Source organism: Macaca mulatta, chromosome 1, assembly GCF_049350105.2.
Source record: "Macaca mulatta isolate MMU2019108-1 chromosome 1, T2T-MMU8v2.0, whole genome shotgun sequence".
Lineage (NCBI taxonomy): Eukaryota > Metazoa > Chordata > Mammalia > Primates > Cercopithecidae > Macaca > Macaca mulatta.
This window is the reverse complement of record NC_133406.1, coordinates 64,835,495-64,979,673: the sequence shown is the minus strand read 5'-3', so window position 1 is coordinate 64,979,673 and position 144,179 is coordinate 64,835,495. Positions and strand designations below refer to the sequence as shown.

At 38.4% G+C, this 144,179-nt stretch overlaps 4 protein-coding genes, 1 long non-coding RNA gene and 1 pseudogene across 14 annotated transcripts; all 6 read right to left on the bottom strand.

The window, feature by feature from the left end:
• Positions 1–7,928: 7,928 nt before the first annotated feature.
• LOC144341546 (uncharacterized) lies at positions 7,929–18,213 on the bottom strand. The gene is made up of 3 exons (XR_013418554.1): positions 18,066–18,213; positions 11,627–11,834; positions 7,929–8,348 (listed from the first exon to the last, which is right to left on the bottom strand). It is a non-coding gene; the product is annotated as an uncharacterized LOC144341546 (long non-coding RNA).
• Positions 18,214–40,091: 21,878 nt separating this feature from the next.
• Positions 40,092–64,940, bottom strand: LOC114680255 (zona pellucida sperm-binding protein 3 receptor-like). The gene is made up of 10 exons (XM_078005089.1): positions 64,765–64,940; positions 63,643–63,822; positions 56,475–56,571; positions 52,226–52,311; positions 51,861–52,055; positions 50,140–50,322; positions 48,583–48,783; positions 44,913–45,113; positions 41,043–41,218; positions 40,092–40,495 (listed from the first exon to the last, which is right to left on the bottom strand). Exons 1-10 carry the CDS (start codon positions 64,919–64,921, stop codon positions 40,247–40,249), a joined length of 1,725 nt encoding a protein of 574 aa, XP_077861215.1. The 5' UTR covers positions 64,922–64,940; the 3' UTR covers positions 40,092–40,246.
• On the bottom strand, positions 56,747–58,224 carry LOC100499547 (MTRNR2-like). The gene is given in 1 exon segment (NM_001195058.2): positions 56,747–58,224. A coding segment is annotated over 1 exon segment (75 nt). The 5' UTR covers positions 57,278–58,224; the 3' UTR covers positions 56,747–57,202.
• On the bottom strand, positions 58,432–58,819 carry LOC718222 (zona pellucida sperm-binding protein 3 receptor; annotated as a pseudogene).
• A 17,815-nt stretch (positions 64,941–82,755) lies between the features above and the next one.
• On the bottom strand, positions 82,756–123,238 carry C4BPA (complement component 4 binding protein alpha). Of its 8 annotated transcripts, none has more exons than XM_078005055.1 (14): positions 122,973–123,172; positions 120,487–120,616; positions 119,730–119,924; positions 114,455–114,623; positions 113,350–113,538; positions 112,142–112,241; positions 103,730–103,815; positions 103,372–103,563; positions 100,817–100,999; positions 95,935–96,132; positions 93,108–93,296; positions 86,445–86,615; positions 83,734–83,909; positions 82,756–83,182 (listed from the first exon to the last, which is right to left on the bottom strand). In XM_078005055.1, the coding sequence occupies exons 4-14, from the start codon at positions 114,594–114,596 to the stop codon at positions 83,009–83,011; spliced, it is 1,800 nt and encodes a 599-aa protein (XP_077861181.1). In that variant the 5' UTR covers positions 114,597–114,623; positions 119,730–119,924; positions 120,487–120,616; positions 122,973–123,172; the 3' UTR covers positions 82,756–83,008. The 8 variants fall into 8 exon arrangements, with proteins under 8 accessions (XP_077861181.1, XP_077861199.1, XP_077861185.1 ...); XM_078005073.1 differs by having other exon boundaries at positions 95,935–96,129; XM_078005059.1 differs by having other exon boundaries at positions 114,455–114,620.
• Positions 123,239–127,364: 4,126 nt separating this feature from the next.
• Positions 127,365–138,098, bottom strand: C4BPB (complement component 4 binding protein beta). Of its 3 annotated transcripts, none has more exons than XM_015117840.3 (7): positions 137,911–138,085; positions 137,681–137,788; positions 136,615–136,785; positions 135,274–135,450; positions 130,465–130,558; positions 128,799–128,913; positions 127,365–127,569 (listed from the first exon to the last, which is right to left on the bottom strand). In XM_015117840.3, exons 2-7 carry the CDS (start codon positions 137,736–137,738, stop codon positions 127,429–127,431), a joined length of 756 nt encoding a protein of 251 aa, XP_014973326.2. In that variant the 5' UTR covers positions 137,739–137,788; positions 137,911–138,085; the 3' UTR covers positions 127,365–127,428. The 3 variants fall into 3 exon arrangements, with proteins under 3 accessions (XP_014973326.2, XP_001083216.2, XP_028708514.2); XM_001083216.5 differs by having other exon boundaries at positions 136,615–136,788; positions 137,911–138,084; XM_028852681.2 differs by having other exon boundaries at positions 137,681–138,098.
• Between the last annotated feature and the right edge of the window lie 6,081 nt (positions 138,099–144,179).

Below are 144,179 nucleotides of genomic sequence, written 5' to 3'. Positions count from 1 at the left end.
CTGTAGGTTGCCTGTTCACTCTGATGGTAGTTTCTTTTGCTGTGCAGAAGCTCTTTAGTTTAATTAGATCCCATTTGTCAATTTTGGCTTTTGTTGCCGTTGCTTTTGGTGTTTTAGACATGAAGTCCTTGCCCATGCCTATGTCCTGAATGGTATTACCTAGGTTTTCTTCTAGGGTTTTTATGGTATTAGGTCTAACATTTAAGTCTCTAATCCATCTTGAATTAATTTTCGTATAAGGAGTAAAGAAAGGATCCAGTTTCAGCTTTCTACTTATGGCTAGCCAATTTTCCCAGCACCATTTATTAAATAGGGAATCTTTTCCCCATTTCTTGTTTTTCTCAGGTTTGTCAAAGATCAGATGGCTGTAGATGTGTGGTATTATTTCTGAGGACTCTGTTCTGTTGCATTGGTCTATATCTCTGTTTTGGTACCAGTACCATGCTGTTTTGGTTACTGTAGCCTTGTAGTATAGTTTGAAGTCAGGAAGTGTGATGGCTCCAGCTTTGTTCTTTTGAATTAGGATTGTCTTGGCAATGCAGGCTCTTTTTTGGTTCCATACGAACCTTAAAACAGTTTTTTCCAATTCTGTGAAGAAACTCATTGGTAGCTTGATGGGGATGTCGTTGAATCTATAAATTACCTTGGGCGGTATGGCCGTTTTCACGATATTGATTCTTCCTATCCATGAGCATGGTATGTTCTTCCATTTGTTTGTGTCCTCTTTTATTTCACCGAGCATTCTCAGCAAACTATCGCAAGAACAGAAAACCAAACACCGCATGTTCTCACTCATAGGTGGGAACTGAACAATGAGATCTTTTGGACTAGGGAAGGGGAACATCACACACAGGGGCCTATTATGGGTGGGGGGGAGGGGGGAGGGATTGCATTGGGAGTTATACCTGATGTAAATGACGAGTTGATGGGTGCAGCACACCAACATGGCACAAGTATACATATGTAACAAACCTGCATGCTATGCACATGTACCCTAGAACTTAAAGTATAATAATAAACAAAACAAAACAAAACAAAACAAAAAAACACAAATGGTCAGTAGGGATACACTCTAGCAGAGACTTTGGCCTAGCAAGAGTACCTGTTTTTCCCTTCTCTTCCTTTTGCATCCAATAAAACTTTGTCTTACCCACCAAAAATAAAACAGAGCAGCTAAGGATAAAAGAACTGAACTGAGATTTGGGTTGCTCCAGAGACAGAGAGCGTTTTCAGGTTGGATATAAGTAAGTTAGTTGTCTGTTTAAATGAAAAACAAAAAAATAGTACAAACAAAAAAACCTATCTTTTGGGGAAGAATATAATAGAATCCATTAATAACGTCCAGGATACAATTCAAAATTACTGGACATATGAAGAAACTAGAAAATCTGAACTCCAGTTAAGGGAAAAGAAAGTCAATGGCGACTGTCTCTAAGATGATCCAAATGTTGGAATTAGCAGGCAAGTATTTTAAAACAGCCATTATAAATATGCTCAATGATGTAAATGTATATATGCTTGCTAATGAATAGGAAGATAAGAAATCTCAGTAGAAAATAAACTATTAAAAAGCATCGGCCAGGCACAACCTGTAATCCCAGCACTTTGAGAGGCAGGTGGATCATGAGGTCAGGAGATACAGACCATTCTGGCTAACACGGTGAAACCCTGTATCTACTAAAAATACAAAAAATTAGCCAGGCATGGTGGCATTCACCTGTAGTCCCAATTACTCTGGAGGCTGAGTCTGGAGAATCACTTGAACTTGGGAGGTGGAGGTTGCAGTAAGCCGAGATTGCGCCACTGTACTCCAGCCTGGGCTATACAGAGCGAGACTCCATCTCAAAAAAAACAAAAACAAAAACAAAAACAAAAAAAAAAACAGGCATCAACATTCTACAACTAAAACCTACCCTCTGAAATAAAAATGTCACTGGAGGAACTTGGCAGCTGAATGGAAATGAAAGGAAAGAGCCAATGAACTTAAGGATAAATCAATAGAAATTATCCAATCTGAAGTAGAGAACAACAAAACATTTATATAAAAAACAGAGCTTCAGGACTTATAAGACAATATCAAGTGACCGAATAAACATGTCATTGGAGTTCCACAATAAGAGGAAAAAGAGAATGAAGCAGTAAAATTGTCCGAAAAAAATAGAAACTTGGGAAAAGAAGTACATTTACAGGTTCAAGGTGTTCAGTGAAACTCAAGCTGAACAAATATGAACAAAACCATGCCTAGGCACATTATAGTCAAACTGCTGAAAACCAAAAATAAAGAGAAAATCTTATAAACATCCAGGAAAAAAACAGTGCTTACATACAGGGAATTCTTTGAATAACTGCTGACTTCTCCACAGAAATGAAAGAAGTCAGAAAGTAATGTATAAAATTAGTCTTTGAGAAAAAACTAATCAAGAATTCTGAGTAGAGGAGCAAACACTTGAGCTCTCCATGACTGCTACGAGGAGGCAAGAGAAGAAGCCTAAAGCCAGAAGCCTATTGTAGTCATGTAGTCCAGAAGTGACAGTGTTTTAGGCCAGGCTATAGTCATTTCTTTGCATGGGCTCTCAATCGCCATTTTCAAAATCTCTCTTGAACGTGCTTGTTTGAAAGATTTCTAACCCTTCTTGGTAAAACAAGAGGTGAAGAATAACGGAAGTACAAGAGTCAAAGGACTGGATGAAGATCCATTTTGGGTCAAATAATAGTTGGAACTGGGGTAAATGAAATTTTAAAAATAGATCTGTATTGTAGAAATTATCTCATAATTCTAACACGAACATTTTTCCATTCTCTCGAAAACATTTCAAAGGAAGAAGGAACTGAATTAAATGAGTGATTAGATATAAGGAAAAGAGAAGACGTGAAGAAACCTGTGGTTTTTCAGCTTGAAGACAATGGTTCAATTTAAGAAACACATAATGACTCAGGTACAGAGAATAAATATAGGGTAGGCCTTAACGGGCTGTTAGTCTGATGTCAAGAAATGTTACAGTAACTACCCCGTGTTAGGTAAGGAATGTTCTGGGTGTGGGCTATGTCAGCCAGTAAAGCTGAGTCATTACACCTGAAGTCATTGTGTATATCAATGAGGTACACCTGTCCCGGCTCAGTTGGCTTAGCCTATATCAAAAGCAGCCCATGTCTAGAATTGCTCCAGTCTTACAAGGCAATGCTTAGAAGGGAATATTTGCACTTCCAAAGTTCTCATGAGGCTCTCACTCATTCAGATAAAATCATCTCAACTGTGAACCTGCTGTGAAGATTTTGAAAGCTGGAAACTTGCCTGGAAACTAACCTGGAAAATGTGACTCTCTGCCTGTATCCAGACCTTCATAACATCCTTCCATATTTCTGTATCTTTAAATATGCAAATGATTTGATTTACCCAAGCATCTGATGTCCCCATCCATCAGAGCCTCCTCTTGACATTTGTTAATACTGTAAATACTATCATTGCACAGACAATGGGATTCATGCAAGACCCCATGCCCATTGTAACTAAGTCTCTGTGAGGAAACAGGACAATGAAGGGGAGAGGTATGATACTATGAGATAGCTAAAGCCTGTGGATTCATCTGTTCTCACACTGCTGTAAAGAAATACTTGAGACCGGCTGGATGCGGTGGCTCACGCCTGTAATCCCAGCACTTTGGGAGGCTGAGGCAGGCTGATCATTTGAGGATAGGAGTTTGAGACCAGCCTGGCCAATATGGTGAAACCCTGTCTCTACTAAAAATGCAAAAATTAGCCAGGTGTGGTGGCACGCGCCTGTAATCCCAGCTACTCCGGAGGCTGAGGCAAGAGAATCGCTTGAACCCAGGAGGCAGAGGTTGCAGTGAGCCCAGATCGCACCACTGCACTCCAGTCTGGGCTACAGAGTGAGACTGTCTCAAAAAAAAAAAAAAAAAAAAAAAAAAAGAAGACGACTTACCTTCTTTACAATTTTTAATTGAATTTTTATTGAAGAATGTTTTACATACACAAAAGCACATTGTCTCAAATGCAGACCTAGTTGACTTTTCACACACCAAACACACCCATGTAACACCACCCAGATGAAGAAACAAAACATTCTCAGGACTTTCAAAGCCTTCCTCATACTCCCATCCCGGGGGGAGATTGCTATTTTGACTTAAACACTAGGAATTACTTTTGCCTGTTTTTAGACATTACATGCATGAAACAAAACAGTATGGACATCTTTTATATCTGGCATCTTTCACTAAACACTTTCTGTTTTGAAATTCATCTGTATAATCATTCATTTCATTGTTGTGGTATATTTCATCATGTGATGTATCACCATTAATTTATTCTGTACTACTCATGAGCATTTTGATCATTTCCAGTTTGGGGTTATTGCAAATAGGGCTGCTGTAAACATTCTAATACATGTCCATAGGTGAATAGATATAGATGCATGTTTTTATTATACTTTATGTTCTAGGGTACATGTGCACAACATGCAGGTTTGTTACGTATGTATATGTGTGCCATGTTGGTGTGCTGCACCCGTTAACTCGTCATTTACATTAGATATATCTCCTAATGCTATCCCTCCCCTACCCCCCACCCCACAACAGGCCCCAGTGTGTGATGTTCCCCTTCCTGTGTCCAAGTGTTCTCATTGTTCAGTTCCCACCTATGAGTGACAACATGCGGTGTTTGGTTTTCTGCTCTTGTGATAGTTTGCTGAGAATGATGGTTTCCAGCTGCAATAGATGCATTTTTGAGAGGTAATCTCTAGGGGTAGAATTGCTGGATCATAGAGTAGACATATGTCCAGTTTAGTTGCCAAAGAATTTTGTAAGGCAGTTGGACCAATTTATACTTTCACCAGCAGGTTTTCAGAGTTACGGCTGGGATACATTTTTACTAATACTTGATATTTTATCATTTTAGCTATTCTTCTGAGTATGAATTCTGAAATTGTACTTTGTGTTTGATTTTAATTTACCTAATGACTAATGAAGTTAACCAAGTTTTCTTATGGCTATAAACCAATTGGATATCATTTTTTTGTGAAGGTTCTTCAGGTCTTTTCCCATTCTCTTGGTGGGTTGATTATCTTTTCAAATTTATTTGCAAAAGTTCTTTATATTTGGGGGGCACAAGCCCTTAGTTTGACATGAGTTTTGCAAATAGTGCTTTTGAGATTGTAGCTTGCTTGCCTTTCCCTCTCTTACTGGTGTCCATATTAGTGTTCTAGGGCTGCCATGACAAAATATCAAAGACCTAGGGGGATTAAAAAATAGAGTTTTGTTGTTTTTTTATTCTCACAGTTCTGGGGCAGGGAGTCTGGGATCAAGGTGTGAGCATGCTTGTTTTCTTCCATGCCTCTCTCCTTGGCTTGCAGACGGCCACCTTCTGGCTGTGCTATTACATGATCTTTACTCTGCATGTCCACATGTCTGGTGTTTCTCTCTGTGTCCAAATTTCCTCTTTTCTTATGAGGACACCAGCCAGATTGCATTAAGGTATAATTTTAAAACCACATCTTAGCTTCATTACCTCTTTAAAGACCTTATCTTCAAATATGGTTACATTCTGATGTACTGGGGGTTAAGACTTCAACAACATATGAATTTCGGAGTGGGACACAATTCAGCATGTCTCAGTGTCTTTCTTTTTTGAGATATTATTGACATACCATAGAGTTCACCATTATAAAGTATACAATTCATAAGATTATGCAACCATCACCACTGATTCCAGAAAATTTGTATCATCCCACAAAGACACGGCACACAAATTTGGTGTCCTATAGTACACCTTTTAATGTAAAGAAACAAGTTCCCACATCCTTTCAATGCTAATACCCCAAAGTGAACATGGGGTGTATGTTACATATACATTTACCCATTGCACATGTGCTCAACCTGCTCATAAATAGGTATAGCTTTGCCCCCAAACTGACTGTATTAGTTTGTACTCCCACTGCTATAAAGAAATACCTGAGACTGGGTAGTTTATAAAGAAAAGAGGCTTAATTGGCTTATGGTTCTGCAGGCTGTACAGAAAGCATGGCAGTATCTGCTTCTGGGGAGCCACAGGGAGTTTTTAGTCATGGCAGAAGGCACAGGGGGAGCAGGCCTCTAACATGGCAGGAACAAGGGGAAGAGAGAGTCGGGAGGTGCTATACACTTTTAAACAACCAGATCTCATGAGAACTCACTCACTATACATTACCAAGTGGGGGGATGGTGCTAAACCATTCACGAGAACTCCACCCCCATGATCCAATCACCTCCCACCAGGCCCCACCTCCAACACTGGGGATTATAATTCAACATGAAATTTGGTGGGGACACACATCCAAACCATATCACCTACTGAGTGTATATGACTCTATTATGTAATATGGACCCTGTCAGACATAAACCCCAACCTCCTCTCCTTCTTTGAAGAGAGATCACCTTCAGTCCATGCCAGATACTATTTCTTCACAGTTTGCAAACTGTTATCACCAATAAATCTCTCTTTTCTACTACTTAGCCATCCTGCTGGTCTTTTGGATGACAATGTGAAGGTCCAGTCTGGCATTGCCAGTCATATATCTCTCTGTTAACCCAAAAATTTAGTTAAAGTCTGCTCTGCAACCTCCTGTGTGACTGCTATTTTGAGAAAATTTTTAAAACAGGGGCAGCAGGGGAATATTTTCTACCGTTGATCAAGATGCAGTGGAGAAGCAGCGACCAGCCACAGAAGGTAAGCGGGAGTGAGCATGAGATTTCAGAGGAGGCAAATAGTGGAAGAGTTAGTGACTTGTCAGAAATATAAAGCTCCCAATACCCAGCAATATAAGGGGAACACATGTGGATGAATCCTGAAGAGCTCTGCTCCACCCCCACGGGTCCCTTTTATCATTTCTGTGCTGCAGGCATCTGAGTGCTGTTGCAAAGCAGAATGACAGCCCCGTTTCTTTGCCTCAAATTGGAGAAAATTTTGAGGAATAGTTTATAGCCCAAAATTCCCCTTTGGGATAAAGCTATGCTGCTACCTTCCTCTCCTTAGGATGGTCCCTGATAGCCCTGCAGGGGCCCTTCCCTTTCCAGCCTTGCCACCACCCCTCCCTTTCCTGTTTTTCCCAGTAACGCTTCCTGAATACATTACTAACACATGGTTCCTCTTCTCAGGGTCTACTTCTGAGGAATCTGACCTAAAAGAGACACCAAAGTCATTTAAGTTAAAATATTAAAGAGTGATCAGATTGAACTGAATGATTTGGGTATGCCCAAGAGGAGCCTTGTGTTACACATAGATTAAGCTTTCAAACACTTTCGAACTTGTTATTATTGGGTGAAAGGGATGTCAAACAAAACCAAATACCCCTTAAATAAAAGTGGAAACAAGAAGTTACTCTAGAGAAATACTAGTAATCAAATAGGGTGAGCATGGAGGAGACTCAGAAGAAGATGGCATTATTTGATCTGATACAGGTCAGGAAGAATAAAAAATGAAAATGTAGGGTAAATATTTTTCAGATAAAGGACGCGCTGGGCACGGTGGCTCACGCCTGTAATCCCAGCACTTTGGGAGGCCGAGGTGGGCGGATCACAAGGTCAGGAGATCGAGACCACGGTGAAACCCCGTCTCTACTAAAAATACAAAAAATTAGCCGGGCGCGGTTGTGGGCACCTGTAGTCTCAGCTACTCCGGAGGCTGAGCCAGGAGAATGGCGGGAACCTGGGAGGCAGAGCTTGCAGTGAGCTGAGATCGCGCCACTGCACTCCAGCCTGGACGACAGAGCAAGACTCCGTCTTAAAAAAAAAAAAAAAAAAAGGACGCAAGTATGTGTTTTTTGAGGACAACATACACAATAAAGTAGAAAAGTAAGTTAATCAGAGAAACATCAGAGAATGACTTGCAGAGAGCCCTAATTTTTCATTACTCAGAAATCACAGTGAAAACAAAGATAATTTGATTTTTGGTAGGTAATTATTTATTCAGCCAGTCCACCAAATCCAGGAAAGCAGGAACTTAAACTGAACTAAGACAAAAATTATGAATTGTTTCATATGATCAGTGCCACTAAGAATATTAGTGAATTCTCTTAAACACAGATATGTTTCCCCAGGAAATAATAGTACTTGAGAAACATAGAATTGCTAAAGAGAGAAATGTAACTGTTTCTCTGTTTTGTGGGGAAAGGGAAGGAAAAATCGATGTACTGGTTTCTAACTGGTGTTGTTCCTCTTCAAGTTTCATGTGTGTTCCAGTCGTTTAATCTTCAGAGACAGCTTATATACCTCCAGGGTCATTTTCGAATCCTCTGGGTGTGGGAGACACTGCATGAGTTTTCTACCTGCAACAACTGACTCACAACCTTCAGAGGTTACCTAAATGAAATAAAGCAATCGTTTTCGAGAGGCTTCTCTCCAAACTAAATCCGAAGATGTAAGATTTTTTCTGGATGTATCACTGATGACCACAAAATTGGAATATCAAAACCCTCCTCAGGACGGATGAATAAAATCCCAAAGAAACTAGGGTCTCAGCAAAGTGTTTTCCCTTGGCTGTCAGGCAGCAGTCAGTAGCTGGTGAAGCAGGGAAGGAACAGCACTGTAGACAACACCCAGGGGGCCTCCTTAGGGGCAACAGGAGGGACAGTTCTGATGGGTGCATCTGAAATGAAGCAAAAGCATGGCATTTCTTGTAGACAGTATAAGGCCGGGGATCAGGTCAGCTGGATCTATGAGACCTTCCTATCTGGGGGTGTGGTCCTTCTTGAGCTTGCCTTAACAAGCACACCAAAGTGCTTAGAAGGTGATGGTGCTAATTCTGTAAGTGATGTGTCCGAAATAAATCCTGCCAAAAGTCACATCTCATTGGTGTTGGCTAGGACAGTGCTTTGGAGGAGACTATCATTTTTAGAATGGGATAGGATGCCCTGAAATGTGTGCCACTTTTGTAACCCCCAGTGTTGGAGGTAGGACCTGGTGGGAGGTGATTGGACCATGGGGGTGGAGTTCTCGTGAGTGGTTTAGCACCATCCCCCCACTTGGTACTGTACAGTGAGTATGATTCTCAGAATAAGATTTTATAATAGTAAGAATATTGAGAGTTATGAAACACTGATAAATTATACCTGGATGGGATGCTGAGAGTTGTTCTTTACCTCCATTTATTTATGATTATAACAATAACATTAATAATAAGGCTAATAATGTTATTACACATATTACATGTCAACGTAAGTACTAATGCAAAACATTATTACCTCGATTTTGCTAAAGAGAAAAATTAGGTACAGATAGTTTGTGTGACTTGTCTAATATTGCATAGCCTTTGGGTGGCATGATTATGATGTAAACCTAGGCACTGTGGTCCTAGAGTCAGAGTTTTCAAAATTAGTACAGTATGTCCAAACCTTGATCTTTTCATGGTCCTAAGTATGTAATTTTTATTCTCATATTCTTAATATTTTGCTGTGTTAAATGGAGGCAGTGGTGGGGAATTAGCTCCTTGAGTTGCTATTAATAGATTAGTTAAAAAAAAAAAAAAAAAAAAAGGTTGACCCTATCCTTTTGATTGACCAAAAATCTCCTATCAGGTCAACTTCATTATGAGAAGGTGGGAGCACACGTGAGGTTCTAATGGAGACATCAAATACTTGAAGTATGTTGCGAATTTACCCATAGGATTCCTCATTTAAACTTAAGTAGATGCCCACTAAAATTTTGCCAAATCCTCACTGACACTCTCAAATTAAAAATTGTATCTCTAAGTCCACTAACAGAACCCTGTATACACAGACACTTGAATTATAACGAAGGTCACACTGTAGAGTTGTGTGGAAACTATAGTTTATTAAATAAGTAGTATATGGTTAATTGAATAGCCATTGGAGAAGAACAAACTTTAACCACTACTTTCCACCATAAACACACAGGAATTCCAAGTGATTTGGAGATACTAATGTGAAAGGTTAAAACAACAAAGCTCTGGAAAATAACATAAAGAAATATTTTTTGTGATCTTGCTGCAGGCAAATATTTCTTAAACAGCATATGAAAGGTGCCAACATCAAGGAAAAAAATTATAAATAGAACTAAATTAGAATTTATAACTTCTATTTATCAAAATTTGAACACTCATACACTGCTCGTGGAAATTTAAATTGTTGCAATCACCTTTGAACAAAATTTGGCATTATCTACTAAAGATGAATATATGGCTGGGTGGTGTGGTGGCTCACATCTGTAATCCCACACTTTGGGAGGCCGAGGCAGGTAAAGGAGGATCACTTGAGCCCGGGAGTTCAAGACCAGCCTGGGCAACAAAGAAAGACCCTATCTCTACAAAAAACTTTTAAAAAATTAACCAGGTATGGTGGTGCATGCTTGTAGTCCCAGCTACTCAGGAAGCTGAGGCAGGAAGATCCCTTGAACTCAGGAGTTGGAGGTTACAGTGAGCTATAATCATGCCACTACACTTCAGCCTGGATGACAAAATGAGAACTTGTCTCAAAAATAGTAATCCCACTTTTAAGTTTATTCCCAACAGAAATATTTGCACGTTTGTATCAAGAATCATGTGCAAGAATGTTCATAAGAGCACTGTTCATGATAGCCTATAACATGAAAATCCTAAACTTTTATAAGATACATAAAATGTGTTATGTTTATCCAAAGATTATGCAACAACGAAAATAAATAAGCTATCACCCCATGCAAGAACACATAGATGATTTTCAAAAACATAATACTGAGTAAAGAAGACAGGCACAAAAGAATACATACATGATTTCCTTTATATTAAAAGTAATGGCAAAAACCGCAATGACTTTTGCACCAACCTAAATATAATGCTAAAAAGTTGATAAAACTAGTCTGTGATGCTAGAGGTGAGACCAGTTGGGAAGGAGAGTTGGGGAGTCACTGGGAGAGGGCACACGGAACACTTCTGGGATGCTGGTAGTGGTGATGCTTCTTGACTTGAGTGGTAGTTTGTCATAGTGGGTTCACTTTGTGATCATTTATTGACCTGTACACCTAAGTGTTGGGGTCTGCGTGTTTCCTTAACAAAGGAATGAACACACAAGACAACACAGGACAAGACAAACGTGGCAGCCGCCCCGAGCAGCACGCTCTGCTTTATTTTATACACGCTTGTGGAATTTTACCACGTCACAAGACACGAGTTGTTCTTATGTCATGAGTTGTTTTTCTGACCTTTCCCTAACTTTCTGAATTCTCAAGATGCTTAAACATTAACCAGTTCCCAGAGTCTGCTGTTTGCGGCTGACTCTTTTGTTCTTCCTGTTTACAGAGAAGAAACGTCATGCTTTGTTTGCAAGAGCATAACTATCGGGAACATCTCGTTTGCGAGCACGTGGTCCTCTACACCTAAGATTTGGACATAGTGTTGTAGTATGTTATATTTAAATTAAAACTTTTATTTAAGCAAAAAGTGGCCTTCCAGATGACCTTTGGAAAGATACATTGATAAAAAGTAGTGTTCAAGAGTGATAAACTGTGATCATTCATGCTATTAAAATATTGTACCACGTGTATATATTATTTACACAAATTGAATAAATAAATAAAGTGTACATTTCTAAGTGCTGCCTCTGTCTAGGAGGAGACTCTCGTTTGACTTTTCATAGAGGCTTTACCTTCTTAGCAAAGGCCCTCAGTAAGGTCGGAGTTAACCTTTACATTGAAGGGCTGGAGCCGACCAATGTGAATTTCTGCAGGTGACTTCAGCCTCTCCAATTAGAACATATCCATCATCACAGTGATAGTGCACCAGAGTAGTAGAGAATAAAAATGATCTCGCATCTCCATAGGACCCATGGCCACTGGGAGGAACCATTCTGCAAGCTTGAATGGTGAGAGAAAGGTAGAGGAGTATGAGTTAGAGTTTCATTTAATGAACAATTCAGTGAGCCACCCTTCTCGTTACACAGAAGTAGGTCATTAACTTATCGTACTGCTGATGTACATTTCATCTCCTTGACAAAATCCGTAAACTTTTGCACTGTTCATGGACTTTTGGGTACAAAAGCATTAATTTAGCCACAGGAAGTTACTCCAAAACAGAATCATATTCAGTAATCATGAAGCTAAATAAAAAGAAAGACCACAAATTAATTTTCAAAAAGCAGACAGTGCAATTTAAAAACGGCCGAGAGACTTGAATAGATGCTCCTATAAAGGGGCTATACAAATTGTCAACAGACATTAATAGCTGCTTATTCCCATGGGTCATCAGGAAATACAAATAAAAGCCACAATGAGAAATCACTACACACTCACCACAGAATGTCTACAATTGAAAAGTATTATCATACCAAAGTTTTCATGAGTAGTACACAATGGAACTCCAATGAACTACCTAAGGAAATATAAATTGGTACAGCCACTTCCAAAAACATTTGTGGTTATCTCCTAGAACCTGGCAATTAAAATCTTGGGTATTTTCTTGGCAGAAATACACAAACATGTACACTAAAAGACAAGCTCAGAAATGTTTTGAGCAACATTATTTGTGATGTGCCCAAACATGAAAGAGCCTAAAAATCCATCAACTCTAGAATAGGTAAGTAAATTATAATCCATTCAACTGATGGAATACTATACAGCAATAAAAATGAATGAGATACTATTTACAGAAAAATGGGTGAATCTCACAAATACATTGAGCAAAAGCCAATAGACCATTAATGTATAATTCTATTCCATTTTTAAAGCTTTTAAAAATTCAAAACTAAGCTGCAGAACAAGTGTAAATAAAATGAGGAAATGATTACTCTTCAAGTCAGGATGATGGCTACATTTGAAGAAGGATGAAGTGGTAAATGGGAGGGCCCCCCATGGGACTTCTGGGGGCTGGCAATGTCCTGCATCTCTACCTGGGTGAGATTTTCATTAAGTGTTTGATTTTTGATGAATCATGTTGCTGTACATTTTCACTTTGTATACTTTTCTACATGTGTGATATATTCTAATAAGCTTTTTAAAAAAGAGTTGATTATCTTTGAAAATGGGTAGAGAAAAAAAAATTTAAAAAAATAAAAAAAGAACAAAAGAAAAAAGAAAATGGGTAGAGAGTGAATGAATCCAGATGAGTCCCCACCTCTTCCAAATACCACCCCCTCCACAAAGAGAATGTTTTGTCATTTTGCAATTTTTGGATAGAAGTTTGTTGAAACAATGCAAAACAATAGCATATTTGGAAGTAAGAAATATGCAAAGAGCACTTTAGGAAGTTGAGGCAGGCAGATCACTTGAGGTCAGGAGTTCGAGACCAGCATGGCCAACATGGCAAAACCCCGTCTCTACTAAAAATACAAAAATTAGTGTGGTGGAGCACGCCCATAATCCAGCTACTCAGGAGACTGAGGCATGAGAATCGCTTGAACCTGGGAGGTGGAGGTTGTAGTGAACTGAGATCATGCCATTGCACTCCAGCCTGGGCGACAGAGCAAGGCTCCACCTCAAAAAAAAAGAAAGAAATATGCAATGTTGAGTTGTTCAGTTAGCCTATCAGAACAGGAATGATCTATAGTGCCAAAAGTTTTGCAGACAAGATTTAGTGCAATTTAATAAATTTAGAGCACTGAGTATGTTGATAAAGCACCACACTAAGGGAGGATTTCCTGTTAGGACTGAATCTAAGTTAAAGCTGTTTCCAACTTATTTGCTAAAAAGCAAATTAAAACTGCTGGCTCCTTTCTCATGGATTCCATCCTCACCAAGTACTACTCCTCCATGTATGCACTGTTCTCGGGCACTCTCACCTGTTCAATGTTCCCCTATTAAGCCATGTGCATTCTCACTTCTGTGACTTTTCTTCTGCCATTTGCCCTACTACAGTGCTCTCTACCTTTCCCCACGGGCAGTCCTGGCACACGGTGATCATTCCTGCCTGTGGTTGCCTATGGCTCTCAATAGGAATGATATTTTGAGTTCTTAGCCACTTACATTTTATATATGTTTATCATATATTTATTCTACAGAAAAGGAAACACAACCTTAGAGATGTCAGTTATTCTGCATAAGATCACAGCTACTAAGTGCCAGTGACATGAATCAGACTCAGGGATTAAACTCAGGCTTCTCTCAGTTCAAAACCCATTGCTCCTTCTTAGAATACTACTATTTTCTGCTCTCTATAGCAAGCATTGGGTAAGTACTTTATATGGCAGCTTTGGCAGTTTAAAAGGCTGTAAAATGGAAGTTTTGGCTGAAAAACAATATTCTTGTTATTTGCAAAGTCAAGTAACCCTCTCTCACTGATGAAGTAGGTGACTCAGAACCGGTTAGAAAGCTCTTATCTCCCTCACCTAAATCAAAAACAATGAAATGACAGGAACAGAAGATATTTTAAGGATAATATTTGGGAAGGATTTTTTTTTTTTTGTAGTGAAGCTTTTGTTATCCTGTGAGCCCCATTCCATCACTTCCATGAGGAAAATGTGTGGGTGCACTTTTCCTTCACGTTAAGAGAGGGACTCTAAGAAGCCCACTGAAAAAGCCTAATATGGCTCCTCTCAGTTTGGACAGCGGGACACAGTGGATTAGTGTTGGACTCCTGCCAGGGAAATCTAAAATGCAAAACATGGGCTGTCCAGTGGCTCTGATAGTGGGAACAAATGAAAGATCTCTGCTGCTTTGAGATTGACCTATACTCCTGATGGTATTCAGAAAAACGGATGGGTGAGTACTTCCAGGGAATTAGAAATCAGATGCATGAGAAAGTCATTCATGGTGGAGTTGTCTTCAGGCCTGTCTAAAAGAGCCACGAAGGTGGGAGGAAGACCTCAGTAAAAACAAAATAAAACAAAAACAAAACCTCTAGGAGTCACCAGATATCAAGGAGATAGGAAAGAGCAAGTGGTCAACCAGATCGGAGATGGGTTTGATCACACCCAGGGAATTGTTAACAGATTCGCAGTGAAGGCAGAGGACCCCATCCCCACCCCTCCACACACACAAAATACAAGAGAAAGAGCAAGTCTGAAGCACCCAGGAGGCCAAGGATTAGCTCAAGTCAAACATTGTTTCTCTCACCTCTTCTCCCAAAGTTTCAACTCAGGGGAGCTCAGAAAGCATAGCAACAGTCAGTCCAAAGGAAATGTTTGTTTTTGTGGCGAGGAATAGAAATTCACTTGTATATAAGTCCACAGCTTCCACACAGCCTTTCCTAACCCTCAGATTAAACACCTCCATAGAAATAGAAAACATAGCTTTTAATTTTTATAAATAAATAAATACATATGTAGAGCTCTTTGCTAGGTTTTTTGGGTAATATTAAGGGACATACTTGCAATGTATTTGAAAAGTTAAACCATAGCCATGTAAATAGTCATACCATAGAACCAGTCACCCAAGTGCCAGAAGATTCGGACAGAAAAGGAGTTCTATAGGAGAAGGTGGTGACAGAACAGAGGACTGGATTATCAAGGGAAGACTTCACAGAATAAGGGGAGATACATCCTCAAGGGTGGGTAAAGTTGAGTCATTGAAAAAATGGGAGAGGCAGAATATACTGAGGCAATAGGCAAGTCTGGCATCAGATGGCTGTTGCAAGAGAAGTGGGAGGTAGGATCAGAAAGGAAGGCTCAGGTTGACAAGACATTAAACACCCTTTCAGGGGGTTGGGATCAGAAGTAATGGGAAGATTTGGGGGATCAGAAGAGAAGGAAAAAATAAGGAGGAACATGGAGAAATAACTCAAAGACTTGTTGACAGATTGGAGAAAGTCTTCCTCCATTACCTCAGAGTATAAGAAGGGAACTCAGAGGTGGAGTTGGCCTCTTTATCCTGTACTGACACTGTTACCTAAATTAACACCATCCCTCAATAGTTTTCATGCTTCTGATGTGAAGAATTATCTTCCAAATACAGTTGCTTCCTTAATAAATCATGCTTTCCTCCTCAATGATCAAAAAAGCATGGCTTCCACCCTTTATACAATCTACCAGCTCTCAGAGGAGCACCCAGCTATTATTTTGGGGTCAAGATTTCCCCCCTAAACCATCCAAATCCTCCATTTTTGATGCCATGATAGCTGTTTCAGGGATTATGTTTATAAATATTTTAACGTGTTATAAAAATTAGTTCTCTCAAGATAAGAAACAATGTTGGCTAGTGACAGAGAAAACTACAACTTTGCTAAAAGGACATTCTATTTAAATAATATAACAATCATTAATTTCCGTAACAACAGCTCTTCAACCAGTTCTGGCAAGTTCTCACAATCTCATACATTTCTAATTCATTTGTAAAAACTTCCCTATATTTGAATAACAATGTGTTACTGTTGCGGTAAACTGAGGAACGGAGAGACTTTTAGATGCTGCTTGACTTTGGAGAGTTCCCTATTCCCGCCACAACTCTGAGCTGTAGCGCAGCTCCTATTAGCCATATGCAGATTGACACTAGTTTTAGTGGGCCCCACACTTTCTTGGAGCACACAGTCCACGCTAAGAGATCTGTGACTCCCCACTTCGAAACTGTTGAGGCTAATTAGGCCCCTCCATTCACACACTTTCACACACTTTCAGTTCCCATGTTTGTAATTGGGGTGGTGAGCTACTCTCGCCACCTCCAGTTTCCTAGACGACTTAGCGAGCCACGTTCTTGTCCTGTGTTGGCAGGGTGTGAGTTTCATCTGAATTGATGAGCCACTCCCAACGCCCCCAGCCCCTCTGGGTCAGACTATTCGGCACACCCCGGGAGGTGATCAGGCTCCCCTTCCATCCAAAGGAAAGGTCCTGCCTTGGGCCCCCAAAACCTTACCACGGTTCCTGAAGCATGCTGTTTCAGAAATCGTCCTGTAGCTCCTTTCAGGTTCCCTTGCACTGCTGGGTAGGGGGCACCAGGTCACCAGAGAGCTGATCTCCCCTCCAAGCTGCAGTTCTCCCAGCGGAACCTGGAGTCACAGGTTTCCCAAGTCCCAGGCTCCGCCCCCCAGAGGCAAAGGAGACAGTAAGCCTGCCGTCTCCAGTCCCTTTGTGGTTGCCAAAAACATTGTGGTAAAGTGAGGAACGGAGAGACCAATACGGAGTACAGGAGGATTTGTTTATTTTTAGGTACGCACCGGCTTAGAGGATTTATATGCAAAAAGCTGAGCATTGAACAAAGACAGAGCGGTGTTTTTATAAGCGGCCTTACCAAAGCAAAACAGAAGCAGTTAATTATACAGTGACAGGTCACGTAATTTATAGCATAACATAACTTGTGACCTTGCATAGCTTGTGACCTTGTAGCTGCATTGAAAGAAAAATAAAAACTGTCTAAATACAGACATTTGCAAAACATAATGATGCTTAAGAAGCCTGGGAAAAGAGTAACGGTAAAAGAGTTTGTCTTTTTTTTTTTTTTTCCTTTAACCTTGTTCTAAAATGGAGTGGGGGTGTTTGGAGTCTATTCCTTTGGCCTTGGCTATTCAGACAGCATTATCTTATAACTATCCTTAAAATAAGCTGCTAGGCAAAGGAAAACATTTTTTTTTTTTTAATCTTTGCCTTGCCACATTTTGGGCCTTAGCTTTCACTTTTTTTAAAATAAATAAATGCAGTACTGATTATTATTATTATTTAAATTTCTGCCTTATTACATTTGTATAAGGCTTTATAGCTTACAAAGTGCTCTATATTTTACTTCAGCAAATTCACTCAGAATTTGTGATAACAGGCAATATATTGTGCTTTGTGGATGGAAATTTTTTCTGATCAATTAGTAACTGAGATTGTAGATGGTATAACTAACTTAATTGGAAAATAATTGTGTCTTAAGCATTTAGGAACATTTATTTAAATATAAGAAATTGATTTAAAAATTAAAGGTTATTCCTTTCTAAAGCAGCTCTGCAAAGATTTTTGCATATGAACACTTGTTTTAGACCTAATAACAGCCTCTATCTAAATTAGAACAATTTCCTTGACATTTTGGGATTCTTCATTTTTATTAATAACATAGTCACTTTATTCTCTCAAAAATCTTGTGAACTACCACCATTTGACGATATTTGATTAATTGTTCAATATGAATTTTTCTCATACCTTGGAGAAACTGTCCTCTTTTACCCATAACCACTGTACTCACCACACAAGCCAGAAGGGCACCACAGTAGAGTCAAGACCCCAAAGAGGCGTAGTGCTGGGAAAATGCTCTGCAACTTGAGAGACATGGCACAGAGTCTCAGAGGGGCCACAATGGGGCTCGGCCTTCTCCGATACCTTGAATCAAGATGAAGAAAAGTTCTCTAAGTAACAGTTGAAATATGCCTATGCCAAGAAGTTCAGCCTTGGCAAAGTCCCAACAATGGGTCACTGAAAGGGAGGGGCAAGGAGTCTGACTGGTAGACCGGATGCTGAGCACAGTTCCGACAGAGGGGAACTGATATGGCCCTTTCTTGGGGAGAAGATTCTGGGGCACCCTCTGAGATTCTATATGTATCTCCCTAAGACTTTATCACTGTTCAGGCAGAGACAGTGATGAGTCTCTTTCTGGATATATGCACAATTCTTCTCTGAGGGAACAAGAGTAAAAGGCAAAAGGACTGCAGCTCCTGTCACACAGGGTAAGTGGTGGCTGTCCAGGAAGGAGAGGTCGCAGCATGAGAGAAAGGCCAGGCTGAGAAGCAGTTCCTGTCCAGGAAGCGATATCCTCACTGAGGCAGATAAACCGCCCATAGAAGAATGAACTTTTTTTTTAAAGTTTGCAGAGTTAAACTTTTCTAAACAGCCCAGCCAGAACAAGTAAAACAAGTCTCTACTTTAAAAATACTCAAGAATCTAGTTCAAAACAATAATTAGTCTTACAAGAAATATACGTGAGTGGGAACTTCTTTTTCCTACTTCCTGGAATTTCTGATGTACCTATGACACCAAAGATTCACTCTGTGAAACTATCTTACTCTGAAAACTAGTTTGTGTTTGCAGCACAGGAAAAGCTTGCTGTGAAATTTAAATGCTTGAGGATGATAAATTGGGAAGAAAGGAAGATTTATTGTGACTTACAGAATATCTGAATGGTGCTTGTTCAGAGTGAAACCCAGCATTTTGCTGTAAGCAACAAAAGATATGTTTTCGAAGGGCACATTTGTTATTCTTCATGGGAAGATAACCACAGGACAAAATTTCTCTTAGCTATCTGGCATTGCCTAGCTATTCACCCAGACCATTTCCTAAATTTAGTCTCCTAAAGTGAGACAGACAAAACCACCAATGTGAGTTGTATCTTTTGCCCACCAGCTGTGGGTTTCTGTTCCTGTAAGAGACAAAGATTGTTGTCTGAACAAGAGAGTAAACTCTGGAATTTGTCCTAAAGTGATCTTCATTACCCGGTTAAGCTGGAATGACTACTACATACCAATAATAGCCAAAATGCTTATCTCTCAAAAATAAATAGAAAGAATTACCAAATATAACTGAGTAAATGTCTTTGGAATAATGATGAAAGCACAGTTAAATCTCAACTTTCTAGAGAGAAAAGAAAACAAATCCACTAAGTGGTTGCTTCCTTTAGAAAGAGAAACACAGTAAAGTAGTTTAGCTGGGTGCAGTGGCTCACACCTGTATCCCAACACTTTGGGAGGCTGAGGCAGGCAGATCACTTGAGGCTAGGAATTTGACACCAGCCTAGCCAACATGGAAAAACCTGGTCTATACTAAAAATACAAAAATTAGCTCGGCGTGGTGATGTAAGTCTGTAATTCCAGCTACTTGGGAGCCTGAGACATAAGAATTGCTTGAACCTGGGAGGAACAGGTTACAGTGAACTGAGATCACACCACTGCACTCCAGCCCGGGTAACATAGCGAAACTCTGTCTCAAAAAAAAAAAAAAAGTAATTTAAATGTTTAACCAGAAGGTTTGTTAACCTGGCTTTAATTTTTGAGCATGAGATGTACCAGAACTTTACATAAATTATCATAATTGATCTCAAACAGCCCTGTGACATGGCTCTAATCTTCTTCATTGCATAGATGAGGAGACAGATTCAGCTAGATTACATAAACTGCCCTAAATCTCTCGGATATTTTAGTGACTAAGCCAAATTCTGCCTAAGAATGACTCCAAAATCCAAGATTTTTCGTTATACCAAAATAATTTTCACTCATTGGCCAAAATGACTACCTGTGAGTTTACTGACTGGGCCACTTGGGAGTAAATGAACACAGTTGGGTTTTACTCAGTGATATGCTCACCCTCCAGTTGCTGCTCGTGCTGCAGTTAATGGGTTATACCTGTGACATTCTGCAGAGAATGCCTTGCTATAATAGGAGCCATGTAATCCTGATGTACCAAGGAAGTTATGCCCCACCCCCAAGAAGCAACCAATGTCGTACTGGTATTGGGGTACAAGAGCCCTGATCCCTTGACCCAAGTCTGGATGACCCTGTGATGCAATTTGTACTGAAGCCCCTGTTGATTTGGTGTAGGCTATGCGTTTCCTGTGAACATGTTCTTGCTCGGTTCTTTCCCCTCCCTATTTGGCTGCTTCATTTCTTTACAATTTTTTTTCTTCCGGAAGGGCACAGTCTTAAAAATTCACATGCACCTGGAACTAGGAAACAGACTCTAAGGATGGGATTCTTGAATTGTATCACCCACCAGCCAATTGGCAATCAAGACCCCATCACTTGTAAAAGGTGGAGTACTGATAGCTCCGTTTGCTGTAGCAGGGCAACTATTCACATTGTCACCTGGTGAGCTGTCATGGAACACAGATGGGGAAGATGCACTGGCTCGTGCCATGTCGCTGGCATTTGAGAGGTAGGATGGAAATAGCAATAATAGGGATTGTGAAATTGGGTGGTTGAGAAGCACCCCTTAACTGAAAATGAAGGCACAAGGCAACCAATCACAATGCAAATACAAGGGTGAAAGCCAGAAGGCCTCCTTGTTACTATCTAAAGAAACTCTTACCTCAGGTAGCTGAGGGTTAATTATGCTGAGGACCAGGCTCAGGACCTTACCTAAAAAGAACAGCAGGACTTCAACAAAGGATGAATTCTTAGCCCTTCCAAGTCTCCTACTGAAACTCCGGGCCCTTATACACACTACATTGTTATTTACTATATTCACCAGACTGTGCAATATATTTCAAATGAAAACCTTATTCCTACTATCTAATTGATGGATAATTGGCCCATTTTCCCTTGTTATAAGATAGTGTCCCTTCCCCATGCTTATACACTATGCAGAGGATCAAATTAAGCAGGTGCCATATAAGGCCATAATTGCCCTCCTCATGATCTGTCCCCCACCTCATCACCAGTCACCAGGCCAATAGCTGGGGTCAAATCTCAGTGTGAACTGACTGAGAAAGTGCTGGCCCTGCTAAAAGAAGAAAGAAATTAAACCCAGAAGCCATGGGATCTAACTAGCATGTGTTGCCAGGAATTGGGAGATTATCCCTGGGCATGGATCCTGAGGAACTGGGAGAGTATGCCTGGGAGTGGATCCTAAAGCTAGATAAGGCAGAGTTTATCAGCATAGGGACAACCTCCCATAACACAGGATTTAACACCTTGGCAAGTGCCCTGGAAGTCAGTTCTAATATGATGCTTAAGAAAAATGATGGTCAATATTAAATGGGATAGAGATGCCAGAACTGCCATGGCAAACTAAGTCGGAAGAAATCACAGGGTCAGAGAAGTAGATATGTTACAACTATCCATTTTATAAGGCCATAGATCCACCAGCTATTTTCTTCATGAGAACCCTGAGGATGTACCATTTAACAAGCCAACAAGGAATGCACCCATGACAGGGACCAACATCACTGCAAAACTTAAAACTCAATAGTGACTGGCCCTCTGTAGGCTGCGTCTTATTACCATAAGATGGGCTATTATCAAATTTGGCTGCCCAATAGCAATGAGGATAACAGATTCCAGAGTAGCAGGGCTTATAGCAGTTAATCTTCAGAAGCAAAAGGTGGGTGAAAAATCCTGTTTTGGACAACGGAGTCAGGACTGACATGATTCAAGAAATGTGCCTAGGATGCAAAACTTAAGAAGACACTTGTTCTCAGGGTTGTGCAAGTACTGACTCTGCACTTGTATGACACTGTGAGTGAGTGCCTTCTTAAGAGTGAAACATTTAGGGCAGCAAGGTGGGATTGCCGCCTGGGAAGGTGAGGATGTCCTGACCTGTAGGAGTCTTTGAAGAAGGCTACAGAGTACAGTGTTCCTAAGGGCAAGGGCCAGCCAGCCTGGTGATTGCTTAATGTAAAAAGAGATCAAGAATGAACAATCCAAAGACTGAGGCTGGCCACTCTAGGCTCGTGATCTCTTAGAAGAGAAGATTCTAAGATCTCTTAGAATAGAAAATCACGATCTCTTGTCTTTTACCTTGCTGATTGCCCTTTTTTTTTCTGACGATTTCCTCAGCAGTAAGTGAGAACAGGTCCATATGAGGAAGCACTGTGCAACCCCATAGTAGGTATATATAGTAGTGATTCTCTAGTCCTTCCACAATGGGACCTTCAGTAACTGATTTAAGTAATTGGTCACTGTGCTTTTTAGAAACTTGTTGAATTTGAGCTACCTGTGGTACCTGGGAACAGAAAGTATGATAGTTAAAGTGGAAGCTACAGGGGCCAGGCAATAAAGGATTCATAGTTCATGTCCATCTCACAGTGATCCACTGTGTCTATGGCCCACCTGGTGGTCATTTCCATGGTTCCCAAATGTAGAGCAGTTGGTAGGACACTCACATTAATTCCCTGACCTTTAGAAAAAGAACTATTGAGGTAGGAAACCCTATGCAGAAAATCTACAAATAATATCACTTTATGCTGAAACACAGAATGTTTAAGATTAGGAACAAGGCAAGGATCTCTACTCTTATCATTCTTATTCAGTAATACATTTATTGGAATATATAGCCCATGCAGTAAAGCAGGAAAATAAATAAAAGACATGCAGTTTGGGAAAGTAGAAACAAAACCTTTTATTTGCAAACAACATGATCATTTATGTAGTAAATCCCAAAGAATTTATAGAAAACCTAATAGTACTTATGAGAAAATTTAATAAGGCCACAGATACATGATCGATATACAAAAATCAATTATATTCCTATACACTTGCAATGAACAATTGGAACTTGACATTTAAAAAACACTACCATCTTAAGGGCAATATGCTGAGTGAAAATAACATTTCAAAAGGTCACATGCTGTGTGATTTCATTTGTAAAACATTGTCAAAAGGACAAAATGATAGAGAGGGAGAAGAGATTACGAATTGCCAGAGTTAGGAATGGTGGGCCAGGGGAGAGGGTCAGGTGTGATTTTAAAGTAGTAGCTCAAGGGGGAATCTCTGTGGTGAAGGAATAATTCTGTACTTTGATTGTTGTGGTAGTTACCTGAGTCTACGCATGTGATAAAATAGCATAGAACCATACGCATATATTAAACCAATGTCAATTTTCTAGTTTTGGTATCATATTATAGTTTCATAACATATAACCAAAGAGAGGAAACTGGGTGAAGGGTACATGGGATTTATCTGTATTTTATTTATATATATGTGTGTGAATGATTTATCTATATTATTTTTATAACTTTCTATGAATTTATAATTATTTCAAAATAGGAAGTTTTTAAAAGGACATATATTAAAGCTTTATATGGTGCATGGCAGATGAAAACTCCAAAACATTCATGAAAAAAATTCAAAGAAAACAGAGTAATATGCCATGTTCATGGATTGATATACAATGTTATTAAGAAGTCACTTCTCCCCAGATTGATCTACAGGTCAAAGCATTCTAATCCAAATCCCAGTAGATATTTATATAGAAACTGACAAGCTATTTCTAAAATGTACATGGATATGCCAAAGACCTAGAAAACCAAAACATTTTGGAAAAAAAAAAACAAAACCTGAAGAACTCAAACTTCTGACTTGAAGGCTTATTATAAAGCCACAATAGTCAAGACATTTTGAAACTGGCATAGGAATGGACATATAGATCAACGGAAAAAATAGACTAGAGAAATGCACCAATACATAAAAGGTTACTTGGTTACAGACAAATTGCAATGGTAAGTCCATAAAAAAGGGTAGTCTTTTCAACAAATTATGCCAGAACACTTGGATGTCCATATGAGGGGGAAAAAAGAATCTTGACTTATTTTTCACCACATACAAAAATTAATTCAAAATGGCTCATGGACATAAATGTAAAACTAGACAATTTTGGGACCTCTAGTTTAAGTGAGATACTATTCATTCATTGTTCTGTGTATTCCAGGGTCTATCTTCGTGATAAAATTAGATATCCATTATATATATGCCTGGATCTCAATAGCTGAATGTTTTGCAAAAATATAAATGCTGACAGATGCTTTACTATATTATCTCAGTTTTATAGGGGATTGATATATTTAGCTTTTTGAAGAACTTATCAACTGGAGTTAAAGGCATTATACATCATGTTATTCACTGTCCCTTGTAAAATAACTCATGCAAGAAAATTGCTTTCTATTTTCATAACAAGAAAAAGTTTCTCCTGTAAGTAGAACTGATATGTTTATTTTTGCCAAACAAGGTGAATATGTGATACATTATATTTCCCATTTTAGTTTGACTCAAAATAAACTCAATTACAATTACCGTATAAATTTAAATTTAGGGAAATTCATCTCTCTTACATGACTTTGATTTTCCATTTTTATTTTAGCACATTTAATTTATACATATTGTTACAAACTAATATATTCTAACCTTTTTGAAATTATTAAGCTTCTACTGGGTACTGAGGTAGACATAAAAAATAGAAAAATAAAATTTGGAAAATGTTTTTTCAGTATAAATATCCATTATGGGTTATATATTAATATTTACAATGAGGAACAATTTATCATATCTTTTAACTTAAAATTATCAGTGTCTAGAAAATTGATAATTTGGTAAAAGTCATGTGAACATAGGACTGGTAGCTATTCACAGGGCTATTTCTGGATTGGAAAGCTTTATCCTTTTTCTGAACCTTAATTTCCCACATTACAAAATGGCAGTTCAACCCATAGTCACCATTCACATATAATTTTTCATCTGACAGTCTCCAGTTAAGCAGCTTCCTTTTTCCTAGGCTCTTTTTTTAAGCCTGGAGAGAGACTGAATCACATACTTACAGTTTGCTTCCCTATAGTCAGAGAAGAATATTTGGCAGCAGAAATTTGTAATTGACCTTCTGCTGGACTATATTGGTACCAAGTTAGTATTTCACATAATTTCATGTACTGTTTGCCCATGATATAATTATTGAGCACATCCTGTATACACGCCTCTGAAGCAAATACAAAGATAAACTAGTCATAATAGAAGGAAAAACAGGTCACCTAAAACCAATTGATGAATGCAATGACTCTGCCTTCTAGAAATAGGAACAATTGTTTCAAGAAAGAATGTAAATCCTTCAAGATGACAATACAAAAGTAATGTTGTAGCAGAAACAGCATGATAGGTGGAGGAAGAAGCAGAGTTCCACAAGAAAATAGAAGCAGTAATCTTTGTTGCACGGTAGAAATTCAGGTTAATAAATAAGCAGGCAGGAGACTGGAGAGTCATTCTCTAGAGAAACTGGACAGCAACAGAAGAGATACAAGTAAACACTGATATTTGGGTATCCCTTTGAGTTGGTTAGGGCATAGGCTAAGCTGCTATAACAAATACACCTCAAACACAATGGCTGACCAGGCAGAAGTTTATCTCCTTTTCATACGACAGTCCAGAGATGGAAGTGCATTCAGAACAGTCACGAGCTCTGACCCAGGTTGAGAAGGTCATCCAAGGGCCAAATGCTTTCCTTTTCGTTACTCTAGCGTCCCCAGGAACTGTCCTCAGAATGGCAGAGGCTGACTCACCAACACTCTTGGCAGCACTTCAGCCCACAGCAGGGGGAAAGAGGAAGTGCAAAGTAAGTGACTTCTTTCCTAAGAAAATGACCAGAAAGTTGTGCACACTGGGAGGTTACTCCAAGGCAGCATCTAACAGCAGCAGGTGCCCTGCTGATATTTAAAGGGGTGAGGGTAGTTGTATTACCTAAACAAGTAGGAAAAATGGATACTGGGAAACAATCAGCAGTTTCTGCTACAACTGCCAATAAGAAAAAAATAGTTCACTGCCCAATCTCACAATATACATAGAACTTAAATAATCCGTGACATGGGTCTCACTCTTTGAAACGAATATATAACCTAGACCCATCATCAACAGAAATTTGCAGAGAGCAGAACAGAACTTCCATAGAAACTATTATTAATATCCTCTGAGAAATATAGTAGGCACTGTATCCATAAAAAACAGAATATTGTTTTTAAATGAAGGGAATGTTTTTGAAAATGGTTAAAATACAAAATTAAGAAATGATCCCCAAAGAATGTGGGGAGGGGATGAGACAGAGATGATGCATGGGAAAAAGAGAGAAAATTTAAGAAAATTACTAGATTGACAAAAAGGAACAATATCTGACCAGTAAGATTTCTCTAAAAATAAGAGAAAAATATAAAGAAGACAAAAAAATATACCAACAACATTTCTCAGAATAAAATATGAGTTTCCTTACAGAAAAACAAGGATAAAAACATCCTATAAGATCAAGAATTAAAATGGTTTCTGGCTTTTCAACTATAATATTAGAAACTGTAATACAAAAATGATACTGTTTAAAAGTTCTAAAAGATTTTACACTCAGCCAACTTATCAATCAAGTGTGAGAATAAAGACAGCTCCAAATATATTGGAGCTCAAAATTTTACTTCCTGTGCATCATTTCTTAGGTGGCTCCTAGAGGGTGTGTTCCAGTACAATGAATGAATAAGTCAAGAAAAAGGAGAACTTGAATGCAAGAAGCAAAAACAGGGCAAGGAGGTGAGCCTACAGACTTGGGAACATCCATTGTATATTACAGTGTGTAGCAGACCCTGTAAGTGCCCTGTTAATATCATTAGGGCCCTGCCACTTCAGCACACTCTGGATAACTTCCAACTTCCCCAAATCTGCTGCATTTAGACCAGGCTCTTATCAGAACCATTGACAGTTACTCTGCCTTCTTACAGAGAAGGCCAGAAATGCTAAGATATTAACACCTCCCAGAAGCAGACCTCAAATTCTGAGTGATGAAAGTTATTATATCAATTCATTTTTACAACTGTATTGGGGCAATGAAAAACATGTTTCAGGGATCTAGCAAAGGGAAGTGAGAGATATGAGTAGGGAGAGAGTGGAAGACTAGAATAACCTGTCAACAGATAGGACCACACAGAAAAGGCAACTGTAGAAGAGACCATCTTTTCCCTGCCTTTGCGCCTTTGGCCTACTCTGGAGGTTGCTATAGACAGCCCATTAGGAGCCACTGGCTACCCGTGTCTCTCTGCCTAACCATGATCCCGTCCTCTGAGCCTGCTCAACCAAACAACAGTGTGGATCCCTCATGTCTGGGAGCCATTGCTACTAGAGCAAGACTTCACCAGTGAGGGAATAGAATAGGTAGATATACACCCAGGTCTTCATCCTGAGGAGAACAACTCAGAGTTGTTAGTTGCTAGTTGCCTAGCAGTTCGATCTCAGACTTCTGCGCTAGCAGTGAGCAAGGCTACGTGGGCATGTGACCCACCAAACCAGGCACGGGAGAGAACCTCCTTGTCTGCTGGTTGCTAAGACCTTGGCAAAAGTGCAATATTTTGGCGGGAGCATCCAGTTTTTCCAGCTAGTCTGTCATGGCTTCCCTTGGCTAGGAAAGGGAAATCCCCTGACCCCTTGTGCTTCCCGGGTGAGGTGACACCCCACCCTGCTTCAGCTCACCCTCCATGGGCTGCACCCACGGTCCAACCAGTCCCAATGAGATGAACCAGGTACCTCAGTTAGAAATGCAGAAATAACCTGTCTTCTGCATCAATCACGCTGGGAGCTGCAGACCAGAGCTGTTCCTATTCAGCCATCTTTGCCTGTTGCTCTCTTGCAACGTATCTTCATATCTTCATATTTTTTGTAATAAACCTGCCTTTCTTTACCTAAGACTGTCTTGGTAAGTTCGTTTACACTGACAAGGCTGGCCCCAGCCAGTTGCAACCCACGACAATCTTCATCCCTATTTCAGAGTTCGTTCTCTGGAGTTGAAATGAGGAGGTCAGACAAAAATGAAAATCCCCTTCATGGAAGGCAGCAGTTGAGATGTGGCATGAATGAAAGAGGCAACAGGCATAGGAGTTCAGGGGAAGGCGTGCCTCCTTCAAATAGAAAGATTGGAAGAGGTTTTGAGGGTGTGTTGATGTTTAGTCTGAACATGAAGGACCTGAGCGGTGAGCACACATGGAACTGTGGAGTAAAGGCAGTCCGCAGACACATATTGGTGGAAACCCAAGTATGCACTTCTAAGGTCTACACAGTAAAATAAAAGTATTAACTTATGAAGTGGGATTTTTAGGACTCTTATTTGCTGGGCTCTTAAATGATCACAAAGATAAAGTAGTTCTGATATGTGAATATTAATCACCATGAAATTGGAGCTAAAGGTATGGTAGAGATGCAAAACAGAAGGATCCATATTGAATGAAAGCAACAAGGCCACAAGATGTCTTTTTTTCCTTCTTTTGGGAAAAATTATAGTATTTTTCCAGAATGGATCATCTTCCCTTGTATCTCTAGTTCCAGTAGGTCAATCTCTGGAGACAGCTTATACACCTCCAGCGCCGTTTTCACATTGTCTGGGTTTGGGAGACACTGCATGAGTTTTCTGCCTGGGAGCACTTGCTCAGGGACTCCTAAATGAAATATAGGTGGTGTATGTCCTTTGTAGTTTTTGCATTGGGTATCATCTCCATATATTAATTATTTAAAATAAATCAAATCAAATGTTTTTGTGCTGCCTCTAGCAGAGAAGAAACTTTGCTCTCAGTGCTCTAATGATAGTTCCACCCACTTAGTCATGGACTGAAAAAGGGAGCTGGAGTTACTTTTACATTGAGGGGCTGGAGATGACCAGCAGGAAGAACAGCAGGTAAGTTTCACCTGTCCGATCACAGTGTAACCTTCATCACATTTATATACAGCCTCATTTTTGAAAGAGTTGTATAAATTACAAAAAAGAAAGTTTTTATTGAAGGAAGAAAAAGAGGCAAACTTGTTTAGGATGCCCATGGGCAAAACTAGGGGGAAAACTGCAATTTGATGGTGAGATACAAACGTGACAGAGCATGAGCTTACAGAATGTACAAAATAGCACATTCCAGAATGCATGTTATTTGTAGGAGGCTTTATTCTGTCCTTCCATCTTCTCTGCCCATAAAATTACTTGGCTAAACCTCATACTTGTGTTGCCATCCTGTCAGCTTCAGGCTGAGGAACTGTAGAGAGGCTCAAGCTACGGACCTTGCATTTTCCATCTTACTAACAAGCTCACTCAACTTGACATTGTTTAGGAACCATTTTGGCATGAAGGCTGGATTCAGCCTGAAGTCACATTATACTCATGCTACCCTTGGTCCCTTGCAAGCTAAGTGCAGAGATGTGCATCTGGAGAAACTGTGAGAAAGTTACATCATCCACAATCCCTGAGTCATTGCTCCCCAGTCAAAACTGTCCATTCGGGTTATTATTAAAAAGTCAAAAAATAACGGATGCTGGAGAGGTTGCAGAGAAAAAGGAACACTTATATTGTTAGTGGGAATGTAAATTAGTTCAGCCACTGTGAAAACAGCTTGATGATTTCCAAAAGTACTTAAAACAAAACTATCATTTGACCCAGCAATCCCATTATTGGGTATATATCCAAAGGAATATAAATTGTTCTACCCTAAAGACACATGCATGCGTAGGTTCACTGCGGCATTATTCACAATAGCAAAGATATGAAATCAACCTCAATGCCCGTCAACAGTAGACTGGATAAAGAAAATATGGGACATATACACCATGAAATACCATGCAGGCATAAAAAGAATGAGATCATGTCCTTTGCAGCAACATGAATGGAGATGGAGGCCACTGTCATAAGTGAACTAATGCAGGAATGGAAAACCAAATACTGCATGTTCTCACTTATAAATGGAAGCTAAACATTGAGTACACATGGACACAAAGAAGGAAACAATGGACACCAGATCCTACTTGAGGGTGAAGGATGGGAGGAGGGGAAGATAAACACTCCGCCTATCAGGTCCTATGCTTATTACCTGGGCAATAGAATAATCTGTCCACCAAACCCCCATGAGATGCAATTTACCTATATGACAAACCTGCACATGTACCCCTGAAACTAAAATAAAAATTAGAAAAAATCGTTTATTCATCCTCACCAAGAATATACTTACTGCATTTTAAGATATTTCAAAAAATGACTCAGGAATAATAAAAAGGGCGACTTGCAATTGAAATAAATAGAACATGGCACAGAGCACTTCATTGAAAAGAAACACCGTCAGAGTCCACAGACACTGCATGAGGAAGTTGAACAAAATAGAGCAGCAAGAATGTCAGACAAAGTACCATGCCAAGGTAAGAATTTTATGTTAGGGCTGAAACCAAGTAATAATGCCTTCAGAATTGTTATTTACTTGGAATAAAAATTTAAAACATTTATCTACACATGGGCATTTAGAAAACCCTCTCCTGGCCTTTCTCATAGATCCTTCAACCTTAATCATCACTATTTTTTAATTTGTCCTCTTTATAGACTAATTCACCTAGCCATTGGTCCCCAAATACATCATACACATTTTCACAAGGGTACCTGTGCTCATATCATCTCTCCTACCTAGAATGCCACCCTTTCTTTTCTGCTTGCTGCTCTAGTGCCAATTGCTCTGTGTGAAGGCTTCTCTTTACTTCTCCAGCAAACAGTTATCATTTATTTCTCTAAGCTCCTACAGCAGTTATTAGGAAGAGATTATATATCATATCCAACTGCTTACTGAGCTCTTACCATAATCTATACTACACTGCATATATCACACATATATAAATGTATAGTATGTATATGACTTATCTTTCATAGATACATGTATAGTATGAACACTTTGTATTCCATGACACTGTATATGTCCTACATAGTATATGTATGGTACATATAGCATATATACTATGATACTACAGACATAATATATTCATAACTGAAGCACTTTATATATGTTATATCATCCAATGGTCACAATACCCGTAACAGATACTCATTATCATCTTCCCTACCTTTCAAAGAAGAAAACATCTCCATGGAGAAGAACGTTGCTCTATGTTAAGCAGCTACTGAGTGACAGAAGCAGAGTTGGAACTGAGGTCTATTTTACTCCAAAGTTCACATCCTCTATGGCTTCAGTCTATACTGTCTATCTGCTATTTAACAGCTGAGTTATACTCTCCTTATTAATCATTTTTTTCTGTGACAGCAGAGAACATGTCTCAAGTATCTTTGTGTCTTTTTGACATGATAGATTCAAAATAAATGTTCACCGGCCGGGCGCGGTGGCTCAAGCCTGTAATCCCAGCACTTTGGGAGGCCGAGACGGGCGGGTCAGGAAGTCAGGAGATTGAGACCATCCTGGCTAACACGGTGAAACCCCGTCTCTACTAAAAAATACAAAAAACTAGCCGGGCGAGGTGGTGGGTGTCTGTAGTCCCAGCTACTTGGGAGGCTGAGGCAGGAGAATGGCGTGAACCCGGGAGGTGGAGCTTGCAGTGAGCTGAGATCCGGCCACTGCACTCCAGCCTGGGCGACAGAGCGAGACTCTGTCTCAAAAAATAAATAAATAAATAAATAAATAAATAAATAAATATTCACCTATGTACAAGTCTAGGGCTCACAAATGAAATGTCCTAAGCCTCAGATCAAACACATTATTAGGAAAAGTATTTTTATGAATGAGTCCAGCAAACACTTATGTGAATTCACCCCCATAAGACTGTTCAGCAGACATCAAGGCACATCCTTGGATACTGTAAGGAGAATAAGTCATAACCACAAAAATAGCAAAACCATAATACCAGTCAGCTTACAGTAATATCCAAAGACAAGGGAAGTCAACAAGAAGGGTATAATAAGAAAGAAGGAACGAGAGAGAACCAACATGGAAAAGGGTAAGACAACATTTCTTGGAGGAGATTGGAAATACATATTTTGAAGTTTAGATTAAAATCTGCTTAAATGGGTGAGATGTGGGTAGGCATTTCACGTTAGAGTCATGGTTTAGGCAAAGGCCTAAAAGCAGCAGAAAGTTTTTATTGAAGGAAGAAAAAGAGGCAAACTTAGAAACCAGATTGTGAAAGATTTGGGCATAAGTTACACTGCAGGCAAAGTAGGATTTTGAGGGACTGCAAGAAGAGGGGATAAATATGGAGAAACCCGGAGGAACAATTCTCTGTGACCTGTTAGACATAGTCTACCCTCACTGCCTCAGAAACAAGAGGAGACCTGGAAGGTCACGGTGATGGTGCTCAGGGAAAACAGTAAGAGGGTTGGAATGGAGTAGGGCTTTGGAAGAATCATAAATTTAGCCATTTCACTTTCCAGGAGAGAAGAATAACCCAGGATAAAGGAATTCATTTAATCTTAGAGTTTCCCTTAAAATATCCATTATTTTGATGTTTAAAAAAAAAAAAAAAAAAAGACCTCTTCCAAAGTAAAATATTTTAAAATTCTCCTTAGAAGAAACTCAGAAGTCACCTTGTGATATTAAGAAAGTTCAAAGGATGAACAACATGGGATCATTCTGGGGCACTAGAAATTAATCTTGACATAAAAGACTACACATTGGGTACAGTGTACACTGCTCATGTGATGGGTGCACCAAAATCTTAGAAATCACCACTAAAGAACCTATCCATGTAACCAAACGCCTGTTGCCCAAAAACCTATTGAAATTTAAAAAAGAAAAAGAAAAAGAGAAATTAATCTCGACAAATTATCTCAATGCTTTTGCCAGGATGACAGGATGGCATTGTGAGATACCATATTCTATCTGATCAGCATAAAATCTTTCTATCTTCAGAACTGGAAAAATCCCTGACAGCACATGAATATGAAACATGATCACCATAGAGATGGACATAGCTATTGGTGAAATATTTTCCTCTCTGTTGAGTGATTTCGAAATTCTATGCAAATGCTCTACTTTAAGTGTTCTGATAGATGGCCTAAGGGATGTGTGTATAAATATTTTTAAATCTTTTAGGAAGGTTTTCTTTTAAAAAAGAAATCATATCAGAAGAAGAAAAATTACATTTTATTAGCATTCTTAATTTATAAATTAAAACAGTTACATCTGCATATATAACCAGCACTGGCTAGTGAGACCTACAACCTCTCACAGACTCTTTCAGTGCTCTTAGTAAGGTATAATTATTCTGTAAATTACAATATACCTTACACCCTATATAATGTTTTCAGTTTACTCAATGCTTTGTAATTTTACTTTAGTAAATCCACTCATTATTTGTGACAACATAAAATTTTCCTTTCTAAATGACAAAAATCTTCTACTCAATTATTAATGCAATAGAAAAAAAATCAACCCTTTAGAAGAGCTAATTTTAAATTACTTAACAGTATCCATTTAAACATAATTTTATGTAACATACATTAATATAAAAACTGAAGGTTTTTTGCTAAATCAGTTTCTCAAAGATTTATATAATATTTTGCTTTCCAAATAATTAAAGATTATATCAAAAGAACTAAAACTATTTAAATACATTTCTTAATAATGTACTTCATTGTATTTCTCCAAAAGTTTGCTGAATTATTGCCATTTGATCATACTGCACTAATTTTTAACCAGGAATTCTTCACCACATCTTGATTTAAACTACCCCTCCTGTTCTCTTCTTCCCCATAACCTCAGTACTCACCACACAGGACAGCTGGTCACCACAGAAGAGACAGAACCCCGGGGAGGCAGTGCTGCCAAGATTCCCTGCAACTTGGGAGGCACTGTGCAGAATCTCAGACACAGTACTGGGCTCAGCGTTCTCAGACATCCTAAGTCAGATGAAAGCTGGTGCTCCAAATCTCTAGTAAATTGATGCCTGAACCAAGAAACTAAGTCTTGGGAAGGCCACAGCTTTGAGTCACTGAAGGGCAGGGGCAGAGTTGAGTAGATCAGGTTCAAGACAAGACCCAACAGGGGGCAATCCAATAAAGCTCCAGATCTTGGGGGAACAATATGAGCTGAACATGAGAGTTTTGGGATTTGGTGGATATTTATATTCATTACCACAAGACCTTCTCACTGTCTTTTTTTCCTTTGTTATTAGGGGCACTTGATTGCTTATTGTCTACGTATATATATCATTTATTTCCAAGTAATTAAGGTACAGTTTAGACGTGTGTCATGTTCTTCAGGTATCAGGGTGAGATACTGAGACATGTTTTACACAATCTCCCAGACGTGTCAGATCTTCAGTCACTACTGTGATCTCCCAATAGGCAGGTAAAAATTTTTAAAAATCTATAGTTAAGTGTACTTTCTAAACACTCCACAGCCTAATTGGAATAGAGAACGCATGCAAGTTTATAATTGTAAAAAAAAAATCCAAAAATATAGTTCAAACAATTACTCCCCCAATGTTTATGTTTTCTTGATGTGTCTGTGATACCAAATTATTCATCCACACTAGTTGGAAAGTACAGCACAGCACTCAGAGTGCTGTGTACAGCACAGATAAAGCATGTGTGGAAAATTAAATGGTAGAAGATGAAGCATTATAAATATAGAAAGGATCATGATGACTTTAAGAAATTTTCAGTGGTGTTGGATCCAAGTAGAGGTCCTTCTCTTCCAGTATTATATCTCTGACAAAATCACAAAAAGATAAGTTGTAAAAGGTTAGCAATAAGTTGTGTTTGTTAAACCTAGGATTTAGTTTATTAATAACTATCTGGGTTAAGACTGGTCCATTAATAACTTCCTAAGTCATATGCCTGGATTATTTCTTTTAGTCTCCATGAAGTGAAAAGGTGAAGATAACAGCTTGAATTTCATATTTTGCCCCTTGAAGTATCTATGGATATTTGTTACTTGAGTATACACAAATATTCATCCAGAGAAGACAATAAACGCTGAAAAAATATCCAAAAATGACGTTCAACACCAAGCTGAGCGGTAATGAGTGTAATAGGCACATAACAACCAAAGTGCTTAACTCTCAAAAATAAAGAGGAACACTTCCCAGAAATAAATGGGTGGAGTCCTCTGTAATATTGCTGACAGCACAACTGAATTCCAACCTCCCTAGAAAGAAAGGAAAGCGAATAAACCCATCATGTGGTTTGGTTCATTTGATAAACAGGAACTAAAATAAAATCTGACTATGTAGATAAAAAAAGGTCATTTAAATAGTTAAGTAGAATATTGTTTTTAAGAAATAGCTTCTGTTTGTTAAACATGTTCCAAACTTTTACATAAATTATTGCATTTAATTTCTTAAAGCAAACCTATAACATGGATATTAGTAGACATATTTTATAGAGGAAACTTATTCAGAAAGACTGGGTATACTTTTCTAAATCTTTCTCATCAGTGGCAAAATCAGATTCTGAACCCAAGTCTGATTCAAATCCCAAGCTCTTTTCACTATGTCAAACTAATTGCATTTAATGAATCAGACCAAGCTTTTTTGTGTGGCACTCTGTGCCTATCACTTAGAAGAGTATGCCTAAGGACTTTCTGCTTTTACTATGGTGGAAAAGACTCTGAACTGCCCATTTTATCAGGAGACCAAATCCTCATGTAACCTACCAAGAATCATGTGGCTTAGTCATGAGACTGTGACCCAGGCCTTCATCTCCACATATGTTTAAAGAAGAGTTTGGAATTGGAATGGTCTCTATGATATTTCCAATACAGAAATTTTAAGCTCGTGCAGCAATGGCAAAAAATAAAGTGCAAAAAACAGGAATTTATTGTCTTAAATAAAAGACAAGAAAAGCAGAAATTGGGTTGACAATGATGAGGTATAAAACCTTACTCTTGCAGCTCAACTAACCATGAAATAATCATATTAACACACCTGTATCAGTCCATTTTCATGGTGCTGATAAATATATAGCAGAGATTGGGTAATTTACAAAGAAAAAGAGATTTAATGGACTCCCAGTTCCATGTGGCTGGGGAGGCCTCACAATCATGGCAGAAGGTGAAAGGCACACCTTACATGGTGGCAGGCAAGAGAGAAATGAAAATCAAACAAAAGGGGTTTCCCCTTATAAAACTATCAGCTCTCGTGAGACTTATTTACTGCCACGAGAACAGTATGGGGGAACCACTCCTATGATTCAATTATCTCCCACCAGGTCCCTCCCACAACACATGGGAACTATGGGAGCTACAATTCAAGATGAGATTTGGGTGGGGACACAGCCAAACCATATCAACCCCTATTGAATGAACAAAATATGTGAATCCAAAAGAATTTGCCTCAGCCTACCAAGATGCAGTCCTTGAGAAGAACTTTATGAAATTTATGAGATCCTAGAATACACCATTAAAGGGATAAGGATGTAAAAATGGGAGAGAAGAAAATAAATGTTTACATTGGTGAGCAAGTTACCTTTGTGGGGAACTGAAGCTAAACCCCTTAAGGAACCTTAGGTAGAGTGTAGAACATGCCTCAGAGATTGCCTACCTGTGGATTAAGAAAGCTGGCATTTATATCTACCAACATCCATCTTGGTACCATATTAGATGGATGTCAGCCAATCATCTGAGTTCTCATTACGGAGGGTACAGTGATTTACCTCTGCTGCAATAAATTATTGAATGGATTTGGATTTATCATCCCTGTGGCAAGGCTTCTTGCAGCCATACCATCTGTGGACTTACTAAATGCTTTATTACCTGTTATGGGAGGACCTACATTATTGCTTCTGATCAAGGAATTCACTTGATGATGAAATAATATAAGTCAATGAAATGATGCTCCTGAGATTCACTCGTCCTATGTGGTATCCCGTCACAGAAGCAGCTGACATTATGAAAGAGGGCAATGGTCTACTGAATGCTCAAGAAGCTAAGAAAGAATGCCTTATGAACTTGGAGTATAGAACTATAGGATGTGGTATATTTTCTTTTCTTTTCTTTTCAGACAGAGTCTTGCTGTGTCACCCAGGCTGGAATGCAGTTGCGCAATCTCAGCTCACTGCAACTTCTACCTCCCAAGTTCAAGCGAGTCTCATGCCTCAGTCTCCCGAGTAGCTAGGATTACAGGCATGCACCACCATCCCTAGCTAATTTTTGTATTTGTAGTAGAGATGGGGTTTCACCATGTTGGCCAAGTTCGTCTTGAAGTTCCTGGCCTCAAGTGATCCACCCACCTTGGCCTCCCAAAGTGCTGGGATTACAGGCGTGGGATACTGTACCCAACCAGGATACTATATATTTCCTAAAATCATAATTGATAGTTGGAGCTATTCTAAAGTGGCCAGACTAGTAAACCAAAGGGCACACATAAAGAGATGTCTGAGGAGTCCCAGCTGTTCTAGCCCTCAGCTTGTTAAGTCTTCCCAACTCAGATAGCAAACATGTGAGTAAGCAAATCTTTAGATGATTTCAGCTCCCAGTCTGTGAGACACCTCTACTGATGCTCAGTAGAGCAAAGTCATCCTCCACAAAGTTCTGCCCAGACTGCAGATTTATGAACAAAGTAAATGTTACCATTTTAAGCCATTAAGTAAGTTTTGGGGTAGTTTATTATGCAGCAACAAATAGCATTACAGCATCCTCTACATTAACAGAAAAAATATTTTTGATAACTTCACTAGATGCAGAAAATGTACTTGATAAAATTCAACAACAATTTATGATAAAAATGGAAACCTCTTAGAAAATTAGGAATGAAAAGAAATTTTCTCAATCAGACAAGACCGAGCATGTTCAGGGTGGTATGCAATAGACATACTACATAATAGTGAGCCATTAAAAGTTTTTCTCTTGAGACCAATAAGAAGATGTGAACAATTGCTTCCATAGTACATTGAATTGCAGGTCCCATTCATGGGAATAGAATGTCAGTTGAGTAAATAGATAGGCAGGCAGGCAGATAGAGAGATAGATAGATAGAAAGATAGATAGATAGATAGATAGATAGATAGATAGATAGATAGATAGATGGATAAATGGTAGGAGTTGGAAGGAAGGCAAACTGTTATTTCTCACAGGTGACATAATTAGGAACTTTAAAAAGCCAAAGACATATATCAAAAATTAATTAGAATTGACTAATTATGAAATAAAATATCAATTAAAAACAATTATCTACTATCCAAAAATTATATAAAAAAGATGTTTTTATAAATGTACAATTTAAAATACCAGAGGAAAGTTCAATGAGAGATGTATAAGAGCTCTTCACTGAAAGCTAGAGATAAATAAGAGATATAAATAAATGTAGGAAAATACCATGTTTATGGATTAGAAGGCACAATGTTGTATAGATATAAATTCCTCCCAAATTCATACATAGATAAAATGCATTCTAATAAAAATTTCAAAAGAATTTTGGTGAAAATTGACAAGCTGATTTTAAAATTCGTTTAAGTGCAAAGGAGCAGAATTGTCAATGTAACCTAAAGAGGAGATGGAAGAGGAATAGGAGAAGGACCCACATTGCCAGATATCAAGGCTCATTATGAAGCTGTAGTAAAGAAGACATTGTGGTGTTGGTGTAAGATAGTCACATAGACCAAGGGTTAACAACTGTGAGTAGGAACAAATGCCAAATATGCATAGCTAATTGGCTTATGACAAAGTGACACTACAGAGCAGTAGGAGAAAGGATGGTTTTTTTAAAATAAAGTATACCAGATTAATTGTATATCCATATGGAAAAAAATGAATCTTGGTCCTTTACCTTACATCATAGCAGTTATTGGTGGATCATAGTTCTAAGTGTGAAAGTAAAATTTAAAATATCTTAAAAGAAAACATGGGCAAAGATTTGAGGGTAGGCATAGATTTCTTAAATGGGATACAAAATGCTAATCAAAAGGGAAGCACTTGATATACTGTACTACATTAAAATTAGGAATTTATGTTTATACAACACACTTTAGGAGAACTTTATGAAAGTAAAAAAAGGCAGGCCATAGATCAGGAAAAAAATATTTGCAATACATATCTAACAAAGGACTTTTGTCCAGAGTATACTAAAATCTCCTACAACTAAATTAGAGCTAGGTAAATCATCCAATAGAAAAATGAGTAAATGACTTGAACTAGCAGTTTGCGGTAAAGGAATATCTAAATGGTCAACAAACATATGAAAAGTAATTCAGCCTCACTAATCACTGGGGAACAACAAATTTAAAGCACAATGTGATACCCAACAGAGTTTCTCAAAAAACAAAAAAGAACCATTAACAATAGCAAGTGTTCCATGTTCTGCAGGAGTGTGGTTTGGTATAACAGCTTTGGAAAACTGAACAAACACATGCACACACCTTATAAGCCAGCAATCCCATCCTCAGGTATATGCGGAGAAAAAAATGTCAATGTTCAGCAAAAGACATTTACAAAATTATTCGTAGTAGCACTATTCATGATAGCCAAAAAACTAAACATAACCCAAGTGTTCATCAAGATAAGTTAATTGTGATATATTCATACACTGGTGGAATACTAAATAGAAATGAAAATAAATGAACCTCAACTATGTATAACATGGATGAATCTCACAAATACAATATTTAAAGGAAAAAAATAACGTGTGAAAGAATGCATAATGGATGATTCCATTTCTATAAAGTTGAGCAACATGCAAGCCCAATCTGTTTAAAGTGCTATTAAAAGTGAGAAGAGTGGAATTCTGTGCAGGGGTAAAGCGATGAGTTACTAATGGACAGGGGCCATCAAACAGACAATGGTTTTGTCTGTAATGTTGCAGAAAATCCTTTGAGTTTTGTATCCTTTTCTGTAGGTAAATGGTAGGCACATGCGGGATTCAGAGTAAAGGCATTCAGGTAAAGATTACAGTATGAACATGGTTTGAATTCCCTGGCTTCCATTCTTTCTGAGGTACAAAAAAAGTGAGGCAAAGTTAATTACACAAACTTTAGGCAGTGGATTTGTGTACAGGAGTGTGTCGTATTTATGCGACATATTGACCAAGATGACAACACAAACTGATATTTGATAAATAATTATTTAATTAACCAGCACTTCAAGTCCAGGAAAGTAGACATTTGAGCTACAAAAGGCTAGATTACCGATAATTACACATTTTCTCTAGCAGTAGTAAGAAAGTTCTCCAGCCCAAACACTTATTAGAGTGATGTTGCTTAAGGAAGAGTAGAATTGATGAATGAAGATTCTGTATGTTGATTTGAAGGGAAAAATAAGTCCTTCATTTCCTCTTTTTCAGAAAATTTCTGATGGGTGTTCATCAATTTGTCTCTCTCTTTTTCAAGTTGTTTAATCTCCAGAGACAGCTTATACACCTCCAGGGCCACTTTCACATCCTCTGGGCTTGGGAGACACTGCATGAGTTTTCTGCCTGTGAGCACTTGCTCACAACCTTCAGGTGCCTCCTAAAAGTGATTAAGAAATGAGTAGGGGATGGGAGTACATTTTGAGAGTCATTACTGGCAAAAGGGAGACTGACCTGAGGAACAAAGAGGAAATCAGGAGAGACAGTGCATCCTAGCAAGTGTTCACATGCAAGCCAAGCTCAGATCTTTCCTTGAGCAGCAACCAAGCAGGTTGAAGCTAAAAAGATGCTGGGCTCCAAAGCAGATGCAAAGCACATCCACTGAGGACAACTGAGGGATGGTTCTGAGGACCAACCAGAAATGGAACAAATGCACAACCTTTATTGTAGATAATGTAGAGCGAGGGGTCAGGACATCTGGATCAACAGACTCTCAAGTCTAGAGATTTCGGCTCTAGACACACAGCAGGAAAATGTGTCTCTCTAGGCTTATCACCATGCCAGTTTGGAAGTGCTAATTGTGGTAAGTTACTTATGCTTCCCGACAAAAGTCAGATCTCCGCATTGCTAACTGGGACAGAACCTTGGGAGAAGCCACTATTTTTAGGGATTAGTAGCACAGAACTTCCTTGAATTGTGCCACTTACCCACTCACACCTGGGCACTTCTGGGTACCAGGTTCTCGTCTCTGAGCAAGTGATACTTTTGGGACCGATCACACCATAGCCAGAATCACATTCGATAGTGACATTTTCAGGCTCAACATACTGATCCTTATCCACAGACAGCCTTCCATTCACTATTTCTGGTTTCAGACACAGAGCTGTAATGGAAACATATTTTTGAACATACTGTTTCTAAAAAAAAGTCATCATATCAGTATTGGATAATAAAATGGATAAGACATTGTATTCATAATTATATTCTGGTCCTGCAGGTTGTTCTATGCTTTTATTTTAATGATAATTATAACAGTAATTATTAGCATTTATTGAACAAGTACTATATGTCAGTCTATGTGCTAAATTTTTTACTTATCTCATTTAATCCTCACTACCAATCTATGAGTTAGATACTATTATTACGACAATTTTACCAACAAGGAAACTGAAAAGTTAAATATTTCCTCAGTATCAAATAGCTTGTAAGTGGTAAGAATTGGTGCTCTCAATTGCTCCATCCCACAGCCTTGATTTGTGTGATTCCTGATGTTTTATTTCCATTGTTCTTGCTTCATAATCTTCCTGGGTTAAATGGAGCCAGTGGTAATTATTAGCAGAATGATGAAAGCTCCAAGCACAATCAAGAGATAGAGCCTTACTTGATTCGTCTTGTTTCTACAGCAGGTTTACCAACAGCACCACCATCAGGTCATCAAAAGTAGAAATGTAAAGATCGTGGGGAAATGGTAACCATCATGAAGTTTTTGTGGAGATTTCCAACACGTCATAATTTGGGAATTAACACTTGAGATTCCTCTTTCTTGAGTAGTTGAAATTAACTCAGGATTCTCATGAAAACTAGAGTCACAAAGGTATCCTCAGGTAAAAGATATTGTCTCAACATATTCTGGAAAGATACATAAGAACCTTGTAGTAGTGGTTCTCTCTGAACATAGGGCAAGCTATGATTTTGGAAGACTAGAATAGGAAGAAAAGTTCATTTTCAATGTACCTGTCATTTACTTTTTAAAATATATCAGGCATAATTTAAATAGTATGAATAAATAAATAAAGACAAAATTTATGCTGCCTTTGATTAATAGGAAACATTGCTATTAATATTTTCTAATTCTCTCTTCAATGGATTATGAGTTGATTTGGAGTTACCTTTACATTGAGGAGGTGCATGTTGCCAGTGAAAAGACTTGCAGTAGATTGTAGCAAATCCAGCCAAAACATATCCTTCATCACATTCGTATGTAGCCTCAGGATAAGGAGTTATTAAAATAACTTCCTTGTAGTGTCCATGGGCAATACTGGGAGGGTAACTGCAAACTTGAATGATGAGAGAGACAGAAGAGCATGAACTCATAGTTTCAAATTAATCTCCCCAAATCTGAGTGATCTGTAGGAGATTCAAATGTTCCCATCCAAATCCTTTTTCCATAAGGTAACTTGACACAACTCAACATTTATACTGCTTTCCACCTGAGAACCTAGAGAAAAGCTTGATGTGAATGAAAACAACTCTTTTGTTGAGAGAATCCTCCATTTTATAGGATCTTTCTTGGTTTTTGTTTACATGATCACTAAAATATTTCACTGCTTAGGGAAGTTAAATGAGCTTTGGTATGAAAGCATGAATTCAACCACAGAGTCATATTAAATGAAAATCAATCTCAATAGAAGTCAGGCTAAGTAAAGGAAATATTTATCTGTGAATAGTTGTAAAGGCTCTGAATAACTGCAGGATCCCCAAACAATCTTATCCATAACTACAACACCATCAGAACATAATTAGCATATTTTACAATTTAAACAATGATTTCAGTGTTGACATAAGTAATATGAAATGCTGGGGTAGTCACACTAGAAGGGAACGTTCAAGTTTCAGGAACTCTTGTATGAAAAATTGCAACAAATTTAGAGCCCTGAGAATGTCAAAGGAAATCCTGTGTTGAAGATTGATTGCCTCCTAAGATTAAAACTAAGTGTCAGGGATTTTAAAATGCTCTATTTTCTAAAAATAAAATAATCAGCGCCTTTAACAAACCATGGACATTTGAAAAAATAAAAATACCTCTATTGGCCTTTCTTTTTCATAGATCCTTCAAATTCATCTAGCACTTTTTGTTTTTTCTTTTGAGATGGAGTCTCACTCTGCCACCCAGGCTGGAGTGAAGTGGCGTGATCTCAGCTCACTGCAACCTCTGCCTCCTGAGTTAAAGCGGTTCTCGTGCCTCAGACTCCCAAATAGCTGGGATTACCAGTGTGTGCCACCACACCCAGCTAATTTTTGTATTTTTAGTAGAAACGGGGTTTCACCACGTTGGCCAAGCTGGTCTCGAATCCCTGACCTCAGGTGATCCGCACACCTCAGCTTCCCAAAGTGCCGGGATTACAGGCATGAGCATCCACACTCGGCCCTATCTAGCACTTTTTCTGTTTAACCAAACTAGTCAACTCCTCCTTCCCTAAACTTGTCATGTACATTTCCACTTCTATATATTAACATTTCCTCCTGGGACTCCTCCTTATTAGAATTTGCTTACCTTCTCTAATTGTTATCTCAAGTCCTACTTCTCCATGAAGCTTTCTTTGATTATTTCAAGACACAATGTCTGTTCTTTCCTTATATAACACTTGTTAGCAGTAGATTACTTAAGATTAATAGAGTTTAATTAATGGAACATAAATAAATCGAGTGGTGCGAAGGATATATGGTAACAAATGTTTTGTACCCATGCTATGTCCCTTTGGACTTCTGACTACAGTTGCAGATTAAATATATAGTTTTACACAAGCTCAGACTTATGCTGATGATGTTCTACAGAAAGCATTCAACGTGAATCTGTCAGTCTTACTTTGGAGCCTCTTCTGCAGCTGAAAGAGCACAGTTGCAATTGAGGCTCAGTTACTGACTAAATTACTGAAGCAGTTACTGCCCTTTCAACCCTAAACCAATGAGCAACAGAAAGTATTGGATAAATGTCCCAGTCTCCCATCCTTCAGACAGATAATTAAGAAAGGCATTCCTTACACTTCTCTGTGGTCCCAAAGAATTGAGCCCCTGCTGCTTATAATAGTCACCTTTGCTTATTCCCCTTGTCTCTCTCTCAACCCTCGCTCCTACCTCCTAGAATCACCTCCAAAATAAACTACTGGCTCCCAAGTCATTTTTCTCAAGTTTTGCTTTTAGAGAAACCCAAACTATAGTACCGAGTAATCACCATCATGTTGATGTGAAGAGTCTTTCATAATGAAGATACTTCCATAATGATGACATTTTCAATGTCTTATCCTGATTAGAGACAGATGTTTATCACCTAGATGCTTATTTCTTCTCCTTGGTATTTCAACAGAGAGGTGGTTCAGTAGGTCTGAGTCAAAGCAAGGAAAGAAAAGGCTGACTCTGTCAGCCACTAGGCTTCAAGGCTCTCCCTAACAGATCACTTCTTCAACCTGGAGCTTCCATTGCATTGTTACACAATATGTAAATCATGTTTTCTGCCTTGACTTATAAATATGGAGCTTTGTGAGGTAGTGTCCCTCTTTACTAAAACATCAGCATACATGCAGGAAAAATGACAAAATGAGACTGAATGATTTCATCAATTCTACTTTTTTCTCTTACGAGAAAATTTCTCCTATAAGTTTGTCTTCCAACATATTTTGTTCTATAGCTGCCTTGCATGGTGCTAGTGGTGTGTATCTGTGAATATCTTTGCACAATGCTTCTTGGAGGAACAACCTCAAATTCAGTTAGTTTTAAGTACTTTGATCTTTTGTGGAACCAAGTGGAATCATTTGGGGAAACTAGGAAATAATTACGACAAGTTATCTCAATATTCTTACCTGGTTCACATGCTGGCATTTTAGGCTTCCATGTGCCATCTGTGTGGCATGAACTCTCCCCATCAACAGAAACAGGATAATAGCCTTCATCACACATATATGAAATATTGTCTCCATAGGCATAGACACATCTACCAGTGAAATACCTCCTTTCATTTATGATTCTGATATTCTCCAGATCTGGTGTTGGGCAACATACCCCTGATGGATTAAAAAATGTTCAACATTACATATCTGTATCAAAATATCTCAGGTACCCCATAAATAAATACACCTACTATGTACCCACAAACATTTAAAAAAATTTTTTTAAATGATGTTCACGTTTAGTAAATCAATCACGGGGACACACCTTTGGCCTAAGACCTGATTCCACCTCATTGAAGATGTTAATATCTGAAGACAGACTCATAGAAGTGGAGAGTAGAACGGTGGGTGCGAGAGGCTGGAGAAGGGAGGGGAAACAACTCTCCACTTGTTCAACAGGTATAAAGTTTCAGTTGTGCAAGATTAATAAGTTCTAGAAATCTGCTCTACAAATAGTGCCTATAATTAACAGTATTATATTGTATACTGAAAAACTTGTTGAAAGAGTAGATCTCATGTTAAGTGCTTTTGCCATAATTTAAAGAGAGAAAGAGAAAGAAAGAAACAAAGAAGTTGAGAGAAGAGTTAGACCAAATATCTTCTCCAAATTCTGCCATTGTTTGGTTGAAATGCTATTACTTAATTTCCTTCCAACTGTGTTTCTTCATTAGAAGTCCTTAAAATGAAGTGTTGATTTTGGCAGTGATGAGCTAAGCAATTTAGATTCACCTTCTCTTTGTTAACAAGTAGAAAAACATAGTGGGAAGGGGGCGGTTAATCCGTGAAGAATTCAGGTGCTAAGACCTTAATTGTCTTAGTTCTTTAAATGAGAAAGAAAGATACCCAACGAGGTATGCCAGGAATGTAGAGATATATATACACACACACACACAAACACTATATATGTATAATATTCCTTGGTATTTCAACAGAAATACTAATATATAATATTATATCTATATTTCTCTGTTGAAATTGTAATATATAATTGTAATATATAATTTTATATATTGTATTATAAATTGTAATATATAATATTACATATATAATACTATATAAATATACACAATAATTCTCCTCCCCCAAAATACAACTGAGTGGCTAAGAAGCTGATCAGAACTCAATGTGTGTGATTGCTGGTGACCTGCAGCTCTTGGGAATCTTTAGAACTACACCTTGAAGTAAGAACAAACCAAAAAAGGACCAACTATCTGTAATAAGTACTGAAACCCAGGCTTGTATCGTTACATTCCCTGATTGGATTCGGGTCATTCAAAGCCCTTAATGCCTCTTACTACCTGCCACAAGCAAACAGGAGACCAGACAAGGTTATTAAAAGCCAAAGAAAGCAAGAGACAATGCTAACAGATCTGAGAGGATCCAGAAAATGAAGTTCTAAACATTGATTTAAAAGCCACTTTGTTTTGTTATGTAGAAGGAAATAAAATACAACATTGAGAATTTTGGTAGAAAAATGAATATCAATACTACAAATCCACTACAAGTGGGAACCTTGAAACTGAAAAAATAATAAAGTTAAGAATTCAATTAATAATTAATATCAGATAATACATCAATGAAGGAAGAATTAGTGAACGTAATTTATATTCATAATAAAATACTGAGAAACAAAAAGTAAAAACACCGATAAGAACACAGGAAATATAGAAGATTCAGTATAAGAGCTTAACATAAATGTAGCCAAAGTGTCAGTAGAAGAGTGAAAATAGGGCTAAAATTGTACTCTAAGAAAATACTTATTTGTAATATTGAAGTATTTGAAGTTGAAAATTTTTCCAGAATCAATGAAAGGCATCAAACCTCATATTCTAGAAATATTCTAAATCTCAAGCAAGCTAAACACAAAGAAACCAACCCAGGCATATCTGACAAAAACTGCGAAAAAATAAAGACAAGAACATCTTAAAAGCAATCAGAAAAAATAGATAACCTTCACATGATCAACAGTACGACTAATAGCAAAATTCTTGACAGAAACAAATAAAGGCAGAAGACAATGGAATGAAATCTTTCACATGGCCACGCAAAATAATTGCCTCTAGAATTTTATATCCAGCAAATATATTTTCAAATATTAAGGCGAAATAATGGCGCATTGAGGAAAAACAAAGAGAGAAATTTGTTGTCAACAGGTTCTCACTAAAGGAAACTAAAGAGTATTTATGAGGCAAAAGAAAGGGACAATAGATATGACTGAAGAATCAGAAGAGAATAAAATAGTAATTATGTGAACAAATCTAAACTAATTGGATTTACTAAAATAATAATAGCAATAGTAATAATGATAATAATGCAGAGTTTAAGACACATTTATAATTGAAATACACAAAAATAAAATCATATTAAGTCAGGCAGGATAAATCAAGTTAAAGGTTTCTACGGCTTTTCATTGCCTGGGAAGAGGCAAAAGTAGTAAATTATGTGTAAACATCATAAAAAGAGCTAAAAGTAAATAAATGCCAAGTAAATACCAGGTAAAAAATGGAAAAAAGAATTTTAAATCAATTCAAAGAATGGAAAAAAAGAATGTAAAACAAAAGTATGTAGCAGATAGATACTAGATATAAATTCAAATATATTAATAATTACACTAACTGTAAACTGACGAGTGCTCTAATTAAATAATGAAAATTGTCAAGTAGGATTAAAATATCCAACTCTATCTTGCTTCCAAGATACACTTAAAAATATATATAATTACAGAAATTGTAAAAACAAAAGACTAAAAGAAGATAAACCATGTACACACTAACTCAAAGTTGTCAGAATTATATTAATGTAAAAGTAGAATTTTAAAGATAAAATAGTTATAGTAATAGAGTCATTTTATAATGATAAAAAGTGAAATTTATCAGGCAAATATATCATTCTAAATTTGTATGCATCTAGCAATGTAGTCTCAAAATACACAAAGCAAAAAATGATTTGAAAAAACAAAAAAGATGGCCAGGTGTGGTGGCTCACACCAGTAATCTCAGCACTTTGGGAGGCCAAGGTGAGTGAATTTCTTGAGTCCAGGAGTTTGAGAGCAGTCTGGACAACACGGGAAAGCCCCATCTTTACAAAAAATACAAAAATGAGCCAGGTGTGGTAGTGTACACTTGTAGACCCCGCTACTGAGTCAGGAGGATGGCATGAGCCCGGAAAGTTGAGGCTGCATCGAGCCGAGATCGTGCCACTGCATTCCAGCCTAGGTGACAGAGCAAGACCCTGTCTCAAAACAAGCAAACAAGCAAACAAATAAATAAAAACTCTGAAAAGACAAAAGACAAACAAAACTTTCTTAGTAACCGAGAGAACAAGCAGACAAGAAATAAATATAGATACGGGAATAGATTTGAACAAAACCATTAAAATTAGATCTAATTGATGTATATATAACATTGCACCCAACAACTGCAAAATATGCATCTTTTCAAGTGCACACAGAACAGTTATAAAAATTAACTACATGCTATGGAGTGAAGCAAGTCTCAGCAAATTTCAAGGACTGTGCTCAACATTTTCAATAGCAAAGAAGATACACACACATACACACCACACAAAGTTCAAGTCTACTTACTCTCACACTCGTTGGAAGATGTCCATGTCAAATTTTCCTGACAAGTCACAGTCAGAGGCTCATCTAAAACAGGTCTATAGCCAGGTTTGCATAGATATTTCAACTCAGTTCCAATTTCAAATATTTCGTGATCACTTAGGTTGTAGTCATTTCTCTCCCAGGAAGCATAGGAAATGTCCGGTAGGTCGGTACAAGCATCCACTCATAAAGAAAGCACAAGGGTGAAAGAAACGTGTTACTGGGAATGGCAGAGTGACTCAGGAGCCTGTCACAAAATAGTGATATCATATACTCATTCAGCAAAAAATGAGACGGTAAAGATTAAATGAGAATTTCAGAAAAAGACTCGGCAGCACCGTTGCCCGATAGACTAGCGTCTATTAAGTGCATGTGTCTACTAAATGCACTGTGTCTAATAATGTGCCACTGGAGAGGTTGTACGGAGAAGCATGCCATGGTGCAGGAAGGGGACAGTTTCTAGGTGCTGGGCCAACTCTGTAGGAGCTTAGTTTTCCTTTCACATCACTGCACTTTAGAATGGTTGGTCTTCAGGGGAAGCATTAGGATCACAGAAAGACACAGCAAAAATTTGCTCCAGGGTGAGACTGACTTTCTAATCTCGTTGCCTAATGGGGAATTACAATAAGAGGGATTCTTCTTGACATCATGACCCTATCATCTGCAACTTCATGCTTTGGCTTCAAACCAAGCCCCATGTAACTTTTGCAGCTGGGCCTTTCATCTTGTATTTTTTTTTTTTCTATTCAACAATATACTAAAGGTCCGTGTGGATCAAGGAGAGGATATGTGTCTGTCAAACTGTATATTTATTGAATTTCATCACTACACATTTTGGATGGCACCTAAGTTCATGTGATAGCAGAAGAGACTAGATAAACCACAATGTGGTGGTGGCTTCCACCTCCAATTAGCTATGTGAGCTAGTGCCAGTTACTTAATCTTTCTTTTTCAGTTTTCTCATCATTAAAATTGGATAAAAAATAGCAACTTCTTAGAATAGTTACAAATATTGAATGAGCTAATTGATGTAAAGCACTTAGAACAGTGTTTGTCACATAGAAAATGCTCAATAAATGTTAGCAATAAATCATTAATGTTATAAATGATCTGTATGTATTTACAACATCAGGGTCTCAAGACCAATATTGGCCCATAGAGCATTTCTATGCAAATTATAAAAAAGAACTGCCTTAAAGGAATCTTACTTCCATTGTTCAAAAAATTATCTTAATATGTTGATTTTGTTAGACTGAAACACTTTACTATTGTCTCCCGGAAAATTTTTACAGCAAATATATAAGTCTACAATATCTATGAAGTCGTTGGTCTCATGACTATATGATTTATATGAAATTCTTCCAATAGCACTAAGATATCATTAACAAAAAAAAATCTTCCTTTTAACAAGAAAAGTAATAATTTATCTTAAAATGATTATTGGGAGTTGAGTTGGCTTGTGCCCATGAGCATGCCACACCTATATGTCAGGATAATTTTAGATCCAAATATTGGAACTCCATCGTAGTCCATACTCACTGGATACGCAAGAGGGAACAGAAGGATACCACTCATTATTCGCTTCACAATAGATTAAACTGCTGCCTCGGAGGCTATAACCTTCCTCACAGTTAACCACAATAGAGTCTTTGTAAGTATAGAGGGGTCCAAATCCAGAAACAAAGATTGCCTTTGGAATCTGTGGTCGACGACAGACAATTTCTAAAGAAGGATACAAAAAGACATCTGAGTTATCAGAGAGAAATGGCAGTAAAGATGTGACTGTAACTATTGGCATTGCTTCAAGGAAGGTCTAACACAAGCATATATTTAATAGGTACTGAACAAAGAAAACATTTTGGAGATTTGTATACTTCAAGTTGCCAGAAACCTCAGCAAAATGAGGTCCCATCATGTTGGTCATGTAAAGTCCTCCAGCTTTCTCATCGATAACAATGAGCAATATCTAAACCCTGAAGTCCAAATCTCAATGTCTCCAAATCCTTCCATTAAATGGCCTTATTTCCTGGATGATTTTGGTTGGGGGTCAGTGACCCATGGTAATGATATGGTGTCATGCAGAGGCAGCCAGGGCATCGGGAAATCTGTGGTGCGCCTCCATAAGCAGAGAACAAGTTGCCTTCACCCCACATGTTAGTCATCACGTCCTGTCAATCCTGCCACCTTAATTCCTCTATACTTCCTCAACTTCCCTCCAGGGTTACTGCTATGGCTACAGTTGAAGCCACCTTCATTTCCTGGCTGAAAGGTTGCAACAGGTGCCTATCAGTTATGTTTTGTCTCACTTCACATTGTCCTTTTAATGTCTTCCCTTTTCCTTCATTCCAAACTCCTGAAAGTGACACACAAGGCTTTCATAACCTGGCCCCTACTAACTTATCCAGCCTCAGCTCCTGCCTTTTCCACTTCTTGCAGTCTTTTCACTATTATGTTCTCTCTCGCCCCGGCATTGGCTGTGTCCTGTACTGAGTCAAAACAATATGTGATACTATGGTTTTAGGCACTTTAATTGCAGTAAAGAATAATGTCCTAAACCAGCAAGCTGAATCATTACTGATATTGACAAAACATCTCTTCTGGCTTCCATAGAGAGGCCAAGGGAAAGTACTTTCTTTCATTGTCTTGTATTACCTTTATTACCTGCTGGTGTTGGTGTTGTTTTGTTTGCTCCTTAGGCATGCATGGTTGACATTATTAGTGTCCACCCATATTTCCAGTTATTGTAAGATAAACAAAAGACAATGTTTCGCAGTTACTCTGCATTATGCAGAACCAAGGAACTAGTTCTGGCCAAAAGGCTGTAATGACAAGTGATACGTGTCACTTGCAGGTCAAAGAACTGAAGAGCCTGAGACTGACTTTCCTTTTTCTCTTCTCCCGCTGAACTAATTGTGGAAGTTTTGACATGGAGGTGTCAAAGATCTAAACAATCTGGATTACCATATAAGTGACAGCTGCCCTAGGGAGTTTCCCAGGCTAGCAGTACACTAAGAAGAAACTTGAAAAAAACATTTACTATATAAAGGCCTTGAGATTTAGGTGTTGATTACTACTGCAGCTCACCCTATGCTATTCTGACTGATACAGCATGCGACAAGATTAGTTGAATAAATGAATGACTCCATCATTGCAATGATTAGTTTCTCTTTTAATCATTCCATCTTCCCTAATAAATATGCCTTCCTTTTGCTTTTAAACAAATAAAAGAGATCAAAGCAGAACTTATCATTCTGACTTACTTTCACAGATAGGAGGGTTTGGGCTCCAGACACCTATTGTTTTATTCTCCACCGTGCAGGAGATGGAAGCATTGCCTATGAGTGAGAAGTAGGGGTTGCAGGTGTAAGTGACAGAGGAGGCATATGTGTAGAATTCTCGATCTCCACCGCTGTGTTTCCCATTCCTGATGTCTGGAGGGGGCTCGCACTTGGCAACTGAGGTGAGTGAATGAAGAGAAAGAAATACTCAGGGTAGGCATTGTGTTAAATCCAAAATTCATGCAAATTATAATGGAGGATAAAAGAAGCAGTGAAATTTCACAGTAGTGTTATTCCCTAAAGTAGTTTAGGTTTGTAGTCAGGTCAGAAAAAAAAGTTTTACTTACTTACACATTCTGGGAGAGGATCACTCCAGTCAACTCCTTTACCTTGGATCTGACAACGACTGGTGGTTGAGCCAATTAAGAAAAACCTAAATAAGGTAGGTCAAAGATTTTAGTGGAATTCATTTACTCTAGACATAAATTATCTATGAGGTTTTGGACAAATCAGAAAAAAATAAATATTGAGTACTATGCTTAGTACATGTGTGATGTAATAACCTGCACGCCAAATCCCCACGACATGAGTTTGCCTATATAACAAACCTGCAGATGTACCCCGAACCTAAAATAAAAATTGTAAAAATATATATTTTTGCGAACTTTCTTATCTCCTGTTTGTTCTCCTGAAAATGTATTTATCTTTCTAAAGAGTCATTTGCTTCCCATAAGTGCCTTTCTCCCATCACCTACTAAAATGGTATATAAGCCCCAAATTCGAATCACCCCCTTTGAGTTACTCATCACCAAGCTCTCCCACATGTATGTTGCACCAATAAACACTGTAATTTCCTCCTGTTAAAGAAAAAAAGAAACAAATTTTTATTAAATATTTTGAAATGAACAAATAATGCTTTCTTGATTACTAATGACCATTTAGGCCAGCTTGCAGTTACATTTTCTCATATCAAGCAAAGGGTTTATTTGTTCAATTTTAAAATGCTCTAGCTTGTCTAAGCAACTTAAGTTTTTTCTTTGTATCACATGGTACCCATCTGCAATGAATAAAAATAGAACAGAACAAGCTTTACACCTAAAATCTGAGGACTTGGCTTAAATCTTACACTCTCCCTAACAAGCTATAAATCAAGCAGCTCAAAACAAGTAAGTGGTTCACTCGAGTTTGTCATGTAGTTTCCTTTAAATAAAGGAGCAAGACACATTACTGATGTGTACTAGTACTCTGACCTCTAATTTGAATCTTTCTTCTGGCTTCTAGAGCTTGGTTTACTCTCATAAACCTGAGAGTTTCGTAGGAACTCTTAGGTTCCTAACTTCCTGATTATCATCTCATTGTTCTTGCTCTTGACAAGTCCCAGTCTTTCTTCTAGGGCTTTTTGCCTTTTAAAAAAGAATTTACTCTGAATATCAACAATAAGCTCCTGAATAAAATATTATCAAACACAGTCCAGGAACACTTTAAAAGAAAATTATACAATGACCAAATAGTACAGTTTTATTTCAAGAATAAAAGGATTCTTCAAAATTAGGAAATATATTAATACAGAATACCTTGTTATAGACTGAATGTACCTACTCAAAATTTGTATGTGGAAGCCCTAATCCCTTTGTGTGGCTATATTTGCATAAGGAAGTAATTAATGTTCAGAAGGGTGGGGCCCTGATCCAATAAGATTAAAGTCCTTATAAGAAAAAACACCACAAAGATCTCCCACTTGCAGTCCCTGCGCCCTCATGCTGACACCAGGGAAAGGTCATGTGTGGACACAGTGAGAGGACAACCAGTCATCTGCAACCCAGGTGGGGAGCCCTCAACAGGAACCAAACCCTGCGGGACCTTGTTCTGAGACTTCTAGACTCCAGAACTGTCGTAGTCCATGGGATTTTGGTATTTTGTTATGACAGCCTGAGCAGACTAATATATACATGATATTAATAAATCTATTAAGAAAAATAAATCATCATCTTAATAGTCACTAAAGTGGCATTTGAAAAATAATCAACAATTAGTTTTGGCCAAAAATGTTCAATATAATGGGAATCAGTGGAGATACAGCTCCACTAAATTTAGGAAGAAAATGCTTGCTAGTCATTTCTGCTAGAGCCAAGAATAAGAGAACAATAACTGGTATCAATTTTTTATTTGAGGTAATTGCTAGCATAAGTACGTAAGAAAAAGGAATTAGAAATACAAAAATTGGAAAAGAGAAAATAACAGAATCATTATTTTCAGATTACATAATTACATATCTGGAAATCCCAAGAAAATCCAACTGTATTAGTCCGTTTTCACACTGCTGATAAAGACATACCTGAGCCTGGGTAGTTTATAAAGAAAAAGAGGTTTAATGGACTGACAATTCCACATGGCTGAGGAAGCCTCAAAATCTTGGTGGAAGGGAAAAGGCATGTCTTACATGGCAACAGGCAAGAAAGAATGAGTGCTAAGTGAAAGGGGAAACCCCTTATAAAATAATCAGATTTCGTGAGACTTAATCATCACCATGAGAACAATATGGGGGAAACCGCCCCCACTCCAAGATTCAGTTATCTCCCATGGGGTCCTTTCTACCACATGTGGGAATTATGGGAGCTACAATTCAAAATGAGATTTGGGTGGGGACAAATCCAAGTCATATCACCAACTGATAGACTATTACAAGTAATAAGGAAATTCAAGGTATTAGCTGAGATAGGAGATTAATATATAGAAATAAGTAGTTTCCATATATATGAATAAAAATTGTTAGGAGATATAACGGAATAAAAGACACCATTTGCAATCTCAAAAATAAGACAAAAATAAAATAAGATAGCAAAGACTAAACATAAGAATTGAAAAATGTAAATGGGGAAAACTTTAAAACAGTCCGGAAACACACACACACAGCCACACACACACAGACGACTAGGACAAATGGGAAGTCTTGGCTGGCAAGATGCAACATCATAAAATGTCTATTCTCTTAAAGTTCATTTAAAAGCTTAATACAATCAATTAAAAGTGAAACTCAACCAATTTAAAAGTTCATATAGAAATATAAACAAGCAAACATAGGAAAACTATAAAAATAGAACAGTCAGGCAGATACCTCTAAGTGACATTGCGCACTAAAAATTCAAGAGAAAGGACCTGGTTGCATGAATATACAGAAAGACTAAAAGCATTGAATAGGACATCTAAAAAAGACTAATATACACTGAAGAATTAAATATGTATTTTTAAAAGATATTCTCTCATATGAGTTAGGTGTAGATCTGTTAATAAATGATGCCAAGACAATGTGAAGGCCATCTAGAGAAAGATATGGATTCTTTCTGTATTTTTTTAACATTTGCATGTGAACCTACACTTATCTCAAAATAAAAAGTTTTTCATCCCTGAGAGGTCTGAAAAAATAAAAAACTTAAAAAATACTATACAGAAATTTTTTCTCTTTTTAATAGGCAAAAATTCAAAAGTTTGATAAAATAGTGAATCACGGAGGTAAAGACAAAGGCATTTGTTTATATTACAAAATATTACAGTTTATAAAGAGCAATTTGGCAATATTTAGCAAAATTTCAAAGCATCTTCTCTTTAATCCAACAATCCCACTTCTGGGAATTTGTCCTACAAACATCTCTCTATATTAATACATATAACATAACATATATATAAAGTACGCATCAGGACATTGTATGTAACAGGAAAAGATTGGAAACACACAAAAGTCCATCAGTAGGAATCATTAAATAAACTATGATAAGCTATGATACATGCGTTAGAAAACTTTGCAGCTGTAAACACATATATACACACAGACAGAGAGAATGAGGAAACACTTGGTGCATGAATGTCAAAGATCTCTAGTACATATTTGTCTTAGATGTTTCTGGTTGCTTTAACAAAATATCATAGACTGGATGCCTTAAACAACAGGAATTTATTTCTCACAGTGCTGGAAGCTAGGAAGTCTGAGATCAGGGTACCAACATAGTTAGGTTCTGGTGAGGGCCCACTTCCTGGTTTGCAGATGGTTTGACTTCCTGCTGTGTCCTCGCATGGCAGAGAAAGAGGGAGAGAGAGAGAGAGAGAGAGAGAGAGCTCTCGAGTCTTTTTATGAGGACACTAATCCCCACATGAGGACTCCGCTCCCATGACCTAATTATCTCCCAAAGGCCCCATCTCCAAATACCATCACACTGGGGATTCAGATATGAATTTTGAGGGAATATCAAAAAAATTCAGTCCATAGCAATGTTGTAAGTGAAAAAAACAAAAGCAAGGTTCAAAACGATGTACGCAGTCAGATATCTTCTGTTATAATAAAGGAGGAAAAATGTTGATAAAAATACTTGTACTCACTTGTATTTATAGAAGTAAACACTAAAGCGATAAATCTGAAACTAATCAATGTCATTTTCTGTCAGAGGGTAGAGAGAAATGGGATGAATGAGGATGGGGTGGAAGTGAGAATTATTGATGTATATCTTTTTATGCCACTTTTATTTTTGAAACATATAAATGCGTTAACTCCTTATAAAAATTAATGAAAAGGAAATTATTGCTTCTAGGTTGCCTTATACTCACCCCTCTGAGCAGCTGAATTCTATGGTTGAACCAAGGAGAAGATCTTTCTTAACTTCCACTATCCCATTGATTAATTCTGGATTTCTGCATCGTTTCTCTAGAAGGAAATTAAAATAATGACTCATGATTCCAATTACTCACAAAATAGAACATTAGGGAAAAAAAAAAGTCTGGTTTACTAACTTTGACTCCTGCTTCCAGATAGACCTAGAGATATTTTTCAATGCTTATTTCTTATTCTGACTCATTTTTTCTCTTTCTATGGAAAGACAGCGCTTTATGAAGTGGGCCCTATTTCTCTTATCCTTTCGTACAGGGAGAAATATAGAATAGATAGAAACCGACCTGGATTGCTCCGGTCTGAATTCAGATCACGTAGGACTTTAATCGTTGAACAAACGAACCCTTGATAGCTGCTGCACCATTAGGATGTCCTGATCCAACATCGAGGTCGTAAACCCTATTGTCGATATGGACTCTAAAATAGGATTGCACTGTTATCCCTAGGGTAACTTGTTCACTTGGTCAAGTTATTGGATCAATTGCGGGCATTGATTCGCTTTGGCTGGTGTAGCCTTAGCATAGGTTGTTCGGAGGCTGAGTTATGCTCCGAGGTCACCCCAACCAAAATTTTTAATGCAGGTGTAGTGAGTTAAAGTCCACAGATTTGTATGGTTTAGATTGCATTAGTAAATTAAAGCTCCATAGGGTCTTCTTATCGTATTATCTTATGTCCGCCTCTTCACGGGCAGGTCAATTTCACTGGTTAAAAGTAAGAGACAGTTGAACCCTCGTGGTGCCATTCATACAAGTCCCTATTTAAGGAACAAGTGATTATGCTACCTTTGCACGGTCAGGGTACCGCGGCCGTTAAACACGTGTCACTTGGCAGGCGGTGCCTCTAATACTGGTAATGCTAGAGGTGATGTTTTGGTAAACAGGCGGGGTTAAGTTTGCCGAGTTCCTTTTACTTTTTTTAACTTTTCCTTGGAAGCATGCCTGTGTTGGGTTAACAGTGTGAGTAGTATTAGTTTTGTTTGTGTTTGTAAATATTGGACTGTTAAGTATCGGTGAAATTCTTGTCTGATGTAGGCTTATGCGGTGGAGAAAATTTTCATGTTACTTATACTAACATTGTTGCTTCTATGAAATAATGGATTAATCCAATGTGATGCGAGGAGTTCAGTAGTATGTTTGGGATTTTTTAGGTGTTTGATGTTGAGCTTGAACGCTTTCTTAATTGATGGCTGCTTTTGGGCCAACTATGGAAATTGGATTTTTTTACTCTCTATACAAGGTTTTATTCTAGTGTCTAAAGAGCTGTCCCTCTTTAGACTAACAGTTAAGTTTACAAGGGGATTAAGTGATTCTGTAGGTAAACTTAAGGTTGAACCAAGATTCTATCTTGGATAACCAGCTATCACCGGGCTCGGTAGGCTTGTCACCTCTACCCAGAAATCTTCCCACTATTTTACCACATAGACGGGTGTGCTCTTTTAGCTGTTTTTGGGTAGCTTGTCTGGTTTCGAGGAACTTGGCTCTAGTTCTCTTTGCGAAGTTGTCTCTGGTTAATTCATTATGCAGAAGGTATAGGGGTGTGTCCTTACTGTTTTGTGCTTGGTTGGTCTTTTTTCATCTTTCCCTTACGGCACTGTGTCTATAGCACCAGGATAAAATTTCTATCGCCTATACTTTTGTACGAGTGAATGGTTTAGTAGAAGTTATTTGGTATTAGTATTGATTGGGTTTGCGGCTAGCGTTAGCTCAAGGCAATCAAATTAAAATGAGGTCTTCAGGGTGTAAGCCGGATGATTTATATTAAGCTATGCCTTGGTTTATCCAAGTGCACTTTCCAGTACACTTACCGTGTTACGACTTATCTCCTCTATATAGATATGAGGCGTGTTTAGTTAAGTTGATCCTTAAATATATTTGAGGAGGGTGACGGGCAGTGTGTGCGTGCTTTATGGCCTTATTCAATTAAGCACTCTGCTCTTAATATACTGTTAAATCCTCCTTGGGCTCTTAGATTTCATAAGAGCTATTGTGGGGTTTTCTGGGGTAGAAAATGTAGCCCATTTCTTACCACCTCATAAGCTACACCTTGACCTAACGTTTTTGCGGGGGCACTTATGCTTACTTTATAACCTTTATTAGGGTTTGCTGAGGATGGCGGTATATAGACTAGGCGAGAGGTGGTGAGGTGAATCGGAGTTTATCGATTATAGAACAGGCTCCTCTAGAGGGATATGAAGCACTGCCAAGTCCTTTGAGTTTCAAGCTGTTGCTTGTAGTATTCTGGCGAGTAGTTTTGTTGTTCTAACTATTGAGGTTTAGGGCTAAGCATAGTGGGGTATCTAATCCGTTTGGATCTTAGCTATTGTATATTCAGAAGCTTTAAAGCCACTTTCGTAGTTTATTTTACGTCACCTGGTGTTTTTTACAACTTAGATGGAGTTTAGTTTTATTAAAATAGATCTAAAACACTCTTTACGCCGGTTTCGATCAGCTTGGGTTAATCGTATGGCCGCAGTGTCTGGCACGAAATTAACCAACCGTGGGTGCAGCATAGCTTAGTTAAACTTTCGTTTATTGCTAAAGGTTTGTCACTGCTGTTTCCCGTGGGGGTGTGGCTGAGCAAAGTGTTTTGAGCTGCGTTATACGTGCTTGATACTTACTCCTTTTGATTGTGGTGATTTAGAGGGTGTTTTCACTGGGGCGGGGATACTTGCATGTGTAATCTTGCTAAGAGTTAATAGAAAGGCTAGGACCAAACCTGTCTGTTTATAGGATGTATGAATCCGTCTAGGCATTTTCAGGTTGCTTTAGGTTGATTAGGTTGATTAGTCTTGCTTTAGGTTGATTAAGCTACATAAACGGGTTTTGTTAAATTTTGGGGGATTATATATGGTTGTGAGGTACTGTCTTTGAGGGTTGTGATAATAAGGGTGTGGGTCTGGTAGTGGGTAGGTATGTAGGTGGGGTAAAATAGAGAGGGAGTTAAAGTTGAAAGTAGTGGGATGAGATGGAGATTGTGTTAGATGAGGGGTAGCAGTTAAAATTGTGCATAGCTAAAAGATGAGAACGCAGGCTCTGGCTAGGTGAATTGAGGCTTTTGTTTTTGGGGTTTGGCAAAGGTATATTTATAGGGGAAAAGCAAGAGATGGGGAGGGGGGATTTGAGAACAAAGGTAAAAATTTGTTGTGGTTTTATAGTTTAGGATGAATATACTATAGGATTGGTTATTGTTATGTCCAACAAGCATGAATTAAATTAACACCTTATTGGTAGTTATGCGAGGCTGGAATATTGAACGTAGGTGCGATCAATAATGGTATGTACTGGAATCAAAGACAGATCCTGCGACATACGGTGTGGCGGGGCCAGCTTTCTGCGATGGGGTCACGCGCACACCCGAGATAAAAGATACCAAATGCATGGAGAGCTCCCGTGACTGGTTAATAGGGTGATAGACCCGTGATCCATCGAGATGGCTTATTTAAGGGGAACGTGTGGGCGATCTTAGTCTTATGGCCCTGAGGTAAGAACCAGATGCCGGATACAGCTCACTATAGCTACCCCCACGTGTTATGGGTCCGGAGCGAGGAGAGTAGCACTCTTGTACAGGATATTGATTTCATGGAGGATGGTGAACAAGAAACCACTAACTGAGGGGGGTATCCGTGGTGACGAGAATATATTTGACTTATATGTGCTATGTTCGATGAACGGTGTAATGTACTATGTACGATAACTGAGTTTTGGTATTAGTTGGTATCCTTGGGGGAAAACTTGATCTTTGGTAGTTGATGTTATGTTCTACAGTTGGTTAAGTCATGAGGATTCTTGCTTGTAAGCATGTTTGCAAGGACAGTTTGTAAGTGTGCATAAATATGTATGATGTACAGTTAAGCATTTGTAGTACTATGTAATATTCGTGTTGGCTAGCAGTAATGCACGAATTACATAAGAGGTTGTAAAATAAGTTAGTACTTCAGTCGAACTTAAAACGTGCACCCCATAGAATACAGAGAGTAGTTTAAATTAGAATATTAGCTTTGGGTGCTGATGGTGAAGTTAAGTGCTTTCTCTCTGAGTTGTCCTGGGGAGAAGTCTCCGTATCCGGTTTACAAGACCGGCGTATTAGCTTATATTGTAAGGGTAGGTTCATTTGAGTAGATTGTTTTCGGTTAAGGAGGCAAGTGGTATAAAGGTTCAGACTGTGATAAAGTATATTATGGATGCTATTTGTCTGATAATAATGAAGGGGTGGTTTACTGGTTGGCCTCCAATTCAAGTAAGGGTCAGTAGAATTGTGATTAGGAATCAATATAGGAATTGGCTGAGTAGGCGGAATGTTATGCTTTGTTGTTTGGATTTGTGAAGTATGGGGATAAATGCAAAGATGAGGATTGATAGTAGAAGTGCTAATACACCTCCTAGTTTGTTAGGGATGGACCCTAGAATTGCGTATGCAAATAGTATCATTGTAGTTTGATGTGGGGGGGAGTGTTTAGGGGATTAGCTGGAGTATAGTTGTCTGGGTCACTTAGTAGGTCGGGTGAAAATAGTACTAATATCATTAGGGCGAGGAGGAGGAGGATTAAGCCTAGGATGTCTTTGATTGTATAATAAGGGTGAAAGGTAATTTTGTCGGAGTGAGAGGAAATCCCAGAGGGATTGTTTGATCCTGTTTCGTGAAGGAATAGTAGATGTAAGGTTGTAAGGGCTGTAATAATGAAGGATAAGATAAAATGAAGGGTAAAGAATCGTGTGAGGGTGGGATTATCAATTGAATATCCGCCTCAGACCCATTGGACAAGGTCAGTTCCAATGTATGGGATGGCTGACAGGAGGTTTGTGATTACTGTGGCACCTCAGAATGATATTTGGCCCCATGGGAGTACGTAGCCTATGACGGCTGTTGCTATAGTTATAAGTAGGAGTATAATGCCGATATCTCAGGTTTCTAGGAGGAGGAATGAGCCGTAGTATAGGCCTCAACCGATATGTGGGAAGAGGCAGATAAAGAATATAGAGGCACCGTTAGCGTGGAGATAACGGAGGGTTCAGCCGTAGTTTACGTCTCGGGTAATGTGTGCAACTGAGGAGAAGGTGGAGGAGGTGTCTGGCGAGTAGTGTATTGCCAGGAATAAGCCTGTGATGATTTGTAGGATTAGACAGGTAGCAAGGAGTGAGCCGAAGTTTCATCATGCGGAAATATTGGACGGAGTGGGTAGGTCAATGAGGGAATGATAAATTATTTTTATAAGGAGTTGGATTTGCGTGTTGCCATCATCAGTGTTTTTATAGTTGAAATACAACGACGGTTTTTCATATCATTAGTCATGGTTAGAGTCCATGTGGAAGCAATGACATATATTTTATTCTTGTTGAGTGTGCTATTGGTTATGGGGTTTGTAGGATTTTCTTCTAAGCCTTCTCCTGTTTATGGGGGCTTGGCGTTAATTGTTAGTGGTGTGGTTGGCTGTGTTATTATCCTGAATTATGGGGGGACTTATATGGGCTTAATAGTGTTTTTGATTTATTTGGGGGATATAATGGTTGTTTTTGGCTACACTACAGCAATGGCTATTGAAGAGTATCCTGAGGCATGGGGTTCAGGGTTTGAGGTTTTAGGGAGTGTTTTAGTAGGGTTGGCGATGGAGGTGGGGTTGGTATTATGAGTTTTAGATTTTGATGGGTTGGTGGTGGTGATTAATTTTAATAATATAGGGAGTTGAGTGGTTTTTGAGGGAGAAGGGCCGGAGTTAATTCAGGAGGATTCTATTGGTGCAGGTGCTTTATATGACTATGGGTGCTGATTGGTAGTAGTTACTGGTTGAACACTATTTGTTGGTGTATATATTGTAATTGAGATTGCTCGGGGTAATAGACTATGTGATTAAAAATAAGGTTAGGGTAAGGGGAATGAGGAAAGAGAGATAACAGGATTTGATTATACCTTTTTGAGTGGCGGTGAGGATTGAAGTAGTAATATGGGTATGTGAAGTTGTTTTGGGTATAGATTTTTCTAATCAGATTGAATCTAGTAAGAGGAAGGCTAGGTTTTGACTTATAAGTAGGTTTTGGTAGGGAAGTGTTCGGTGAATTGTAATGGGTAGAATCCTAATATATTGGAGAATTTGAATGTGTGGAGTGGAATATTTATTTTAAGCTTATTGGTTATAAGAGTGAGGTCTAGGGCTACTAGGAATCCTAGAGCAGTTACATGTAGGGCTGAGAGTTTTAGGTTGGGTGATATTGTTATTTGGGGGAGTGAAGAGGGAGAGATGCTATTGGTGATGAGGAACCCTGAGAGCAGGCTGCCGATTGTGAGGCGTTTGATTGGGTTTAGTAGGGTGGGAATGTTTTCGTTGATATTAATTAGGATGGAGAAGCGGGATTGTCCTGTTAGGGTGAGGAGGATGGTTCGAGTGCTGTAGGCGCTTCTTAGGGAGGTGGCAATCAGAGTGATAGATAGGGCTCAGGCGTTGGTATACGACGTGTTTGCGGTTTTGATAATAAGGTCTATGGAGTAGAAGCCTGTAAGAAAAGGCATGCCTGTGAGTACCAGACTACCGATGGTTAGGGAAGTTGAGGTAAGGGGTATTATTTTAAATAATCTTCCTATTTTCCTATTGTCTTGTTCATTATTAAGGTTGTGGATGATAGATCCAGAGCATATAAATAATATGGCTTTAAAGAAGGCGTCGGTGCAAATATGTAGGAATGCTAGGTGTGGTTGGTTAATGCCGATAGTGACTATGCTTTGAGAAAAAAATAAATGTAAACATATATCTCATTTTTCTGACACATTTTAAGAAGAAAAAAAAAATTTCACTTGGTTTCATTTGCTCAGTTAGACCACTGTGATAATACTAGATATGTTTATTGACCAGTTGTCCATAAAAATGTATGCTCTCAAAAATATATGATCTTCATCACAGGGAAACAGAAGGAAAAGGGAAGCAGATGCTATATTTTAAATGTTAGAAAAATATGTCCAAGTGTATTCCCAACCGACTCCTTCCAAATACTATAGGTGATGTTAATTTTGAACTGTTTTGATCAAAGATTTTCATATTAATTAAGTAATTCATTAAGTTCCTAAAAGAACTTTCTGGGAAAAAAAGTAAAGGTGAGAAAAATAAGTGTTGATACTTACTTGCACAAAAGATACTATAGTTCCATGAGCCTTTGGTATCACAAATCAGTCGACTTGAATTGATTTTACCATATCCAGGGTGGCAGGTGTATTTCAGAGTAGTTCCAGTTTTGAATTCAGTATCATACAACGGATTTATTGGAGAAGCAAATGGTAACTTGGGTGGAGGACCACAGTCACCTGCACACACACACAAAATGGCAAGGAACATCAACAGCTATATCTTGGGACACAATGTCTCGATATCTGAGTACTAAGTTTTCTAGAGCAGAGACCATGATTTTCTCTTTCATCGTAACTCCTATTATGTCATTGTTCAATGAGTGCAGTAAGTGATCAATAATACACGCTTGTTGAGTAATGAAAATGACAATGATAATGAGTAAAGGCAGAAAAATTTCATCCGTCTTTGACTGTATAAGTGCGAATTTATTAGAAAGTGAATGAATAGACTTGATTTTCATCATTCTATCAGATTGCCCACATCTGTCTGCTCAGAATATAGGCAGCTATGCTATGCCCTGTGACTCTACCTCCTGCCTTAGCAGAAACATATTTTCTACTAATAATAGCATTATGCAAGATTAGTTGCCTCAGTCAAGGATGAGGAGGCATTTCATTTGTATCATTTTGGACCTTTTAGGTTTAGAATAAATGGCCTGTTAAAAAATAAAAATATTTTTCAAAAGCATCACAAGGTGGAGAATCATTAAACCCTTGAAAAATAAAATCTTAATTCTACTTCCCTGGCAAGAATTAAACAAAGTACTGAGTGACCTTCCAAATGCCCCAGAAGAATTATACCGACCTCCCCTACATTCTAAATAACCACACAGGCAGTGAGAGTTCATGGCCAGCCTGGCAGATGATACGAATTTATTACAAGTCATGATTGCTTCAATGTTAAGTTGTTCAGAGTTTCCTGGAGAGAAAAATTCTAAAAGGGAGCATAGGGAGCATCTATAAAACAAGATTTTCTTTTTAGTTTATAGTATGTTTCACAAATTCCAGGTGGTCAAATATATCCCATAATGTTAAAGATCTCTTAGACACCTCTTAAAATAGGGTGTGTGATGAACTCAGTTGTAGACTGGTTGTCTGGCCTGTCTCTCCACTACTTACCAAGAACGGTAGCCAACAAAACAGTGACCAGCATCATTTGGAACAGAGTTGAATTGGAGACTTTCCACAGCCTAGAGAAGAGCAAAGCTGCCATTTCTCCTTTTCTATCGAAGGTGGAGCCCTCAAGGAGTGCAAGTGGAGCTTTCTGGGAGTGCATGATCTGGTGCCTCTTCAGTGTTTTTCTGCTGAAAGAACTCAACTTAATAAACAGTCATTGAATTCTTACCTGTCATAAAGTACTACGAAGAATAAAATGGGAACTGTTTTCAAGGAGATTATAATCAAATGTAGAAGAGAAGGCATTAAATATTTGTAATAAAATATAGCTTGTATTTTCTGACAGGAACATATTCAGGAGACCAGAAAATTCCAGAGACTTGGGGTGGACTGTACAGAGGTAGTAGATATTGCTGTGAAATTTGGAGTGTTAAATGTGGGATATTTTATGGCAATAGTAAAAATTGAGTAAAGGCACAGCAGTGAGAAGGTAAAGGTTATTTCTTGAAAATAGTAATTAGTACTTCAGTTTGTTTAGAAGATAAGGAATTCCTGATAGGAGATGATAGTTAAAGATAGAGAGGGAGGTTAGAACTGGGTTTGATCAGGTTTTCAATACCAAAATTGGGAGCTTGAAACTAGGAAATATATATACACTTTGTTTAAGTAACATGATTACTCTGTTTTTGAAAGACTATTATGGCAGATGTATACAAGGTAGATTGAAAGAGGCAGAGAGAAGAGACAGGGAGATTGATTAAGAAGACTATAGCAATTGGCCAAGTGAGCCAAGGAAATTATCTGAACAAGGAAATGGCAGAAGAGTTATAGAAGAAAGAGCAAGCTTAAGAAAAGCAAGAAAATGATGACAGAGGAAAAGAGTTGGCGATGTCTCTATCTATTAATCATATATCTTTCTATCCATCCATCTATATGATTTTCTTACGGCAACTATCAACAAAAACAAAAATCCATTGGGTCATTTAGAATTTTTTAAGTATGGTTTTTACCAACAACCACCAACAATAAGTAGTATCACTGTTATGTTTCTTGGTTCCAGTCATTCATTAATCAGAGACTTCTTCAAAGCAAGATTTCTATAAAGTCATTCTTACCCCCGAATAGAAAAACCCTCACATATCCTAAGTTTACTTCAGAAACAAGTTACTTAAGACGTATTACCCAAAGTGATATATAAAATTAATTTTCAGTGAAATATAGGATTTCACCTTTTGTTCTGAAACCTTAGGTAGGTTGAGATGGTTTCATATCACCATCTGTCCTTAATTACAGGAATTGCCAACTCATGTCCATTTAACTCAATAGGCCAATGTTATGGGGCATTTCCCCTACGTTTACTTCTAGTAGTTTTGTAGTTTGGGGTTTCATACATAAGTCTCTAATCCATTTTGAGTTGATTTTGTGTATAGTGAGAGGTAGGGATCTAGTCTTATTCTTCTGTATGCGAATATCCAATTTTCCCAGCACCATTTATTGAAGACTGTCTTTTCTCCAATATGTGTTCTCACCTGTGCCAAAAACCAGTTGGCTTTTGGTGAGTAAGTTTATTTCCAGACTCTCTCTTCCGTTCCATTGGTCCATTTGTATGTGAAGATTTTCCCCATTCAGTATGATGTTAGCTATGAGTTTTTTATATATAACCTTTATTGTCTTGAGGTGCATATCTTCTATACTAATTTGTTGAGAGTTTTTGTCATGAAGGAATGTGAAATTTTGTCACATTCTTTTTCTGCACCTATTGAAATGATTGTATCATGTTTCTCTTTCTTTCTGTTAATGTAGTGTGGTCACATTTATTAACCTAAGTCTGATAAACCATCCATGGATCCCTGGGCTGAATTCCACTTCATCATAATGAATAATCTTTTTAATGTGCTCTTTGATTTGGTTTGCTGGTATCTTGTTATGAATCTTTGCATCAATGCTCATCAGGGATATCAGCTTATAGTTTTCTTTTTTCATTGTGTACTTGTCTAGTTTTAGAATCAAAGTAATGCTAGCCTTGCAAAATGAGTTTGTAAGTATTCCCTCCTCTTCAATTTTTCTGGAACAGTTTGAGAGGAATTGGCATTAGTTCTTTATTAAATGTTTGGTAGAATTCAGCAAAGAAGACATAAGGTCCTAGGCTTTTATTTGATGGAAAACTTTTGATTACTGATTCAATTTTCTCTTCAATTCAACTTTTAATTGGTCTGTTCAGATGTTCTGTTTCTTCATAACTTGATCTTGGTAGGTTGTATGCATCCTGGAATTTATCCATTTCTTCTATCTTATCAAATTTGTTGGCATATAGTTGTTTACAATAGTGTCTTATAATACTTTCTATTTCTGTGGTATTAGTAGTAATGTCTCCTTAAGATAAAAAAATCTCTGTTTTATTTATTTCAGTATTCTCTCTTTTTTTTCTTAGTCTAGCTAAATGTTTGTCATTTTTGTTTATATTTTCAAAAACCCAACTTCATTTTATGGCTTTTTTTTTTTTTTTTTTTGAGACAGAGTCTCACTCTGTCACCCAGGCTAGAGTGCAGTGGTGCGATCTCGGCTCACCGCAAGCTCTGCCTCCTGGGTTCACGCCATTCTCCTGCCTCAGCCTCCCTAGTAGCTGGGACTACAGGTGCCCACCACCACACTCAGCTAATTTTTTGTATTTTTAGTAGAGACAGGGTTCCACCGTGTTAGCTAGAATGGTCTCGATCTCCTGACCTCGTGATCTGCCTGACTCAGCCTCCCAAAGTGCTGGGATCACAGCCGTGAGCCACTGTGCCCAGCCTCTTTTTAAATTTTTTTATATCTTTTTCATTTATTTCTGCTCTGAACTTTATTATTTTCTTCCTTATACCAATTTTAGGTTTAGTTAGTTCTTGTTTGTCTAGTTCCTTGGGGTGATTATTAGAAATTTCGCTTCTTTTTTATGTAGGTGTTTATTACTATAAACTTCCCAATTAGAACTCATTTTGTTGTGTCCTATAGGTTTGGGTATAATGTGTTGTCATTCTCATTTATCTCAAAAAATCTTTGAGTTTTCCTTTTGATTTCTTTTTGACCAATTGGTTGTTTAGGGACATGTCGTTTAACTTTCATGTATCTGTAAAGTTTCCAGAGTTTTTCTTGTTGTTAATTTCAAGTTTCACATTATTGTGATCAGAAAAGCTATTTGATATGATCTCTATCTTCCTAAATTTTTCAAGACTTGTTCTGTGACCTAACATCTGATCTATCCTGGAGAATATTCCACATGCAGTTGAAAATGTGTATTCTGTAGATGTTGTATGGAATATTCTGTAAAGATCAGTTAGACCCATTTGGTCTATGGTGCACTTTAAGTCTGATGTTTCTGAGTTGATTTTTTTTTTCTAAATAATGTGTCCATTGCTGAAAGTGAGATGTTGATGTTCCCTAGTATTATTGTATTGCAGTCCATCTCTCTTTGGGTCTAACAATATTTGCTTTATATATATGGGTGCTCTAGGATTGGGTGCATATGTATTTATAATTATTATGTACTCTTGTTGAATTGATCTTTTTATCATTATATAATGACCTTTTTACTTTTTTTTTTTTTTTAGCTTCAAGTCTATCATATATAAGCATGGCTACTCCTGTTTGCTTTAGGTTTTTGTTTGCTTGGAATATCTTTTTCCAGCCCTTCAATTTCAGTCTATATTTGACTTTACCATGAAATGAGTCTCTTATAGGTAGCACATCATTGGATCTTGTAGTTTTATTCATTTAGCCACTATGTATCTTTCAATTTAAAAAATTAACTTATTTACATTCAAGGTTACTGTTGATAGGTAAGGACTGACTCTTGCCATTTTATTAATTGCTTTGGTTGTTATATAGATTCTTTGTTTCTTTCTTAATTTTTTGTTGCTTCCTCTCTGTTGGTGGTTTTCTGTGGTGTTTAACTTTGTTCCCTTTTTCTTATCGGTGTGTCTGCTGTAATTTCTTTCTTTGTAATTCACCATGCAGCAAATATAAAGAGTCCCATAGTTGTATTGACTACTTTTAGCTGAATGTCAACTTAACTTTGGTCACATAAAAATATTCTAGACTTTTTCTGCTTTTCTCCCAATTTATATTTTTCTTGCCCTAATTTACTTCTTTATCTATTCTGTATTCCTTAGCCACTAATTGTAGCTGTTGTCGTTTTGACTATTTTGACTTTAAACATTTATACTAGAGGATTGAGAGATTTACATAGCACCATAACATCATTGGAGTATTCTAAGTGTGATTTGTAAATTTACCTCTACTCGTGAGTTTAATACTTTCATGAAAACACATGTAGACTTTCTTCATTCTTTTTTACTATTATTTCTTTATTTTCCCCTTGACAGGATTATTTCAAAAGATCTAAATTGTATTTTTCTTGTCATATAGATTTTAAGCAGCATAGCCAGGATATAAACCTTGATTTTGGAAATTTGTCTATGAAAGTTGAATACATACATTATACAACCAGCATGTACCATACACCAAAAGACATGTATTGGAATATTCATAGTTATGTAATAGCCAAAGAACTAAAACCATCTAAATTATATCCTTAATAAAGTGGATAAATAAATTATAATACAACCATAGAATGGTATAATATATAGCAATGAAAATGAATAAATGACAACTAGACTCAACATAAATAAATCTCACAAATGTAAGCAAAAGAAATCCGACAAAATATAATACATACTGCATGATCTCATATATAAAAAGAAGTAACAAACACTCAGCTAGAGTATTTAGGGATGCATGCTTATTTTATAAAACTATAAATAACAGAAAAAAGATGACTGCTACAAATCAAAAGAATAATGGCATTAGAAAAGGAGGAATAGGGCAAGATGAGGTTAGGCATGAGGAAACAGGTTCTCTAAGAACAAGTGGTGACAGACTCAGAGGACTGGCATGTTAAGTAAAATCTTTCTGGATTAAATTAGGGATGTATCTCGGAGGAAGATAGAAACTGAGTAGCTGGATAAAATAGGAAATACTGTACAGTATTGGACCATAGTTTTCTACAGGCTGGATCATAACATGTCTATTCATACTGTTTTTGTGTTCAAACACTGTTGAAAGATTTGGATTCAGAAGTGGGACTTGGTTAAAACTAAGCACATACCATATCAGACCCTATCACAGTTTCACAATCAAGAAGTGAGAGGGTAGTTAAACATTTGCTGATAACATTTTTCTGTATTTTCTTTTCAACTAAAAAACAAACTTGGGAAGTAGGGGTAAGAATCCCCAGTCTGCACTGATTCTCATTTTGTCCCTGTTCTATCTTCTGGTGCTTCTTCCTCATAGAACTAACTCTGGAAAATCCTTTAGGATTTGCTTTTAACTATTGATTTTCTGTTTTTAAATAAGTCGGTTGGGAGCACTAAATGTCCATAAAGAGTCGTATACTTTTTGGTTGTAATGTATTTTGTTTTTGTTTTGTTTTTTGTTTGTTTGGAGAGACAGAGTCTGGCTCTGTTGCCCAGGCTGGAATGCAGTGGTGATCTCAACTCACTGCAAGCTCTGCCTCCCAGGTTCAGGTGATTCTCCTGCCTCAGCCTCCCGAGTAGCTGGGACTACAGGTGCATGCCACCACGCCTGGTTAATTTTCTGTATTTTAGTAGAGACAGGGTTTCTCTGTGTTGCCCAGGCTAGTCTCGAACTCCTGAGCTCAGGCAATCCATCTGCCTCAGCCTCCCAATGGACGTAACGTTTTTAAGCAATAGAGTGAGGGTGGAAATAATTAAATGGAACAATATTTAATTTGAATACAATTTTTTAAATCTTCAATATATCAAACACAATTAAGTAAATGAAACGATAATAAAATGTTAAGGCCAGGTACAGTGGCTCATGTCTATAATTTCAACCTTTTGGGAAGCCCAGGAGGGTGAATCACGTGAGCCCAGGAGTTCCAGACCAGCCTGGGCAACACAGGGAGACCCTGACCATGTCTCTAAAAAAATGAAAATAAAAAATATTAGCTGGGCATGGTTGTGCATGCCTGTGGTCTCAGCTATTCAGAAGCCTGAGACAGGAAGATCCCTTGGGCCCAGGAGGTCGTGGCTGCAGTGAGCCATGATAACACCACCGCACTCCAGCCTGGAAGACAGAGCAAGACCCTGTCTCAAAAATAAATAAATAATTAAAGCAGATATAACAATTAAAATTTCATGTCTTAAATATAAAATCCTTCTTTACAAATCATTCAAAAATAAAATTGTCAAATAAACACATGAGGAAAGAACACAAACAAGTAAATCAGTAAAGAAGAAATACAAATATGCATGCAGAGTGGCTTATTGAGGAGTTTTTACTGGAACATTGTCTGTAAAAGAAGAATGAAAGGGAAGAGAGAAAAGCAAAACTTTGAAGCAGTTGCATCAGAGACCAGAGCATCCTCTAAAGCTGGACTGGCCCTTCAAAGGTGTCCAGGATTAAGTAAAGCTGGGCTTTTGTACCACTGCATCAACCAATCAATAAATGTGGGCTGTCCCAGAGAAAGATTGCCACCTTGAGTGAGGCAGCTCCCCAAAACATTCGTGCTTGCTAAAATGCAGATTCCCAATCCCCTAATCAAATATATCTAATGAGGCTTCAATGTCTGAATTATTTTTTAAATGCCTCAAGTGATTCTCATGTGCAGCAAATGCAGGAATCACTAATCTAACAGAGACGAAATCCATTCATTTTTCTATATATTCCAGGTTCTATCTTTGATTCAAAACAGAGCTTTAGTAGCTGTACCTGGATATCAGTAGCTTGCTTAACTTCTTGTAAAAGTATCAGTCTTAATTTACGTTTTAATAGATCAACTCAATTCTCATAAAAGGCTAGTATATTTGGCTATTTGAAAAACTTTGCAATTGTCCGTGTTATTGGCATTGTCCTAATTATGTTATTCACTGTTTCTTATTAAATAGCCCATGAGATAAATTTTAATTTTCTATTTTAAGTTTTTCTATTTTAATTAGTGAAAGTAAGTTCCTCTTTCAAAACTCTTTCTTTTTACCAACTAGTAGGAAATATATAATCATTTTTCCTTGACTGAAAATAAACTCAACAAAATTACTTATAAGTCTAAATTTTAGTGAAATTGCTGCTACTCTTCCAGTACTTCCTCCTCCACAGGTGGCACTCTAAGCAATCCTTGAGTGGTTTGACTTTGGATTTTTATTTTATCATCATGAAGTTATACGTGTCGTGCCAGTTATCAATGCATTTCCTCTCTGATACAAACTCACCGTTTATTACAGTTCTGTGATAATGGATGAAATTCCCTTAAGTATTAATCCTTTACAGCGAGAAAGATGTTTAATATTCTCATTAGAGGATGCTCAAGGGACATTGCAGGAAGCAAAGATTCTCCTGCTGTTTCCTGCTGCTACATGATGGGTTAGTAAGATATACGGGGGTAGTCTGCCCTAGGCCGTCTTCCCAGAATGCACTATCCCCTGGCAATCTGTTGGTCCCGGACCAAACTGGCTGTCACTTTCCCGTGGTTCTTCTGATGGATACTTCTCCAAGACTCTTACCACAACAGCACCCCTACTCCCTCTTCATGCCGGCACACCTGACCACCTACTTGCCTGTGTGCTTTCTCTGCCTTGAAGGCTTGCTACTGGGGTCACTTTTCCTTCTGCACACCTGCCCATCTGGCCACTATCTGAGGTCCCCCTCACAGATAGCTCATGTTCCAGGGACCCCAGCCCTATCTGCAGGCCTATGCATGTAGCCACCAGGTGGAGCACACCTATAGTCTGCCTCTATTCTAGATATTTGGTTTCTACTTGCCCAATGACCACAGACCAGCTTTTGTCCAGGCAACTAGTAAACTTCTCTGGCATCCAGTGGATTGCAACAATACCTTTTTTAATGAAGTCTAAACCCCAGCCTTGGGAAAGGGCACCTCATTGCAGTTTGTCTCCCTTGAGTGCCTTGCCTCAGCCCTAGAATACCATAGAGAGTTTTCTTAAATTTTATAATTAGTTTTTTATCAGAGTTTAGTAACTCTGTATATTAAATTTCCCCTATTTAAATCACTGTTTGGTTTCTGTCTCCTGATTGGACCCAGGCTGACACTCAGACATTTTGGGATAATCTAAAACTTGTAATAAGCTTCTACTTGGTATTGAAATAAATGGCATAAAAGTTTCTGAGGGAAAATAATTTTGTGGAAATAATTTTTAATTACATAATCTATTCAATGTATTTACATTTTTAATAAAGAGTATTATTTTTTAAATAAAGGAGAATTCCCTATATCCCTAAATATGCAAATAGACTCGGTATCAGAAGATCACTTATTGGTTAAAATTGGCAGAAACAGTACTAGGAAGGGTTATTCCTGAATTCAGAGAAATATTAGAAAATAGCATCCCTCTTTTTTAGTGCCCAAAATATAAAATGGTAATGTAATCAAAATAGTCTCTCTTTAGTTATAACTTTTTTAGGGCAGCGCCTCTAGCTTACCAATTGCTTTCTCCTCACAGTTATTAAACCTGGACTAGAAAGAATTCACTTCGTTTTAATTTATTTTCTTGTGGTCAAAGAACGATATTTGGCAGCAGGGGTTTCGTAGTTTACTTTTCTCAGGCTCAACTAAACTTTAACACCAGATTCACATTCCAAATAACCTATACATGTTTTATTCCTGGTATAATTATTCAGCACCACTGTGAGTGAACTTCTGAAGGAAATAGATGAACTAGTTAGTCATAGTGTAAAGAAAAACATTTAACTTAAAGCAAGCAGACAAACGCAACTGCTGTGCCTTTTAGAGACAGGAGCAATCATTTCAGGAAAGTTCTCTCAATTTGATAGTACAAAAGTAATGTGGTGATGGAAAATAGCCTGAGGAATAGAGGGAGAAACAGAATTTTTAAAAGTACAGAAAAATAAGAAATGGGGAAAGGATTCCCTATTTAATAAATGGTGCTGGGAAAATTGGCTAGCCATAAGTAGAAAGCTGAAACTGGATCCTTTCCTTACTCCTTATACGAAAATTAATTCAAGATGGATTAGAGACTTAAATGTTAGACCTAATACCATAAAAATCCTAGAAGAAAACCTAGGTAATACCATTCGGGACATAGGCATGGGCAAGGACTTCATGTCTAAAACACCAAAAGCAACTGCGACAAAAGCCAAAATTGACAAATGGGATCTCATTAAACTAAAGAGCTTCTGCACAGCAAAAGAAACTACCATCAGAGCGAACAGGCAACCTACAGAATGGGAGAAAATTTTTGCAATCTACTCATCTGACAAAGGGCTAATATCCAGAACCTACAAAGAACTCACACAAATTTACAAGAAAAAAACAAACAACCCCATCAAAAAGTGGGCAAAGGATATGAACAGACATTTCTCAAAAGAAGACATTCATACAGCCAACAGACACACGAAAAAATGCTCGTCATCACTGGCCATCAGAGAAATGCAAATCAAAACCACAATGAGATACCATCTCACACCAGTTAGAATGGCAAACATTAAAAAGTCAGGAAACAACAGGTGCTGGAGAGGATGTGGAGAAATAGGAACACTTTTACACTGTTGGTGGGATTGTAAACTAGTTCAACCATTATGGAAAACAGTATGGCGATTCCTCAAGGATCTAGAACTAGATGTACCATATGACCCAGCCATCCCATTACTGGGTATATACCCAAAGGATTATAAATCATGCTGCTATAAAGACACATGCACACGTATGTTTATTGTGGCACTATTCACAATAGCAAAGACTTGGAATCAACCCAAATGTCCATCAGTGACAGACTGGATTAAGAAAATGTCGCACATATACACCATGGAATACTATGCAGCCATGAAAAAGGATGGGTTTGTGTGCTTTGTAGGGACATGGATGCAGCTGGAAACCATCACTCTCAGCAAACTATCGCAAGAACAGAAAACCAAACACTGCATGTTCTCACTCATAGGTGGGAACTGAACAATGAGATCACCTGGACTCGGGAAGGGGAACATCACACACCGGGGCCTATTATTGGGAGGAAGGAGTGGGGAGAGATGGCATTAGGAGTTATAACTGATGTAAATGACGAGTTGATGGGTGCTGATGAGTTGATGGGTGCAGTATGCCAACATGGCACAAGTATACATATGTAACAAACCTGCACGTTATGCACATGTACCCTAGAACTTAAAGTATATATATAAAAAAAAAGTACAGAAGCAGTAATGCCTCGTCTTGCAAGGGAGAAATTTAAATTGTAAATTCAAGTTGTAAACAGGCAAAAAAACAGAAGTTCCCTCTCTGGAGCAACTGGGCAGCAACAGAGAAGACACCTATAAACATCAGTATTTGGATATTCATTGCCCTATACTTGTCATTAGATAGGACAACCAAAAACTCAGTGACTCAGAGCAGGTAAAACTTTATTTTTCTTTCAAAAACAGTTCATAGGCAAAAACCCATTCAGGATGGAAGGCAGTACTGCTCCACATGGTCAACTAGGGACTAGGGCCTTTTCTCCTTGTTGCTTTAATATCCCCTAGGATGCTGTCCTTCTCAACAAGGCAGAAGCTAGCTCTCATGCACCCTATCAGCATTTCAGCCCTCAAGAGTATGAAAAATAGGAAGGGGAGAGAAAGAAGCTTCCTTTTTAAGAGGTGACAAGCAAGTCGCATTTATTGGGAGGTTGCTCCAAGGGAGGGACTAGTTGAGAAACCCTTTGCCCTGCTGATACTTAAAATGGTAGAAGTGGTTCTATTACTTAAAGTAAAAATAGAGGTTAATACAGGCAAACAATTAACACTCTCTGTTATAGCCACAAGTTAATTTAAAATGCCTCACTGTCCCATCATGCTGCAAGTTAGCCTGCTGCCAGCAAAATTTGTTCACATACACAGAACTTTAAATGAGATTATTTAGGCCTTGCTCTTAAAGAACAACTGCTGACCAATGATCATTAACAGAGGTTTGCAGGGAGCAAAATCATACTTCCCTATTCCAAAATAGCTCCATAGAGACAATAATGAATCTAGATGGAAAGAACAGGATTACTATTTTTTAAAAAACAGAAAACAATTTTTAAAAATTCTTTGGAAAATGTTAGAAAGTGTTCTTAAAAGAAATTGAAAAAGTCAGCAAAAAAACAATGAAGTCAAGGAAATCTCCAAAAAAGTGTTTGGAGAATTGAAGGTAAGAATGAAAACAGAAAACATAACTAAATCCAATAATTAACAAGGAGGTCCAATACCAAATGATTTTGGTTTCCATGAAAAGAGACAACAGTGAAGAAATGTTACTGAAAACATTTTATAAGAAAATTTCTCAGAATAAAAGGATATGAGTTTACAGAGTGAAAGAGCCCATCAAGAATTAGCATAATAAATGAAAATAAATCATACAGTAAAGTATACCAATGTGGTATTTTAGAACACCATGAGTAAAGATTGTATCATAAAAGCTTCCAGAGTTGAGGAAAAATCAGGTCATAAATCAGGATGTCTTCTGACTTCTCAATAGCTATATGGAATATATTAAAACAGTAGATAAATTCCTTTAAAATGGGAGGAAAAATAACACTTTACCCAGCCTGCTATGCCCAGCCAAACTATCAATCAAGTGTGAAAATAGTTTCAATCAAGTGTGAAAATAGTATCAATCAAGTGTGAAAACAGTTTCAAGAATACAGGAGTTCACTCAATAGTTTACTTCCTATACATCATTTCTTAGGCAGTTCCTGGAGGATGTGCTCCAACAAAATGAGGAAATAAGAAAGAGAACATGAGTCAACGAAGTAAAGACAGGGCAGGAAGGCAAGTCTACAGATTTGAGAGCATCCATTGCTTGTTGTAGTGGGTAGCAGGTCCTGTCACTGTCCTGTCAGTATCACGAGGGCCCTGCCACTTTAGCACACTCTGAACAACTTCCAACTGCCTGATATCTGTTTCCTTTTACCCAGGCTTTTTCCACAACCATCGAAGGTTACTCTGATTTGCAATTAGCAGGATAAACTGAAGATAACACCTTACAGAAGCAGACCTCAATTAACAACTGATGGAAGTATGTATAAATATCCCAGCTCCCTACCCTGAGCTATGATTACTCTGAGGTGCGAGTTCACCGTCTTTACCAGTTTCCCTTGGGATGAGACTTCAGTCATCCTAACTAGCTTCCTAACATATCCTATTTGGTTGCCTTTGTTTTCATATCTCACTGCCTTTCTCTCCTGGTGTTTCCTGCACCTCCTAAACAAATTACCTACACTTTAATTCTTGTTTCAAGGTCTGTTTCTAGGGCTTTGGAAGAAAGGTACATGAGAATAAGAAAGGAATTAATAAAGCATATGATATCTCAAGATTTGGAATACATTTGGTAGACTGAAAAATCTCTTGGAGCATTTAGGAGAAAATGTAAATAGGAATATAGAAAACAAAACAAGCAAGCAAACAAACATTACTGGAAAAGGACATTATAGACAACATATTAAAACAAAAGAAAGGAAACATGCTCACAAAATACTATTTGGTATACTGCATAGTCATAACCTGTAAAAGTTATTACTGATGTAACCAAATTATGCAATAATTATATTGAAAGAAATAGGAAAAGCAGGTGGTATATTAGAAGATGATTAAATATCTGTAATCAATAGATAGCAGCTAAAATGAATAATCTAAGACAAACAGAAAAAACCTATTATCTTAAAATATGAAGGTAAATATCAGAAAAAAAAAGTTGCAAGATATGACAGTGGTTCTCTGGGAGTAGGGAAAGGGAATTGTGTACACCAGATAATATGCTAATTTGTTAAACATGAATATATCTTAATTTTAAAAATAAATAAAGTTGATAGGTCAAGAAATAGATGCATTTCTAACATGGTTTACAATTTATAGAATTATGCACAAAGTTAAAATCTTAAATGTGAAATTTAAATTTAAAATGGAAAGAGAAAAATGGATAATATAATGGAAGTAAGCTCTCTATACTTACCTTTATTGTTTTAATATTTGTTAGAATATATATATGTATTTATTTTAAATAATTTTTAGAGGGATTTAAATGAAAGGATAAATTAAAGAATAGAAGGATAATTTAACTCTATGTGAAAATAAGTCAACACTACTCCTTTATATTAGTAAAGAATGGTAAGAAAGGAAAAATAAAGGGCAAAGGGCTAGTATTTAAAAACCTCAACTGTTTCTTCTGTACTCTTAAAGACTGAGACTTGGGGTGGATAACTCTTTGTTTAAGCATGTTAATAACATGAAAATATAAGCATACATAATTACCCATCTTATCCACTCATAAAATGGTGTGGAAGGTGACTTTCTGGATAGTGGAAATTTTAATTTTATTTATGAAATTAGTTCATTTACAGTTGGTGGAACAGAAGATCCTCAGCACCACTTGTCCCCACAAAAGTACAACTTGCAATTATTCAAAGACAAGAACACCACCTTGAATTCACCAGAATCTGAGAGAGAAGAGGAGAAAGCTCCTACAACAAAACCACAACTGGTAAAATGGCCATTTTAGACTGTGCCACCCTCTCCCCTAAGCTGGCATAACCACCACTCACGGAGAACTTCCCTGGACCCACAGTTTCCAAGGTGGGAGGAGGGAACTGGAAGTGGACATTCTACCTTCCCACTGGTCTGGGAATTTTCATGGGAAGCCCACTGCAGTCCTGTCCCACAGGAAGCACTGGGAATGCCAGGAGGGCTGAACCACCCGGGGTGAATTGAAGACAAGTGGGGGGAAGGGGTGCTTATCACAGGAACTAGCATGTGGATCTTGGTGGCTACTCTGCATATAAATCAGCTGGGCATCACACGAAGGAGACTGGACAGTGCCATAGTGCTTCATGGGATACAACCCATGGCAAGGCCTGAGTCCCTGGTCAGATTTCCCACACAGCCCGGATGCTTACATGGAACTTTCCCCTGACCTGGAAGCAACTGAAAAGTCAGTGATGAAATTCTGGTGCTCTCTTAAGTCTTCCCCAGACCTGGAAACCACTGCAAGTCTGTGTTTAAGTTCCTGTGCAAGCTATAAGTTCTGGTACTCACAATAAGTCTTCCCCAGACTGGGAAACAATGAAAGGGCAGTAATTTAGTTCCAGGGAAGTGTTTAAGTTCTGGTGCTCAATATAAATCCTTCCCAGAATGGGAAGCAACTACAGGCCAGCAAATAAAGTTCTAATGTTAAGTAATAAAAGTCTAACACCACCAAAGAACACCTGCAAAAGTTGGAAGAGGTGGCCATTTCTTCCAATGCACAGGCATCAATGTAAAGACACAGGATTGAAAAAAAATCAGGGAAAAAAACCAACAAAGCTCTGGTAATAGACCCTGAAGAATTAAAGATCTGTGAACTGTCTGACAAATAATTAATAATAACCCTCTTTTAAAAGTTCAGGGAATCACAAAAAAAGAATAGAAAATTAAATACAATTTATAAAACAATCTAGAAACAAAATAAGAAATCTGACAAAGAAATAAGAACAATTTTTATTTGATGTCTGTTTTTTAGAGATGGGGGTCTCACTTTTTCACCCAACTTGGAGGGCAGTAGTATGATCATAGCTCAATGCCATCTCGAATTTCTGGTCTCAAGTGATCCTTCAGCCTCAGTCTCCCAAGTGACTGCTACAGGCACATGCCAGAATGCCTGGCTAATTTTTAAATTTTTTGTGGAGACAGGGTCTCCCTATATTGCTCAGGCTGGTCTCAAACACCTGGGCTCAAGCGATCCTCTCCCTTTGGCCTCTCAAAGCACTGGGATTACAGGCATGAGCCAACATGCCCAGCCTAGGAACAACTTTTAAAAACCAAATCGAAATTCTAGAAATAAATAATGCAATAACTGAACTGAAAAACTCAACAGAAAACTTCATCAGCAGACCTGATCAAACAAAGGAAAGAATCAGCAAGCCTGGGCCCTAACACAGTGCCTTATGCCTATAATCCCAGCACTTTGGGAGGCCAAGGCAAGAGTATTGCTTGAGACCAGGAGTTTGAGACCAGCCTGGGGAATATAATAAGACTCCTTGTCTCTTAAAAAAAAGCCAGCCATTGTAGTGCATGCCTGTAGTCCTAGCTCCTCAGGAGGCTGAGATGGGAGAGTCATTTAAGCTCCAGGGTTCAAGGTTACTGTGACCTATGGTTGTACCACTGCACTCTAGCCTGAGTGACAGAAAAAAAAAAAAAGATTCAGCAAGCTCAAAGACAAAACACCCACGCCACTTTCAGCAATAAACAGATAATCCAGACAGTAAATCAACAAACAAACTTTGGAGTTAAACTACACACTATACCAAATGGAACAAATTGATATTTATAGAACATGTCATCTAACAGCTGCAGAAACACATTTTCTCATTACCACATGAAATATTCTCCAGGATAGACTCTATGTTAGGCCATAACATACACAAGTCACAACAAATTTTTAGAAATCAAAATTATACCAAGTACCTAAAAACAAAAAAGGCCATAAGTCACAAACCCATACCTAATACCACACTGAATGGGGAAAAGTTGAAAGCCTTTCTTCTAAGATCTAGAACAAAACAAAGATGCCAAGTTTCACCACTTCTATTCAACATAGTACTGGAAATCCTAGTCTAAGCAATTAGACAAGCAAAAGGGGAAGAAAAAACATTCAGATTGGAAAGGAAGAAGTCAAAATGTCCCTGTTTGTAGATGACATTATCTTATATTTAGAAAAACATGAAGACTCCATCAAACAACTGTTAGAATTGATAAATAAATTCAGTAAAGTTGCAAGATTCAGCATTAATACAAAAAAGTTAGTGATATTTCTGTAAGCCAATAGAGACTGGCCGATGCCATAGTTCTTAGTCAACAGATAGGACCATACAGAAAAGGCAATTGTAGAAGAGACCATCTGTACCCTGGCCATATGCCCTTGACCTACTCTAGAGATTACTGCAAATGGTCTCATAGGTGCCATTGGTTACCCATGTCTTTCTGCGTAATGGTAATCCCCAACCTTGGAGCCTGCTTAGCCAGCCTACAGTGTAGATCCCTTGGGTCTGGAAGCCATTGCTACTGGGGCAAAACTTCACCGGTGAGAGAAGAGAATAGGCAGAAAAATACCCAGGTCTTCATCCTGAGGAAGACAACTCAGAGTTGGATTCGACATGCTCTCAGATGATTCTAGCATGATTGAGTCCCAGTTGGCAATGAAATAACCCCCTCAACAATGTTCCCTCATGGGTTTTCTTCTCTTCCCCATCTTACTGCCCACTCACTCACAGTGTTTTCTGGAACCACCTTTCAGGGAAACTAGTTGCTCACAAATTCTTGGATCAGGAGAAATTCAAAAATAAACATTAAACCAAGAAATTCCTAGTAGCTTCATAGGTAATGGCTTTTAAGATGATAGATAGATATGTTTGATGCTAAGTGGGTGTCTTAATCTATTTTCTGTTGCTTATAACAGAACATCTGAAACTGGGCAATTTGTAAACAAAAAGAAGTATTTTTTACAATTCTCAAGGCTGGGAAATCCAAGTCCACGGCTCGGCATCTGGTGAAGGCCTTCTTGGTGGGGACTCTGCAGGGTCCCAAGGTGGCACAGGGCATTACATGGCAAGGGGGCTGAGCATACTAACTCAGGTATCTCTTCCTCTTCTTACAAAGCCACCAGTCCCACTTCTGTGATAACAGCTGCGGAAACACATTCTTCTCATTAGCACATGAAATATTCATCTATGAATGGTTTAATCCATTCATCAGGACAGAACCCTCATGAACCAGCCACCTCTTAAAAACCCCGCCTTTCAATAGTTCCACACTAGGGATTTACTTTCAAAGCGAGTTTGGAGGGGACAAACATTCAAACTATAGCAGTGGGTTTCTCCAACAGCCCCACCTCCTCTGTTACGTCTAAAGTTCAGTGAAAGCCTGCCATAATGCCATTTCCTTCACAGAACTTTGGGAAAATTAAGCCAAAAAGGCCAGTGTTCAAAAGGCCAGATTTCTGTGTGCAGGGAGAGAAAAGACAGCCAGAGGAGCTCGTCTCAAAAAAAAAAAAAAAAAAAAAAAGAGTGAGAAAGAGACTGCACAGGAAGCAAGAGTCAGAATAAGTGATGACTTAAAGGAATAAAAGCTTCTAGAGTATCCAGAGATATAAGGAAGTTTGATATGGGGTATCTCTTCCTGTGTGAGGCAGTTGCTCAATCTGTTTTAATTTAATATTAAGGAAAGTGGTGACCAAATCAGATGGAAGACTTGAGAATATGCAGAGGGCTGACATGCGGGCTTGATCTTCATCTGTCTCTCGAAGTTCCTTCTCTGGGGTTGGAATGAGGAGTTCAGACACAAAAGTAAACTTCCTTCATGGCAGGCAATAGTGGAGATGCGGCATGAGTGAAAGAGACAACATGCACAGGGGCTCAGGGGAAAGCCTGACTCCCCCAGAGGGGGAGAATGGATGAGGCTTTGGGGGTGTGTTGACATTTAACTTCACCAGGGAGGACGTGAGTACAGTGCACACATGAAACTGTGGAGTAAAGGCAGTCTGTCCAGGATGAGAACCCAAGTATGGCCAGGCATGGTGGCTCACACCTGTAATCCCAGCACTTTGGGAGGCCAAGGTGGGCAGATCACTTGAGGTCAGGAGTTCAAGACCAGCCTGGCCAAAGTGGTGAAACCCCATCTCCACTAAAAATACAAAAATTAGCCAGGCATGGTGGTATGCACCTGTAATCCCAGCTACTCAGGAGGCTGAGGTGGGAGAATCACATGAACCTGGGAGGTGGAGGTTGCAGTGAGCCAAGATCACTGCACTCCAGCCTGAGCAACAGAGTGAGACTCCATCTCAAAAAACAAACAAACAAACAAACAAAAAATCCAAGTACCTATTTTTTGTGGCCCAAACAGTAAAACAAATGTATTAACTTTATATTATGGATTTTTAAGGACGCTTATTTCACAGAGTCCTAAATGACCACAAAGACAAAATAGTTTTTTATAATGTACATTTTTAATTGAGAAAAAAATTGTGCTTTGTGTCTTGAAAAGCAAAAATATAAGCCACACACAGGATGATTAATAATTTCACAATCTCAAAGCACTAAACTTTAGCAAATTATCATTTCTAGATATTTATTATGATGAATATCACTGCCAAATTGACAGTAGATTTGCTAAACTGATCTGTATTGATTTGCAAGAGGCAAGCCAGCAAGGCACCTTTTCCTCCTTCTTTTGAGAAAAATTATAGTTCTTTATCCAAAGTGGATTGTCTTGCCCTGTCTCTCTGTAGTTCCAGTTGTTCAATTTCCAGAGACAGCTTATACACCTCCAGGGCCATTTTCACATCCTCTGGGTTTGGAAGACACTGCATGAGTCTTTTGCCTGCGAGCACTTGTTCACAGCCTTCAGGGGTCTCCTAAAAGAGATATAAGTGGTGGGTGAGATTGAGAAGCTTCTCTCCTAATCATGAAGGAGAGTGGATCCTGACAGTGAAAGGACTACAGGATTGAACCAAGACCAACCTCAGACTGGTGGTTGAGGCTGGGAAAACAAGAAATCACTTGGGTCCCACCACAGTCTTCCCCAGGGGAACATGGATCTGTTCTGAGACAGCTGTCCAGAAGGCCCCCATGGTAACAGAGGCTGTTTTTGCTGACCATCCAGAAAGGAACAACAATATATTATATAGCTTAGCAAAAGTTAAGTTAGGAATCGGTACTACCGGGTCTATGAAACCCTGCTCTGTAAGGGCTCAGTTTTTGCTGTTCTCAAGTGAGAACAGGAGAACTTGCCACCCCTAACTTACCAGAATGCTTCAAGTCAAAAAGAGTTTCTTTGAGTGGGAGTGAGTCAGAAATGAATCCTGACAAGTCAGATTTCACCATTGTTGAGTGGTACAGAGCTCTAGGGGATGCCACCATTTTTAGGGGTTGACAGCGCAGACCTTCCTTGAATTGTGCCACTTACCCACTCACACCTGGGCACCTCTGGGTACCAGGTTCTGTTCTCAGAGCAAGTGATGCTTTTGGGACCAATGATACCATAGCCAGAATCACATTGGACGGTGACATTTTCAGGCTCAACATACTGATTCTTATCCACAGACAACCTTCCGTTCACTAATTCTGGTTTCAGACACAGAGCTGTAACGGAAGCATATTTTTAAGAAATCTGTAAATCTATGAAGAAGGACATGACAACAGTCTCAGATAATAAGAATGAACTGTATCTAGTTCTGCTAATTGCTCTATCTTTCTCTTCATTTGAAAGCAATCATATTAGCATTTTATTGAGTATGACTACCTATCAGACTTCTGCTAAGCCCTTTATGTTGCTATCATTTAAGTCTCCTGGCAGCCCTATGAAATGAGCACTGTTACTATTCCTATTTTATCTAAGAGACAGTTGAGATATGTTAAGACACTTGCTCAAGATGGTAACATTTTCATATAATATGACAGCATATTTCTTTTTTTATTATACTTTAAGTTCTGGGATACATGTGCAGAATCTGCAGGTTTGTTACATAGGTATACATGTGCCATGGTGGTTTACTGCACCCATCAACCCGTCATCTACATTAGGTATTTCTCCTAATGCTATCCCTCCCCTTGCGCCCCACCCCCTGACAGGCCCTAGTGTGTGATGTTTCCCTCCCTGTGTCTGTGTGTTCTCACTGTTCAACTCCCATTTATGAGTGAGAATATGTGGTGTTTGGTTTCTGTTCCTGTGTTAGTTTGCTGATAATAATGGTTTCCAGCTTCATCCATGTCCCTGCAAAGGACATAAACTCATTCTTTTTTATGGCTGCATAGTATTCCATGGTGTATATGTGCCATATTTTCTTTATTCAGTCTATCATTGATGCGCATTTGGATTGGTCCCAAGTCTTTGTTATTGTGAATAGTGCTGCAGTAAACATACATGTGCATGTGTCATTATAGTAGAATGATTAATAATCCTTTGAGTATATACCCAGTAATGGGAGTGCTGGGTCAAATGGTATTTTAGTTCTAGATCCTTGAGGAATTGCCACACTGTCTTCCACAATGGTTGAACTAATTTACACTCCCACCAACGGTGTAAAGTGTTCCTATTTCTCCACATCCTCTCCAGCATCTATTGTTTCCACAACAGGATATTTCCAAAAGAAGGTATGTGACCCCAGAATCCCAACAAGGTAACTCTCACTCACAGTCTTGATTGCTGCAAGATTCTATGTATAAAAATTTCCTTCTTGCAGACATTTATGCAGCCAACAGACATATGAAAAAATACTCATCATCACTGGTCATTAGAGAAATGCAAACCAAAACCACAATGAGATGCCATCTCACGCCAGTTAGAAGGGTGATCATTAAAAAGTCAGGAAACAACAGATGCTGGAGAGGTTGTGGAAAAATAGAAATGCTTTTACACTGTTGGTGGAGTGTAAATTAGTTCAACGATGATGGAAGACAGGTGTGGCAATTCCTCAAGGATCTATAACTAGAAATACCATTTGACCCAGCAATCCCACTACCGGGCATACACCCAAAGGATTAGAAATCATTCTATGATAAAGAAACATGCACACATATGCTTACTGCAGCATTATTCACAATAGCAAAGACTTGGAACCAACCCAAATGTCCATCAATGGTAGACTGGACTAAGAAACTGTGGCACATATACACCGTGGAATACTACACAGCCATAAAAAGGATGAGTTCATGTCCTTTGCAGGGACATAGATGAAGCTGGAAACCATCATTCTTAGCAAGTTATCACAAGATCAGAAAACCAAACATTGCAAGTTCTCATTCATAAGTGGGAGTTGAACAATGAGAACACATGGACACAAGGAGGAGAACATCACATGCTGGGGCCTGTTGGGGGGTGGGGGCTAGGGGAGAGATAACATTAGGAGAAATACCTAATGTAGGTGACGGGTTGATGGGTGCAGCAAACCACCAGGGTATATGTGTACCTATGTAACAAAACTGCATGTTCTGTACATGTAATCCAGAACTTAAAGTATAATAAAAAAAATTTCCTTCTTGCCTATTATTCTCCTGTGTACAAAAGAGAAAATGGTGGCAAATAAATATTGAAGTTTTTGACAGCAAAGTCATGCATGTTGACAGCAAACTTCTATGCATGTAAAGATCAGACCTGATCTCAACTCCTCCTGTCCCCACAATTGCTGCAAACTACGAGTTCCCCTTCACCCTCCCTGACCCCTCCCACCAACACACACCATCTATATCATAGCAGGTGGTGCCTGCCCTGCACGAGACTCTAATGGAAATAACTGTCACTCACGATGTTTATAATTCACTCAGTGGAGCCTATATTCATACTACAGCAAGTTTCCATGGAAAGTTTGCCACAGGACACAGGTACACTAAGATAAAATGTGATGCTTTTAGAATATTTCTGGAAATATACAAGAAACCAGGTATGGGCTGCCTCAAGAAGGCTGAATTTTGTGACTGGGAGAAAGAAATGGAGGAGATTAATGCTTGTGTATGCCCTATGTATTTTTGCATTGGGTACCATTTGCATATATTGGTTATTTAATATAAATCAAATCAAATGTCTTCATGCTGCCTCTGACAGGGAAGAAATTTAGCTCTCAGTGCTCTCAGGACAGGTCCACCCACTTAGTCTTGAGCTGAAAAGCAAGCTGGAGTTACCTTTACATCGAGGGGCTGGAGCTGACCAGCGTGAATTACTGCAGGAGAGTGTCGCCTGTCCAACCAGAACGTAGCCTTTATCACATTCATATATAATCTCTTCTTTGAAAAAACTGTATACACTAGCTTGTTTATAATGCCCATGGGCAATTTTAGGAGGAAAATTGCAATCTTGAGGGAGAGACAGAAAAGTGAGAGAGCGTTAGCTTGTAAAGTGTATCAAGTAGCACATTGCAGACTATGTGTAGTTTGTAGGAGGCATCATTCTGTCCTTCCATCCTCGCTGCCCATAAGAGCATGTAGCCAAACCCAGACATTTGTGCTGCCCTCCTGTATGCCTCAGACTGAGCAACCATAGAAAGACTTGAGTTATAGCCCTTAGGTTTTCCTTCATCTTATTGACAAGTTCACTCAGCTTTCCATTGTTTAGGAACCATTTTGGCATGCAGCCTTAGGTCATATCACACTCATAGTACACTTAGTCACTTTCAGGCTAAATGCAGAGATGTGCATCCGTGAGAAACTGTAAGGATTTTATATCATCCACCATCTCTGAGTCATTGCTTCCCAGTCGATACTGTCCATCCATGCCCCAGCAGAAAATCCTGTGTTTTAAAACGTTATAGAAAAGAGCTCATAGGATAAATGAAAATGGTGACTTGAACATTGAAATAGTCAAGAGGACATGGCAGGTGCAGAGCACCTCTCTGAAAGGGAATACTATCAGGTCTACAAACACTGCATGAGAAAATTAAAAAAAAAAAAAAAAAAAAAGCAGAGCAGCAGGAATGTTGGACAAAGTACTATACCAGTGGACTATGACAGTTATAAGTACTATAATAAGATGCTCCTAGAAGCATGGAAAAGGTGATGGCCCACAATAAATCAGACTGAAATGCTGGGATGGTATAAGAAGGGATTAAATGACTCAGGGAAGTTAACATGCTGGAGTGGACATTTGTGTACAGTGAAAAATGCACCAGGTAGTTATGCCACAAGGGAAGTCCTAGAGGGAACAATATTTACCAAAGCTATAAGGAACTCCCTGAAAAGAGGAGAACCAACATCAAATGCTGGAACTGATGACAAAAAAGGTCATTAATGAAAAAGGTTCACTGATAGCCATAGTAGTCAGAGAGCTGCTCATATGCCTCAGAAGCTAAATAAATGCAACCATTATAATGAATTGCAAGGTCAGAGAGGCAACCAGGGGTGCCTGAGAGTTATGAAGATTAAATCATAGCATTCTTAGGGGTGAAAACAGATGAGCAGCCAACAACAATATACACTTTATTTGTACCATCAAAAGAAATTAAGGATGGATGATCAAGGGACCAAGACATTTGGCCCAATAAAAAGTCACAATCCTTTGCCCAACATATGAACCTAGGACAGTTTTCCAGCCTGGTAATCATTAATTGAAGATGAAGCCAGTTGCCAGGAGTGAAGATGCTATAAAATCTTGGAAGGTTCGCACAGTAATGAATCTGCCAGTCCTCCAAGAGGACCTATGTTTATTTATGTAGGTCACTGTGCACTGATAAAAGAGGTACAATAATTCAAAAATTATTACACATAGGGCTTGAGTTGACATTGATACCTAGAACCATCATAGCTCTCCTATTTAGTTCAGTTTGTGGTCATTTACATTATCCTTGAAAGTATAGTCAGAATAGACAAAATTGGTAGTTGGCCCAGCCCCTATATTGGGTTCTTGACCTGTGGGGTAAGAGCCATCTTATGCAGGAAGACCAAGTGAAAGCAATTGATACCACCCACCCATTTCACCCTCTCCCCAAGGCAAATAAAGTAAATTTAAAGAAAAAAAACACTACCACAATATCTCCCGGGGTGAGAGAGGAACATGAAAATTAGTGCCGCTCAAATAGCTAAAGACATTGGAGTGGTAATCCCTATTATATTTCCATTAAATTCTTATCTGTCTACTATAAAAATTAGAAGGATTCTGAAGAACTACAGTATACCACTGAAAAAAAAAACCACACATCTTAGTTCCTATTGCAGCCATTGTACCAGATGTGGTATCTTTGCTAGGGCAGATTAATGTGAGTTCAAGTAAATGAGGTCACTGATTCAGCAAAGACCCTTCTTTCCTTTCCTAGCAGAAACAGTTTGCATATACATGGAAGGTGTCAAGAGTGTACATTTGCAGGTTTGTTTTTGGGCTATGATAACCCTCCCGCCCATGTCATAATAGAGTCTGAATATATCTTGACCATCTGGATATCCACAGAACATGACATTGATCCGATATATCAATGGCATCATGTTAATTCCCCCAGATAAGCAAGAGGTATTAGCATGATGATGCTCCAAAGTAAAAAATAAAACAAAAAATAGAGTCAGGTGTTTGCCACATCAATAAAATTTTCAGAGGTCCAAGGTTCAGGGAACACTAAGATATCCCATCCAAACTAAAGTCAAATTATTGCAAATTGCACATCCCAGTCTGAAGAATGTAGTACAGCACCTAAATAGGACTTTTCAGATTCTAGAGGCAGTGTAATTCATACTTGGGGATGGTGCTCCAACCCATAGGCTGGGGGGACAAATGATTGCCAGGTTTGAGTGGGGCCTATGGTAGGAAAGTGCTCAACAGTAGGTCTAGTCTGCAGTGAAATTACTCTGTTGCTTGAGCCTTAGGACCCAGCGGAGCCTAGTGTATTGAAGGTGGTTGTAGTAGGAAAAGATGCGAACATCAATAGGACATTTACCCCATAGACCATTGAGATCGTGAAGCAAGGCCATGCACTGCAGTAGAGGACTGTATGCTTTCTGAAATATAACTCTTGGCATGTTACCACATCCTGATAGAGAAAGCTCCCGACAGTGGGTCATCAAGTGATCATGCAGCCAGAATCACCCATCATGAGCCAAGTCTGTCAGACCCATCAGGTTATAAGGTTAAGCAGGCAACCATTCATTATAAGATGGAAGTAGAGCATCTGGGATTGAGCATGGGCAGGACAAGCTGGCACAGGCAAGCTGCACAAATAGAAAGCCCAATTCCTACATGTGCCCAGCCACTGTGGCAGGAGTGCCTCTTCTTTAGCTCACAGTTGTGGCTGTAGCAGTTATCCAATATAACCAACTGTCCGGATGGGGAAAACTCTGAGCATGGTTCACAAATATTTTTGGTATTGTAAACCAAAAATAAAATTCTAAGGTCCCCCAACCATCTGAATGGACCCCTCCTCTTGGCCAAGAGCATTCCAGAGTTAACCTGAACATCTTGTTCAGGCCATGATGGAAGAGAGGGTTGGACATTCCCCATTATACCCATCCAACATTAACATCAACACAGATCTTAAATCTAATAAGAAACATTTATGGCTCAGCATGGTGGTTCATGCCTGTAACCCCAGCACTTCAGGAGGCTGAGGTGGGCAGATCACTTCAGGTCAGGAGTTCAATAACAGCCCGGCCAACATGGTGAAACCCTGTCTCTACTAAAAATACAAAAATTAGCTGGGCACAGTGGCATGTGCCTGTAATCCCAGCTACTCAGGAGGCTGAGGCAGGAGAATCTCTTGAACCCAGGAGGTGGAGGTTGCCATGAGCTGAGATTGCATCACTGCACTCCAGTCTAGGCAACAGGGTGAAACTCTGTCTCAAAACAAAACAAAGCAAAACAAAACAAATCTCCACAACCTCTTATCATAAACCAGATATTCCTTTCTTCTGGTAATAATTCAACCAATTGCCAATCAGAAAATCTACCTATGATCCAGAAGCCCAGCCCCACTCCCCCTTCCCCGACACCACTTTGAGTTCTCCCACCCTTCCAGATCAAACCAGTGTAAATCTTACATGTATTATGTCTCCCTAAAATGTATTAAAGCAAGCTGTACCCCTACCACCTTGGCCACAGTCATCAGGACCTCCTGAGGCTGTGTCACAGACACATCCTCAACCTCAGCAACATAAATTTTCTAAATTGATTGAGACCTGTCTCAGATATTTTGGGTTCATAGTATGTGTTGTAGAGAAGAGAGAGATAACCTCCATCTCAAATCCCCTTGGCTCTCATGTGGGCTCTTCAGCTGGATCTATAAATCAAATTGGCACTAGGTAGATTAACAAGGGAAAAGCACACAGATTTTATACATACATGGGGATCTTCCCAAGAAGGTAAAGTCTGAAGAAGTGGCCAAAGCAAGATATTTTATACTTTGTAAACAAAGAACAATAAATTTGAGAAGAAATGTCAGGACAAAGGGGATTTGGCTAGGAGCAATAAATTTCTAGGAGAGTCACTAGGAGATGTATAGGGAGGGGCTGTAAAACTAGTGGAAAATAAAAGGTACTTTGGGAATTTTAGTATTCAGGTCCACTGCAGCCCCTAATTCCCAGTCTCTGGTGATAAGGGCTATATAGTTTCTTGCTCTAGAAAGGGTAGAGTACTGCTCCCAGAGGAATCTTTATGGCTTGTGCATGCAAAAAGAGACAAGACAGCTAGCCCTTTCTGAAACTTCAATTTCTCTAATGTTTTCAACTTGAAATATTCAACATTCCAATTCAGCATATTTTGAGATGGCATGTCTTTCACTCCTTTGGTCCTTCACTCCACTCCTAAAATGGAAGCCGCATTACAGCCCAATCAAGGTCAGTCTTGAAAGACAACTTGTAAGGGGTAATCTTCCTGAAAGGAAGTGCTATAGAGGGTACACCTAAAGAAAGTGGCCTAAGGATAGGCTAAATTAGGATTCAGGGCATGGAATGAATGGCTTGTCTGGTCAAGGTCCTACTCCTGTAAGGAGAAAGATTGGAAGATTGGGCACAAAGAGATCTGGGGTGGAGCAAGTAAGTGGACATTTGAGAGTGGGCGGGAAGTGTGAAGATCTTTATTTTGTGTGTTAACACCAGAGCATCCTCAATAGAAAAGGTATTAAACAGCCAAGTAAAAAAAAAGTCTCAGCTAGTTGAGGTAAGCTATTCTCTGTTATTGGCCTCATGGGTCCTGGCACAAGAGGAGGAGGAGCAGAGTGGTTGTGGTGGCATGCATGGAAGACAAGCATGGACCCAACAGCATGGGGTCCCACTCACCAAGGCTCATTGTTGTCACTGAATCTCCAACCTGCCAACAACAATGCTAAGTCCCTAGTATGATACCATCACTTGAGGCAACCAAAAAGCCACTTCCTAGCAAGTTGACTACATTGGACCTCTTCTACCGTGAAAGGAAGAGAAGTGTATTCTGATAGAACTAGACAAATATTGCAGGCATGGATTTGCCTTACTTCCTTGCAGAACCTCAGTCAGCACGGTCATCTTTAGGGTTACAGAGTGTCTGAACAATTGGCATTGACATAGGATCCACTACATCCAACTAGAAAACCCACTTACAGCAAAGATGATGTGTTGTTGGGACCATACTCACAGAATCCACTACTCAAATCACATACTGCATTACTCAGAACCTGCCAACCTGTGAAAACACCGAATGGCCTATTAAAGGCACAGTTGAAGTGCCAGCTGGGAGGCAATGCTTGACAGTGATGGGACACTGTCTTCCAAAATGCTGTATTTATTTTAAATCATACTGACTTTTATACGGCTCTGGGTCCCCAGTAAAATAAATGCATCAGTCCAGGAACTAGGGGATGGAAGCGTGAGCGGCCCCACTGGCCACCACTCTAAGTGACCTACTTGGGAAATTTGTGCTTCACATCTCTGAAGCTCTGGGACCCGCAGGTTTAAAAGGCCTGGTTGGCAAAGTGGGAACATTTCTACAAGTGGGAGATAGGAGTTTTCCTGTTGATTAATAAGCTGCAACTAATGCTTGGTCACTTTGGGCTCCTAATAGGGGTAATGAGCCCTCACCATCGCTAGATAGAGATATCAAACACAAAGGGAGAAGGGTGGAATGTGTTAACACTTGAGCCATTTTTTTTTTTTTTTTTGACAAAGTCTTGCTCTGTTGCCCAGGCTGGAATGCAGTGGTGTGATCTTGGCTTACTGCAACTTCCACCTCCTGAGTTCAAGCGATTCTCCTGCCTCAGCCTCTTGAGTAACTGGGACTACAGGCCCACACCACCATACCCGGCTAATTTTTTGTATTTTTAATAGAGATCAAGTTTCGCCATATTGACCAAGCTAGTCTCGAACTCCTGACTTCAGGTGATCTGCCCACTTCGGCCTCCCAAAGTGCTGGGATTACAGGTGTGAGCCACCATTCCTGGCCCACTTGAGCCTTTTGGAGAAGCAGAAGGAGGCATTTCACACTGGGTGATGGTCTGACTGGAGGGCTCAGAGGCAACAGAAGGCTGCTGTTTGAGGAAGAAGGAAGCGAGCTCAGAAAGGCAGATTCAAATAGATTTTGACAGTTCTTCTTCTGCAGATTGAGACATATGGACCAGAAATAAGGGGAGAAAGAGAATAATACAAAGAAACAAAACGCAGTACTTGAAAAGTCCAGCTTACATATTACATGCTGTCTATTTCACTGATTCAGAAAAGAGGAAACTGAGGTGACCAAAAGAAAGGGAACACACAATGAGGAGGAAGGAGAAAGTTGGACCCATTCCAAGAATCATGCAAGGTATATGAATTTTTTTACCTAATTTTAAACCTTCTCTTAATAATCTCCATCACACTCATATGAAGAAACTCCCAGAATAAGATAATTCTATGAACTCTTACTGTCTCCACATGATGGTGTTCGGGGACTCCATGTGCCATCTGCTTGGCATGTAGCTGAAAATCTTCTGATCCCATGACACGAAAATGAAATCTCATCTCCATAGAAATAAACACAGTGATTGGCAGGACGATTTTTCCTGTGTTGAGTGATTTGAGCACTATCTAGCTTTGGTTCAGGGCAACATAACGCTGAAAAATAAAACGTGAGGTGCATGGTTAGTAAAATCACCATGAGGAAGCTTCCATGGCTAACAACCCCATTTCCATCTTTGGAAGATCTCACCACTGAAGAGAGATTGGGAAAACAGAAAAGGAGACTCAGGACACTCCAAGTCTGCTCTTTTCCCCCTTATTTGCTAAAGTCCTCTAATCCAACTAAGCATTTCATTAGGAGGCTCCAAAATGAAAACCTATATGAAAAGCCAGGTGTGGTAGCTTATACCTATAAACCCAGTGCTTTGGGAGTTCAAGATGGGAGAATTGCTTGAGCCCAGGAGTTTGAGACCGGGCCACAGAGTGAGACCCTGTCTCCAAAAAATTAAAAAAATTAAAAAAAATTTTTAACCAATAGGAAAATGTAAATTTTCAAAATTATTCTAGAGCAATGACAAACAACATCCATTTACTTATGGCTTCATTATTAAACTCTCTATTAACTTACACTTCTCAAGTCACAAAGAAGAAAGTTTTCAAAAGTTTATATCCACCTAACAGCTAAAGCATACGAATAAATTTAAATTATTGCTTATTTCAAGGATTTTTCTTTTTTGATGCAAAATTTAAGAGAAATAGCTATTTAAATGGCAAGATCTTGCTTTATCACTCAGGCTGGAGTACAGTGGCACAATTATGGCTCACTACAGTCTCAAACTCCTGGGCTCAAGCAATTCTCCCACCTCACCCTCCTGAGTAGCTGGGACTACAGGTGTGTGCCACCACACCCACTAAGTTTTTTATTTTTTGGTAGACAAGGGGTCTCACTATGTTACCCAGGCTGGTCTCAAACTCCTGGCCTCAAGTGCTCCCCTCACCTCAGCTTCCCAAAGTTCTGGGGTCACAAATGTGAGCCATGACGCCTGGCCAAATTCTTTAATTTTTTAATATAGTAAGAGCTGCTATAGGGACATAATTTTTTTATTCATTAGTAGCAATACTTCAAGAAAAATCTTGCTATTGTCTGATGTAAGAGAAAACATCAAAACAGAATAAAACATTATATTCTCCATGTCAGTAACTCAACCAGTATTAAAATGGGGTCTTTTGGACATACTCAAACATTTCCAGTGCTCATTTGTTTAGGAATTATAGTAAAAATACTCAGCAATCATATGGTTTGGATATTATAACAACAATAATATTTATGAAATGCTTTACAGTATAGAAAATACTTTTAAATATGTAAGTAATGAGTCTAAATTCACATTTGATCAGGTTTCATAACTTGGATAAATACTACTTCACTTCTGCTTTTAAAATTGTTAAAAATATTCTTTATTAAATAATTAAATCAATAAGACCATAGTGGGTCAAATAAATGTAACCAACTGGGTCCTGCTCTGTCATCCAGGCTGGAATGTAGTGGCATGACCTCGGCTCACTGCAGCCTTGGCCTCTTAGCCTCAAGTTATCCTCCTACCTCAGTGTCCTGAGTAGTTGGGATTACAGGCATGTGCCACCACATCCAGCTAATTTTTTAAATTATTTGTAGAGACAAGGGTCTCACTATATTGCCCAGGCTGGTCTCAAACTCGTGAGCTCAAGCAATCCTCCTGCCTCAGCCTCCCAAAATGCTGGGATTATAGGTATGAGCCACCGCACCTGGCCTAAACACAACTATAAAGGAGGTTTTTAAACATTTATAAGCAGTATTTTTTGTTATTTAAGTAATGGCAATAAGTTAATTATTAAGTATATTTTTAATTCAGTCCTTTCATTAAAATATTTTATTCTATTTCCCCAAAATGAGTCTGAATAACTGCAACTAAACTTTGTTAAGCCTTAATACGAAATAAATAATCTTCTGACAGGTTGATCTAAACTACCACTTTTTGTTATTTATGCATTTCACACATTGTTCAAATTCTGCCACGCAGCATAAAATTCCCTGTATTCTTGGCCTCAGTTACTTCACCTCTAAAGTGGCAAGGTTCTGATAGATGGGTAGAAGAAAGCATTTTCTTCCTCTGTTGTCTGTTCCACCGAGGCTCATAAAATAGTATCCACCTGTCCTTCAGTCCCTCACTCATTCCCACAAATAAAAGAGGTGCATCTCCTACCAGAGAAACTGGAGAAAGTCTCCTTTATATCCTTCCAAAGTGAGAATACTGAGTCACGAGTCAGGACTTGTCTTCTAGAGGCAGATCAGGAGTCCTGCCATCTCATGACTCAAGAGGAATGAGACACAAGTCACCTTGCAGCTAGTTACATTCATGACTGTTTCACAAACTTGTCTTCTGCCAAACACCCTAAAGCCCATACTGGGGGGAGGTAAGGGCTATGAAGGAAGCCTGACTCTGACAACAGTTGAACTGTATTCTCCATTCCAGTTTTACCAGTAAGAAGACTAATACTTAATCTGCATACTGTTTGACTTCTGTGTCTACTTCTCATTTGATTCTGAACTGGGATAAGGAAAGGTTCCAATTTCTCAGTGCCTCAAACTGTAACATGTTTATGGTCCCCTTCTGGTACTAACGGTTCACTAATCTGTTCAATTAACTTAATTCTAAACTTGTTGTGAGGGATAAAATTATATTCATTTAAGGTAGAGAATCCTAGCACGTACTGGACGTTTAATATACAAAAATATTAAAAAACAAAAACTCACCCTCACATCCTTGATATGGGGTCCATCTCAAATTTTTCTGACAAATCAAAGTTGTAGGTGCATCTGTAGTGGGTTTGTAGCCAGGATGACAGCGGTACCTTAATATAGTCCCAACAACATATACATCCTCTTTTTTCGGCCTAGGATATGTTTCCCAGGAAGCATGTGGAATGTCTGGTAAGTTAGTACAACTACCTGCTCATGAAAGAAGAAGAAGAACAAAGGGACACTATTACTAGGGCTGCCACAGCAATCAATAAGCCTGTCCTATCAAAGGAGGTCATGTGTTCATTCAGCCTGGAACCAGCCTGCAAGGCCTGATGTATCAACCACACCAGAAAAGACGCATGGACATTCGCTCAAATGTGCACACCTCCAGAGAGGCTCTTTACTAAGGGCACTCCCCAAGTGATTTCCATATGCTGTGCCAAGTATAATAATATTAATTCTCCTTCCTCTTCTTTACACTTCAGAGATTTCAGTTTCTGAACTGAAGCATGGCAGAAAAACTGTCACAAACAAATCTAACTATGTTTCCTGATTGATTGGGGAAAATAAACAAGAGCCATTCCCCTCATCCAGATGATACCAGGAATGGCTTGGCAAGAAAAAAAACAAACTCCAAGCATTTTCTGAGCCTGGGCCTTGGGTCTTGTCCTCTTCTCTCTTTCCCAATGCTACTGATTCATATGATATGGAAATATAATGCAAACATCTACCACATTGGATGTTTATCACTTTTTATCTTCAGATATTTGAAATGGAATATAAAAGTTCCTTTTTAACGGCATTATTGAGATTCAAGTCACAACAAATAAATTCACCCATTTAGAATGTGCAATTTGATGGTTTTTAGTATATACAGAGTTGTACAACCATCACCATTAACTAATTTCAGAATATTTTTATCAACCCAAGACGAAACCTCATATTCATTGTCAGTCACTCTCTATTTCCACCTCCCCCTAGGTCCCGACAACCACTAATCTATTTTTTTTCTTTATGGATTTGCCTAATCTGAGCATTTTAAATAAATGGAATCACACAATACATGTACTTTTTGTTGCTGGCTTATTTCAGTTAGCATAATATTTTCAAGGTTCATCCACATTGTAGCATACATTAGTACTTTTTATTTTTCATTTTTACTGCCAAATGATATAATCCATTTTATGGATAAACCACTTTTTGTTTATTCATTATTCAGTTGATGGGTATTTGGGTTCTTTGGCTATTATGAATAACGCTGCTATGAATCTTCATGTAAAATTTTTGTGTGTGGACATATGTTTTCATTTCTCTTGGGCAGATACCCAGGAGGGTAATTACTGAGTCATATGGTAACTCCATGCTTAAACTTCAGAGGGACTGCAAAAACTCTTTTCCAAAATGGTCACACCAATTTACATTCCTATTAGCAGTGTATGAGAGTTCTAATTTTTCCACATCCTCACCAACATTTGTTATTGTCTATCTTTTCTATTGTAGCCATTCTGCTGGATGTAAAGTGGTATCTGATTGTTACTAGAAGGCTATCCTTACAAGAAATACTAAAGGAAATTGTTCAAACTGAAAGTAATTGGCACCAGACAGTAATCTGAATCCACAGAGAAAAACAATGAACATCAGCAGAGGTCATTATGTCAGTAATTTGAAACCCAATCGGATATATATTACTACTCCTTCCTTCTCTTAGCTGATTTAAACAGCAATTGCATAAAACAATATGTATATTATTGCATTATTAAGCCTATAACATAGAGAAATGCAATATATTTGACAATAACATCACAAGAAAGGTAGGAGGGAACAAAGCTGTATTGTAGTACAGAAGTGACACCAGATGGTAACTTAAATCTACAGGAAGAAATAAAGAGAGCTAGAAATGATGAATAAGAAGATTAACATAATAAACTCTATAAATATATACTTGCCCTCCTTTCTTCTCTCAGCTACTATAAAAGACATGAAACATGAAATTATATAAAACAATTATAAAAATATATTGTGCAGTTTGTAATATATGTAAGTGCAAAATATGTCATTGGATTCTTGGTTGAGGTTTTTATCTTTCTGCACTTTGAATGTGCCATCTAGCTGCTTTCTAGCCTCCATTCCTTCTGATGAGGAATCAGATGTTAATCTTACTAGGGTTGCATTGTACATGATGTGTTGCTCTTCTCTTGCTGCTTTCAAGATTTTCTCTTCATTCTTGGTTTTCAACATTTTGATTATAATGTCTCCAGGTCTAGATCTTTTTGCATTTATCCTACTTAAGTTCAACAAGCTTCTTGGATATGTAGATTAATGTGTTGTTTTGTTTTCTGTTTCGGCTTTTTTTTTTTTTTTTTTTTGGCCAAATTTGTGATATTTTCAGCTGTTTTTCCTTTGTATAGTTTTTTAGCTCCTTTATCTTTCTCTCATCTTTCTGGGATTCTCATTACACATATGTTGGTACACTTCATGGTGTCCCACATTTCTCTGATGCTGTTTATTTTTCCTCATTCTTTTTATCTCTGTGCTGCAATTGCATAATCTCAATTTATATTTGAATTCACTGATTCTTTTTCCAACTCAAATCTACTGTTGAGTTCCTCTTTTGAATTTTTCATTTTACTTACTGCGTTTTTCAACTCTACAATTTCCATTATCTTTTTAAAATAATTTCTATCTTTATCAGTATTTTCTATTTGATAAAACACTGTCATAATACATTTCTTTAATTCTTTAAATATTGTTTCCTTTAGTTCTTGGGACATATTTATAATAGCTGTTTTTTAATTCTTTGAACTTTTCTGCTAAGTCCAATCTCTGGGCTCCCTCAAAAACAGTTTCTATTGTTGGCTTTTTCCCTTTACATGGGTCACTCTTTCCCGTTTCTTTGCATGTCTGACAATTTTTTTTTTTTTTAAACAGGACATGTTAGATAATACATTGCAGCAACTTTGGATATTGATTCTCCCTTACCACTTTTAGGATCTGTTGTTGTTTCCTTATTTTCTTGTTTGTTTGTTTGTTTAGTGATGTAATTGGACTAGTTCAGTTAAGTCTATTTCCTTCAAAGTGTGCAACATCTAACAGCATGCCTCAGAGAGCACAGACTTGGGCATGTACACAGTATTTTTAACTGCTAGGGATAACTGTGGTTTTCTCTTTGACTGTCTCTTTCTCATTGAGACTTTGGGTAGTCTACCTCTGTTGGTATTACATACAACTATTGGCCTCCAACAATTTTTATCTGATTGTTCTATTTTTTTCAACAACTCCCTGGGGCATAATATGCATCACAGTCTAATCCAATTAAAGTTCCTTGAAAGGGGCAGAGTGTTTACAGTCTTTGAAGCTTGCTCCAAATCTGCCCTGGAAGAATGTCTGTCCTATAGATCAGGAGCTGGGGGAAATTAGAAAACTCATTCTTCTCCAGGCACTGCACTAGAGTTCTTCTTATGGTGTAGGAGCCGTGAGGAGAGAAAAGTGGGCAGTAGGAACAGGCACTGCCACAAAGCTGTGCCCACCACCAAGTACACATATTCCACAACCCAGAGCCAGGGAGAATACTAACTACCAATATTCATAGCTGTCAACCTACCCATAATAGTTCTTCCATTCTAGAAAGCTGGGGAAGATGGGAGATGCCACTTGGCTGCTGAGCCAACTGGAATAGTTCTCCTGCAACATAGAGCCATGCAAAAAGTGGGGACTGAATTCTTTACCAACTGCCCCACTTAGATCCTCCCCATATAATGGGAGTTGGGGGTGAAGGAACAGACACTGACGCCTGTTTGCTGGCACCTATTCAATGTACGACTTCCACAGCATGGATCTCTGAAAAATGCTATCACATAATTTTCATGGGCTGCCAAATCCACCCCAAATAAATTTTTTACCCCAAGGAGCTGGGGAAGATGGGAATTGCCACTCATGAGCCCACAGAAACTATCCTCCCACAAGGTAGAGCTGTTGCAGCCACTAGTTCTAATGCAATGTCCTCTCACTGTTCCTATCAAGTTTCCATATTTTTGCTGAATAAATGCTTCTCAGTTTGTTGTAATCCCTTTGGTCAATCTCCAGAGACCTTGAATGGTTTTCTTTGCTAATTTTGACCAGCTTGGTGGATACCTCTCCAGGAGAGAGGTTTCCCCAAACTCCTCTACCTCTGTTCCAGAAATCCCCAGAAGTTCTTGGTATTTTGTGAGGGCAAAACTTAGAGCACAAGGCATCAGTGGCTTCCTTCCCTTACCAGTTGTATAACCTTGGGCAAGTCTTTTAACCTCTGTGAACAGTTTCTCATCTGTAACATAGGATAATCATAGTGCCCACAATTGTTGGGAAGATTCATTGAGTTAATCCTTGTTAGGCACCTAGTCTAGTGCCAAGTTATCATTATTACTATTGTCATTATTTTTAATAATCCACATGAGTTTATAACTTCAGAGTGTTGGAATCACAACCAGTTCACACAATACTTTTGTACAAGTTATAAAAGGCATTTTTCCTCAGGACACTTTATTATTTGTCTTTCAAAGTAATTATAATAATATAATGATTTTGTCAGAATAAGACAGCTTTCTATCAACTTCCAGAAAATTGTTGAAATAAATATACAAATCCACAAATATCTACAATATTAACACCTCCTTTTAAGGTTGGAATGTGCCCAGTCTTGTGGTATGTGGCAGTCTTGTGTGATGATATATGACCTCGCAGAGTGTATTAAAATCATTTTTCTTTCCAACAAGAAAAAAATAAAGGAAATTATTGATCTAGATGTAAATTTTTACTGTAATTCGTAGTGAGCCTATGCATGCAAGTATACCCATATTAACAGTACTGGTTACCTTTAGATGTCAAACATTGAAATTCCTTCATAGTCCATACTTACTGGGCTCACAAGCAGGAGGAGAAGGATCCCATTTGCTATCAGCACCACAACGAATTACACTGCTGCCTGTGAGAGCAAAACCTTTTTGGCAGTTAAACACAATAGCGTCTTTGTAATTATAGATGGGTCCAAATCCAGAGACAATTTCCCCATGTGAAACATCTGGCTTGTGACAGGTGATTTCTAAAGAATCATGAGAAAAGACAAGTGGATTTTAAAAGGTAAATGGTAATAATGATATTATTGCCACTGCTAATCCAGTTACAAGTGCAACACAAATGCCTGATGAATGTTCATGTCAAGTAGATACAAGGGAAACATTTTAAAGTGAATACACATACACAAACACATACATATATAATATGGCTGTATATATTTTATATATATATATATATATATATATATATATATATGTACTCCTTTTAGTACTAGTTTTTATTGGTGGAGAAGTTGAAGAAGTTATCCACAATTACCTCATAGAAAGACCAATGTGATGAAAACTCATTTTACTGAGGCTTTTAAAAGCTGAAATTATTTATATTATGTTAATAATATATATAATACTATATATTATACAATATAGTATTATAGAATATATAACATTATATTAATAGTATTATATATTATAATTTTATTACATTTGATATAATGTATATTTATATATACATATAAGTATGTGTGTGTATATATATAAAACATGTAATTTCAGCTTTTAAAATGAGTTTTCATTACATTGGTCCTTCTTCGAGATGATTGTGGATAGCTCCTTTAAATTCCCTACCAATAAAAGTCAGTCATACATAACCCAGCAGAAACGTATTTCTAAGGCCCCCAAAACTTTCAATATAATGGCCTAATTTCCTAGATGATTTTGGTTATGGGTCAGTGACCCATAGTAATTACATAGTGCAGAGGCAGCCCAGGGGATCAGAGACCCATTCTCCAACAAGCAGAGAACAAACTGCCCCCTATCCCACACCCCTCACCCGCATCCTGGCAGTCATCCAATCCTGTCAATTCTGCCACTTTAATTCCTCTACAATCCCTTAACTTCTCTCCACCCCACTGCCACGCTACAGCTGAAGTCACCTTCAGTTTTTGGCTGGAGGGTTATACAGTTGCTGTCTTAGTCTGTTCCTGCTGCTATAAGAAAATACTTTTGCTAGTTTATAAATGATGGAAATTTATTTCTCACAGTTCTGGAGGCTGGGAAGTTCAAGATCTAGCCACCATCAGATTCAATGTCTGCTTGCTCTCTCCTTTCAAGATGGTGCCTTCTTGCTGCGTCCTCACATCGGGGAAGGGATGAATGCTCTGTCCTCACAAGACAGAAGGGCAAAAGAGACTAGGGCTCTCCCCTCCACCTCTTTTATAAGGGCACTAATCCCATTCCTGAGAGTGGATCCTTCATGACTTAATCACTTCCCCAAAAGTTCCACCTGTTAAAATGATCACATTGGGTCTCAGGTTTTATCATGAGTTTGGAAGGACACATTCAAGCCATAACAGGTGACTGTCAGTTAAGTTTTGTCCTACTTCAGGTTGTTGTCCCACAGCCAGAGTTATCTTTCTAAAATGCAGCACATTTATTCCCCTCGTCAAAGCCTTTCAAAGTCTCCCCTTCATGATTGTTCTGAGATCCTGAGACTGAAACACAAGGTCCTTCATAACCTGGCCCCTGCCCACTTTTCCGCCCTCAGCTATTGCCACTTCTGATTGTTGCAGATCTAACTCCAGGCATTTTGCACTGTTGGCAGTATCCTGCTCTTTTGTGCCCCTCATCTGATTGTATCCTGTGGTGGGTTAGTAAGCAATATTGTGTAAACTTAGTAGTAAAGTCAGTAAACTCAGATTCCTTAGACTAGCTAACTAATATATGTTTTGACTCAATTATCACTTGCTTTGTCCTGTTGCCCTTCTGGCACTTAGTAGGTTTTGCTTGCCCTACAGGCATATGTGTTTCATCTTATAGGTGCAAATTATATTTTCAGTTCCGCTTCTTGAACAGACTGAGACTACGTTCCCCAGTCCTCTGAGGCTACTTTCTAATTCTAGACAAAAGGCTGGAATGGAAAGTGATATGTGGTTGCTTCTAGGCCAAAGCTCTTAGCCAGGACACAATTGGCCTTTCTCTCTTCTTCTACTGAAGAGACTGTGAAAGCACATTTTGAAATGGAGGTGCCATGAGATCAAAGCAACCTGGCTTGCTGAGCTGGTTGCTAAGCCAGCACAGACTACAGCTGCCCTGGAGAGTCTCCTGGACATGAAACAAACTTAGTATGAATGAGAATAAACTTTTACTTCACCAAACCAGTGAGATGTTGCTGTTTGTTCCCATATACTGTTAACTCCCAGTTCACTACTCCCATTTTTATGGATTTTATATACTAAAACAACATGCAATAAGTATCAGGTGGCCAAATAAATGATTGCATCCGAGCAATAATTAGTTCATCTTTTAATTTTCCATTTTCCTCCCAATAAATTCACCTTTCTTTCTCTTTTAAACAAAAGAGAGCAAACATTTTGATGCAGAATTCATCATTCTGACTTACTTTCACAGGTAGGAGGACTTGGTCTCCAAACACCTGTTGTTGTATTCTCCACAGTGCAGGAAATGGAGGCATGGCCCAAGAGTGAGAAGCGGGAGTCACAGCTGTAGGTGACAGAAAAGCCATATGTGTAGAAATCTTCTTCACCGCTGTGCCTTCCATTCCTGATGTCTGGAGGGGGTTCACACTTGACAACTGAGGTAAGTGAGCGAAGGGAAAGAAATACTCAGGGAAGGCATCGTGATAAATCTAAAATTCATGCAAATTCTAAGGGAAGGTACACATACCTGTAAAGATGCACAGGGACTTCATTACCTAACAAAGTTTAAATTGATAGTCAAGTCAGAAGATCTTTACTTACTTTCACACTGTGGGAGAGGATGACTCCAGCCAACTCCTCTATCTTGTACTTCACAATGACTAGTGGTTGAGCCAATTAAGACAAATCTAAATAAGATAAATCAAAGATTTTAATGGAATTCCTCCTACCTTAAATTAAATTAAAGAGGTCTGAGTAAATAGAATGGTTACTCCATATTAAAATAAGGAAATCATATTTTCCTGGATATCATTTCCCATTGAGCACTCCATTCAGTAAAATTTCATTACTACAATGAGATGTGTGCGTTTGTTCCTTTGGACCCTCATTCCTTAATCTGTTACTATAAGCATCTACTAGGGATCAGGAATGCAGTTCATCCAGAGCTCAATCAAGCACAACAATAAAAGGCTTGCTTCGGTGTGTTCTGTGGTTGTCTTTGGTTGAGAGTACCAGCTAGATTACTGACTCCACACTCTCCCCATCTTTGGCTCAAAGCTTCCTCTGACTTCCAGGTTGGTGTCTTATTCCCACACATCATTAGCTTTCAGTTCACCACTCCCATTTTTATGGCTCTTGATACGTCCTACTCTTTCCTCAGTTTGTCTTCCTGCCCTCTATCTTGTGCTAACAGAAAATAAAAAAACAAAAGATATTACTAGAATGATTACAAATTGTAGCATCATGAAGGATATTGATAATCATCAATGATATCAAATTGTAGCATCATCAAGGAATAAACCTACAATGTGATAGAACACTAAAGTAAATGTCACCTTCAGCAATCTAAGAGTCTGTGGAATTTATTGAATAACAACTTCAAGAAAATATATCTTAACTACAACACAATTAAGAATTTCTTTACTTTAAAATTTCTTTAAAATGTAGTTTTTCCAACCAAGCCCAGAGACTAAGTGCAAAATATTGTTTCTGGTTGTTTCAGTGGGAACACCTTAGTGTTCCAACAGCATCTTAATTCTGATTCTTCTCACCTTCGCTTATGAAGCCATACACAATAAGGAAAACAGGGGGTAAAAATGAGAAAATCAACAAAAATGAAACAAACAGAAAAGATAAGAGAAAACTAATAGACATAGGTATCAAGCAAAAGAGAATCAACATATACTTAATTGGATAACCTAAAGAAGGAATCCAAACAGAACAAAATAGCTTTTTAAAAATTTATTTCAGGCCAGGTGTGGTGGCTTACACCTGTAATACTAGTACTTTGGGAGGCTGAGGCAGGTGGATTCCATGACACCAGGAGTTCAAGACCAGCCTGGCCAATATGACAAAACCCCATCTATATTAAAAATACAAAAATTAGCCAGGCATGGTGGTGCACACCTGTAATCCCAGCTACTTGAGAGGTTGAGGTGGGAGGATTGCTTGCACCCAGGAAGTTGAGGCTGCAGTGAGCTATGATCATGGTAATTACATAGTAACCACCTGGGCAATGGGAGTGAGGCCTTGACTCAAAAAATATATATATTTCAAGTAAACGTTACTAAAATAAAATAATACTTCAATCTACATATTAAAATTGCACATCACATAGCAGCAAAAAATTAAACCAAGTGATTTCTATCAAAACAACAAAGAGTAAAAGTATTAGGTTTCAAAGATAAAGAATAATATCTTTAGATAGTCAAAGAAAGATCAAGCCGCATGAGAAGAAATTTCAGATCGGTAGTATTCACTAGCAAAAGACAGTGCAGCAGTACCTATAAGACATCCAAGAAAAGAAGGGATGAGCCAAGGACTGTATCAAGCCCCATTATCTTCTAGGTATCAATGCCTCAGATATATTATCTGAACCTGGAAGAACTCAAAGAATAATTTTCACTTGGGACTTTTTTTTGGAAACCACCATAGGACAAACTATAGCCAACCAAGAGATGACAATGGCAACTTTAGCCAAAGCAAACAAAAATGGTAGCAAATATTGTACATGCAGATCTGAGACCAAAGCAAATGTGATTTTAAGTGTGACTGAAGGAAATATAAACGCTATATGCTCAGATAGCACTGAAATAGTATAACTAACAAAAAATAGAGATATGGAAGAGAAGGTAAAATAAACTCCCTTATTGCCTGATCATTTGCAAGACTAGGAGTGAAAGCAACCATAGACACATGTGAGTATTTCACATTAATATTAAATGCAAAATAAACACTAAGATAATAAAAATGATACAAATTTGCTGGTAGGGAAGATAGAAGGGGTGAAAGCGGGGAAGAACACAAGAAAAGTTTATTGTTGTTTATAAGAAGGAACTAATTTAAACTGTCTAAAGATAAAGAGGAATAACAGTATTATATAAATTTAAATGTATATAGGTCACCACTAGAACCAAATTTTGAACCTTCCTAAACACCACTATATATTTTAATAGAAAACAAATATACACTTACATATGTATTATAAAATATGAAATAATATGACAAAACCAAGTCTATAAGTATCACTCACAGCAATAAATGTAATTACGCTTAAAACTCCTAATGAAAGAAAAACAGCTTTTAGTTGAAGCAAAATTCAGCTATGTTACACACAGGAGACAAACTTAAAAGTGTTTCAGACAGATTAAAAATAAAAGGCAGGATAAAATTATACCAAGCAAATTCAAATCAAAATAAAAGCAAAGATAATAATTTTAATATCCCATAAGTTGGACATCAGAACCAAGATTATTAAATTACACAAAAATGGGTTCTTTATATGTTAAAGATTATGATTTTCAGTGAAGAGTTATGAATCTTTATGTAGCAAAATATGTGTGTAGCAGCAATTTTAATAAAACAGAAGTACATGAGACATAAGAAAAATGATCAAAATATGCTACTAATTATCGTTAAATTATGATAGTTAAAATAATTATAAAATTATTAATTTACTTTAACTCCTATCTTCATGTTTAAGGTATATAAAGATAAGCATAATAAAAGATTCAAAACAACTTATCAAGAAAGTAGATCTGACTGGGCACAGTGACTCATGCCTGTAATCCCAGCAGTTTGGAAGGACGGAGCAAGAGAATCTATTGAGTCCAGGTGTTCTAGACCAGCCTGAACAACATAGCAAGACCTCATTTCTACAAAAGTTAGAACTTTATCCAGGCATCATGGCACATGCCTGTAGGCCCAGCTACTCAGAAGGCTGAGGCAAGAGGATTGCTTGAGCCAGGGCAGTCCAGGCTACAGTAAGCCAAGACTGCACCACTGCACTCCAGCCTGTGTGATAGAGGGAGAACTTGTCTCAAAAAAAGAAAGTAAATCTGATGTGTATATAGCAAACTCTATATACTAATAATAAAAAAAACTTCATTTCAAGTGCCTGTTGAAATATTAATGAAAATTGATTGTATATTATGATGTGCCCTAAAACCTCTGTAAATTTTAAAACATAAAAATAAGCAACATTCTTGGTTAATCTAGAAGTATTTTTATTTCTTTTATTTTTTTAAATAATTTTTTCATTCTTTAGAGATGGGTCTTGTTACATTGCTCAGGCTGGTCTTGAACTCCTGGGCTCAGGTAATCTTCCCACCTCAGCCTCCCAAAGTGTTGGGATTACAGGTGAGCCACTGCACCTGGCCCAGTCAGTTTGGAAGTCTCCAATGGAGGAATGCTTCCACCATGGGACGCAGCAAGAGTTCCAAAAATTAGAGTTGCCAGATTTAGCAAATAAAAATACAGGGTGCCTAGTTAAACGTGAATTTCATGTAAACAATGAACACATTCTTTAGTTTAAATGTGATCCAAATGTTGCATGGAACATACACTAAAATTATTTGTTGTTTACCCGAAAATCAAGTTTAACTGGGCATCCTGTATTTTACCTGAAAACCCTAAATTAAGTTTGGAAGTTGAGACCTGTCAACTCTGGACCCTCATGCAAGTGAATGAAAGGCAAAGAAGGATGGTTGGAGTGACTAATCCTGATAATGATGGGAAATGTTAGATTGCTTCTGCACAGTGATGGTAAAAATGAGTATGTTTGGAATGCAGGAGATTCCCTGGGGCGCCTCTTTATACTCCCATGCCCTATAATTAAAATCAATGAAAAACTATAATAACCCAAATCAGGCAGGACTGCTGATGGCCCAGACCATTCAAGAATAAAGGTTTAGGCGACCGCATTGGGCAAGAACCAACGTCAGATGAAGTTCTTGCCGACGGCAAAGAGAATATGGAATGAGTAACAGAAACATGTTGTTATAAATACCTGCTACAATCATACGACCAGTTGCATAAACAAGGACCATAAAAGTTGTGAATGTTTCTTTCTTATTTTAATATAAATAGATATTACACTAATTGTGTTTCTTTACCCCTTTCCTTCCCCTACTGTATAAGATGTGTTAGTAGTGGCTTACCTTACATCTCAGTATTTAAGTTATAGAATATCAAAGGGGAGATATGACTCAGCTCAAAAGGAATTCTCTTTTAGGAAGAATATTTCCATGTTTTCAGTGTATGAGGGATAGTTGCATTATGTAAAATGTGAGTATTATTTTGCTATTGGCTTTATTCGGAAATTAAGCTAAGTATGGTTAAGACTAGTGTATACAAATACCAAATTTGACAAGGGGTGAGCTGTGGTAGATTTATGTTGTGTCAACTTAGCTAAGCTGTAATTATGTTTCCCAGAATTCTCTTCCACACATAATGCCAAGTTAGTATGTCCCATAAAAGATGGTAGATGTGAATTAGTAGAGCCATACTCCATATGCTAGAAAGGTCAGGGCAGAGCACAGGATGTGACTGCAGTTCACAAGCACTGTTGTTTCTCTGTTCCATCACTTTGTTGGCAGAGGGCTCAACCAGGCCACAGCAGGGCCAGTTCCTGCATGATCTCCTCCTTCATGTATCCTGGCTTCTGATCCAAGTACATTGGCACTGTGACGAAAGACAACTTCTACAGGATATACCCATTTTTGAAGTTGAAGGCTAAGGGACAGTGAAAGAACAAGATGAATTCTAGTTTACAATGGTGGGCTTTACTCACTCATCTTTGCAGATTCCAGTTTGTCCTTGAAGCACTCAGTTCATGTCTATCTTCCCTTCCTGACTCCCTGCCCTGCTGACTTCAGGCCACAGCAACAGACATTGAAGGAACAGCCTCCTGTACACACAATTTAACTATCTCCCACACCTACATCAAGTCATGTCCCTACAATAAATCCTGTGGTTCTATTTCTCCAGGTAAATCCTGACTGACATAATTAATGTAAGTAGACAAGAAAAAGAAATTGGAAATCTAAAAATTGGAAAGTAGAAGGTAAAAGAATCATTGAAATGATGTGATTACAAACCAGGTAATCCTAAGAGATTTCAACTGAAAGAATTTTTTTAAATTTTTACAAATAATATGACGTGGTTTTGCTGTGTCCCCACCCAAAACTCATATTGAATTGTAGTTCCCATAATCCCCATGTGTCGTGGGAGGTAATTGAATCATGGGGGCAGTTACCCCAGTGCTATTTTCCTGATAGTGAGTGAGTTCTCATGAGGTCTGCTGGTTTTATGAGGAGCTTTTCCCCCTTTACTCAACACTTCTCCTCCCTGCCACCATGTGAAGAAGGTGCCTTTCTTCCCCTTTGCCTTCTGTCGTGATTATAGGTTTCCTGAGGCCCTCCCAGCCATGTGGAACTGTGAGTAAATTAAACCTCTTTTCTTTATAAATTACCCAGTCTTGGGTATTTCTTCACAGCAGCATGAGAATGAAATAATGCATAATACAAAAATTTAGAAAGTTAGCTGGGTTATCAAACTAACACGCAGAAATCAATAGTAGATAGATGATTGATTGATAGATAGATAGATCGATAAATAGATAGATAGATAGATAGACTAGTTACAATATAAAATGGATAAATAATCCATTTAAAATACCAAAAACATTTTTTGTTTGGTTTTTGCTAGAGGTTTAAACTCTTCAAGAAATGCAAAATCTCTGTGAGGAAAGCTGAAACACAGATGAAGAAACAAGGAAAAAAAAAGACGAAGATGAACAGAGGGAAGAATAGCAAAGGGTAGCAGAATAAGCCAAAACAGACCACTTTGGCATAAAGATTGTTTTTTGAGTTGAAAGCAATTGAAACACAGCAAGATGCAGGAAGGCACTCTGATCTCCCCTTTTCTTGCTGAAGGCAGGAGATGAAACTCACAGGAAAGATACTTTCCCTATACCTGAAGGAAAAGAACACTCTTAACACCAGAGGCAGGGAGTCAAGGCCAAGAGATATCTGTATAAAGAAACTTTGTACAGAGACCACTTTTTGGGTCTTCATTTCCCTGTGAAGATTCCCATGTACTTATTAAATTAAAACCTGTGTGCTTTTCTCCTGGTAATCTGTTTCATGTCAACTTAATTCTCAGACCTGGTGGAGACCCTAAGAGGGTAGAGGAAACGTTTTGCCTTCTCTACAGTAACATATTCTTATCTAGAGAGAGTCAACATTATAAAATATCTATTCTCCTAAAGTTAATTTTATTAATCTATTTTTCGAGATGAGGTCTTGCCCTGTCACCCAGGCTGTAGTGCGGTGGCACTATCATGGCTCTCTGCAGCCTTGAACTCCCAGGCTCAAGTGATCCTCCCACCTCAACCTGTTGCACAGCTGGGACTAGAAGTGCGTGCCACCACACTCAGCTAATTTTTTTAATTTCTTGTAGAGACAAGGTCTCTGTAGGTTGCCCAGGCTCGTCTGGAACTCCTGGACTCAAGCGATCTTCCCACCTTGGTCTTCCAAAGTGCTTGGATTACAGGTGTGAGCCACTGTGCTTCACATAAAATTAATTTTAAAACTAATCTAGCACTGATTTTAAAATATGTCTAACTTTAAAGTTCTTATAGAAAAATACGTACTGTCGGGAAAACTTCAGAAAAGAAGAGTAATAAGATAGCACTACCCATATTGGCTATTAAAACATATTATAAAGCCTCAACTATTAAATGACTGTGAAACTTGTACATAAATGTACAGAAAAAATAATGGCATTGAATAGGAAGTCCAGAAATAGACCTAGATAAGTATATGAATTTTATATAGTACCAAAGAGCATCCCAAATCAGTAAAGGCGAACTTTTAAATAAGTGATGTTGGGACAATAGGAAAGCAATATGAAAAAATATGGTCTAAAATCTGTACCTCATACTACATACTGTACATTAACTCCAAATAAATTAAAGCTTTGAACATTAAAAAATATGAAAATATAAAAGTAGAGGAAATATAGGCAATTATTTTTAAACCTTATATTGGGGGAAGGCCTTAAGACATAAAATCCAAAAGCCGTTTCTAAAAGGGAAATTGATTAATTTAACAACATAGATACAAATAATTTCTCCTTAAGGGGAAAAAATACCAATAGCCAAGTCAAAAACATTATACATATATATATATACACACACACACACTCCCCCCCCCCCCCACACACACACAGAGTGGGAAAAGTTACAGTGTATATTAGAATTAAGGCCTAAATCCTGCTATGCAGAGACTCATGTGTATGTATAAATGTATATATCCTAAAACTTAAGAATAAAAAGTTCAACAAGTTAAGCAAAAAAAAAAAAACAAAAAACAAAAAACAAACAAAACAAAAAAAAAACAGGCATCAGACATGCTAACTAGTGCACAAATAAATACAAACATCCCTTGGACATAAAAAAATATACTCAACCTCCCTGACAAAAAGAGAAATGTACATTGAAACTATAGTGAGATTTTATTTTCACCTCTTACATTGGGAAAAATTCAAAAATTTGACAAGTTTTCAAAAGTTTGACAACACAGTTGGAGAGTTTATGGAGAGACAGACATTTGCATACTCTGCAAAACATGAAACCCTTAGGGAAAGCAGTCGGAGGATATCTTTTAAATTTTCAAATATACATACTCTTTGAGCCAGGGAAGCCTCCTCTAGGAAGCTACCCTTCAGATGTAACTACATATGACATACATACAAGAGAATACGTCAGAACATTGTTCAGAATAGCAAAAGATTGGAAACATCCATGGATCCATCAAAGGGATGGTGAAGCCATGACACAACTACACAACAACATTCTATGCAATTGTAAAAGGAAATTAATGAGGAAACTCTCTACGCAAAACCATGGAAATATCTCCAGTATACATTGATAAGTAAACAATAAAGCAAGATTCAAAACTAGGTTCATTAGAGGAAAGGGGGGAAAATAAGAATATATGCTAACTTCTTAGTTTGTATTTGTATAAGGAAACACTAGAAAGATACATAGGAACCAATAAAAATAGATCTTTGCTTGAGGACAGGAAGGAATGGGACGTATGAAGATAGGATGGAAGTGAGGATTCTCAACGTCTATCTTTTTACATCATTTTAAATTTTGAAATATATGAACACTTCAGCTACTTTTTAAATAAAGGTAAAAGAATTGTTCATAGATTACCTCACACTCACCCTTCTGAACAGCTAAATTCTATTTCTGATCCAAAAAGTAAATCTGTCTTAATCTCCACATGCCCATTAGGTAAATCTCCTGGGTTGCTGCATCGTTTGTCTGGGAGAAAAATTTAAATGATGATTAGTACTTCCAAGTACTCACAGATACAGCATAAGAAAAGAAAAGAAATTAACCAAGGTTCACTTCTGCTTCCAGAAACACGGAGAGATTTAAATTCAAACTTATTTCTAACCCTGACTCACCTCAAAATTAATACAAAATTTGATCTCGTTTTTTTCTGGTACATTTTACCAATAGAGAAAAATGCCCAGTTAACTCATTGCAGCAGTAGAACACGTGGTCCAGGACTTAATAAGCTGACCAGGGATGGGAGAGCTTTGCTTCATTCTATGTCTATGGCATGTACTTAGAACCTAGGGCACTCCAAAATGTATGTCACAAAAGGAACAAAAAAGAGAAAGCATCGATTGTATACCCCTACTATTGGAAAACACTACAGAATGCATTCCCAACTGACAGTGAATCATAACTTTTCTTCAAAACACAGCAAATATTTTGAGTAAGGTTCTTTTGAAAACTGCATTGCCACTTTCTAGCCACCTACCTTTTTATAATTTTTTAAAAAGTGAATTTGATTTTCAATGTATCATAATGAAATTTGTGGTTCATTTCTCAAAAGAAGTGTTTGGTGGATTACTTTATAAAGAATAGACTTCTGACCAGGCCCAGTGGCTCACATCTGTAATCCCAGCACTTTGGGAGGCCGAGGTAGGCAGAGGACTTGAGGTCAGGAGTTTGAGACCAGCCTAGCCAATATGGTGAAACCCTGTATCTACTAAAAACACAAAAATTAACCAGGTGTGGTGGCACATGCCTGTAATCCCAGCTACTCAGGAGGCTGAGGCAGGAGAGTCACTTGAAACCAGGAGGCAGAGGTTGCAGGGAGCCAAGATTCCACCACTGCACTCCATCCTGGGAGACAGAGCTAGACTCCATCTCAAAAAAAAAAAAGAATAGAGTTATTTTTCAATGAAACTAACTACCCCCAATTTTTCTGTTTTGCTTTGTTTTTCAAAAAATGCCACAAGTATGTACATTGAAATCAGTAATTGACAAACTGTCTTCTTGGTGACAAAAGATTCAGAAAATTTAGTTTCCAAAGATAAGAAAAGCACAAATGAAAAAAATAAATGTTGATACTCACGGACACAGAAGGTAGTATACGTCCATTGGCCATCAGAATTACAGGTAAGCATCTGATCGGAATGGGATCTGGCATAGCCAGGGCGGCATGTGTATTTCAGAGTAGTTCCAGTTTCAAAGTGTGTCTCAGTCAACGTAGTAATATTCACTGGGGCAGCAAACGATAAAGTGGGTGGAGGATCACAATTGCCTGGACACCAAAATGACAAGGAGCACCAAAAATTATACCTTGGGACACAGTGTCTTATTGTTTCTGTGGTATGATGTTTAGAGCAGGGATCATTCTTTTCACCTCTAGTCAAGAAAAATCGTAACTCCATTATACTCTCTGTTCAATACACCTAGTGAGTGATCAGTAATATATGTTTATTCACAAAAGATAATGACAATGATAACAATAAACAATAATGATAAAAGGCAGAATTTTTATCCCTTCTCTACTACACCTGGGATAATTTATCTGAAAAAGAAGAAAGACATGAACTTCACCAACCTATTGATTCCCCATATCTGCTGACTCAAATGCATCTGTGCAAAGTCAGAAGTCCCTGCAAGTTGCCTCAACAGAAACATATTATTGTATTAAAAATAACTTTACATAATATTGGTTGCCTCAGGGAAGAGAAACAGGGTGGCTGGGAAATGGGTAAAAATAACATTTTTAATCTATGTTTTTTTACACCTGTTTGATTTTGAATGATATGGAGGAAGAAGCAAGGAGCCCTTGAAGCATAAAAATCTTAACTTTGCTTTCTTTGCAAGAATTAAATACCAGGCTGATTTACTTTTTAAGCACCCCCTGAATAAACCCACAGGCAGTGAAAATTGTTTAGTCATAGTGATAGATAATATAGATCTGTTCAGGTTATGGTTGGGAGAGAAATTCTTTCCTGGAGAAATAAAAATTTAGGGGAAAATGTCTAGAACACTATTTCCTTTATGTGTAAAGCAAATTTCCCTAAGTTCTAGCCTGTCAAATAAACCACTTGTTGATGAAGCTGGGTCTCTACTAGAAACTCAGTCATCATTTTTTTTAGCCTTAAAAGTGAATGCACAGGTGATCTTGATTGTTTGTTGCCGATCTGGGCTTGTTTCCCACTACTCACCAAGAATAGCAGGCAACAGAGCAGCGACCAAGGTCATTTGGAAGAGAATTGCATCAGAGACTTTCCACAGCCTGGAGAAGGGCCAGGCTGCCATTTTCCCTTTTCTATGAAGAGCCCCAGATGGAGTTCTTGAGGGGCGCATGGCCTTCTGCTTCGCTGATTTTTTCTGCTGAAAGAACTCAATTTAATAAATAGTCATTGAATTCTCACTTGTCATAAAGCACTAGAATAAATGTTATGGGATCCATGTCTGCAAGGAAATGACAGCCTGGAGTGGAAACAAAACAACACAAACCCCTGAGCACAAATGTTGCAGCACAAGACAGTAAGGATTGGCCTCTGCAGAAGCTCTGTGTTCAGAAGAGAGATTGATTCCAAGTGGAGGGAGGGAGCGGGCTTTGCAGAGGAGACTGCGTCTGCACTAGGTATACTGAAGACATTGGAGAATGGATGCAGGGCATGTTGAGGGAACAATAGATAATACTCCAATTTGTCTAAGAGTCTGAGATGGGGAAGGGACAGTTTACAGATGTGTCTGAATGGGATGTAAAGGTCAAGTTTAGGAAGTGCATAGACTTTACTCCTTGCGGAATAAAAGTGCTTGTTTTTTATGTGAGTGTTTGTTTTTAAGCTGAGGAATGACACGATTATTATGCTTTAAGATCATTATGGCAGATGTGCACAAGACAGATTGAAGGGATTAGAGGAAAGAAACAGGGAGGTTGAGTGAGAAGACTTGCAATTGGCCAGATGATCTGAATAAAGAAATGGCAGAGGAGTTAGAGGAAAGGTACAAACATAAAACAAAACAAAACAAAACAAACAGGCAGGAAAATGATGGGATAGAAAGAGTTGAGTCGCCATATAGAAGTATTGGGAGTTCCTTGTGAGAACTATTGACAAAGGCAATAAACCATCAAGCAATTCGCAGTTTTGAAAAATGATCATACACACACACACACATATATGAAAAATATACGTGGTAAACGCACTTTTATTTTTAAATCAGACTATATAAAGATGTGTTTAAAGCAAAATTAGTAAGGACTTTTTTGTTCATTCTTCACCACCACTTCCCTTTCCCTTTGGAGAACACAATATATCCTAAGTTTGCATTAGAAAAAGTCCCTTTCCTTTGAGTAGATACTCAATAGTGGGAATGCTGGATCAAAGGGGAGTTCTATTTTTAGTTTCTTGAGAAATCTCTATACCATAAATCTATAAAAATAAAAAGAAATTAAAAAAAGAAATAGTGCTTATCTTCAAAGGAATATATGAAGTTAACCAAATTCACTCCTATCAAATAGTGAATTTCATCTTTTACTTTGACAGCTCTGTTAGATCCAGATGGCTGGCCACTCTCATGCATCCATAATTCATACAAAGCCCATATACATTTAGGTAAAGGGAGTCCCTTCAGTATTTCTCCCCAAGATGTTTCAGTCCCACATAATGTAGGACTGTCATGTTATGTAATGTACATCTAAGGTAATGTTCAGTCCCTCAACATAAAGCTGGTCTCAGTAATATGGGACAGTCTTACATAATGTAGGACTGAAACATCTTGGAGAGAAACTGTGTGGGAGAAGGGAAGTTGATAGTGCCCTTCATACTTTGTGGGATCTAATTTCTTCCTTGAGTAAAGACTTACATAAGCCTCTTATCTTTCTAAAACTCAGTTCTAATGAAGCCATCCCTCTACCTGTTGTCAGCTGTGGGACCCCATTCACACATGTCCTGTCCCATGAGGTCTATACATCCCCACCAGGGTAACTCTGCCAGTACGTAAATTCACCTAACGAGCAATTTACCAGCTGTAATCACTTACTGGAAATGTGTTCACAGACTTTGTACTGAATGAATCCAGGTGATCTAAAGAGGTTGGGAGGAGCCAGGACCAACATTCTGGGCCTTCATGCTTCCCCTTCTACCCAGTTTCCCCTTCTCTTTTCCCATTTTCCTCCTTCCTAACTCTACGCTCCTCTCTGCCCTCACAATCTTGTGAAGCTGGAGACAGCTGAGAGCCAGGCAGGGTGCATATCATGAAAACCACCTCACTCATCATCTGTGAAATGTGTAAAATGTGACAAATTTCTCCCACCCAATAAGATATGTTATGAACTATGAAAACTATGGGAAAAAGTTTCTTCAATTTTTGACAATGAGTAGATTTGTTGTGTTTATTGAATTTCAGTGAAATTGAAGAAAGAGATTAAAAATATCAGTGGGTTGGCAAAACAGAATCTGACTATGAAAAATCAAAAGGATAAGAGTATAAAGTGGAAATTTCCCATAGGAATTGTTGCAGTTGTTACTACATTCACAGGAAAAATACATGTGTTGAATATGTTCAGAAAAATATTTATGACTATATAAAAATACAACCATAAGATTAAATCATTAGCTTCAAGAAGTTGAACAAAAGTATCTTAAATGCTGCTAAAATATATATTCATTAGCTACAGTCAAAAAGAATATATTTATACTCATTGAATATTCAAAATGAATATTTTTTCTTTTTCATTTCTAAAATTATAATGGAGGTGTGATCTTACTATGTTGCCCAGGCTTGTCTCAAACTCCTGGCTTCAAGCAATTCTCCTGCCTCCCAAAGTGCTGGGATTACAGGCATAAGCCACCGTGCCTGGCCTCCAAAATGAATATTTCTTAAAACAATGTTAGGTAAATTGATACTTTGATAAATTCAACAAATTTATTTCTATGAACTGAGCCTTCAGGAACTGGCATTCACTCAATTGGCTTTGATGACTAACTTTTCAGTATTGTGGCCTGACCCCCTAGGCTCCAGTTGTCCTGGACAACCAGAATTCCTTATCATTCCCAGCACTTTCCTACCTCCCATTCCTGTCCACATCATCTACCCTCTCTCTTTTTCCTCTTTAATTCCCACTCATTCTGCCAGTCCCTTCTCCAGCATTCCCTCCTATCCAAGCAAGCCTCCACATACCAAGTACAATTTTGTATTTATAACCCTGATTCGGACTTGGTCTGTAACTCACATCTGAAGTCTGCCTTCACCACTAAACCACAAGATCCTTGAAATTACAGAGTATGCTCCCATTTATTTCTGCCCCACAGTAGCACCTAGCCTGTGCCTCATGAAGTTAAAGAGATCAAAAAATGTGCATTGAATTTAAATCCAAAGGCTCTAGTGATAAAATATGTTCCAAAGAAAAGTAGTACTGTGCCACATCCGCGTCTCCCCTTACGGTGTATGCTTTGTTAAGGACTGATTTTACCTGATTGTAAAGCAAGGCAAACACCTGTATTTTAATGTGAACAATGAGAACTGGCCCAAGAAATTTTACTCTAGGCTCTTCCATTCTTCAACCGAAGTCATCATATCATCAGCTAGTCAAGGGAGGACAGTGAAGGAGGGAAGGAGTAAGCAAAAACCAGTTCTCCTCCTTCCACAGGTTATGACAGGAGACACAGAAAAATGCAGACGCTACACTGTGATGAGGAAGTTGTTTCACTCCCTTTGCTTCAGCCTCACACCTAGGCCACGGCCACAGAGCTGGGGACAGAGGAGGACAGTGTGGCCAAGACCTTGGGCATGGGCTCTGGAGTCACACCCAGAACATATGAGTTGGCCTTCTGGTTCTACCACATGGGAACTGAGTCCCATGGGTAAAACACTCAGCTCCTCTAAGCCTCAGTTTCCTTTATTACAAAATAAAAAGGATAACTGTCATTGCATCTTGGAATTTCTGAGAGGGGCTTGGCATGGTGTGTGGACGGCACATAGTAAATATTCAAAAGAAATGATAGGGAAGAGTTTCATAGAATTGGCATTGGAATGTCACTCTGTCATAAGCCAAACTCCTAGACGTTAAAATACTATCATCATAATGATTTAAAATTGCACTAAATGGTTGCATCACCAGGGACTTTAATTATACCCCCAGTGCAGAGAAACATCCACTGAACTTCTGGCTAGAAGCCCTGGGTCTGGTCTCCACTGTGGCCTTTGGTACAGTGAGATCCAATGTGTCATGCAGAGCAGAGGGATGCTGGCACCCCTGGGGCTGTCCTGGGGCTTTGTCTTCCCTTGCCCTCAGCTGTCTTCCTGGAAGGAAGTCATCCACGTCCATGACTTTAATTACCATACATGAATCACCCACAGGCCAGGCACGGTGGCTCACGCCTGTAATCCCAGCACTTTGGGAGGCTGAGGCAGGCAGATCACGAGGTCAGGACTTCGAGACCAGCCTGACCAACACGGTAAAACTCCGTCCCTACTAAAAATACAAAAATTAGCCAGGTGTGGTGGTGCACACCTGTAATCCCAGCTACTCAGGAGGCTGAGGCAGGTTAATCGCTTGAACCCAGGAGGCGGAGGTTACAGTGAGCTGAAATCACACCACTGCGCTCCAGCCTGGGTGACAGAGAGACTCCAACTCAAAAATAAATAAATAAATAAATAAATAAATAAATAAATAAATAAATTGATCACCCACAGACCTCTGGGCCTAATTGTCTCTGGTTCATGCAAAAACTTCCATGCTCCATAAATTCAATTGTTAATAATTATTTTATTCTGTCTTATTCCTTCCTCAGTGTAAGTTTTAAGCTATTCAGGCTTGTCTTCTTTACTCTGGTTGCTAACTAGTTCAATTCTGGTGCTCAAATTAGGTCTTTCTAAAGGCAATGAAATAAATCTCTATAAAATGAAGGGAACTCTTTTCCTCTGCAGCTGCGAAAAAGCAGATGATAATCTACATGACAAAACTGACCTTGCAAATGTTTTTTCTAACAAAGGAGTCATTCCTGGATTTTAGAGATGGTTGCTCTGCCACATGACGGTAACTTTTAACCTTAGAAAAGTGTAATTCTGACTGGTTATCTTAGTGAATTTTTTTTTCTGGAATAATATTTAGATGAACATTTCTGTTTACTGGAAGTTATAAGTGCTTGTGAGTTTTCCTTGCCAAATCCAGAAATAATTATTACACTTTCCTCTTCACCTGCAACCTTGAAAGTAAACTAAAACTTTTGACTCTGTTAGATTTCTCATTTAATAAAAAAAAAAAAAAAAAAAAAAATTAGTTAAAATTCCCACGGTTCAAATCAGTATTTCCAATCACTTCATTTGTATCTCCCAGGCACCTTGAATTCAACATATTTCAAACTAAATTCACTATGTTCCTCCAACACTACTTAATATCTGTGCTTTCTGTCTCAGTGAAGGTGACAATCTCCACCCAGCCTCCCAGACTAGAAATCCAACTCATTATTGCCTCCTCTGTCTCACCTTCTTGCACTATTCAGAGTCGTCAAGTCCTGTCAAGTTGGTCATAGCAGCAGCACCAGAATCGGCCACTCTCTCGTACACTCCACTTCCATAGTCCAGGTTTAGGTTCCTATAATTCCCTTCCCCTCACTCTAGATCACTGCAAAAGCCTTCAAACATTTATAAGCCAGCTTCCATGTTGATGCCATTATGTCCCTAAAAAGCAATTTACATGTTGTCACTCTGCTTAAAAACTTTCATGGTTCCCAGTTTGCATAGGTTCCCATATCTGCCCCAATTTTCCCATCATTTCTCACTTAGAACACCATGCTTCAGTCTCAAGGAGACACTTACCCTTCCCCAAAGACATTCTGGGTTTTTTTGTTTGTGTGTGTGTGTGTGTGTGTGTGTGTGTGTGTGTTTTGTTGAGACTGGGTCTCGCTCTGTGTCACCCAGCCTGGAGTGAAGTGGTGCAATCACAGCTCACTGCAGCCTCAACCTCCTGGGCTCGAATGATGCTCCCACCTCAGTCTCCCCAGTAGCTGGGACCACAGGAGCGTGCCACCACACCCAGCTAATTTTTTAATTTTTTCTAAGGACAGGGGTCTCACTATGTTGCCCAAGCTGGTCTTGAACTCCCGGCCTCAAGTGAACCTCCCACCTTGGCCTCCCAAAGTGCTGGAATTATAGGCATGAGCCACCACACACAGCCAGGATTTTTTTGAAAAACATCTGCAAGCATTTGCAGTTAATGGCTCACATGCATTAATGCTCTTACCTCCAACTTCTCCTTTATTCACTATTCTTTTATTCACTATTCAGATCAAATGTCACTTCCTTGGTGAAGCATTGCCTGACTTCATCATGAGATGCCAATGTTTTCTGTTCTTCCAGTACTTGGCTAATACCTTAATTGAAACATTGCTTTGTATCATAACTGTCTATTTGCTTTTGCCTCCTGAAATACACTGTGAATTCCTTGAAGACAAGGAAGGTGCTTATTCAACTTTCCATCTCTAACGTGGTATTGTAATTGATCTATACAATCCCGTGACTCCTTTGTTAGAACAAACATTTGCAAGGTCAGTTTTGTCACACAGATTATCACTGGCTTTTTTGCAGCTGCAGAGGAAGAGAAAAGAGTTCCTCCTTATTTTGCAGAGATTTCTTTCACTGCCTTTAGAAAGACCTAATTTGAGCACCAGAATTTAACTAGCTTAAAATTTATACGGAGGAAGGAATAAGACAGAATACATAACAATAAATCTAAAAGGAATGAAATTCAATTTAATTTATCTTTAGAATGAGAATGACTGTCTCACTGAGAACCAAATGAAATAATGTGTGTGGAATGCTTTGTCAGTTTTGAAGAGAGATAATACAGTGACTAGACTTCCCTAACAAACCATCAGGTTGCATCCTAACTCTTCTCCAACTACAGCGTTTGCAGTTCACCATAACTACTCCTGATGGTCCCTCAGCAGAAACCAGCTGGCCACAGAGTATGGGAATGGAGGCTAGAACTTGCGAGCTGAGAAGACCCAAGTTGGAGTTCCAGCAATACCACATACTAAGTCTGTGATCTTGAAGAAGCTATATCAGCTTCTTGAATATCAGTTTCCTCCATCTCTGAAATGATGACATTAAACCTAGATGAACAAATTCTGCAATTCTGTAACTGCTCACCGAAAAGCTGAGGCTACTCTAGCAAACGCTTTCATATTTCAAGGACATCATCTTTTAAATTCCTGCCGAAATGGAACCAACTCAAGAACTTCAGTCAGTATGCTGGGTCCCTTGTGAAAAATACTATTAGCACTTAGCAATGCAGTACAATTTGAGAGACACTGAAACAGCCTTTAGTCCTCAAATTTCTCCCTCCATGAGAAGTTACTTTTTAAATTAAGATATTTATTTCGTCTAACTTCCCCCTTTTAAAATGCAGATACCTTGTGAAAGGATAATATTTTTCTCCAGTCTCGGGCTGAGTGTCTTCCTCCTTACACCTAGGCTCTCAATTATATCATTTATAAACTTCAGAAAAAACTTGCTTCCACACTTTCCCACCCTTCTTAGAATCTCTTTTTGTTTTGTTTTTTTTGGCGGGGGGAGGGGGTTGTTTTTCGTTTTTTGTTTTGTTTTGTTTTTGAGATGGAGTTTCACTCTTGTTGCCCAAGCTGGAGTGCAATGGCATGATTTTGGCTCACCCCAACCTCCACCTCCCGGGTTCAAACTATCCTCCTGCCTCAGCCTCCCAAGTAACTGGGATTACAGACATATGCCACCATGCCTGGCTAATTTTGTATTTTTGGTAGAGACAGGGTTTCTCCATGTTGGTCAGGCTGGTCTCGAACTCCCAACCTCAGGCAATCCACCAGCCTCCCGAAGTGCTGGGATTACAGGCATGAGCCACCGCGCCCGGCCAAATCTCTTTATTTTTCTATCAGCTCCTTTATTCTGTGCTCATACCACATTCAAACATATCTCTAAGCTTAATGCCAACCTTCCTTGATGCTTCTGCCTCTTCTGTAGTCTAGTTTTTATTCTCTTGGTGTTACCATATTTAGAGATAGAATGGGATTCAGCAAAGAGACAAGTGGTTGAAGAATTAAAATGAGGACCAGAATGGTACTGTATCCTGGTCAACCAAGGAAGAAGAGAATTTCAAGAAGGAAGGGTTATCAGCATCATCAAATTAAGAAAGTAAAGAAGGTGAGGATGACTAAGCCTGCTAGCTTCAGAGACCAACTGGAGGCTGGCCAGTGTCCTCCTTATTACCAAATCTAAACATCTTTGCTGTCAATGGTGGAGGAGATTTGGAGTGGTTAATCAAATCTCAGAAAAAAAGAAATGGCCCCAGTTTTCAGAATGTAGACTACGAGAAGCAGGCTTCCTGTGAACCCTTTGAAAACTCTGGTTGACCCCTTGCCTCAACTCTCTGATGTGGGAAGATGGTGAAAGATCAACCAACCAACCACTACACCTGTTTTTTTAGATACAGTAACAAGAGCAACACCTTACACCTCTTCTTCTTTAGCTTATTTTATTAGAATGCAATATTATTCCTCCATTTATAATTTTCAGATGGAGTTAAAGTACTTTTCAAGTCATACATCCCCCTAATATAGTGATCCTGAAAAGATTTCTGCTGAAAACACCTCCAAGCTTTTGTCTCTGTTTTATCCTTCTAATCCTGCACTCCTTAAAGGGGCAAACCACCAGCCTTTCCTCCAAGCTACCCCAAGGGTTTAGTAGTCCACCGACCTTTGGTAGTTAAGGAAGAGCAGAAGACTCTGTGATGATATCTTGGATAGTTTCTCAAAGAAGAAAACTGATTTGATCTATGTAGTCCTGGTTCCTGCCCAGATCAGAGTTTATCATAATACCCTGAAGTTGATTGGTAATTGCTCCACCAAAAAGTCCCTGAATGTCAACCATACAGTTGGCTGGTCAGGGATGGCTGGATGGAAATAGATGGGCAGAAACTTTTGATAGGCCCAATGAATGATTAACAGCAGAAATAAAGCAGCACTGTTTACCTAAGCTCCTTCCTCTTTGCTAGTCCTCATTCTTCATAACATGTTGCAATCGTTTATTTTCTCCTTTGCCAACCATTTCCCCTAAGTGGAAAGGTAATTGAAGCCAGAATTCTTTTTTCTTTTCGTAAACACACAAGGGTTGTGCAAGTCACAGTCCAGCTAGCCTGGAAACCTTAGATACTGCGAGGTTCAGACAGGCTCCGCAAAAATGATCCACTTTCCATGACACTAGGTCCAGTAGGTTTTCCTGGAGTTTGAGAACTGATATTCTTGCCCAGAGCTTGTCTCTGTCTCACCCCAAGGAATTACAAAAGGTGGGGAATTTATCAAACATGTATTGGGTTTCCACTATGTGCTGAGTTATCTAGAACATATTCAGAGTTAAGCAAACGTTAACTACTACTACATGTCAGGCACCAGAGGGTCTCCAGAAATTGATCTATCCAGTGTGCTCAGAAGAACACAATGAAGGACCAGCCGTGTTTCTTCTCACATAGATCTAAAAAGACCACAAGCACTGACATTGTCCAATTAAGCTACTAATCCTCAAGGTTAAGATTTGTGTGCTCAGAAGACTTATTAAAAGGCTATTCTTTCTGAGAACTTCACTTTTTCTGTAATAAATATAAAAGACCAAGAAGAGTTTCCGAAAAGGAGCTAAACTACAACAGGTTGAGTTAATCAAGGAAGTTTTTACAGAAGATGTGACATTTGCGTAAAAGGTAGAAATTATTAGATAAAAGTGGTAAGGATATTAGACGTAAAGAAACCATGCACTATGTCACCAAGGTGAGACGCTGATTTGACAAGAATGAACATAGAGGAGGATTCCAGATTGCACAGTCTTGAGCACTAAATTGGAAGAAATACCACCTTTAAAGCTGCTATTTCTTTAAAGTACCGTTTCCCAATGTACTGAAGTCCTTTCGTTTACTTTCCACAGTGACACTTGCAGATTTTTCTCTCCAGATCACCAAATTGTCACATTCCCTCTCAGCAGATGCTCTTACCTCCTACTTTACTAAAAATCATTCTACCTTAGCTTTATCAGTGTCAAATTTTCCCTCCTATTCACTCCTCATTCAGAGGAGAGTTGTTTCTTCTCTTCCTGCCTCATTTTCAATGCATCTCTCATCCTGAAATGTCCCTTCAATTTTGCCAATACTGTAAATTCCACTTTTCTTCTTTAGTGTGATGCTCAACTTCTCAAAGGTATGGTTTATTCTACCTGCCTGTTCTTCCTTATTCATCACTCCACCTGTTGCTTTCCCATCTGGCTTCTACCCACTCTTCTACTGACATGTCTCTCTGAGGCATGCCCTTAGGTCCAAGTCCAAAATACCTTTAATTCATTTCTTATGATCTGTCTGCAGCCTTTGTCACTGCTGATCATTTCCTTTCTGAAACTCTTCTCCTTTGGCTTCCATGACACTAAATTTTCCTGATTCCTTTAACTTAATTGATTTCTCTTTCTTAGTTATTGTTACCTCCTCTTCCTCCTTCTCATTCCTAAATATAGATATATCTCAGGCTCTTCTTTTAAAAAAAAATTATCTTCGCAATTTTAATGATCTTGCTTTCTGTCACAGCTTTGACTATTACCAGTAAGAAGACTAGCCAGCACTACATTATTTCTGATTACTCTCCCAAACTCAAGACTTACTTTCTTGGGTCTATTTATTGCCCACTGGACATCTTACAAGCACTTTACCCTCAGCACATCCGAAGAGGAATTTCTCATTTCCTGCAAACAAGCTTCACTTTCTGACCCCAACTTTTTCTGACCTCTGGTTCTCAGGAATAAAATTTCAGATTCACTTTTGAACTCCTCCTCTCCCTCACCCTTCAATGTTTGATTAGTTGGCAGGTTGTTTTGATACGAGTTTTGCAATACCTCTCGTGTCTGCTGCTTCTTTTTCATTTCCGCTGCCATCAAACCAGTTCGGGTTGATAGTGCCTCCGGTATGGACTATTGTAGGAGTCCTTTCATTGGTTTCTCTTAGTTCTTTTCCCTCATCAACCAGTAACACAACATTGTGAGAGAAATCTTTCTTTATGTTCTGTCCTTATTACTTCCTTGTTTGAAAGGTTTCCATGTCTCCATGGTCTGACTGCCAAAAAACAAGTGTATATTATCTGCCTACCAAAAGCAAGTGTATATTCTCTGGCATGTCATTTAAAACCCTCCATAAACTGACTTTGACTTATCTTTCCAGCCACCTTCTCTCACCAATTTCCATGCTTCATCTAGGCCAGTCCAGGCTATGTGCAAGTTCCTAAACATATCCCATTTTTTCTGCCTCTGTGCAGTGCCTTCTAAAATTATTATTAGAAATTCATTTTACAATGTTAAAAAGCTTTAAGAGAATAAACACGTATAATTTTACATTCTAAGACAATTGTTTTTATCTGTGCATATTATTGTCTAGTCCTTTCCCACAAGAATAAAGGTTTTACATAAATGCAATCGTAAGCCCTTATTAAATATTCTATTTTTACTTAAGATTATATTTTTAAGATTTTCTACTTCCTCATATTTATCACCGTATAAGTCTGCATTACATTTGAAGTACCAAATTTATTCAAAATTTTCCTAAGAGTAGACATTTCAAATGCTTGTAAGGTCCTCCTAGATAGACAATATATATAAATAAGAAGTAGCTTCAATTTCAAATCATTTTGCTCCAGTTAGATTAATCCTAGGAATGAATTTACTTGGTTAAAAGTCTTATTATTGGCCAGGCGTGGTGGCTTACACTTGTAATCCCTGCACTTTGGGAGGCTGAGGCTGGCAGATCACCTAAGGTCAGGAGTTTGAGACCAGCCTGACCAACATAGAGAAACCCTGTCTCTACTAAAAATACAAAATTAGCCAGGCGTGGTGGTGCGTGCCTGTAATCCCAGCTACTCAGGAGGCTAAGGCAAGAGAATTGCTTGAACCCAGGAGGTGAAGGTTGTGGTGAGCTGAGATGGCGCCATTGCACTCTAGCCTGGGCAACAAGAGCGAAACTCTACCTCAAAAAAAAAAAAAAAAAAAAAAAAATCTTATTATTGTCTTACTCCATTTCTCAAATATTCTTTCCATCAGGAATGAACTCCTTAATCTTTGTCTCCAGTTCTCACTCACTTTTGAAGGCCCAAATAACTGTGACTTCTTCCTTGACGATATTCTTGCCTCCTCCTCCCAGACAGAAGTGAACCTCCTCTCATCTGAGCTCTCATAGCCCACTGTAGTCTGAAAAATGTTTAGTTCATTCTAACCACTCTAAAATAATGCTATGTGTGTACATGTCTTGTGTCTACTAGTAGACTCCGGAGTACTCAAGAGTCCATCTTTTATTCCCATTCATAACTCTACCTAGCAATTTTCCATTATTTCAAGCTGGCTTATATATTTTGGTTGCATTTTATCCAGATATCATATGTATTCCAGGTAGCAGTCAGAAAGAGAGGTGGGAGAAGCTTGTCACACCAGCTCAGTATGACATCTTGATTGAAAGCCTTAGGATTCTTATTCCTTCTTCTACCCTCTAAAAAAGGACAATTTAAGTAAAAAACTGTTTAAAATTTTTGTTTCTAAAAAAGAGAAGAAAAATATATTCACTTGTGTTGCACCATCTCTAATCTACCATGCAGGACGAAGTTTCATTCAAGAGGCAGTAAGCGATTTTCCTGCAGAAGATTTGGAAACCTGTTTCCATAAGCCAGATGTGGGCAAGACTGGGAGGAGAGTTTGGGTCTTAGCTCCCCTTCTGTCCCAATGGGTCATTTTTAAGGATGTAACTATTCCAAGCATCTTTTCCAAAATGGAAGGTTAATTTTTGCCTCATAAGTTGCAGTTAGTTTTGGTTTCCTAATTCATGGTCTCGTGTTAAAAGATGGGGTACCCTCTTGGTTGAGATCAGAGTTTCCCCACTCTCCTTACAGACTGGAAATTAAGGCCTCTATGCTCCAACAATATGTTGCTAATTCTGGCCTTAGACAACCGCTACATTTGGCCTTTTCACATTCTGAGAACCACACACACACACACACACACACACACACACACACACACGGTGCATTATACAACTGCAGTTGGCAATTTCAGCCCAATAAGAGGTACATCTGAAACCAATTTCAGAACCAAGAAGAAATTTTATTCATAGGTTTATTTCTATTACATCTGCTCAGCTGCAGTGTTACAACAATTTTGCCTTCAACTCAGCTTTCTTTAGCTCCAGAGAATATTTTAGCTCCTCCATTGTCATGCCACTTTCCTTTAATTGTTGCATAAAGTTCTCTATGGCTTCGCAGAGGTTCTTACGCTCCTGAAAGGCAAGCTGAAGAAAGAAAATATTTTACAAGTTACAACATAAGGACTGAGACCCGGCTATATACTCTGAAGCCAGTGAGCAGCAGTTAGCTCTCTGAATGGGGGCTCAGAACCAGGCTAGCTTAAGTAAAGATTTGGGTTTTCAACATGATGAATCATTTATATCTTCTGGCTTAAATATGCTTATTAATACTATCCCAGTAATAAAGATGAACTAAAAGAAGAATCTCAATGTAAATGGATCTGTTCAGTGTTGTTTGTTTAGTGTTGGAGCCTAGAAAGATTTTAGAGACTTTTCCAATTCTCATGCATTGTGCTTATGTGCCTTGCCCTATAACAGGGATGCCCAACCCCAGGGCCACAGACCAGTACCAGTCCATGATCTATTAGGAACTGGGTCACACAGCAGAAAGTGAGCAGTGGGCAGGCAAGCAAAACTTCAGCTGTATTTATAGCCACTCTCCCTCGCTCACATTGCTGCCTGAACTCCACCTCCTGTCAGGTCAGCGGTGGCATTAGATCCTCCTAAGAGCGTGAACCCTATTGTGAACTGCTCATGCGAGGGATCTAGGTTGACCCCTCTATGAGAATCTAATGCCTGATGATCTGTCACTGTCTCCCATCACTCCCAGATGAGAATCTAATGCCTGATGATCTGTCACTGTCTCCCATCACTCCCAGATAAGAATCTAATGCCTGATAATCTGTCACTGTCTCCCACCACTCCTAACTAGATGAGACCCTCTAGTTGCAGGAAACAAGTTCAGGGCTCCCACTGATTCTACATTATGGTGAGTTGTATAATCATTTTATTATGCATTATAATGTAATAATAATAGAAATAAAGTACATAATAAATGTAATGCACCTGAATCATCCCCAAACCATCCCCACTCTCCCCACCCCCATCCGTGGAAAAGTCATCTTCCATGATACCCATCCCTGGTGTCAAAAATGTTGGGGATCACTGGTGTATAAGGCACGTGAGACAACAACTTCTACCAACAGGGTCTCATGAGGTATTTGTGATGATGGTGGCGAATGGGAACTTCCAACTTCCATTTACAAAAATGTGAGCTAATAGTTTGTGAGCCCCTTCTATAGCCAGGCCAAGGCCAACCCATTCAAAAACAAAATATCCCACATTAAACAGATATATACGGAGCATATGCCAGGAGTGATGCCAGGTCCTGGAGATCCAGCTGTGAACAAGATAGACACAAGCCACCTACTTACAAGTGCTTTCTCATACTCCGGTTTGGGAGCTTCCTGGATCAATTTGCAGACTGGAAGTGCACTGCTCCACTCCCCATCAATGCACTGCTGCTTCTGCATGCCCACTAAGTAGTACCTGAACCGAAATTAGAACAAGGCTTAGCTTTTCCACTTTCTGAATTGGGTAATGGAGACTGGTTTTGTGTAGTTGTTTTTCAGTATTTCATGCTGTGATGGAATCCACCTCCCCGCCCTTGAGCCTCAATGCATGCTTATCTTGGTATTTCAAAGCAGTTCAAAGTAAAACCATTCTCCTGGAGGTGGGGAGGACCCAAGTGAAGAGTCAACCCATAAAACATAGAGAAGTGAGAGATTCTGAATGAGGTATTTACACACACAGGTTTTGGGTGGGGAGAGTGATAGAAGCACTTTATCATTCAATAACCTAAAAAGGCATCTGGCATCTAAGCTCTAGACAGGAGTAGAAAGTGAGAAACAGCCTGCAAATAAATCTCAGCGAAGGGGCTGAAAAGGAGCAATAGCTTTTAATCAGAAAAACATGAGAGTTGCCTGCAAAGTGCATTGAAGGTATATAATGAGATTGAAATGCCAGTGAGGCCACATGACTCTGAGTTAATTAGGGGGCTTTAAGGGTCTATACACTAAGTCTTTATATTTTTGCACTTCCGTATTTGTTTTTTAGCATTTATATTCTCTGAATTTTTTTTTTTTTTTTTTTTTTTTTTTTTTTTTTTTTAGAAAAACGTACATTTTAGGCCAGGCATGGTGATTCGTGTTTGTAATTCCAGCACTTTGGGAAACCAAGGTGGGAGGATCACTGGAGCTCAGGAGTTCAAGACCAGCCTGGGCAACATAGGGAGACCCCATCTCTACAAAATCCTTAAAAAATTAGCCAAGCATGGTGGTCCATGCCTGTAGTCCCAGCTATTAGAGAAGCTGAGGTGGGAGGATCACGTGAGCCTAGGAGGCAGAGGTTGCAGTGAGCTATGAGTACACCACTGCACTCCAACCTGGGTGACAGAGGGAGACACTGTCTCAAAAACAACAACCAAAAAAAAAAAAAAAAAAAAAAAACCCATACATTTAATTTATTTATTTATTTAGTTTTAAAACAGAGTATCACTTCTCCACCCAGGTTGAAGTGCAGTGGCACCATCTAGGCTCACGGCAACCTCCACCTCCTGGGTTCAAGCAATTCTCATGCCTCAGCCTCCTGAGTAGCTGGGATTACAGGAACGCACCACCATGCCCAGCTAATTTTTTTATTTTTAGTAGAGACGAGGGTTTTGCCCTGTTGGCCAGGGCTGGTCTTGATCTCCTGACCTCAAGCAATCCACCCACCTTGGCATCTCAAAGTGCTGGGATTACAGGTGTCAGCCACCACGCCCAGCCAAACCCATACATTTTAAATAATTTACCTTGTCTTGGTAGAGGGAAAAAAGAGATACTTGCACTGGGGTAAGTAGGATACTTTAGTAGGATCAGTCTGTCTTCTAGGGATTGAGGAGAGCTAGCAGAGGGCCAAAGCAGCTCTCAAAATCAGAATGAGCTCAGAATCCTGCAGCAGTAGGAAATCAGATGACCAGGTGGACACAGGCTGGGTTATTCCCAAAAACAATGCTGCCAAGGGGCAAGATCTGGCACTTGACAAGCTGTGTTCACTTACCTGTCTTTACAGTAATAACTAATGGTGGATCCTAAGGTGAAATTATCTCCTTTAAAATAGCCGTGAGCTGGATTCCCAGGAGGGTCACAGTCCCCTGACAGAAAGGAGTATAGAAGTGACAGCTGTGAGGGCCAGGCATGCTCAATGAACAGCACCCCTAATTGCAGCTGTTTATGCCAGCACCTGATGTCCTCAGAGCAACACCTGTGAGATCTTGAAACATGTTCTTCATTCATTTCCTTCTCTTCTAAATCATATTTGTCCATGGGAAAGAGCTTTCCCCCAGCTTATCTTCTAAGTTAGTAGGGATTTGGGAGTATTATCTGACTAGCAGGAGCTCAGGGAAAGAAATTTTAAGTTATAGAGAAGCTAATCATTAACATACAAGAAAATAAAAATTGGGCCATAGGTGAAGGCTGAAGAAATAACTCCATGAGAGAGGAGATGAAGTGTGTGAGCTCAAATGGAAGCTGACATCCCCTGGATAAGAGTTGAGAAGCATGAGTGTATTAGTCCATCTCACATTGTGATAAAGAAATACCTGAGACTGGGTAATTTATAAAGAAAAGAGGTTTAACTGGCTCATGTTTCTGCAAGAAGCATGGTGCTGGCATCTGCTCAGCTTCTGGGGAGGCCTCAGGAAACTTACAATCATGGCAGAAGGCAAAGGGGGAGCAAGGCATCTCACATAACTGGAGCAGGAACAAGAGAGAGAGGGAGGAGGTGCTACACACTTTTAAACAACCAGATCTCATGAGAACTCACTCGCTGTCACGAGGACGGTACCTAGGGAGATGGTGCTAGACCATTCATGAGAAATCCACCTGCATGATCCAGTCACTTCCCACCAAGCCCCACCTCCAACACTGGAGATTACAATTCAATATGAGATTTGAGCAGGAACACACATCCAAACTATATCAAGGAGAGTATCAGAAAAAGGGGAGAAGGTGGGAGCAGGAGCTCACACCTGTAATCCCAGCACTTTGGGAGGCCGAAGTGGGTGGATTATCTCAGGTCAGGAGTTTGAGACCAGCCTGCCCAACATGGTGAAACCTAGTCTCTACTAAAAATACAAAAATTAGCCCAGCATGGGTGAGTGCCTGTAATCCCAGCTACTTGGGAGGCTGAGGCACAAGAATCGCTTGAACCTGGGAGGTGGAGGTTGCAGTGAGCCAAGATCGTGCCACTGTACTCCAGCCTGGGCAACAGAACAAGACTCTGTCTCAAAAGAAAAAGACATAGGGAAGAACATGGCTGGAAGGGAAGAGAACGAGTCTGTGGAACTGTGGAAAGAAAGCAGGATGACGTATTAGGAGTTGTGAGTCTTGATACTGACTCTTCCACTAGCTATGTAGCACTAAAGCCATTTTGCACCTCTTGGCTTCCTTCCTAATATTACAGATAAGCAGGTTAAATAATGTCATCTCTAAGGTCCCAGTCAGCTCTGAGACCACAGGACACTAAACATGTCGATCAAAAATAGTGGCTAACAATGATTATGTAGGTGTATATTTACTGAAAAATAAAAGTCTTCTAAACAAATCGTTGAATAAAAACAGCAGATCATGAAAGAGCGTATATAATATTATTTTTGTAAATCATGGTCACACAAACATAAGCACAGAAAAAAAGTATGTAAAGGTATATGCCAAAGTACTTAATGCCCTTATCCTTAGATGGTAGGTAATTGGTCTCATCTTTTATTTTCTATATTTTTCTACAACAAAGGTGTATTAATATTACCTATTCAGTTAATACACTGTAATTTTTTTAAAGCTCAAAGACTGAGCTCAAAGGCTGAATAGAGGAAAGCAAGAAGAATTTCCAGGAGTTGTTCGGGGGATTCCAGTCCACCAGAGTTCTGGTAACTTTTATGAGTACAATTTTGAATGAAAGGAAACGATGTGGTAAACAGAAAGAATAAACAGAAAGAATCTGGTTTATTCAGAAACCTAGGGAGCTCATCCTAGATTTAGATAATGAAGTGACATAAAAAGACAGGGATTCTGTGGTTAAGAGCTAGAATAGAAACTACTGAATTAAAATAGAGTAAAACAGAAAATATTTGGAAGAAATAAGGAAATACTTGAAACTTGTGTCAAGCTAATGACATAAAATGATATTATATGCATGTAATTTAACTGTATATATAATAGTATGTGTATGCACGTTTTAAGTAACCCCAAATACCCTCATGTAAGAGCATATATAGTTTGTGCTCTTAAACTGTCTGTCTTTATTATTTCTTTCTTTCTTTCTTTCTTTCTTTTAGAGACAGGCCTCACTATGTTGTCTAGGCTGGCCTCAAATTTCCGGACTCAAGCTATCCTCCTGCCTTAGCTTCCCAAGTAGCTGAGACTAGCTGGGACTTCAGGTGTGCACTACCATGCCTGGCTTTTATTATTTTAGTAGCTACCTTCAAAATACATCCAAATAGTGATAGCACTTTACACTCTTACTGACATAAATGGTTATTTCCTCAGATCATGAATGATATTAAATTAAATCCATCTTTTCATTTTTTGCTAATCTGCTCAATAAAAGATGTATATCTAATTTTAATTTCCAGTTCTGTAATCATTTGTAATGTTCAATATCCGTTCATATAATCAGGAAATAGAAGTGCTGTTTAGGGCCATTCTTTTGGAATTTCTGTCCTTACCTAACTTTGCTTATTTTCTATTGGGTTGTTTATTCCTTACTGATCTCTAGGGGATCTTTGTTTGTTAAAAATATTAACTCTTTAACCATCAAATATGTTGCAAATACTTGATTCAAGTCTGTTATCTTTTAACTTTTATGATGTCTTTTAGTATGTAGAAGTTTTTCTTTTAAAAATTTAACTAAATCTGCCCATTTTCTTCCTTTATGACTTCTGAGTTTTATGAAACTGCTTAGGAAGGCTTTCCCCATCCCAGAGCAATAAATATATTATCTCATGCTTTCTTTTAATGATTTAATAATTTTGCTTTTTATAGTTATATATTTAAAATACATTTGGAATGTATTATGAATATGGTGTGAACTAGAGCCCTAACTTTGTCTTCTTCCAAATAGATAATTATTCCGTTATCATTGAATAGACTTTTCCTCCTGACTTAATCTGTTCTACTTATCTGTACCCATACTTTGCTATTTTAATGACATATAATTTGTAGTACCTACAGTTTGCCATTTTAATGCTATTGTGCTCATAGTAACTTTGTAGTACATTTTACTATCTAATATGGCAAGTATTCCTTTCCCTTTGATCCAGTCAAATATATACATCATTCATCATTTTCCCAAAAATATTTATAATGTTAGATATCTACCTTACCAGAGGAGATTCTTTAATTAATGTTTTTTTTCATATTTTTGAATTTAAAATTCTGGTAGGCATTGCATTATAATTACTAAGTCTGCCCATCCAGGATCACGCATGTCTTTTCTTTCATTCAGGTCTTGTTTTTTATCTTCCAGTAAATTTTCATATAGATTTTGTGAATAGAATTATTTTTACATTTCAAATTCAACTAATAATTATTAATAGAAAATAAAAACATTGATTTTTTTCAATATTTATTTTGTATCCAAGTATGTATTAAATATTTTGGTAGAATTTCTTGGATATTTGAAGTATATTCTGCAAATAATGGCATCCTGTGATCCAGCAATCATTTTAGGAATCTATCCTATAGAAATAACATAGTAGCTGGGCACGGTGGCTCACACCTGTAATCCCAGCACTTTGGGAGGCCGAGGTGGGTGGATCACAAGATTAGGAGTTTGAGACCAGTCTGGCCAAGATGGTGAAACCCTGTCTCTACTAAAAATACAAAAATTAGCCAGGCATGGTGGCAGACACCTGTAACCCGGCTAGTCGGGAGGCTGAGGCAGGAGAACCACTAGAACGTGGGCAATAGAGGTTACAGTGAGCCAAGATCACACCACTGCACTGTGGCCTGGGCAACAGAGCAAGACTCCATCTCAAAAAAAAAAAAGAAAGAAAGAAAGAAAGAAATAACAACGTACACGTAAGAATATGTGAGTGTATAAAATACTCATTTCAGCATTGTTCCTAACAGGAAAAATGTTAAAATAATATGAGAGCCATATAATAAATTATGACATACACATATGCAGTTATTAAATAGTGGGCAATAGAGCTATATGGACTGGTCTGGGAAAATGGCCATGTACGTAGTTACATGAAGAAAAGCAATTTAAAAATATATATAGTAAGTCCCATTTCTATAGGTATATTCATATATATACATACAAAATGGCACTTAATGCTTATTTAATTTAAATATTTCATTTGTGTGTGTTTGTTTTAAATGTCTGTATAAACATAAGAAAAAGTCATGAAATAAACACACCTAACTTACTAACTCTGAAAGATATGAATTGTAGTGATAGAAAGAGGGTCTTTAGCCTCTTGTAGATAATTTTGCAATAGATGAGTTATGATCTTTTCCCCCTGTTTTGTGTTGACTTTTCAAACAAAGACCTTAAATCACTGTCTTGAAAATGAAAAATAAAATAGTCAATGCTCCAAACTACCCTGCATTAGACCTAGTAGGACAGGACCCCTATTTGAGAAGGAAAAAAGTATGCTTTGGATGCTGTTCACTGCAATGGAATGTATTCTCTTGAAGTGAGATTTGGTTCTATGAGCTCCACTCGTTTCATGGCTGTCTGCTAGATCTTAAGCCCGTCCCTGATACAAAAAAAGAGAAAAGCATCCCAGGGATATGGCAAATGTCTAAGTTTACACTACTAATCAGTATTTTGGGGATTCTTGATGGCTTCTCTTATACTTACTACTTTTGCAGATGGGAAAGGGAGGTGCCCAGGTGTGGTCCTCTAGACACTGGCTCCAATTGCTTCCCTTGAGGATGTAGTGGTCAATGCACTTAAATGTGATTTTGTCACTTACATTCGCAGGCCCTGAAGTACTGAACTCGCCATTCACCAGCACAGGATCAGGACAGTGGCCCACTGAAGAAGAAAATAAGCAATAATCTGAAAGGGCAAGGCTGAAGGCCAACAAAGCAAAGGCCAGACTTCCTCAGTCTTCAGTGAGAAAACAGCAAATTAGAGCTAATACTGCACATTTTTAATTGGGTGAAGTACCTGGTACTGCCATATCAATGCAGAATGAAAAAAAAGAGGAGATCGACCTAAGTACTTTTAAAAAGAGCTTTGTCATGCACAAGAACAACATGAATTGGCAACTGAAAGTAATTAATTACATAACTGAAAGTTACCAATAGTATGTTTATTGTACTGTTATATTAAGCATGGCTCAAAATTCATGAGCCTATGTTTGAGGCAAGTATTTCCTTCCCTTTCATCCAGCCAAATATACACTTACTTAGCATTTTTTATTTTGTTGTGCTTTTTCCCATGGCATGGAAAAAAACAGGAAAGAATGCACGGGGATATGAGTTTGGTTATATGAATGAAGGATCATAATATCGGTGTGCTCTACTCTAGGTATACAAGAGAACTATGCAACTATTCTTTTAAAAACTACTAGTAACAAATAGAATATGGATTAATTATTCCCCATCTCCACAGAGGATATCAGAAATGGGTTTTGTGACCTTGAGCGAATCAGCTGGATCTCAATTATCACATTGGTAAACTGAGAATACAAACTATTCCCAGTTCAAAAGTTATATGATAGGTGAAATAAAATGATATGATGTACTTCCTTCAAAATAATAAAGTGAGGATATACATGAAACAAGATTAGTCTTGTGTGGATAATTGATGAAATTATGTGATGAATCTCTATGAGTGAATTTGACTCTTCTGTCTTTTGTATACATTTTAAATTTTCCATAACATAAACATTTTTAAAGCAATATAAAGTTAAACAAATTACAGCAAAAAAAATTAGTTCTAATATCTGGAAGAAATTATTTCTTTCCCATAGAGGGAATTGATTCTATTAATTCAACTAAATTAATACTGATCAAGATCTGATCATGGAGCTTCCAAGAGAAGCTCTTCCACTAGAGTGCTTTAAAAGAGGTTTTCTAGTAATTGAGAATTTTTGTTTTCTTATAAAGTTTTACCATGGCCTATAGGAAGTAGGATGTGAAGGAGTAAAACAGGATATCAATATGGGCAAAGATACAGAAAGATCTAACTTACAGCGGCACTCAGTAGTGGTGTTATCCCACTCCTTAGAGGCATTGCAAAAAACGGTCTTCTTTCCTACCAGGTGGTAGCCTTTGATACAAACATAAGTCCCCAGAATCTGTCCTTCCACCTCCTTTGCGATAAATACGCTATTATTCACTGGAGGAAGTTCTGGACAGTGCTCTGCTGGAAGGAAGAAGAAAACAGATCCACTTGGCATATCATGTGCTGTCAGGGAGCCCTTATTAGATCTCCCCATCCTCGTGTCTTTTTGCTGGATTATTGATCCTGATTCCTGTACTCTTCCATGTCCATGTACATCCATGTCCTTCCCTTCCAACGGATTTCCAAAGGTTTCTTTTTTTGTTTTTGTTTTGTTTTGTTTTGTTTTGTTTTTTGAGATGGAGTCTCACTCTGTCACCCAGGCTGGAGTGCAGTGGCACGATCTCGGCTCACTGCAAACTCTGCCTCCTGGGTTCACACCCATTCTCCTGCCTCAGCTTCCCAAATAGCTGGGACTACAGGGGCCCAGCACCACGACTGGCTGATTTTTTTGTATTTTTAGCAGAGACGGAGTTTCACCGTGTTAGCCAGGATGGTCTCAATCTCCTGACCTCGTGATCCACCCACCTCGGTCTCCCAAAGTTCTGGGATTATAGGCGTGAGCCACTGCACCCGGCCAGATTCCCAAAGTTTTATTTCCAAAAGTATAACAGGAATCTTCCTCAAATTTCAGCCACAAGTTATCCACTTCTAAACAAATAGTCCCCTACCCAAATAGCGGTCCTGGAGTTTATAACAAGTAAGACCTCCCAGGATTTTGAAATTGGTACTCTTTTTGCTCCCAGAACAGAAAGGGAAAGTAAACAGTAACCACCCACTTCAGAGATCAGGGTCATCATTAAATGTATAGTAAGCTCCTATTGAGTGCAGAGCATTAGGCCAATTTGAGACTTTTTCAACAGAAGAATAAATATTAGAAATGTAAACTTCCTTAAAGCTCTACACAGAGTTCCTCTAAACCCCGCAAACTGACACCAAATGCCTGGTAAGCTGAGTTGAAGGAAAGCATACGTACCATCTGAAGCAGAAACCCACCGTGCAACCATAAGACAGCAAGCACACCAAAAAAACATCTGGTGATCAAAGTCCTCACCCCAGGCTGGAGTTTACCCAGCCCAGACACCTGGTTTGAAAAACAAAATAGATCTTCTAACACTGCTTAAGATCAGCCCAACCACCTCCTTTCTAGAGAAGAGGTTATATTGATTTCCCCTCCCTGAAGAAAATGTAAAGAAAAAATCTTACGACAGGAAATCAGAACAGTTGTAGGGAAGCTGGCATAGAGAGGAACTACAAAAATACAAAGGGATGACAAAAGAGCTGCCGGGTTTAAAACTCAGTTTCAGAAATTTCCTGGTTTCTGGGAATGCAAATCCATTTGACCAGTCTTTTCGAACTACAGGCTTATCCTTCCCCAACAAACGTGGGCCAAATGGTCTTGCCATGACCTTGACTTCTGTCAATATTTGCCAATGTTTACAGTCCACCTTTGGTAACTCTGACCAGCACTGGAGAAAGAGAACAGGCTGTCAATCCCTGATTCTTGCCCAGGTAGGACCCAATTTTGAATGCTACCTCATCCTCCTTTCCTGAATACCAGATATCCTAAGGCTGTAAGCGGCACCGAAGACAGAAAGCTCAAGGAAGTAAACTAACCTTACCTGTCTGTCCCTCCAGAGCTATGGCTTCCCAGGAAGGAGCTGGTCTTAACTGACTCCAAACCTGAGTGCTCCAAAGTCCTGCAGTGACCCATTGTCCTCGCTTGCCAGGCCCGTACCCAGGCTTCCTACTTGGTGGCTCTTCCAGGGACAGGATTTGGCCTGAGTCCAGAGTTAACCAAATGAGTAAAGAGAGAGGTGAGGGGAATGCTTTGGTCTCAGGAATTAAGGCATGTAAAATTGTTTTGAGGGCTCCCATATCATCTTGCTTATGACTACTAGAACACTTCGTTGGTTCTCCGTGCTCCAATTATGAAATTGGGGTAAAATTCCTACAAAATTTCAGGTTTTAATAGAAAATAAAGCATTAAGGACACAGTAAGGTTGCAAATGTTCTTCTCTTCCCCACCCATTATTACTATTTGTAATGATTAATCTATGTCTTTCTCCTGAAAGGAATCAGCATATGCCACCCCCAAATATTTGGCATAAAGATTCGTTTAAGCTGAAGATATTTGAGATTCAGTGATATGGAAAGGAACAGAGCTTTTTGGGGCTTTCCTTATCTGACTAAAGGCAGCAACCTTGGAGATAAGGTTGCCATCAATTCCTTTTCAGGACAGATCTATCCTGGAAGGGAGAGCATGAGTGAAACATATTTCAAATTCCTTCTCCAGGGAAATTTCATGGCCTTGAAGGAGACAGAAAGAACACTCGTACTTATATACACAAACATTATTACAAAACTTTAAAATTTCCTACTTTTCCCCTGAAAATCCACTTACCTTTCCAAAAACTAATCTGTTTTCTTTTTTGTTTGAAAGGTGTCTTGGCATGATCTCGGCTGACTGCAACCTCCGCTTCCCGGGTTCAGGCGATTCTTGTGCCTCAGTCTCCCAAGTAGCTGAAATTACAGGCATGCACTACCATGTCTGGCTAATTTTTGCATTTTTAGCAGAGACGGGGTTTCACCATGTTGGCCAAACTGGTCTCAAATTCCTGACCTCAAATGATCCACCCGCCTTGGCCTCCCAAAGTGCTGGGATTATAGGCATGAGCCACTGCACCTGGCCAGTAATCTCTTTTCTTATAAGTGCCTTTCTTCTCCCCACCTTCATCTATTAAGATGATGTATAAGCCCCAATTCTAAACAACTTTTTGAATTACTCATCACTGAGTTTTCCCACATATACTCATGTTACATGTATAAACAGAATTTTCTCTCCTGTTAATCTGTCTTAGTCTAATTTGCAGGTCCCAGTCACTGAATATAATATGGTAGAGGAAAGGTGTTTTTTTTCCTCCCCTTTATTCCCACAGGAAACTGCTAATTCCAGGACAGGGTTTGTGTCTGATTTGTATTGTATTCCCTTCCACGGTGCTTCCTATTGCAAAGCAGTTGTCTGTTAAATGCATGCAAGTAATGCAGAAATAAATGAAAAAAACACAGTCATCCAGAAACTCTACCACAGCCCTCAAAATCCATATGATCACTTGCCATTTATCGCATGCTGCCTTATGATTTTTTATGTCTTATTTTTTTCTCAACTAATATGCAAATTCCTATAGTGTAAGCACCCTCTAAGATATGATTTTCAAAAAGTTAAAAATATGACACTTAAGTAAATATAAGACGAAATGTATCAAATATTTAATTCAACTCATTAATGAGGAACCATTCAGATGCTACAACTGGTTCGAAGAATTTGAGGAATAGCAATGCATATAGTCTGTCAGTCAAAAGCATTCTGAAGTGACCTTTGCAATAGATACAAAACTGGTTAATATCCTACAGAGTAACAAACTGTAATATTTGCAATTGGCTTTTCTACCTGGTGGAAAGTAATTAAAACAAAATGGACAAAATATATTTGCTCTACTATAATCAGGAATCATTTGCATTGTTCTCAGATAAGAATCATTTGCATTCCTATCAATTTACTGCAAATTAACCTCTATGCTTCAAGAGTTCTAAAAGAGCCTAATTCATATAAAGTCAATCAGAGTCACATACTCCTGTGAATTGATCATCTCCAGAGGGCCTGCTAGAAAATGCCCAGGAATCCATTGAGCATTTACTCCAGTGATCTCTTTTTGCCAAACCTAAGCTTTCAATAATTTTTCTTTACATACCCCATGTTCTACTTCTTGAGGAATGAATGTTCTTCAGTATCTTTTATAGATTTATATACAGAATGTTTGTACAATAAATTATTTTAAAAAGGAAAAAAAGTCTAATTTAGCCCTACATAAATATGGACATAAAATAGAACATGTACTACAGCAAATACTTGCAAGTAATTCTTCATCTTAATGACTTACTTCAGATTCAGAACTATTAGGACTTTAGAAACCATATTGCTTATACTATTGTCTTACTAATATTTCTCCATAAAATATAAAAATACAAAAATATTCACACAAAGTGGGCCATATAGAGACAATAAATAGCATCACGAAGTTTGGGTCAAGTTTTTTCTGTCAAATGAGTTAGAAGAAAACTCTGCCTCAAAGGTTTTTGGATTTTAGAATTACAGATTAAAGAGAGAAACAGAGAGTGATCAAAAGAGAGAGAGAGAGAAATATGGTGGGTCTTGGGAGAGAGGCAGAATCAGACATAGATACAGAGAGATAGAAACGCTTAGGAACGGGTGTCTGGGGACTCTGAAGGACAAGTCTCCACCTGGCACTGCCATTGACCCCCACCCCAACCCCGCTCTTCTTCCTCAGCCCTCTCTCTCTGCAGGATGAGCAAGAGCATCAGAGACAGAGATGGAGACAAAAGACAGACAGAGGAGACACTGACAGAGTGAATCAGAGAGAGACAGAAATAAAGACAGAGACAGAGGAATTTCTCCTCTTCCCTCTGCCTCTCTCCTCCTCTCCCCAACACCTCTCCCTTCACCACCTTCCTGCCTCCCTTTGCTCCCTTTCCAAGCCTGCATGTTCTTCAGGGCTTTCCCTCGGCTCCAGGACAGGGTCCTCCTGGAGCTCCTGATGGGTGAATATTTACACCACAAGAGTAAATAAAGATTAGAGGCTTATGTATTTTACTATGAGTATCCAAAATTAGATAAATTAACAAATGAGCATTTGCAGGCTCTTTTATTTCTTTGAACATTAAAAGACGATTGGATCTATGCCAGATTGTTTCCTGAAGAACTGAGGTAATAGGTCAGGTGAAACTGTTGTTCTCAGACCCATTTCATTGCTTTACAATGGAACGGGCAAGCTGGGCATAGTGGCTCATGCCTGTAATCCCAACATTTTGGGAGGCCGAGGCAGGTGGATGGCTTGAGCCCAGGAGTTCGAGACCAGCACAGCAAGACCTCATCTCTACAAAAAAAATATATGAATGTATGAATATATTCAAATATATATGAATATATATCCAATATATTCATATGAATATATATCCAATATATTCATATGAATATATATCCAATATATTCATATGAATATATATCCAATATATTCATATGAATATATATCCAATATATTCATATGAATATATATCCAATATATTCATATGAATATATATCCAATATATTCATATGAATATATATCCAATATATTCATATGAATATATATCCAATATATTCATATGAATATATATCCAATATATTCATATGAATATATATCCAATATATTCATATGAATATATATCCAATATATTCATATGAATATATATCCAATATATATGAATTCATATGAATATATATCAAATATATATGAATATATATGAATATATTCAAATATATGATATTCAAATATAGGAATATATATGAATATATGTGAATATATGTGATATATAATATATATCATATATATGAATATATTCATATATATTTGAATATATTCATATATTTGAAAATATTTATATATATGAATATATATATTCGAATATACATATGTATATATACATTAGACAGGCACGGTGGCATGTGCCTGTAGTCCTAGCTACTTGGGAGGCTGAGACAGGAGGATCACCTGAGTCCAGGAGATCAAGGCTTCAGTGAGCTGTAATTGCACCACTGCACTCCAGTGTAGGCAGCAAAGCTAGAACCTGTTTCAAAACAAACAACAACAACAAAACACAAAGAAATGGGCAGATGGTAGTTGAAGGAAGAGATCAGGAGGCGAGGAAGGAGGAGTAGAAATATAAAAGTCAGCAATGCCCAATCTGGGGGAAGAGTTATGGGAAGTTATAAAGGGGCACACACATTGCAGTGTGTGTAAGATTTTAGGAGAATTCAGGAAAGACTATTTTAAGAAGTTCTACAGGGTGTCATGAATGAATTCCCTTTGGTCTTTGTCAAGAGAATTCAGAAAAGATTTAAATTGCTCTTCTAATTGTTTTTTACACGTTGGGTTGATGTTTCTTGAATGCCTCAACAAAACAACCCGGGCCAGAAAAGTGTTGGGGGTGCACAGACACATAGTCAAATTTATGAACAAGGCATTTGAGGTTGGGGCATGGAAAAATACTGAGGCACAGTGTGTGTGTTATTTGTGCATGAGAATGTAATTCCTTAACCCTGAAAACAGGACAAGGAGTGGAGTGTGCGGTAAGGAACACTGAAAACAGCCCCCTGAGAATTTGGTTTGAGTGCTTTTACAAGGCCACAGGTGTCTCACCATCCGACCTCAAAAAGCCATCTAGTGGATGTTTGTGGTTTAACAAAGCCCTTTCAATAAATAATGGTGTTCAGATGCTGTGGCGGACTCTCTCGCAAGAGCTGCCCCCTGCCCCGCTCAGCTGGAATTTTCTAAGAACTCATTCTTGGCATTCACTGCAAGTTATAAGCTTTGCAAAAAGTAGCCTGAAGGCAGATTCCATGAGAACATAAATTTTAAAGAATTTTTAAAAATCAAATTGTTCATGAAACACTGTAGAATAAGCTTTAATTATGAGTTTAGATGGACCTGCACTGTGGCAAGATCAGAGGTGATGCATTGTTACTCTAAGTTTTAGGGGACCAGAATAAGTCACCTCAAAATATGCCCCTTTGGCATAAAGATTATTTTGAACTGCAGGCAAATGAGATGCCATGGAAGCAGAAAGAAGCCTTCCTGGAGTATCTCTTAGATGACTATAAGCAGAAACTTCTGAGGAAAGAGGACTGCTCCCTAGGGAGCTTTATGTCCATAAAGAAGCCAGTGGTCAAGACAGACCTACACAAACCTTCTCCATTAGTTTCTTTCAGGTATTTGCCTTCTCAAAATTTGCAGCCCTAGAAACTCAACAGTCTTTTCCTTTGTCTTGTCACTTCTCTACAAAGTTATTGCCCATTTGTTAAGATGCTATATAAATCTAAGCTCTAACTCCCCTTTGAGTTACTCATCATGAGGTTCCTCCCAGGTGGAACACACCCAGGTGGGGTGTGCTGCACACATTAATAAATTGTTTGCGCTTTTCTTGTCAATCTTTTTTGTCAGTCTGATCTACAAGGTCCCAGGCAGAGGACTTAGGAGGGTAGAAGGAAAAATAATTTTTTCCTCTCTTACAAAGTAATGGCAGACTAATTCCTCAAAGGCTCACCTTGTTATAGCCCTTCAGACCTGCTGCAATGTTTCAATTACCTACTAAGGCAGATTGCTACTTCAGTAGCTATTGAACCCTTCTTTGGGAACTAAACCCTAATTATAACTGGCACAAAGTCACTTGGAATAAAAACATTCCAGCCTCCATGAAAGCTATATGTAGCCACTTGACTTTGTTTTGGCCAATGAGATATAAGCATAAGTGTGTTTGCAAAATCTAGAAAATATTCTTTTTTAATTTTTAACTTTACAGTAGGTGTATATATTTATGGGTTACATGAGAAGGGAAATATCCTTAAAAGAAGTTGGTAT

Coding starts and splice junctions, on each gene's coding strand:
- LOC114680255 (XM_078005089.1), bottom strand. CDS start 64,921: ATGCACTCCCAGAAAGCTCCACTTGCACTCCTTGAGGGCTCCACCTTC. Junction 63,823..64,764: donor TTTGTTGGCTACCGTTCTTG/GTAAGTAGTGGA, acceptor GTGTGTGTGCAG/GTGACTGTGGTCCTCCACCC. Junction 40,496..41,042: donor AAGTGCCCAGGTGTGAGTGG/GTAAGTGGCACA, acceptor AATCACTTTTAG/GAGGCACCTGAAGGTTGTGA.
- C4BPA (XM_015117795.3), bottom strand. CDS start 114,596: ATGCGCCCCTCAAGAACTCCATCTGGGGCTCTTCATAGAAAAGGGAAA. Junction 113,539..114,454: donor TCTGTTGCCTGCTATTCTTG/GTGAGTAGTGGG, acceptor TTTGGTGTCCAG/GCAATTGTGATCCTCCACCC. Junction 112,242..113,349: donor GTATACTACCTTCTGTGTCC/GTGAGTATCAAC, acceptor TTTTTCTCCCAG/ACAAACGATGCAGCAACCCA.
- C4BPB (XM_001083216.5), bottom strand. CDS start 137,738: ATGTTTTTTTGGTGTGCTTGCTGTCTTATGGTTGCACGGTGGGTTTCT. Junction 136,789..137,680: donor GTGGGTTTCTGCTTCAGATG/GTACGTATGCTT, acceptor TCTTCCTTCCAG/CAGAGCACTGTCCAGAACTT. Junction 130,559..135,273: donor CTTTCCCATCTGCAAAAGTA/GTAAGTATAAGA, acceptor CCTTTCTGTCAG/GGGACTGTGACCCTCCTGGG.